The following is a 144,179-nucleotide window of genomic DNA, read 5'->3' as shown; positions in this document are numbered from 1 at the left end:
CTACACTGGTCGCAAAGTCAGAATCAATTGTGTCTAGCATGATAAGGGTTTATGATATTTTATCTCATTCTTTTCCTGGCTTGCAGACGGACATTCTGTCATATTTTTAGATGTTTGCTTGAACATTCATATGTTATTTTTCACATGTCATGTATGGAAACCGAAGCTATCTTGTTTCTGACTAAATCATTGTGTATGTAAAAACCATCAGTAAACAAAAAGTGGTTGATCGTAATTTTATAAGCTGATTGTTTTTGAGAAGATTATAATTCATAATCTTTTCTACTATTCTGGTTTATGGTAAATAAAATCCTGGGAAATTTGTTTAGGCGTGATTTTTTATTTTATAATTGAAAAATGACCACAGCTATCCTGTACATCACACTAAATAAGTACAAATGTAAACCATTTCGAAGAGAGGAAAAATACTTTTAAACAGGTTAAAAGCCTAGTGTTTTGAAGAATAGACGTATTTGTTCTGATTAAATCAGGAAAAAGATCTAGATCTCTACTTTATTTACATGGTTTATATTTGAATATCTGCATACATGTAACATCTACATCTTTCATCCAACAGTTGATTCCGACTATCCCAGGGCGTGATTCTATATACCCTAGTCTAAATAATGAGACCTCGGGTTGACCGATTTTACATTTTGATATTTTATGTTGTCTACCTAGAGGTAGCCTGGCTCCCTGGCTGCATGGTTATCTTTTATATTAATACTGGAAACATTTTATAAGAAACTTCTAAACCTCTAAAATAGCACAGTTTTATCTGATGGCTGAACCATACAGAAATTAATAGGAAATTTGTCTCACAAATTTGTGAGACACTGGTAGCCAACTTTCACCAGTCCCTATGTTTGGAGTCAGGGGCAATAAAAAAGTCAATGTAGAAACAACCTTCTGGAGTTACTTCCCTCTTAATGAAGAAAATAAGAACAAACATAGGGACGGGAGCCAGTCTAACCTAGAGGAGGCGATCGACAAGTCAAAAAAATATATTAACGATATTCAACTCTTGAGTACAATTATTTGGACTACTATATACCCTACACAAATCAAAACAACAGCACAAATTAAATAGACATACCTGTTCGATTATTGATACATCACATGCATATACTTAGTTACTGGTCTTATCAGGTTAACATTCCACTATCATGACCTTTGGTTCATGTCTATTTTTAGCATTTACCTTCACATCTATTTTTAGTATCAAAATATAAACAAACATGTAACACATATTACTATCGGTTTAATTCAATTAAATTACATAGTTTTCTGTAAAAAAATCAAAAGCTTTCTCTATGACAATTAACTGACACATCATTAATTTAGAATAACAACTAAAAAAGTACTGGGAGTAACTATTTTCTACGACCAATTGATTACTGTACGATTGATATGTGATATGGAAGTGTTACACATGTGTCAGACACCTTTGATTTAAATTTAAAAAAAGTACTTACTTTTCTCTGTAGTTTAAAGTTTTTATTTCAAGTCAAGACTTTTACAGGGAAGTTAAAGGTCATCATTTCACAGAAAATGGCGAACTCGGATCAAAGGGGTGTAAATCAGAATATCAGCTAATGATATTATTGATATATTCGAAAGCATTGACAGCAGACTCTATTTCTCTCTTTCTCTCTCTCTCTCTCTCTCATATTACATGCATTGAGTGTGTAATTTAAACCAAGGGTCTTTTATACAAGAAGCTTTTATTTTACGTCGGATACAATATAACAAGTTATAAAATTAGCTTATGGGGCATACTGTATATAAAACAAGGTTCATACTTGCCGTTCAACTTAGCTTCAAGATAAGTTACTATAGTGTAAGAGAAATATTTGCAAGGAGACGACTTTCAGATGTAAGATTACAAATTATGAAGCAACCTACTCTAAAGAAATGCATTAAGTATATCTACGGTATATCAATGGGCAAAATCAAGTGACTTATTGTCGCTGAAAACACCATTCCTTTTTAAACAACTTTTAATCCACGTTATATTTACATTTACAGTTTTAATGGGAATTTAAGGTTTAGGCAAAGCCTCTTGTGTCCCAATTCACACTGGCCATAGCTTTCGCAGAAGCGGTGGTTCCAACGCAGCGGCGGTGAGGATTCGTCGCAAAGCTTGGAGAAATAGGCCGACTGACTACATATATGCTGTTATCCGGTACGTTTTCTAATGACCTTTTCCACGTTTTGACTGAAAACAACCAGTGAGACAGGAGCCGACATGTGTACTCTTCCAACCAGAAGCACTTGTTCAGTGCAATTCTTTGTCATTAATGTAAACACTTCTGTACAGTTTGACTAGGGACTGCCGTTTTAGTAGAATTCCCATTAAAAATGGTAAAATCTTGTACCAAACGACCCCTGCGCACGTTTGCAACAAATCGTAAGTACGGCCCTGTCAAGTAAAAACTATTTCTTTGTAATAGGTGAATTTTCATTACAAGCATATGAAAAAATCGACCAAAAATGATTCCAACGCAGTGTGCGGTGGGTACAATTGCAACGCATTACGGTGGATCTTGTTTCTTTAATGTTTGTTATGGGCTTTTAACGTAAATAAACAGCATTTTCCTGGGATTTTGATATGGGTTGGTCCATGAAATCAATGACATCAGACAGCAACAGAAACTTAATGTTTTTAAATAATTATATACTATTGATTTGCACTTCCGTTCTGTCGAATGCACACACGAAATTATGATTATTAATCATGATTAAAGCAAGAAGGTTTTCTTCATTTCCCTTACTATATATAAAATATCAACTGACAATATCGATTGTTTGATTAAATGCTTACCACGTGCGACTTTTACATCATAGAACAGGTCAACTTATCTAATATACAAACTGACAGGGTTTCTGCTGTCCCTTTGTTTGTTTTGGCCATATAATATCGAAGTCAGGTTCGCATTGGGGTGGGGGCGGGGAGTATTCTCCAACACACTGCACATGCTGCAACCGTTTGTCATTTTTAAGGGTTTTTTAATCATGTTTTAGCATATGTAAATATATTCCAAGCTGTAGTTTCTCTTCAGTTATTGTAATAAGAATAACTGAAATGAGTTGATTCCTTGGCGTCCTCTTGGCACTAGAACAAGGAGTTTAAGGTCTCTTAATAAATTTGATTGGCGCTGTGACAGTTTTCAAAGGAAAATGAAGATTTTGTCTTTCATTTTTTTTTGTAACATTTATTTCTGCTTGTCTGTTGTTAGTGATTTGTACTCTGTTTCTCCGTTTATCATTCAACCATCAAGATAAACATTACTAAAACTAAGGCCATGAATGTGGCGTATGGCGTTAACAGGCTTTCCTTTTGATTTGACCTGGTGACCTAGTTTTTGACCCCACATGACAAAGTTTCGAATTTGACCTAGAGATTATTAAGATAGAAATTCCATGCACAGTGTGTCTTTTGTTTGTTTTGGGTTTAACGCCGTTTTTCAACAGTATTTCAGTCATGTAACGGCGGGCAGTTAACCTAACCAGTATTCCTGGATTCTGTACCAGTATAAACATGATCTCCGCAAGAAACTGCCAACTTCTCCGCATGAATCAGAGGTGGAGGACTAATGATTTCATACACAATATCGTTTATCAAATAGTCACGGAGAACATACACCCCGCCCGAGGATCGAACTCGCGATCCGTAGACCAACGCTTTTAACTACTGAGCTAAGCGGGCTGCACAGTGTGTCTGATCAGGTGATCGCGCTACGTCATTTTGAGCTCGAAAGTGAAAGTAGAAAGGTAAACAAAAATTGAACATCAGGGCGTATTTCTAATCTGTATATTGTGTTTATATCGTGCATATGATTCGAAACCTATTTGAAAGTGCTACCCCTTCAAGTTCCCCGCCAAAAGCTTTTCGTTTTAATGCTATTCCTGTTCAATTGACTTGCACATTGAGTGCATACTGTCGAAAGTGGTTGAACAGGAATAGCGTTAAAACGAGAAAGTTTTGTCGGGACGATTGTAGTACCGGGGCTAGCACTCTCAAATAGGTTTCGGACGATGTACATGATATTAACACAATATATTGAATAATAAACTTACGCCCTGATTTATAATTTTTGTTTACGTTTCCACTTTCACTTTCGGGCTCAAATTTAAATGACGTAGCGCGATCATGTGATTGGGCATTCAAATACAAGTTTGTATCAAATCCAAGCATAAATGAAACCTTATATGGCTGAGAGGGCCAGAATAGAAAATTCGCCCCTTTCAGGGGTAGTATCTCTTGCAATCTGACTAAAGTATTGTTCTATTTTATTGAACGGTCAAATGCATATTGATTACATGGGAGGTGCACAAAATATTTTAATCTTCGGTTCATATTCGGTACATTCAGATAGTATACGGAAAGAAAGAACGACGAGTACGTGTTTTACTTACAATACTAATGATGAAATGTGGACACCTTACCAAAATTTCTTTCTGTAAAACATACGGATAGCACCGAAGGTAGGCCGAATATTATAACATCGAATGCACAGAGCGTGTAACGTATGTACATTTGACAGGTTAAAGAATAGCAAAATACATATCCTATTACGCTAGCTTAGGATCTGAACACGAGCTATAGATAACCTCGTTCTGACGACCCTTCCGCTAGCCAATCAAAAGCTAACTTACAACATTCTGCACGCTTAAAAAGCCTTGGTTTTTGATATGTCGTAAGAGGTCAGATAGCCAGTTAGCTCAGTCAGTAGGGCAGTTGCTCTGTTAGTAAGGGGTCCCGGGTTCGAACCTTGGACTAACTGTAAATTTTTCTTACTCTTTGACATTTGAACAAGTCGTCTGATTGGTTCAAATAAAAATAGATTTGCGGAAATAAAAAAGCAATATTGGAAATCAAAAATATACAGAAGACGAATGTGAATGGGTCGTTCTCAGATCTTCGTTTACAAGATCAAGTACTTTAGTTAGATTGTATCTCTTGAACATATGATGGAATCTGGCTTTTTCAATAGGAACCGAGATCTTATTGTGACTTAATTTGTGTGTAAATGTAGTTAAAGCCGAAAGTAAAATGTCACTGCTAACATGTTCATAAGGTGAACATTTTGGCTCCTTTGGGGATTAAAATCTGTTGAAAATGAGGTCTCTATCGTGTTCAAAAGAAATTGTGGACGAACGACGGACGGACAGACGACTGACGGACGAAGGGCAATCAAATAATCTCATCTTGTCACTGTGGTAAACGTCTAAAACTAAAAGGATATTTTGAAGAAGAAGTAAATTAGCCTACTTGTAAAAAGTCCTAACTCCGGTAACACAGCTGCTCAATGGCATTTTGTTAAGGTATGCTACCTATTAGTAATAGTATTGTACTTAAGTCAAGTTAGTTTATCATACGATGCAAAAGTCACATGTGATCAAATCAGAAAATTAATATTGTCACTTGATATTATGTATTTACGCATGTGCAAATCAATGTCATATTTATTCTATACAGTTTCTGTCGCTATCTAATGTCAAAGTGATTTCATGGCCCTACCAAAATTCTGTTGTTTACTCCAATTTAAAGTCAACAGCGAACATTAAAGAAACAATTTCCACCGTAATGTGTTGCAACTGTATCCACCGCACACTGCGTTTGGATGATTTTTGGATGATTATTTTGTATGTTTGCAATGAAAAATCTCCGATTACGGAGAAATAGTTTTTTCTTGACAGTGTCAGACTTACATTTTGATGCAAACGTGGTCAGGGGTCGTTTTGTACACGATTTTACCATTTCTGATAGAAATTCTACAAAAATGGCAGTCCCTAGTCAAACTGTACAGAAGTGTTTACATAAATGACAAAGAATTGCACTGAACAAGTGCTTGTGGCTGGAAGAATACACATATGGGCTCCTGTCTCACTGGTTGTTTTCAGTCAAACGTGAAACACTCGTTAGAAAATGTACCGATGAGAGTGTAAATATTGTCAGTCGGCCATATTTCTCCACCGCTTCTGCGACGAATCCTCCACCGCCGCTGCGTTGGAACCACCGCTTCTGCGTAAGCTATGGCCAGTGTGCAATTCCCTTGGCTACATTCCGATGGTGGTCTAAAAAAATTAATGTTTCAGTTGTCTGTGCACTTACAACCCTTTCAGGCCGCAATTCATTCCATGCATTCACTAATTTGAAAAAAAAAAAACATTTCCGAAGAAGAAGTCCTTTTTTAAAGTGTAGGTTTATAAAGCTTGAGAAAAAGTCCTTTGGTAGATGAAATATCAGATGAAATTTGTATTTACCAGTCAAAAACCTGAACCTATGAATGTATCACCAGTAAGAGACGCATGTAAAGCAATGTTACAGACCAACGAAAGAATGAAAAGAAGAGAATAATGAACTACAATCTTGAAACGCTTTTTATCTAACTCAAACTTTCATATGGTGAAATTAATGATATAGCTACGATAGGACAATGGCACATAAAATGAGCTAGGGTCTGTGAAGTATCGGTACAGATAAGGTTGTCTGTGAAGTAAAGGTACAGATAAGGGTGTCTGTGAAGTAAAGGTACAGATAATAGTGTCTGTGAAGTAAAGGTACAGATAAAGGTGTCTGTGAAGTAAAGGTACAGATAAGAGTGTCTGTGAATTAATGGTTCAGATAAGAGTTTCTGTGAAGTAACAATACAGATAAGAGTGTCTGTAGAGTAATGGTACAAATAAGAGTGACTGCGAAGTAAAAATACAAATAAAAAATGTCTGTGGAGTAATGATACAGATAAGAGTGTCTGCGAAGTAATGATACAGATAAGAGTGTCTGTGAAGTAATGGTACATATAAGAGTGTCTGTGAAGAAACGGTGCAGAAAAGAGTGTCTTAAAGTAACGGTACAGATAGAATGTCTGTGGAGTAACGGTACAGATAAGAGTGCATGTGAAGTAACGGTACATATTAGAGTGTCTGTGAAGTCTGTGAAGAAAGGGTACATATAAAAGTGTCTGTGAAGTAATGATTCGGATATGTGAAGTTTTGGTAAAGATAAGAGCATCTGTGAAGTAATGGTGAAGCTAAGGGAAGGTAATGGTACAGATAGATGATCAAAGGTTTGTGCAACATTCGCGCGGGAATATTGTCTACCCTGCCAATGAGGGGAAGTAACACTGTGTTGGAGTTTGAGCACTAATGTTACGGGAAAGATAAACAAAGGTCTGTAAGGTAATGGCACAGGTAAGATAAGGACATGTCAAAGATGAGATAGATGAGCAAGGTCTGTGAAGTAATGGAGAAAGATAATAAAGGACGTGTAAAGTAATTGCACAGGTGAGATAAACAAGAAGCAAGTGTCCATAAAGTAATGTTCAGGGAAGATAAGCAAGGGACTGTAAAGTAATGGAAGGTAAGAAGGTAAGATAAGCAAGAAGCAATTTAAGGGTCTGTGAAGTAATGGTACGGATAAGATTAGCATGTGTCTTTGAAGTAATAGTACAGCTTAAATATGCAATGATCTGTGAAGTAATGATACAGCTTAGATAAGCAATACGGTACATGCAGAATAACGAAGGTTCTGTGGTATAATTGTACAAGTGAAATAACAAAGAATATGTGAGGTAATGGTATAAATTAGTTAAGCTATGGTGCGTGAAGTAATGGTACAATTAAAGTAAGCAAGTGTCTGAGAAGTAACTGTTCATATTAGATAAGTAAATGTCTGTGAAGTACTTGTACAGATAAAACAAACTCGCGTCTGTGAAACAATAGTACCGTATAACTTGAAGATAAGCAAAGATCAGTGTGAAGTAATGGTATAAACAAAGGGTCTCCGAGACAGACGCGGCGTCAGTAGCTAGGAATGGTAAATGTAGACTGCTAATAAAGCAGCACTTGCGAACAGATAATGGCAGGCAGAACTTATCCTCAATTTTCCCAGTTAAAGTGATATTTACATGTTTTTTTAAGTTAGTTTTTTATTTCATTGTGGAAATACACCTGCGAATTATCGCTTTTCTGGAAATATAAACAGATCTTATTGCACACGCATTTGTGCCCATACGTTCGCTACCATTTTTGAACACTGTTCACGTGTAAGGCAAAACCCATGTAAAACTATATCTTAGAACATTTAAGACCCACATTTTTTGTTTATATATGTAATTAAAGCTTCTCGTCCACAGTTTGGGTGAATTCTGTTAACATGTTAATTTCCACCAAGTTTGGCATAGAATGTATATAATTATGACACTGAAAAATGATAAAGAGAGTGAAAATAAAAGCTGAATATTAGTTAGATTACATGCAAGAAGAATGTAGATTTTCTGCTTTATTGTAAAAGCGTTGCAACGGTTTACTATCTTCTGCACAATTGTTTGGTTATTAATATAAATATCTTGCAAAAATCTTACGTCAACAAGTCTGTATCATTAGTCCGTTTCACAGTACTCACTATTAATTAACAAATTTTTGAGAGAATTTCTTTTCGCTCAAAATATATGGGTAAGTCCCTTTAATGAAAATAAGATGAGTAAATCTTTCTCATAGGCTTAACTTTGTTTGACAATCTTCAGAAATTTGTTTATTTTCTACTTTTGTGTCACCAAGATAGGGTATGGGGGATGTGAAAGAAGGCCCTGACACAGACGACATATACGGAAGACGTTCTGCATTAAGTGCAATATGGATTTTGATTTCTCGCTCGTACGATATGAAATAGCAAAAATATTTTATCCACCAATTTAACAGACGGTTCGAAAAAAAAAAAGAAAGAAACACCAGACAATGCATCAGTGTAATCGTCACATTGTGTATTTAGATCGTGGAGAAAAATTGTTTTAAAGAAAGTCACCAGTTAATGAAACGAATTAGGCAGTGAACTTTCTATTTTAGATTATGAAGATCTACTGTACCACAAGCAATCCACGCATGTAAAGGACCAAAAACAAATTAATATACATGTACTTGTTCCGAAAATATTTTGAAAGCGATCAACGTAGTTGGTGAACTGATATTTTATGTTATAAAATCGAGATCTATTTTATGACGAAAGCCAACCATATACAAATATTATCAGATCAGTTTATTCCTTTTACCTCTTATGAACAGGCTCAATCAAACCGAGTCTTCTATTATTTTGCTTAGTTGCATTCTATGCTCAATTAAAGCACATTTATTTACAATTGCTTGTCAGTAATAATACCATTGAAATTAATCAGGTAATTACATCACATACATTGCAATGCATGGTCAGGAAAACGGACTTGACAAAAAAGAAAAAGTCTTATTTGTAATGTCTTAGAAGATGAATTTCATTTTTATTTTGAAGGTTTCTTGTAAAACAATCGTAAGACAAAGGTTTACATTATCTTACTTTTGGAAAAGACCGAAACTGTTAATAAGATAATTGTAATTTTGAAATGCAAACTAGGTTTCCATCAACAGAAAGTGAACTGACTTTTGAACCGTATGTCTACTTATATTCAATCATAGTGTTCACGCCAGCATTGATTATAAATGGATATATAAAGTGCATTTTGACAGTGAATTAAAATGATTACAATACGTTTCAATTATATTTGAGCCGTGCCATGAGAAAACCAACATAGTGGCTTTGCGACCAGCATGGATCCGGGAGAACCAGCCTGCACATCCCGGCGCAATCTTGTCAGGATCCAAGCTGTTCGCTAATCGTTTCTCTTTCATCTAATTACAAATACGCTTTTGAAAGCGGACAGCATTTGAACCTGCCAGAACTGCGCAGCATGCGCAGCTGTTATGATCCATGCTGGGTCCGCAAAGCCACTATGTTGGTTTTTTCTCATGGGGCGCGGCACAATTTAAACTACTAAAAGTCTGATAAATTAGTTGATGAAATAATTAAATATTTGCCAGCAATTTATTTCTCAAAATATTACTTACTAGTAAACAATTTTTTACTTCAAACCAACTTGATGCAATTTCCCCACGAACCAACGGAAGTATATTTAACTAGCCGTTTCGGAGAGTTTGGGGCAATGGGCAATGGTGCATTGGGGCAGCAACTAATCCGACTTAATCCCTAAACCTACATAATACCCTAATTCCGGCTTACTCCCCTTCAATGCGTAATCGTTTGTGGATGTGGTCCGAATTCAAAGATCTAAATAGCAATAATATTAGAAATAATGTTTAATTCTGGCAAAATTGTCCTAAACTAAAACCTAAGTTAGCTGCGACCCATTGTTCTTTATAATAAAGTTATACGACACCTATACAATGCTAACAAAGTAATGTATTATCCCACTATGTTTCATTTTATGGATATTAAAATTAATCTACGGACGTGCTTATTTTCATTTTTTGAAGTTCTGATTTTGTGTGAAGACAGCGCGTCTTAAAATTAATTTAAAAATTAGAAAAAAAAATACGAAACGGAAATAATTCTGTTAAAATATAAGCGAAAGCGATAAACGCATTTTAACTTTATTATTATTTCACGTTGTCATATATCTTATATATTTCCCATTAATTAAAAGTGACTGGCAAATAACACCCCGCAGCCGGTTTTTACAAATGCCAATGAATATATCTTTTCCTTTTCATTTTATGACTATGATACAGAGCAACAAACATATGCGCTTAATTCATCAACAATAACCCAGTCAACCGGAGCATTAAAAAATTAATTATGAAATTAAAATGTTAAAAACTCAGATAAAGCAAATGTTCTGTTTTAGATGTTGATCATAATTACAACGAACAGAAATCTCTACCTGCAACCATCACAATGAACATTATTAGTTATACGATAAAGGCGGTAATCAAAAACAATAAATTCATCTAATATTTTCCACTGTTGTAAAAATACACATACAAGTCTTTGGACTGCTTCATCAGAAAATAAACATTTGACTTTCCTATGTACATATTTTTTCATTATTTTCAACCGAAACACTTTATTTGATCTTTCTATGGCTATATATACAACGGAATCTTCCTAATTCACCAAAAACTGCACAAGTCGGCGATTTTGTTTCCGGTCCCCTCATTCATTTTGCAAAAAATCTTAGATTATTTTTAACAAAAACTTTATGACTATCGAAAACCAATATTTCAGATCCGTACAATAATAAGGAAACACCAGATAGACAAACAGTAAAAGTTTTGTTTTCCCAATTCAGTTTTATAATACAAGGGGTTTTTTTATTTGCTTTATTCTAAATACTTAATCCCTTCAACTCGCAATCGTCGACAATTCTGGATTAAAGTAAAAAAACGCCACCGAAGTACAGAAAACTAATCTCTATGTAGAAAAAATAAAAACAATTAAGTAACATTCTATTGTAAGGATGATACACTAACTCTATTGTGACGTTTTAATCGAAGGTATATCACCGGCATTATATGGGTAAATAATGCAATATAAGCAAACATTTACAGATTATAAGGAGTAGAAACTAATAGTGTTGGAATCCTTGTTTGTTGTTTTTTATCATCCCACAATGTCCGTCGATAGGGAAAAAAGCCCAAAACAACTTGTGTTACACAGGCGGGGTAACTTTTTTTTTTTAAGATCCACATAGTCCACTATCTTCTCAATATTCTCTGTCTATAGACAACAAAAATATTTTTAAAAATCATTCGCATGATCCTTTATCAAAATTGTATAATTTTCCCACAGGAATGGTCAAAATATTCATAAGTGTGTACCCAACTGTAAACTAAGGTTCCTAACTGATCTGCTCTTATTGCTTTTCATTAATTGCAGGAGCGTGTTTATAAAGTATTCTCATGACAAGGCACAAAAATCACATATTAAAATGAAGTAACCGCTATTCTCAGAATATCACGTTACAATGACCTGCCATTGTGCTGTTTTAGGTCCATTTCAGATATAGTTTTCATTACATTCGCATTAACTATGCAGAAACAAATGTTCGTGTATAATCACTGATGTTTTTATATTTATATTAGTAATGAGAGTTTAAACAAATTGAAAGGTATTGCATTATCCACTTTTTGTACACTTATTGAAACAAATAGACGACGATCTGGAGGACGGACATTAAGAAGCCACCTAACAGAAGGTTTTAAGTCACAGACTAATAGTTAACAACTTATGTACCGATTCATATTAAACAAAAGGGCTATAAAACCCTCTGTACAACGTTTTATCTATCAAATCAGCATTTTAAGAACATTACATAAAATTGAACACTTTTGCATATATATTAAGAAAATTAAACTCATGAGTAACATCATTCAAACCGGTTAATCTGCTCCATTTCAGTCTGGAGGATTACAGTGAAATGACTGTGTGGCCCTTAAAACCCGAATCCTGATGATTGTAACAAAGACCTATAAAATACAAAGAATTGCAGTTTTTTTTTTTTCTTTTTCTAAAATCTTACCAACTCACAGCGGCAGATGGGGGCCAAATCTCACAAAGTCACGTTTGCAATTATCACGTGTTTTATTAAAGATCGAAAAAAATGAAAAAAATCATGCAATAGATCATGAATTTATCTACAAAATGATACCTTACTTTTCAAAATCCGAAACAACAAACAAAAAAAAAGTGTTTTATGCAAAATACAACAGCCCTTTACATTAACAGCAGTATAATATAATTTGCCATTAAGAACGCTATACTGCAAATTTTAAGTGCACATTTCTTAAATCACTTTTGCATATATCAAAAAATTATACTCATGAATAACAACATTCAAACGCTGTTAATCTGTTCCATTTCCATCTGGGATTACAGTGAAATGACTTTGGGTCCCTTGAAACCCGATCCGATGGTGCAATCAAAGATCCTATAATATACAAAGATTAAAGATTATAGTTACCCAAGGAAGTCTCAGATTCTACAATAAAACGGAAACAACCCAAGGGTCAAACAATAATGTTTTGTTTTTATATTCAGTTTACTTATAACACGGCTTTTGTGTTTGAGTTGCTTTATTCTAAGATACTTAAATCCACTTAATCGCAGTAGATCGTTGACAATCGGGTTTAAAGTAAAACCTGCCACCCGGAGTAACGACAAACTAAACTCAATGATTGTAAAAACAGACGTGTCATTCCTATATATATAGGATAATACAGCTACCCTCTTTGTAACGTTAATCCGATAATAAGGGAGAATTAAGTGTAACTTAAGTAAAAACATTATTAAGTTGAACTGTAGAAAGAAATTATGAATATATTAACAAAAAACAAAACGAAAAGTTAATAATAAAAGCGTTAAAGGTACACATAAACTGAACATGTATACTAAAAATATAGCGCTAAACGTACTGAAGCAATTAAAGGTACGTTTAAAATTAATGTTTCTTAAAATTGTAAAACTAAAACTTTGGGCTGTTTAATCCAAAGCGTTGAAAGTACTTTTTATTTTCATACGGAGAAGACCTTCCTCGTTATTCAGTGGAAGATCATTATAACCGATACCAAAAGGTTTAAAACATCGTTAATACTAACAATTTTATAACAATTTAATTCAATGTCACAATGATTGTATCACAAAGAGGAAAGTCTTCTATCAAAACTTACTTTATTTTCCTGACATTTCTGCCAAAGAGATTATGTATAAAGAAGAAGAATTATCATAAAAGTCTCATTAAACATCTCCTCCTTTATAAATTAGCAAAATTACTAAAACAACTGAAGAAACTATTAAGCCTTCTTAATAATTAATCTGAACAAGTCGGAATTTAAGTTTAAAAAGAGTCAGCGGAGTAACAAAGAACCTTATCTCTATTGTAAAAAGACAACACGTGCAATAGCCATTATAGTATGATACATACCTCTATTGTTTGTTACTTTAATTGTGATGAATAACACCGACGTTTGTAAACTAAAACCTTTGAGTGGTTATAATCTTAGCGTTGAAAGTACTCTTTTTATTATTTCAGTTCGTAGAACACAAAAACTTCCTGAGAGATTACAAAACTGACTCGATTAATACGAAAATCGATGGCGACATTGACAAAAACATACCATAAAGCAAACAACAACTCGATATTTTACACTATAGAAATTTTAGCGGATTTAACAATTTTTTGAGGCTGTGTAGTAATAACGTAACTATTTATCTCTTAATTTAAAATAGGAACGTATATTATAATGGACGAAGCAAATTGTATTGTCTCGACAAGAACCAAAGTGTGTGTATACTCGAGTCTCTTTTACAATTAAAGTTGCTAGGTACGTCGTAGATGACGCTAGATTCTGGTCGGCATTTCATCACACTTTTCCTCGGTTTTAGCAAAAGTTTGGCTGTCACAAAGGGATCCATACTTGTTGAATAAATAAACCGAGCGTTCAAGCGGCAAAGAACGCATATATCGATAACAAAATTTGTACTCAGAAGAGATTAAGTCAGCTGTTTACTTATCATGGCGATATCATAGACGGTATTGACGACGAAAAGCAGTTGTTTGAACTGGGTGACGGAAATGAAAAGGTTTTGACATGTATGCACTAGCTTATAACTTTTTCATGTACAAGTGAAATGAAAAGACTATCGAGAATCTCGCAGTGAAAAACAATCCCCCGCCTGGAGGATAAAACGGTTTGAGGCAGCCAAAAGGCATTCTAACGCAGCACACATGCTAAAAAAAAAGCTAACACGTAATTAACTACATGTTGACAATTTTCTTTCCTCACTGGCGAAAATGACGGAGGAACTTCAGTTTTAAAAGTAGAAAAATTGATCAACCCATCTACGAAGATTTTAAAACGAAGATTGTCTTTTATAGAACCATGTAACTGTAGGCTTTGAAAATGAAAAGCTGTTGTTTGCCTGGGAACGGAATGAAAGTTTTGACATGTATGCACGAAGCAATTATTAACATGTTCAGGTACAATTGAAAATGTAAGACTATCGAGAATCTCGCATGAAAAAACTATCAATCCCGCCGGAGGAGAATCGTTTGATGTACAAGAACGTTTTTCTAACGCAGCACACGCATGCTTAAAATAGACGAATACGTAAATAAACTAACACGTAACATTTTTTGTTTCCTCACTGTCCAAAAATGATGGGAGAAACTTCAAGTTTAAAAGTAGAAAGAGTGACCACAACACGAGGAAGAGAGATCTATCAAGTAGAACTTTTACCTAACAATTCCAGGTCAGACTCCTCCAACAAGGACATTTTATCCAATATGGTCCTTTTACCTTCAATTCATATACATCATATACAGTTTCCATATAATCGCATTTACTGAAACATGAAGATACAACTGTGTCTTTCTATCAATAAATCTGTAACGAAATTTGAATAAAGCCCAATTTTTTATATAGTGACATATGCATGTGTAGTTTAAATGATACTGAAAAAAAAATATATAAAATAGTGGTCGGTCTAAATATCAAAGATCTAATATAAACCGTTCGTTCTAATGTAGCGATATTTTTGGGTTGTAATGTTAAAAGTAATAATCAACATATATTCTTTTCATGCAAAATTTATATAAGAAACAAGTAAATAGTTTGAATTTAGGATCGCTAAACAGTCTTTTCTGTAATATTTTAATGAACCGTATTTTATTTAACTGGACATTCATGGTTGACAAAATGCGCAGCTAATTCATATTGATACATATCTGTATAAGTATTGAATGGATTTATCAAAGCGTTTGAAATTACTTTTTTTTTTATTTCAATTCGAGAAGAATCTTTCCTTTTATTTGAAAAACATTAATATACCTTTGTTTATAAAACCCATAAATTTGAATTTGTTTTTGACAGAAACGATGATTTTTGGTTGACGTATTGGTGTACACAAATAAAATAATCGTATTCCTTTATCGTATTTTATTTCCTTCAACATCGTTACAAATTAATATCATGCATTTTCAATAAGCGTCCTCTAACAGTTCTAAATGAAGAATTTCATCAACGATACTATCAGTTTTTCGTAAGCAAGAATAAGATTTTGTTTTATTATCCTCTCTAAAGACTGGAAACCCATTATATTTCCGTTCTTAGGCCCACGCACCTCGTTACATCACATCTTTGCAAAAAGCGATAATACCTCAACACCGTAATACAATTCATCCAGTCACATCACTTATTGCCCTCAATATCAGATTCATCTATGAAAACGAATCATAACGCGTCAAATAGTCTTTCAAAGAAAAAAACAGTTCCTTTTTTTCTTAAACCAACAGTTTTAGCTTCCGTGGGCAAAATGTTTTGTGCGTTATTTTGCCAATAGAGCCAGTTTTTAATCGGCTCATAGTCCAACACGTAATGATAACTGTATGTTATGGTCTTTCACACCGACAGAAAAATATTTTTCCACCTAGATCAAATGCTAACCTACATCCATCATTTAAATTAATTCAAACTGCCTCTTACGGCCTGTTTTCAAACAAATAGCGTAAAATTACATGAAATATTTGAATATATCAGTATTTCACAGTTTTACATTTACATGTCAGAGATAACAGCGTTCTTATTACAATTTTCCGATTTTCCGCGAATTAAAAACAAACGGGTGATCACGAATGGCATAGCATTACCGATACGAGAAAGAAAAATAAGTAGAAAGACAAACAATAAAAGCATTCACTGGTGGATCCCTAGTTTTTTTCGTGCGTATTATCATGAGAATCCGTACTTGCTATTCTGGTCCCGGAATTCTATGACAAGTTTGTAACTATCTTGATTAAAGTTTGTCCTCGTCCTTATCATGAAACAAAAACAAGATTGATAAAAACAATCAGCTGTTGAGAAACAATTCGAAACGCTAAAAGAAATATTTAAATTACTTAAATATGACAACACTTCATTTTCTATCCCCCAAGTCTTTATACATTTTTTATTGACTATTATATTGCTACAGCTGAAAACCCACTACCTCACTTTTCGTTTTCGCTTGAATAGAATATTATTGCCCGTGGCCTATCTTTCAAAATCTGAAGGCGTTTAGGCAAAAAAGCAAAAAAATAACTTAGGCTGATTGCAACAAATATGCCATTACCTTTAACAAAAACCATCCATTTGTGCTATAATCATTATGTATCAATTAATATCATTAGTCTTACAAAAACTTACTTAGGTAACAAAAAGATGATTACGTTTTACAAAAACTTACCCGGGATGCATCAAAATTGCCATACCTTAACAAAAACGTCCTGAGAGTTTTACAAAAACGGACTCGATTATACAAATAAATCGATTGAACATTGACAAAAACTTACCCGAACTCAAACAAAAACTCGATTTTTTTTACACTATATAATTTTAACGGGATTTAACATTTTTTGAGGCTGTTCGCGCAAAAATAGCTTTAGACTTTATAAAACTTACTAACTCTGATCCAAAAGTTGATTACATTTAACAAAAACATACCCTAATGCAACAAAACATGCCATTACCTTTAACCAAAAACTTCTGAGAGTTTCCAAAAACTGACTCGATTAATCAAAAAATCGATACGACATTGACTAAAAACTTACCGCGAATCAACAAAAACTCGATTTTTATACACTATATAATTTTAACGGGAATTAACATTTTTGAGGCTTGTTCGCGCAAAAACATCATTAGTACTACCAAAACTTACTTAGGTTTTATACAAAAGTTGATTAGCGTTTACAAAAACTTACCCCGAATGCAACAAAATAATGCCATTACCTTTAACAAAAACTTCCTGGAGTTTACTAAAAACTGACATCGATTAAATTACAAAAAATCGATTGACATAGACAAAAAACTTTTATGCCGAAAGCAACAAAAACTTATTTTTTTACAAGGACTATATAATTTAACGGGCTTCTTTACATTTTTTTGTTGGGGGGGGGAAAAAAAAAAAAACTATTCGCGAAAAACCTCATTAGCCTTTAACACACCTCTTTACTTAGGTATACAAAAAGTTGATTATCGTTTACCAAAAACTTACCGGATGCATCAAAATATGCCAAATACCTTAACAAAAACTTCCTGAGAGTTTACAAAAAACTGACATCGATTAATACAAAAAATCGATTGACATTGAATAAAAAACGTACGCCGAATGCACAGAGAACAAAACTCGAATTTTTTACACTATATAATTTTAACGGGATTTAACATTTTTTGAGTATGTTTCGCGCAAAAATAGCATTAGTCTTTATCTAAAAACTTACTAACTCTATCAAAAAGTTGATTAAGCATTTACAAAAACTTACCCGAATGCAACAAAATATGGCCATTAACCATTAAAAACCAAAACATCCTGAGAGTTTACAAAAACTGACTCGAATTAATACAAAAAATAGAATGACATTGACAAAAACTTACCCGAACGCAACAAAAACTCGATTTTTTACTTACTATATAATTTAACGGATTTAAACATTTTTTTTGAGGCTGTTCGCCAAAAACAGATCATTAGTACTTACAAAAACTTACTTAGTTTTATACAAAAAAGTGGATTAGCGTTTACAAAAAACTTACCCGAATGCAACCAAATATGCATTAACCTTGGCCTACACTAGGCTACTAGTTGCGTCAACACTTCCCTACTCTTGGAACTTGCTTCCGTCAATGGAAAAAACACAGCAAAGCGCCTGGTGTGAACATTCACACCATAAGCTACTTGACCAGGGCGCTTGCTTGAAGCACTGACGGAAGCATTTTCCAGAGAGGGAGAGTTGAACGCAACTCCGTAGCCATAGTGTAGCCAAGGAAATGGCATATTTTGTTGCATTCGGGTAAGTTTTGTAAGACGCTAATCCACTTTTTGTATAAGTAAGTATGTTTTTGTAAAGACTAATGATATTTTGCCGCGAATTAGTCACAAAAAATGTTTAAATCCCGTTAAGTTATACAGTGGAAAAAAAAATCGAGTTTTTGTTGCATTCGGGTAAGTTTTTGTCAATGTCCGATCGATTTTTCGTATTAATCGAGTCAGTTTTTTGTAAACTCTCAGAAGTTTTCTTTAAAGTTTTATGGGCATATTTGTTGCATTCGGGTAAGTTATGAAAACGCTAATCAACTTTTGGTATAACCTAAGTAAGCTTTTTGTAAGGACTAATGAAGTTTTCGCGCGAACAACTCAAAAATGTTAAATCCCGTTAAATAATATAGTGTAAAAATCAAGTTTTTTGTTTGCATTCGGGGTACGTTTTGTCTCAATGTCAATCGATTTTTTGTATTAATTCGAGTCAATTTTGTAAACTCTCAGGAAGTTTTTGTTAAAGGTAATGGCACTATTTTTGTTGCATCGGTAAGTTTTTGTAAACGCTAATCAACTTTTTGTATAAATTAAGTAAAGTTTTTTGTACGTACTAATGATGTATTTTGCGGCGACCAGCCTCAAAAAATGGTTAAATCCCGTTAAATTATATAGTGTAAAAAATCGATTTTGTTGCGTTCGGGTTAAGTTTTTGTCAATGCTATCGATTTTTTGTATTAATCGTGTCAGTTTTTGTAAACTCTTCAGGAATTTTTGTGTTAAAAGGTTAATTGCAATTTTGTTGCATTCGGTAAGTTTTGTAAATGCTAATCAACTTATAGTATAGAGTTCAGTAAAGTTTTTAAAAAGACTAATGCTATTTTTTGCGCTAACATCCTCAAAAAATGTTAAATCCCGTTAAATAATTTTAGTGTAAAAATCGAGTTATGTTCATTCGGGTAACGTTTTTGTCAATGTCGAACGATTTTTTGTATTAATCGAGTCAGTTTTGTAAACTCTCAGGAAAAGTTATTGTTAAGGTAATGGCATATTATATGCATCCCGGGTAAGTTTTTGTAAACGCTATTATCATTTTTGTATACCTAAGGTAAGGTTTGTAAACAGGTCTAATGAGTTTTTTGCGCGAATAGTCACAAAAGAAGTAAAATCCCGTTAAAATTATATAGATAAAAGAATCAAGTTTTTTGTTGCATTCGGTACGTTTTTGTCAATGACAATCGATTTTTTGTATTAATCGAGTCAGTTTTTGTAAACTCTCAGGAAGTTTTTGTAAAGTAATGGCATATTTTTTGCATTCGGTAAGTTTTTTGTAAAACGCTAATCACCTTATGTATAAACGAAGTAAGTTTTTTTTGTAAGTTACTAATGAATGTTATTGCCGCGAACAGCGCTCAAAAATGTTAACTCCCCGTTAAATTATTATAGTGTAAAAAATCGAGTTTTTGTTGCATTCGGGTAAGTTATTGTCAATGTCGAATCGATTATGTATAATCGAGTTAGTTTTGGAAACTCTCAGGATGTTTTTGTTAAAGGAAATGGCATATTTTGTTGCATCGGGTAAGTTTTTGTAAATGCTAATCAACTTTTTGTCATAGAGTTATACGTTTTTATAAAGACTAAAGCTATTTTAGCGCGAACAGCCTCAAAAAATGTTAAATCCCGTTAAATTATATAGTGTAAAAGACGAGTTTTTTTGCGTTCGGGTAAGTTTGTCAATGTCATCGATTTTTGTATTAATCGAGTCCAGTTTTTGTAAACTCCTCAGAAGTTTTTGTTAAAGGTAAAGGTCATATTTTGATGCATCCGGGTAAGTTTTTGTAAACGCTAATCAACTTTTTGTATACTAATTAAGTTTTTTGTAAGACTAATGATATTTATGATACTAATGAAATAAGCCACAAAAGGAAAAGTTTTTTTTGTTACAAGGAAAGCATATTTTGTTGCAATCAGCTAAGTTTATTTTTTTCTTTTTTGCTAAAACTCCCTTCCAGATTTTGAAAGATACCACGGCGCCAATATAATCTAATCAAGCGAAAACGAAAGTGGTAGCAGGTTTTCCAGCTGTATCAATACTAATATCCAAATAAAAATGTATAAAGACATGGGGAGAGAAAATGAAGTGTAGTGTCCCATATTAAGTCATTTAAATATTTTCTTTTAGCGTCCTAAATGTTTCTCAACAGCTGATAGGTTTTATACACTCATGTATTTGTTCATGAAAAGACGAGACAAATTTAAACTTTAAATCAAGCATCGTAACAACTTGTCATAGAATTCCGGACCAGGACTACAAGTTACGGATTCTCATGAAACACCACGAAAAAACTAGGGATCAACCAGTGAATGTTTATGTTTGTCTTATCTACTTATTTTCTAAACTCGTACGCGGTAATGCTATGCCATACTGATCACGACCTTTGTTTAATTTCGCGGAAATCGGAAATTGTAAAGAACTATTTATCTCTGACCATGTTAATTGTAACTGTGAAAAACACTGATAAGCTTCAAATATATTCATGTATTTTAACGCAATTTGCATGAAAACAGGCCGAAGAGGCAGATTTAAAATAAATCAATGAGATGGATTGTTTAGCATTTGAACTATGTGGAGAAAATAATTTCTGACTGTCGTTGAAAAGACATACATACCGTTAGATATTACGTGTGGACTATGAGCCAAAATAAACAGGCTCTTGCAAAATAACGCCACACACAGTTTCCCACGGGAAGCATAAAACAGAGGCTTAAGAAAAAGAGCACTTTATATCTTTTAAAGACACTTTGGATCGATATGATTCGTTTTTCATAAATGAATTTGAATATTGAGGCAAAACAGTGAAAGTACATGGATGACTTTGGTATTCCTGATAATGAGAAATAGCGCTTTAATGTCAAGATTTGATACGAAGGTGGTGTCCTAGATCTTCAATCTTATTGGGGTTCCAGTCTTTAGAGAAGGTATTAAACAAAATCTTATTCTGCTTACTAAACTGTAGATATCGTTGAGCAATTCTTCATTTAGACTGTTAGAGACCCCCCCCCCCCGCCCCCCCCCACGCCTTATTGAAAAGCATGATATCAATTTGGAAAACGTGTTTTGAAGAAGTAAAATATGATAAGGAATACGATTATTTTATTTGTGTACACCAATACGTCAACCAAAAATTCTTCGTTTTCTGTCAAACATAATTCAAATTTATGGGTTTTTATAACACAAAGGTATATTATGTTCTTCAAATAACAATAATATCTCTCCGACTGAAATAAAAAAAAAGAGTAAATGATCACGCTTTTGATTAAAACCATTCAAACTCTTACAGATATGTATCAATATAGAATTAGCTTGCTCATTTTGTCATCACATGATGATCCAGTTAGGAATACGTTCATTAAAATATTACAGAAAGCTGGTTTAAGCGATCCTAAATTCAAACTCTATACTTGTTTCTATATAAATTTTGCATGATAAGAAAAAATTGAAAATACTTTTAACATTAACGACCCAAATAAATCGCTAAATTAGAACGAACAGGTTCTATAATAATCTATGTCTGATATTTACAATCGACCTATTTTTTTTATATTTTTTTTTCAGCATCATTTTAACTACACATGCATATGTAACACTATAAAAATCTGGGCTATAATTCAAATTTTCGTTATAGATATATGATAAAAGAACACAGTTTGAATCTTCATGTTTAAGTAAATTGAGTTTATATTGAAACTGTAAATGATGTACATTGTATGAATAATGAAGTAAAAGGGGGGACCATATGGATAAAAAAAAATTGTTGGAGAGTCTGCCCTGAATTGTTAGGTAAAAGGTTCTATTTGATAGATCTCTTCTTCCTCCGTGTGGTGATCACTCTTTCTTACTTTAAACTGAAGTTGCTCCCGTCATTTTTGCCAGTGAGAAAAAAAATGTCTACGATTAGTTTATATACGTATTCGTCTATTAAGCATGTGTGCTAGCGTTTATGAACGCTTCTGCTACCCCCTCAAAACGCTTCTCCTCTCAGGCTGGATTGATTGCTTTTCATGCGAGATTCTCGATAGTCTTTACATTCCACTTGTAACAAGAAACATGCCTATAATGCTTCGTGCATACATTCCAAAACCTTTCATTTCCTTCTCCCAGGCAAACAACAGCTTTTCATTTTCCAAGTACAATTACATGGTTCAATAAATTGACAATCTTCTTTTTAAACTTCGTAGATGGGTTTTGATCAATATTTCTACATTTAAAAACTGTAGTTCCTCCGTCATTTTCGCCACGAGGATAGAAAATGTCAACATGTTAGTTAATTTACGTGTTCGTTTATTTTTAGCATGCGTGCTGCGTTAGAATGCTCTGGCTGCCCATCAAAACGTTACTCCTCCAGGACGGGATTGGTTTTCATGCAGATTCGCGATAGTCTTTACATTCACTTGTAACATTGAACATGTCTAAAATGCTCGTGCATACATGTCCAAAACCTTTTCATTTCGTCCGCCCATTCAAACAACATCTTTTCGTCGTCAATACCGTCTATGATATCGCCATAATAAGTAAACAGCTTACTTACTCTCGTTCTGAGTACAATTTTGTTATCGATGTAAGCGTCTTTGGCTAGTTCACGCTCGGTTTATTATCCAAACAAGTATGATCCTTGTTGACAGCCAACCTTTGCTACACCCGAGACAATGTGATGAAATGCTCGGACAGATTCAAGCGTATCTACGACGTACCTAGCATACTTTATTGTAAAGAGAACTCGATATACACACACTTTGGTTGTCGAGACAAAACTTTTGCTTCGCCATTATATAAGTTGTATTTTAATTAAAGATAAAAGTTACTTAAAAATACAAGCCTCAAAATTTTAAAACCCCGTTAAAATTTTATTGTAAAAAAATCGATTTTTTGTTGCATTCTGGAAGTTTTGTCATGTCGACGATTTTTGTATTAATCGAGTGTTTTTGGAAAAATTCGGAAATTTTTTTGGGGTTTCCCCGACTGAAAAATAAAACTTTCAACGTTTTGATTAAACCCCCTCAAGTTTTGTTTACAAACTCGGGTTATTCTTCACAATTAAAGTAACAAAATAGAGGTATGTATACCCTTAAGGGAAATGCAGTTGCTTTTCAATAAAATAATCTTTGTTACCCCGGACTTTTTTTAATTTAACCCCGTTGTAAATTTAAAATTTTAAAGCGGGTAATAGTTTTCTTCAGTTTTAGTTTTATGCAAAATTTAAAAGGAGGAGATGTTTTTTGGATTTTTGATAATTTCTTCTTCTTTTTTACTATCTCTTTGGCAGAAATGACGAAATTTAAAGAAAATTTGATAAAAACTTTCTTCTTTGTGTCAATCATTGAGACATTGTTTAATTGTTAAAAATTGTTTAAAACGCGTTAAAAACTTTGGGTATCTGGTTAAAAATGATCTTCCCCCGAAAAACGGGGAAGGTCTTCCCGTCTGAAATAAAAAAAAGTATTTAAACGTTTGATTACAACCACACCTTTTTATTTTTACATTTTAAGAACTTTAAATTTTAACGTACCTTTAAATTATTTCAACGTTTAGCGTTTTGTTTTTAACTTTTAAAACTTTTTCAGTTAATTTAGTCCCCTTTAACGCTTTTATTTTTAAAAACTTTTCGTTTTTTTTTTATAATATAATACATAATTCTTTCTACAGTTACAATTTATATGTTTTTTATTATTTTACTTTTTCCCCCTATATATCGGGGGTTTAAACGTTACAATAGAGGTGTGTATTATCCTATATATGAGCCCCTTTCTTTTTTTTAAAATCATAGATTAGTTTTGTTACTCGGGGCAGGTTTTTTTTTAACCCCGTTTGTAAACGACTGGCTTTAAAAGGGGATTAGTTCTTAAATAAAAAAAAATAAAACAAAATCCGTGTATAAGTAAAATTAAATTTAAAAACAAACTTTAAATTGTTTGCCCCTCTGGTTTTTCCGTATTTTTGGACAATCTGAGATTTGGGGTATCTTAATCTATAAATCTTTTTTTATGGTCTTGATTGCATCACCCGGGAATGGGGTTTAAGGGGACCCCCGTCATTTCAGTAACCCCCAGACTGGAATGGAACAGATTAACTGCGTTTGAAGTTTTATTATGATATAATTTTTTGATATATGAAAAATTATTAAATGTGCACTTAAACTTTGCCGTTACGTTAATGGCAAATTTTATATATACGCTTTTTATGTAAGGGCTTTGTATTTTGCATAAAAATTTTTTTTTTTTGTTTGTTGTCGGTTTTTAAAAAGTGGTATCATTTTGTAGAAAACCCCGATTATTGCATGATTTTTTCTTTTTTCTATCTTTAAAAAAACCGAGTATTTGCAAACGTGCTTTGTGAGTTTTGGGCCCATCTCCCGCGTGGTTTGGGGAAATTTAGAAAAGCTGCATTTCTTTGTATATTAGGGGTCTTTGTTTACAATCTCAGAATGGGTTTCAAGGGACCCCAAGTATTTACTGTAACCCCAGATGAAATGGAGCAGATTCCCCGCGTTTAAATGCTGTTATCAGTTTTAAAAATTTTTTCTTATATATATGCAAAAGTGTTAAATTTAAGTTTGTTCATAATGTTATTTGATAAGATTAAAACGTTGTACCAGGGGGTTTTATACCCCAGTTTTAATAAATCGGTACATATTTTTTAAATTTTTGTCGTGACTAAAATTTTTTAGGGGGTTTAAAATGCCCGTCCTCCAAAAGTCCCAATTGTTTCAAAAAATGTAAAAAAATGGAAATGCAATACCTTCATTTTTTTTATTCATTACATTATTAAATATAAAACAGTGATTATACACGCTTTTTGTTTTTTTTAGTAGCGACTTAAAGAAATTATCCTGAATGACTTAAACGCACAATGGAGGTCATTGTAACGCTTTTTGATAAGCGGTCGTCTTTTTTTGTGAATTTTTTTGTGCCTTGTCATGAAAAAAATTTTAAAAAAGCCCCTGCAATTAATTAAAAAGAAAAGGGGGAGATCTTTGGGAAACTTTGTTACGGGGTAACATTTAAAGCATTTGACCATTCTGGGGGAAAAATTATACAATTTTGATAAAGGATATGCGATGATTTTAAAAAAATTTTTGTTGTATAAACAGAAAATTGGAAGATAGTGATATGGGATTTTAAAATCCCCGCCGTGAAACCCAAAAAGGGGGTTTGGGCTTTTTTTCCCTACCCGAGGGACCGTGTGGGATAAAAAAACCCCAAAAACAAGGATTCCAAAATATTCTTTTCATTAAAATCCTGTAAATCTTTTGTTATTTTTGCACTTATTTGCCCATAAATGCCGGTGTTTTTCCCTTCGATTAAGTCAAAATAGAGTAGTGTATACCCTACTAGAATGTTATTTATTGTTTTATTTTTTCTACAATAGAGTTTTGTTTGGGTACTTCGGGGGCCCGTTTTTTTATTTTAAAATCCCGTTTGTCGACGATTGGGGCGTTGAAGGGGTTTAAAGTTCATAAAATAAAAGAAAATAAACAAACCCCTTGTTTTAAAAAAAGAATATGAAAACAAAACTTTTATGTTTGTCTATCGGTTTTTTCCCCTTTTATTGTAGGGATCTAAATTTGGGTTCTATAGTCATAAAGTTTTGTTAAACTACAATTTAGATTTTGCAATAGCATGGGGGACCGGAAACAAACGCCGTTGTGCAGTTTTGGTAAATTAGGAATTTTCCTTTGTTACTATACCCAAAAAAAGTCATAAATGTCGGTTGAAAAAATGAAAAAATTTTTCATGGAAAAAAAAATGTTTACTTTTCTGAGAAGCAGCCAAAGACTTGAATGTTTTTAAAAAGTGGAAAAATTAGTAATTTATTGTTTATGATTACCGCCCTTTACGCTATAAAAAAAATGTTATTGGTGTTGAAGGGAGATTTTTTGTTCGTGTAATTATGTAACATCAAAACAGCATTTGTTTTATCTGGTTTTTAAAAATTTTTAAAACTTTCAAATTAAATTTTTTAAAGCCCGGTTGCTGGATTTTGTTGAAGACAACGCATATTTTTGGGGCCTTATCAAGTCATAAAATGAAAAAAAAAAGTTAAAATATTGATTTGAAAAACCGGTGGGGGTGTTATTTTCAGTCATTAAAAATATGGAAATAAAAGATAATGACAAACTGAAATAAAAAAGAAAAATGCGCTTATCGCTTTGTTTATTAACAGAATTTTTCCGTTTCGTTTTTTTTTTTCTAATTTTTAAATAATTTTAAGCCGCGCTGTTTTCCCACAAAATCAGAACTGAAAATGAAATTAAGAAGGGCGTAAAAATTTTTTATATCCAAAAATGAATCATGTGGTAACTTTATTTTTTTAGCATTGTATAAGGTACTATACTTTTTTATAAAGGAAACCAAAGGGTCGGCACCTTAGGTTTTTGTTTAGACATTTTGCCAGAATTAAACTATTTTATTATTGCTATATAGATCTTGAATTCGGACCCCCCCACAACGATTCGCATTAAAGGGGGTTAGCCGGATTAGGGATTATGTGGGTTTAGGTTTAAGTCGGTTATTGCTGCCCAATGCACCTTTTGCCCCATTCCCCCAACTCTCCGAAACCCCTCGTTTATACTACTCACGGAACCCAGTGTGCACAAAAGGTTTAAAAATAATACTTCTTTGGTGAAAATTGAATGTCTGTGTGTGGGGAGCGCGCCCGAAATACCCTCGGGGGGACACGGGGCAAAACGGCGACGCTTTGCTCCCGAACCAATTATTATAAGAGTTGATGACGATAAGCGACCCCTCGATATTTGAAACAATTGTCGTGATCACTGTATCGAATGTGTCGAAATGGCGCGTAATACCGATGCGCAGGGGCGATCGTGCGTGGATATCTTTGGTGTTTAAAAATTATGTGTCGCGTCACGCATCTTTTGTGGTTTTGGGTATTACTTTTTTACAGTACGGAATTGACTTTTCTAAAAAAAACGGGAAAACAGTGGTTTTTTCACTGATCTGTCTTATCGAATAAGATAATATGTAGTATCTAACGTGGAAGAGTCTACTGGAACAGTCACATTAGGCTAACAACAAACACACCTTAGACTGTACAATACTTTCAAAATTATTCATACTGAAAACTCATGTTTGCGTTGTATTCTTGTTTTTAAAAATTTAGTAGTATTAGGAGAGGTACAATACTCGGACCTACCTGTGTGGGCCCATGATAGGGACACTTGAAAATGGGTCTATATCGCTGAAAGCCTTGACACTGACCCCATGGGGGCCCCGTGACTAAATTTTTTTTGATATGGCTCTTGAAACCCCCGATTTGCATTTTAATGATTTAAAACCCTTTTCTGCTTAACTCTTGAAAATATAACCTATGTCTATAAAAACACTTATAACTTTTACCAGCATTCAGAATTGAGTTTTAATTTTGGGGGTTTTGGGTTTAACGCAGTTTTTTCAAATATTTCGTTATGTAAGGGGGGCATTTAAAACCAAACTAGTTTCCCTAAAAGGTTTTTTGTCCAGTAAAAACCTTTGGAAATTTGAAAACACGTTTTGTGCATTAAAAATCTTAGACATTATACATGCTATACAATAAACACTTGAGTATACAAGTATCCCATGGAAAATTTTGTTACTGCGATCAGGGGTTAGTGGGCCGGGGAGTAACCTCTTAATCTCTACTACAGATATGGAAAAATCAGATACTAGTGGACAAAAAACACTTTGTTCGATGGTGAAACGGTCAAAAAGGGCAAAAAAAACATGGTAGACATGTCCCCAAAAACAACAACAACTATAAAAACCCTAAGAAATTTTTTTAAAAATTTTCTAAAAAAAATTAAAATTTAAAAAAAAAAGATGAAAAAGAAGATATGTATTTTGTAATAACAGACCTATAAAAGAGATAAAATATTTTTTTTTCTACAAAAAACTGAAAAATTAATTTAAATTAGCTCACATTCTTTTGAGCATAGCAAAATATCCCCCAAAGATACCAAAATATCTTAAATAGATAGTGTAGAAATTTGTTTTTAAATTTTATAAAAAAATTTTCTAAAATCCCTTTAAGAGAAAGAATCAATTTGGTGAAAGAAAAATATTTAAGTTGAATAGCGTCTTAAGGTTTACGGGTTATAAAAACCCATTTAAAAATATTTCAATTTTTTTTGATTTTTGGCCCCAAAATGTTGGGGGTTTTTTTTTTTTTAAAAAGAATTTTTTCCCATATAAAGGGTATTGTGACTATTGTCAAAATCAACAAAATTAAATCAAAAAATTTGTAATTATAAACTGAAAATAGGGTTTGCGTCCCTTAAGTAGCAAAATAATTTTAACTTTAAGTCCGTGTTGAATAACATTGAAATGAACTAATTTTTGATACTAACAGACCAAAAAAAATTTTTTTTTAAAATACATAAAAAATGGACAGATTTTTTAAATAATTTAACCTACTGAAAGAATGGAAACTAAAATAATAAAAAATTGAAAGCATTTTGAATATTACTGTATGAATATTAGTTAAATTTAGAAAAAATTCACTAAAGAACACAAAAAACCCAAAAATATTCTGCCCAACCATCCAAAACCCCTTTTTTGATTCATGAAAAATATGGACTAAAACACAAATCATGTGATTGAAATTTTCAAAAGGCATAAAATAATAGTAGCAAATAACCACTAAACAATCTCTAAACAATATTTTTTTTGCTAGGTCAAAAATTTCCAGAATTTTAAATTTTTCCGTTGTTCGCTAGTTTTTTTTTCACGAAATGAAAAAAATGGTTTTTTACTTAAATTTTGATTATCTAATGGTTTTTACGCGGGGGGAAAATTTTTTTGTGACTGTAGGGCCTCGCAAATATAGTGAACATAAAACCCACGCGGAAATTTCTGCTTTTACAATATGCAACTGTAAGATATTTTAAAATTGTACGAAAAACAATAAAAAATAAATTTTTTAAAATAACAGATACTTTTCAAATAAAAAATTACAAAATTATAGTTTTTTTTTTAAAAAAAAAAAAAAAAGAAAAAAGAAAAATTTTTTTAAATTATTTGATTTTTCACTTTTTTTTTCTATCTTTTTTCTCAAATGGATATCCATTTGTTTTCTTCAAGAAATGGATCCATGTTTTATTTATACTACTTGATGCAGTTAACTGAAAAAAACAAAAATAAGTGTGTTTTTAAATGAAATCTTGCCCTATTGTATAAATCCCCCGGTATATGCTATTCATAAAGTCAAAAAATCATGTGTCAAATCACCCAATAAAGAATTTGATCAACAGACACTCACACAGTCTACCTTACCTTGTCCCTGGTCAATGTGATTTTCCCTACCTTGAAAACGGGAAGTGGAATTGACATTTTAAAAAGAAATTTTTTCACATGCTATCCCCTTTAATACTGACAAGGTCAGGTTAGCTAAACAAGCAACATGCAAAAAATTTTGTTCTGGGGTTAAGAAAAGCATCATTTAAGAAAGTTAGTAAATGTGAGCAATCATTTCTAAAAAAAACCCAAAAATTTTTTTAATTGTTTTCCCTTTATTCCATTTTTCCCTTAAAAAATTTAAAATATTGCTAAAAACACATCTTCCAAAATGAAATGGTAATGAAAATAATCAGTCAAGAAATTATGAATAAATCCCAATTAGTAAAATTGTTTTAACGATTATTTTATTTTCAAACAAAAATTTTTAAGATTTTTAAAAAATTTAATTCTTTCCCCTTTGCCTCGGCGCAGGGGGATTTGCCTTTGTGACGTGCAGCCCAAGATAAATGCAGTCTGACAGGTCTGCACTTTTCGTACCCCCTCAGTACATTTTTAGTTAACCCCCTTAAATGATAAAGGGTTTTGCCCAAATGAATGTTAGCCCAGCCTTTTAAAAATTTAGCAGGAAAAAGGTTAAGCCTTTACTTTAAAGGGTTTTAAATTTCTTTTACTTTTACAAAAAAATGGACTATTTTAAAAAAGAAAATGAAAAAAATTTTTTAAAAAAAACATTTAAACACTTACGGAATTTCTAGGATTTTTGCAATTCCCAAAATATCAAAATTTGGGCGAAAAAATAATTAAGAACTTTTCTAAAATTTAAAAAAGAAATTATTAACTGGTATTACCTTAAATTTTAAAGTGTCAAAATTTAATTTAAAAAGTTAAAAACCCATTTTTTAAAAAAAATGTAAAAAAGTTGTAATTCTCCCAATTTTAAAACAACAAAAATAAAAAAATTCAATTACCAGTAAAAGAATATGGATTTTAATGGATAAAATAAACTTGTACATTGCATGAATTGGAGCAAAAAGCTTAATGAACTTTATTTTTGAAATATGATATATGAAAAAACCCTTCAAATACTTTCATTATTTATTCCTAGATTTCCTAAACCCCCTTTCTCGATTATTATTTTTTATTTTTTTAAAAATCCTTGCTGCGAAAAATTTTTTGGTCCAAAGCAAAATTTAAATATAACCCCCAATAAAATTGCTTTAGAAATTTTTTTTAGCTATGGAATTTGAGTTGTTCTTAGGTTTTGTCAACAAATTTAAATTTTAAATTTTTCCACTTAATTGCGCATTTTAAAATTTTTTGATTTTTCAATTCCGGGGGAAAAATTTAAAGTTACCTTAGTATTCAACATGTAAAAAAAAAACAAAAAAAAAAAAAAACCCAAAATTTTAAGAAAAAAAGAAGAGGTTATGCACAAAAGGCTTGAAAATCATGAAAAATTCATAAACTTTCCCAAATTCATGATAATTAATAGCTTTTTAAATTTTTGCTGGTCTTCTTTCATTTTTGTTATAAAGACAATAAATTTTTGGGAAAACCCAAAAAAAAAACTGGCTGCAAAAAAAACTGTAAAAAATATGAATCAACATAATTAAAACCCCCCGGTGTTTTTTTTGTGATACAAAAAACAAACTACTTTTATAAAATACTAAAAAGAAAATGAATGTAAATTTCGTTAAGTTAATTCAAAACTACTGTGTCGGGTTTGCCAATCTAAAATATTATTCTGAAAATAATTAGAATTACTGATTATTTAAGAAAATGTGAAAGGTAGCATAATAAAAGGTTAAAGGCGAAATTAAAATCCTTTTTGTTTCATATAAAAAACGACAACTTCCGGTGTCTTTACGTACCCTTAAAAACATCACTTTTTCCTACACCTATTTTTCATTAAAGTTCTATCAAAAATTTAACGAAAAAAAATGAAAAAAAAAATAGGGGGTTATTTAGTTCTTAAAAATGCCAGTATTTGGCTGTCCCCTAAAATGGCGATTTTTTGTCTCGTCCCCAAAAACCCTATTCCGGTTTCGATCTGAAAAATTTGCCAGTGGGGTGAATGAATAAAACCGTCTCATTTCATGCAAAAGTATTCTAGTAGTGAAAAATGGTGATTTAAAGCACTCGTTCTACATGAATTTCGAAAAATGGGAAAAATTGGGGTTCTATTTTTAGGATTTTTCTTTTCGACTACACCAGGGAAAAAGCACTTTTTCGACCGAATTTGACTTATTCCTAAAATGTTTTTATTAATTATTTACAAATGGTACAAGTGAACCTGCGTCTTCATTTGGACAATGATCAGAAAATAAATAAAAGAAATCTTTTTGTTGTACGTAATTTTTTAACTATATTCAGTAATTTTATATAAATATCGATTGTCAACTGCACATTTTCCCTTTAAGTAAGTATAAAATTGTATTATTTTCAGACAGAAGGCCCCGAATGAAGCGGTTACATTTCGTTTAAAATCTTTATTTTTAATAAATCGTGAACCTTTTTAACATTGGACATGATTTGACAAAACACTAGTTATTTTTAACTGATACTAATTTTTCCTCCTTCTTTAAAAATATTTTAATATAATTGGATAAAATACCTTTTCCCTTTTAGGGAAAAAAAAAGATTGTGTTTTTTCCCAGGCGAAGGACTCAAATACGTTGGTAATTTATTTTTATTACATTTAAATCTTTAAATGATTTCTTTTTTAAAATTTTGGGTTTTCACAGAAACCGTTGACATTATTTTTATGTTTCTGCTATTAAGGGTGAAAATGCTGAAAAAACGAGTATATACAAAAATTTCCCGAAAATGGAATGCCCTTACAGGGCCTCAAAATTAAAAATACCCTACAAACAAAATCAATAAATTTGGGCCTGCCATGAGAAAACCAACTAGTGTGTTTGCCCCGGGATTGTCGGACCCTGCTGTTCCTAATGGGTTCCTTTAAACAAAACTTTGAAAGTGAAAAAGTAAGGATCCTGACCAGATGGTGGATGGCAGGTGGTCTGGACCCTGCTGATACAAAAGCCCTTTTTGGTTTTTCATGGCGGGCTCAATTAATGTTGAAGAAAATATGAACTGACACCAACATTGGGGTAGACAAGAAGTCACAACGGCTACTTGTACCCCCTTTTGAAAAAAAAGCATCATTACAAAAAGCTATGAAACAAGAATAAAGTATAACTAAGTGATTTATATATGTATGAAAATCATCAATGTTAATATGTATCCGATTGTTCTTACATGCCCTAAAAGTTCATAAAGCAAAAAAAGAAAAAAAAAAAAAGTTTTTGTTTGTGATAAGGTGTTGAAGTCATTTATGCTAAACTTTTATTTTTATATTTAAAGGGGGATGCTCCCCAAAGATTGTTTTTTGGCTATATTGTGTATTTATATTATGGGGGTACAAATAAATTTTTATTTATTTGGGTTTTACGGTCACAAACTAAAAACTGAATGAGCTCTTTAAAACTAAATTTTTTGTAAAAAGAAAAAATTAAAAAAAAAATTTTTTTTTTTTTTAAGGAAAATTACTTTCTTTTAAAAAAAGACTACAATTATCCAAAAATAAAATCAAAAGCCCTGTTTGTACATTTTTTCCCAAAAAAAAAAAAAAAAAATGACAAAAAATTTGAAACTTTTCCTTAAACGGGAAAATGTCATACACTACCCCGTTCAAAAATAAAAGACCCTTTTGTCAAGTATAAATTTTCTATTAACAATATTAGGTTAAGCTTCTTATATCTAATTAAACATGCTTAAAGTTTAATTTTTTCCATAACCAAATTTACTACTCACTAATAGTGATATAAAATGTATTTCGTCAAACTATCAAGAACATTGTTATAAAAAAAAAAACCGTCATCCCACGAATATAAAACGAAAATTTTTTACGGATTGGGTCTCGAGGACCCTTTTGGGCCTTAAGGGGTAGAAAAGACCAAACATTTCCCCCCATCAAAAATAAGAAAACGACTTTGTTTACCCCCCCGTATCTTATTGAAAAGAATTAAGGGGGGGTAAAAAACCAATGACCCGGGGATAGCTAATGCGGTATCGGGACCTGGCGTCTTAAATCACTTTGTATAAAATGTGAAATTTAGGCTCGCGTAAAAAAAAATAAATAAAACGCTGTTTTTCTTAAATATTTTTAAAAAGCATTTCTTAAAATGATCATTAAGTTCTTAACAAGACCCGTGTAAAACTTTTTCCCGGGTGTTTTCCAAAATTTTTCATTAAAAAAACTTTAAATCCTATCAGGTAGCCCGGAAAAGATTTCTAAACTTCAAAATAATTTTGATAGTTTTCTAAAAAACCTCTTTTTCTCGAGAAAATTTACGCCCCAGGGTTACTTTTTACATTACTGTCCAAAACTGCAAAAAATTGCCGTTTTAAAAATGTGACCCGGGGGCAAATTTTAAACATGGTTCAAGATTTTTTGACTGATCCAGTTGTCATGTTTTTGTCCGTAATGTTAAAAAAATTTTTCAAATCATCTTAAAAAAAAAGTTATTTTACCGCCGCTTTTCTTTTCCGTTTTTACTGGGGCAAAATTTTGATGGTGGGTGCAGCATTTAGTGCTTACCAGAGTTTATGTTTTCAATTTAAAAAATTCCCCCAACTCCAAAAACATCCAATAATTAAGCAAAAACCCGGGGATTTTAGAAAAATATGCGAAATTTTGGGGCAAAAATAAATTCGGATGTGATAAGTGGGGATAAAAAATTTTTCCGAATTCTGCGATTTTTTTTCCTGCGTTTTCCCATACACAAATGCAACATGTATTCGGCCGTTCGGTAGTTGCATTAAAAGAAAATTTTTTTCAGTTTTTTTTGTGTTTTTTTTATTGTAAAAAGGGCCATTATGTCCCTTTGATGGGGGGGCCAAAATTTTTTTCCCTTCCATTTAAAAAGGTGCTTTTTTTAATGCATATTTACTGATATTAAATTTTTTCAGACACTGAACTTTTTCTTACAGTTAAAAAAATTGGTATTTTATGTAAAATAATAATTTAAAACCTCATTCAATATTTTTGCAGCATGGGTTGTTTTTTTTTTGTAATATAACAAAAAATTTTACAAACAAATTTTTTTTTTAGCCTGTTTAAGTATTTCAATCACTTTTTTTTTTAAAATATTTGCTTTATTCACAAAATTTTTTTAATATTTTTCTATTCCCTGTTAAAATTACAGGGGACCGGAAAAAGTCAAAATTTTTCCTACTTCGCCTGAATTTCATATTGGTGCGTAAATTTTGGTGTTGTTTCACTATTTTTTTTTATTTTGTTAGATTGTCAATCCTATTCAGGTATGAAAATAATTTTGATAAATTTCATAATATCTATACAGTAGTTTCGTATGTATAAAAAGGTTATTTCTTTGTATCGGAAAAAAAGCACTCGTTTTCAGCGGAAGAATTCGCGTTTTGGAAAGCTATTTCCCCCGAAAACTTGTGATTTTCCCGATCAAAACTAAAACCTATAATACCAAACCCCAAAGACATCAAGGCCATCTAAGTGTAGCCCAAGAAACCCTGCGATTCGCACCCCAATCAATCTGATTTTTCTTTAAAAAGTACCATGGAAACTTGCTTTGACTCTCAGGTCAAATTTGGAAGTCTCCATGGAAGTTATGTGTTCTTCTCCGAGCTGTCTACTGAAGTTTTGTTTTTTTCTTCAAGGGCTCCGAAAACCATCTTTGAGTTTTTACAAGCATCTACCTAATTAATCTCTAAAACCTTTTGTTTTGTTTTTAAGGTTTTCCATGAAACAGTGTTTTATAAAATTTTGCAAGGGTATCTCGTCTACGGACATTTGTGTTTTTTGGGATATATCGGAAGGTATATCTCCTTAATTTGTCTAAACATCTATTCTTTGTGGGTTTTTTGGGAAATTTTGAAAAAAAGTAAAAGAGAAATTTCATTTTTTTAGATGGCAAGGGATAATTAAAATGTATAAAAAATTTACCACTCAAAAACAAAATTTCTAAAAATTTGTGCTGAAATATTTAAAATTTTTAATTAAATTTAAAAATCTTTATTGGAAAGGGCTAATTAATTAAATATGTGATCCACATAAATCAAACACTTTTTTAATATTTATTTGCTTGCAAAAATGCAATATTTTGATTATTTCAAGCAAAAATTTTAGTGTTCCAAATTTTAGTACAGGAAAAAAACCCGACCCAATGGCAATTAGTTTTTTTTTATAACTGGTAAAAGGTGTGCATGTATAATGAAAGAATGTATATAAAATAAGGCTGGCTTTGACTTTTGTATACTTGTTTTCGAATCTTGAGATACTCATATGCCAACTATACCAATATCGGACTCCATTTTGAAAGGGTAAAAAAAATTGTCAAATTCTCGCTTATTTAGCAATGATCCAATTCAAAAAAACCCCTTTAATTACGCCAAAAAAAATTTTCTAAGGATTTGCCATATTGTTTTTTCTAATTTGCTTGACTGAAAATTTTATGTCAAAAATTCAAAGGGTATTGCTACAGGTTCAAAACTTGATGCCTAAGCAATTTAAAGGGTTATGCCATCCTTAAGAATGCACACCTTTTTCACAAAGTATACTTCTGTAGAAATTTTGGTTAATTTATTTTTCCAATGAAAATTTTTAATCGTTTTACGAAGTTTTGTAATTTGGGTTTTTAAGGGGTTTTGGCACTTAAAGCATGCAAGGAACAGAGGAAAATTTAGAAGTGATTAACCCCTCCAATGAAGGTGAAAAAAAGAAAGTGTGTAAAAAAATATACATGAGCCGCCGTGGGAAAAACCACTATGCGTTTGGACCAATAGATCCAGACCAGAGGCATTCGCGCGTTGGTCTGGTCCTGCTGTTCCTTTCAAAACCCTATGGCAATTAGGAAACTGTTAGTGAACAGCAGGGGGCCTGACCAGACGCGCGGATGAGCTGACGCAAAAGCCTATGTTGGTTATTCAGGTGCGGCTCATATTAATAAAAAAACTGCTTTGGGAAATACACTGTCAAGCAAAATTAAATTTTTTCAGTAAATTCCATAAATATTTCAATAGACAGATGGAAAGGGCCAATAAATAATTCCAAAAACCATTCTAATGGGCCCAAAAAATGTTCCAATCTCTTTTGCCGGCCCAATAACATTTCCAAAAACCTTTCTGCAGTCCTTATAACTTTCCAACAACCCTTTTTGGGACCCCTTTGGCGTAATTTTCTGGCAGAACCAATTTTTTTTTCCCAAAATTAAATTTTCTGACATCCCAATAAATATTTCCATCAACCATTATAGCAGTAAATATATACATTCCATATAAAAAAGTTATATAAATTTAGCATAATTGATAAAGGTGATTAATTTTCAAAGAAAAAATATGTCATATTAATGGAAGTTTGAACTTAAATAGCTGATCTAAAAAGTAACACAATATATGAGCCGCACCATGAGAAAACCAACATAGTGGCTTTGCGACCGGCATGGATCCAGACCAGCCTGCGCATCCACCGTTGGTCAGGATCAAAAGCTGTTTGCTAAAAGTTTCTCTAATTGCAAAAGGCTTTTAAAACAAAAAGCATGGTCCCCCCCAGGTACGATGGTCGGATCCATGTGGCACAAATGCTCTTGTTGGTTTTCCCCTGGGGCAGCTCATTTATATTTAATTTTTCTCAAAAAAACACACAGATTTTTAAAAATAATTTTTTTAAGCCCATTCCAAATAAAATTTCACATGGGCCCGAACTCATTTAATAACCCAAGTTTAACAAGTTTAATAGCGAAATTTGAAAGAATTCGAAAAAGATTTCTTCAGTGAAATTATCTTTTTTTTATTTAAATATTTTCAAAAAAATGAATCATTGTATTGTCTGTTAATAAAAAACATGTTAAAAAAAATTTTAAAATTAAATATTTTGATAAAATCACAAAGAAAAAGATTTCTTTGGTTTCTTTAAAAAAACAAAAAGGGTTTTATGAAATCAAAAAGGGGAATATCAAGCAAGGATTTTTAGGGATAACTGTATTTCACCTTTGATTTCACTGATTTGCGAAGAATACAAAACAGGGTAAAATAAAGATAATTTTTTCCCACAAAAGAGATTTCTTGATGCTGAGATTTGATTTTGGAATTTTGTAAAATTTTTTTTTCACAAAAAATAAAATTTCCTGCTACCATTTTTTTTTTCCAGTGAAAAAATAACCCCATACAAATGATCGTGCTATTTTTGGGAAAAGGGCAAGTCAGTTCACACACTTATTTTAATGGCTTACCCGACAATATGGAAATCATTTTTTTTTCGTCGGATGAAATTACGTTGTTTGGGCCAAAAAACGGCTGTTTCGTGTGGAAAAAAGTGGATTTTAAATTTTTAAAATTTTTTTTTTTTTAATTTCCCCAGGGCTAATCGTATATGATTTATTTTCATGTGAAACCAAAAATGCCATGGTTGCAGAATTTCAATCTTTGCCGGGGGATTGCAATGATCATTGCCCGTTAACGACCCGTTTTCTTATACGACCCCCCTTTTTTTAAATAAATTCAAAAAAAAGTCGGGGCCCCAATAAAAAGTTTTTAAAAACCCTTTCTGGGGTATAAGTCTTTCACAATTAGAAATTTAAACAAAAAATTCAATTTTTTTTTTTTAAAATGAATGCGCCTTGCATCTAAAATTATAACTGTTGAAAATTTTGCATAATAGTCTGGTTAAAAATGTGTATTTGTTTTTGACCCGGTTGGATTGTAAGTAAATTTTTATGGATTTTTGTTAGAGAAAATTTTGTTTTGAAAATCTGAATGATGCCAGGGCATCATTTACATTTTGAGAAATCAAAAAGGCGTCCGATGGCCCCCAAAAAAAAATAATGTTCATGGGCAAAAAATAGTTCCCAAAATTTTATTTGCGGATTGTTGACTTTAAAAATTTTTAAACTATTTAAATCTTTTTTTATTAATTTTGTCAATCTAAAAATGGCATCTAGGACATTTTGGAATTTAAAGGCGGCTAAAATTGGGGGGCCCCTACAATTGCCCTAGGCATATTGTATAAAAAAAATCAACTTTGTTATCAAATTTGTTTAATCAGTGTTGCAATTTTATTTTTAAAATATATTCAAAAAAAACTATAATTTTAAAAACTTGATATTTAGTGATCCAAAATGGCTTTTAAGATGGCCACCCCAAAATTTAAAGAATTTGGGAAATAATTTTGAAAAATTGGTTTATTTATTGGTCATTAGGAATAAAAGTAAAACATCAAAAACAATCTAATTATTCTAAACACTGTTTTTTTTTTATTTTGTCATTTTCAAAGTACACTAGTTGCAAAAATATTAAATAACATTAAAAATAAAAAAGAAAAAAAAACCTGTTTTAAATTTAAATGTTGAAATTTGCGCATTGCAGGAAACCCGAATAATTATTGAATTTTTTTCACCTAAAAACCCCCCAAAAACATTTTTTGTTCATTGTTGCTTGATCAGCTGACAGCACAAAACCGTAATGTGTTTTTCCTCCATGTCCATAATTTTATGTGAAATTGGGTAATAAGATGGGCGCAAAAAATCAAAATTTTAAATAATTTTAATAGTCCCAAAGTCTAGAAATTTTTAATGTCTGTAATAATTAAAGGCCGTGTATAACATTCAGAACGTTTAGGGCCAAACAAAAAAAGCTAATAACAGCTGCAGATAGTGCGGTCTTTCGTCACACCTTGTCAAACCTGCTATTTTTAGTATCTACTTTTACCCTTTTACAACATGTTGTAAAATAGAATGGTTGTAGGGCATGGGGGGGGGGGTGCCCCCCCGGGAAATTTTTCACAAAAAAAGGGGGAAAAAATTCAAATGTTCGTCCTAAAGGGGTATAGCCTCAACAAAAACCCTTTTTTATGAAAGGATTATTTTCTAGGCCATTACTTTTTTGAGCTATGGCATCACAAAAAAAAAAATCCACTATTTTGGCTATTTCAAGGGCCATAAAATTGTAATACGCGTACAAAAAATTCCTCAAAAAAGAATGGGCCCGTGTGCAAAATCAATCATGATAAAGACTCAAAAGGGAATTTTCTGAATTTTCAAATGTTTTTTTTAGCTATGCCCCAATTTGGTGAAAAAAGTGCAATTTTTTGGACTATTTTTACTTTAAAAAAAAGGGTGGGAAGCCAGCCCAAAAATAAGAGGTGTTCAAGTTTTATCATAAAAAAGACTCGTGCTGTTTTCACCCCCTTCCCATCATATTACTTTTGAGCTGGTTTCGTCACAAAGGGGAAAAAGTGCATTATTTACTATTTCAGGGGCCTTAACTCTGAAAAAAATAGGGGCAGAGGCAGACAAAAAATAGGTGGGGGGCGAAAATTCAAATCATGATTAAGACTCATGAAAGGGTTTAATAAATTTACTTAAATACCTTTGGCAGGCGCGTCACAAAGGGGAAAATATGCATTTTTGCTATTTCAAGGCCAAAATCTGGAAAAAGGGGGCGGACCCCGTGAAACTAGAAAAAGCTTTTGAAAAAAATTATGTCTCCCCAATGCAAAAATCCTATAGGGAAGAAGTCAATAGGGGGGAGGGGCAGAGTCAAAAAGACATGTGGTTGGGGGCAATAGGGGGTCATCTACTTGGCGTCCAAGTTCATTTCTAAATTTAAACTCGTGGCCTAGTGGTTCTAAATCCTGTTCGGTCCCGTGACCCTGCCCTTTTATCAATGCCTCAAAAATAAAAAGGGGGGCTGTACTCTGCATGTCAATCATCTATTAAGTTTCACAATTTTAGGTCAATGGTTCTCAAGTTATTTTCCAAAAAAAGATTTTACATAACGGCCCCTGTGACCTTGACCTTTATAGCTGCCCCCAAAAACCAAAAGGGGTATTACTCGCATGTTCAAAACTTATGATTTTTCAAAATTCTGGGTCAGTGGTTCTCAAGTTATTTTATCGAACTGGTTATCAAAGTTCAGGCCCCCCTGACCTTTCCTTTAAAGGAGTGACCCCCAAAAAAAAAAAAGGGTTTTCTCTGCATGAAATATCCATAAGTTTCAATATTCTGGGCGAGAGGGTTTTCAAAATTATTTATTGGAAAAGGTTTTCCATGTTCGGCCCCCTTGGGCCTTGACTTTTAAAGAGTGACCCAAAATCGTTAGGGTCATTACTCTGCATACCCTCATCCTTTCAAAGTTTATCATTTTTGGGTCAAGTGGTTTCAAATTTTTCTGAAGGAAAAGGTTTTAATGTGCGGGCCCCTGTGACCTTGACCTTTCACAGGGGTACCCCAAAAAAAACGTTAGGGGTCATCTACTCTATTTAAAAGACCAACCCCCTATTTATTTCAACATCTGGGTCAAGTGGTTCCATTTTTTGACCGGAATGGGTTTTTAATGTTCAGGCCCCTGTGACCTTGCCTTTAATGGGGTAACCCCAAAATCAATTAGGGTCATTACTTTGCTGTAAAATCATCCCATGAAGTTTCAAAAATTTGGGTCAAGTGGTTCTCTAGTTTTTGATCAGAATGGTTTTCAATGTTCAGGCCCTGTGACCTTGGGCCTTTGACGAGTATCCAATAATCAAATAAGAGTATCTACTTATGACAATCATCTATCAATTTTAAAAATTTTAGGTCAGGGGTTCTCTCGTTTTTGATTGGAAATGGTTTTAAAGTTCAGGGGCCCCTGTGACCCTTTACCTTTGAGGAGTGCCAAAATAATAGGGGTCATTTACTCTTCATGACCAAACATCCCAGGTTTCAACATTCTGGGTCAAGTGGTTCTTATTATTTATCGGAAATGGTTTTCAATGTTCAGGCCCCGTGACTTGAACTTTGACGGAGTGGGCCCAAAAAACAATAGGGGGCATCTACTCTTGTGACCAAAACTATGAAATTTTTAACATTCGGGTCAATGGTTCTCTATTTTTTGAAAGGAAAAGGTTTTCAATGTTTAGGCCCCTGTGACCTTGACCTTTGATGGAGTGACCCCAAAAACAATAGGGGTCGTCTACTCCAGCAGCCCTACAACCCTATGAAGTTTGAAGGTTCTAGGTCAAATGGTTCTCCAGTTATTGCTCGGAAATGAAGTGTGACGTACGGACGGACAGACGGACGGACGGACAGGGCAAAAACAATATGTCTCCTGGGGGAGACATAAATAGGAGGTGCACAAGTTCATATCAATTGATTAAGACTCATGCAAGGTTTCATGAATCTATATCAAATACTTTTTTAGCTAGTCGTGTCACAAGGTGAAAATGTGCATTTTTGACTATTTCAGGGGCCATAACTAGGAGGCGGAGCCAGACGTAAAATAGGAGGTGCACAAGTTCATTTCATGATAAAGACTCATGCAAGGTTTCATCAATTTATATCAAATATTTTTTGAGCTAGGCACGTCACGAACTTCGGACGGACGCACGGACGCACTGACAAGACCAAATCTATATGCCCCAACCACTCATGCATATGTTTATCGTTGAGTCTGCAAAAACTACATGAAAACTCAGGTCAGTACTGCCGCATGCATACAATAATGGACCAGTGGACGGCTACGGTGTCTTTTTTGGCGACATTGAGTACACATTAATTTACATAATCTTCAGGGCACAATTTGCTCGTTGGGACTAAATTTCACGGTTGGGCTAAACCACAAAACCTACGGAAATTAATCCCCCATGAATAATAATGATTTCACAGTAGTCAAAACTATAATAATTGCCTGAGGTATAAAGGACCACTGGCAAAATAGTTTTGATTATTGGCCGGCACCATTCAATACGTGTATTATTAGATGAAATCGGAAATAAATATTCATAATATTTTTTTATCTTAGTCCTGATATCATCTCAAAACTAGAGCTGCTTTTGAGAAAAGCGCATGTCTCCTACAACTGCCTAATCATCTAAATAGTAAGTCAGTCTTTATGTATATACTGTTTACTCACTACAAATATATCTTTGAAGAGTAAAAAGGCTGATTTTGGGCAATTCAAGGGCCATAATTCTCAAGTGCCTTAGGCGATTTGGCTAGTTTATGTACTTGGCCGAGGAGTTATGGTCAAAAACATTTTGTTCAAGTTTGGTGAAGATCAGATGAGAAATGTTTGACTTAGAGCACGGACAACAGTAAAAAGGCCGATTTTCGGTAATTCAAGGGGCCATAATTCCAAAGTGCCTGGGCCGATTTGGCTAGTTATCGAACTTGGCTGAGGACTTATGGACAAACACATTTTGTTCAAGTTTGGTGAAGATCGAATAAGAAATGTTCCACTTGGAGCGTGAACAAGAGTAAAAAAGCCGATTTTCGGTAATTCAAGGGCCATAATTCTGAAGTGCCGATGCCGATTTAGCTATTTATCAAACTTGGCCGATAACTTATGGTCAAACACATTTTGTTCGAGTTTGGTGAAGATCGGATGAGAAATGTTCGACTTAAAGTGCGGACAAGCTTTGTGACAGACAGACACACACACAGACAGGAGTAAATCAATATGTCTCCCACACCACTGTGTGGTGGGAGACGTAATAAAGAATTCAATGACAGAAAAATGAAAACCTGAAATAGCAATTGTGTAAGAAGAAATGCTGTTGTGTAAATATAGGCTTGAGGATTAATTCGGTGAAAACTGTATATATGAAGCAATGAAGCAATATAGTTACACTATCAATGACACAGATCTAACTGACTATGGACACTAAGCTTACAGTCAAGTCTAGCATTATGGCCGACTAGCAAATATCTTGTTAGTCACCTTCTACATCACTGACCGATCTATAAATAGAATTCATTAACCTGAGCATTATGTCAATTTCTATTTTTAGACTGACTATACCAAATACAATGGCCATGAGGTAGGAAGTGGTCATATCCATCCAAAAGTATTGTTATGGATTATTCAAAATATAGTTAACAGAATAATAATTTTCAGGTTATTATACTGATAGTCAAAATACAACCATATTATTTTGTTTTAACCCTTATCATGCTGGACAAGATTGATTCTGCCTTTGTGACCAGTGTAGATCATGATGAACCTGCACATCCATGCAGTCTGATCATGATCTGCACTGTTCGCCATTCAGTCAGTATCTTTTTGGTATGCACCCCTTTTAACTGTTAATGGTACTGTCCAAATTGAAAGACGGACAAGATCATTATAGATATTTAGCAGGGTAAGGGTTAAACAATACAGTTCCTGTGAACTTTGATCAGGAATCTATGATGCAGACAGACATTTTATACTGATACATGCAAAACATAGATTGAGATATATTCAAGAGCCGCAATTCATTTGTTAATATTTGTATTACTTAGTATAAATAGAAAATGAAAACGAAAACGTTATCAGAAAAGTCGATTATGTCTTTATTGGTAATTCAGGGTTTACTTCATGGTAAATCAGGGTTTTCTTTATAGTCAATACGATTCAAAAGTAGTACAACTATTTTGTCACGGATGATGGTTTAATAATTCACTACCTGATTCCCCTTTTCTCAATAATAACATAAACATGTTATAATTACAAATACCATGTGCGAGTAGTAACACACAAATTCAAAACATTTATGAATATTCAGCAGCTTTATTTTCAGAAAGTATTTAAAAAACTACAAAGCTTGTATTCTTAAAGATGCAAAAATTATCATGACTGCTGACTATGACTTAGCAAAATAAAGGGTGACACAAAAATTATCCAACCTGCAGTAAATTATAGAAAAGAAAATAATTCTTAAATCAATACTACCAAAGTGGCTGTTTTGAAACACTCCAGGTGCTTTTAAGCCACTATGACTTTTCACAATAAGAGCACCACAATGGGGAGCAATATACGCCCAAAGGTATGACCTTTGACCCCTAAGTGTAACCTTGACCTTGAAGCGAGCCATCCAAAACATGTGCTCTGCACGTCATCTGGATGTGATGAACATTTGTGCCAAGTTTCTTTAAAATCCTTCAAGCAGTTCAACAGTTACAGAGCGGACACAAAACAAACTCATATGACCTTTGGCCCCTAAGTGTGACCTTGACCTTGAAGTGAGCCACAGACGGACGGACAGACGGACACCAGCATCATAAAATCATACATCCCTTTGGGCGTATAAAAAAGGACACTTAATTTAAAATTGCTAAATTGAGACACAGGTGCTATAACTGTTTTAATTGCTCTCTAAATATATTTTTCTTGGTTGTATTACCCAGTTATTTTTCAGTACTGAAAAGAAAAACTGATTAATTTAAAAACACATTATGCCCATCTTTCGCCCAATTATTTTATCATTAGATATTTGGTAAAAATCTAGAAAGTTCCCATTTAATACATTTTATTTAACTTGGCCATATAAATAAAGTTACTGAGTAATAATATTAAGGCTACAATTAAACTATATGTTGCATGGTAACAATCATTCTTTAAATGAACAAGAGCTGTCCGTAAGACAGCCAAGCTCGACTATTCGAAATATTGTCCCAGAGGCAGGAAAATATTACCTAAAAAGGTTAAATATCTAAAGAGTTTTAAGTTCAAAAGGGGGAATAATTTGACCAAAATGCATATCAGTTATGGGACTTGCTGCTATCAACTAGTTTTATAACCCCTAAGGCACATGTGAAGTTTCAATTCAATATCTGCATTAGTTTTGGAGATAGAAACTCGCATGTAAAACTTTAACCAGAATTTTCAAAGTCCAAAAGGGGGCATAATTTTCCCAAAATACATGCCAGAGTTATGGAACTTGATCCAGTGAGGTTAGTAATTGATCTAGAAAAAGAAAAAATAAGTTTCAAATCTATATGCCTTTTAGTAATAGCTGTATGTACTTGCACGCAAAACTTTAACCAGAATTTGCTAAGTCCAAAAGGGTGCATAATTTGGCCAAAATGAAGGTCAAAGTTATGGGACTTGCTGCTATCAACTAGTTTTATAACCCCGAAGACACATGTGAAGTTTCAAATCAATATCTGCATTAGTTTTGGAGATAATAACTTGCATGTAAAACTTTAACCAAAATTTTCTAAGTCTAAAAGGGGGCATAATTTGCTCAAAAAACATGTCAGAGTTATGGAACTTGACCCAGTGACGTTGTTAATTGATCTAGAAAAGAAAAAAGAAGTTTCAAATCTATATGCCTTTTAGAAATAGCTGTATGTACTTGCACGCAAAACTTTAACCAGAATTTTCTAAGTCCAAAAGGGGGCATAATTTGGCCAAAATGAAGGTCAGAGTTATGGGACTTGCTGCTATCAACTAGTTTTATAACCCCGAAGACACATGTGAAGTTTCAAATCAATATCTGCATTAGTTTTGGAGATAGTAACTTGCATGTAAAACTTTAACCAAAATTTTCTAAGTCCAAAAGGGGGCATAATTTGCTCAAAATACATGTCAGAGTTATGGGACTTGACCCAGAGAGGTTGGTAATTGACCTAGAAAAAGAAAAAATAAGTTTCAAAGCTATATGCCTTTAATTGATGGCTGTATGTACTTGCATGCAAAAACTTAACCACGGTGTGACGCCGACGCCGACGCCAAGGCCGACGCTGACGCCGACGCCAGGGTGAGTAGAATAGCTAGACTATTCTTTGAATAGTCGAGCTAAAAATGAACTACCAGCTCTTTTAGCATTATTACATATTCATAACGCATTTAATTATACATGTATAGTATATTAAAACTAATAATTATGGTAATTTTTATACACAAATATACGTTTTTTCTATGTTTACATAGATGCACTTTTGTAACTGCTATTTTTTTCATAAATAAATTTTAGGTTTAATATGCCGGTATCTGTAATTGGTTTCAAGAATGTATTTTACATCTGTTGTTCCTTTCAGTGACTTCACATAACATTATTGGTTATAGGTTGTATAAATATTATCTAATTTTACTCTTGAACTAATGATATACTTTTTCCCAGGACTGACCTACATTTTCCAGGACTGACCTACTTTTTTCAGCACTGACCTACATTTTCCGGGACTGACCTACATTTTCCAGGACCGACCTACTCCCAGAACTGACCTTAATTTTCCAGGACTGGCCTACTTTTCCCAGAACTGACATACATTTTCCAGGACTGACCTACTTTTCCCAGAACTGACCTTAATTTTCCAGGACTGACCTACCTTTCCCAGAACTGACCTAAATTTTCCAGGACTGACCTACTTTTTCAAGGACTGAACTACTTAGCAGAAAATTGACATGAAAGAATTTAAGGATGGTCCATAAGTCTGCTTATCATAGACAAAGAAAATTCTGTCAAGGTGAGGATATCATCTAATTCCTTACACATTGTTGTTATGAAAACATGAACAAGATTACACTAAAATATTATTGTTGTTATGAAAACATGAACAAGATTACACTAAAATATTATTTTGCTATAAATAAATATATATAAATTAGTTTGGTTGTTAAAACTTTTCAAATATCCAACACCACAAAATAAAACAACAAACACATATTAAAGTCTGGAAGTGATTTTAACTTAATTCACCTGCATGTATTTTGATTATATCTTAAGCCAGTCTGTTGAGTGAGCAGTGCGGTCCAACTTTCCTGGCATTACCCTGAACAAAAAAGTGGAACATATGAAAGATTTAATGGACATGAACAGTCTTTGGCTCTTTAATAAAAACCTATGCCTTCATGGCAGTGACAGGCATTTTAAAATTCCGTGGAAGTACACTTTGACTATTTGATAAACATATCCAAACTGGTCAACCCTCTTGACATTTCTGTATCATACAAAAGGAGGTGGGGTGGAATTGCTCAATTCAGGTAACATTTTTGCTAATACTATCCTTACAACGGGACAGATTTTAACATTTAATTTATAAAAAAAGCATCGAAGATAAGGAAACAAGTGCTTTCCTTGCCACAAAATGCCTGCGAGACTTTCAAAATACTTTTCTCAAACACTTCTCCAAAGGTTTTTTTTTTTTTGCACAAAACAAATGTATTCAGAACTTGCAAACTGGGATTTGGGTAAAGTGTTTGAAGAAAGAATTGACAAAGTGTGGCAGATGCTTTATTTAGAGGAAAGCACTAGTTTAACAGTCTTCAGTGTTTTTTTTATCTTATTAAAATCAATCAAGTAATAAAAATATTATAAGCAACAAGAGGACCATGATGGTCCTGAATCGCTCACCTCTTCCCACATGACCCAGTTTTGAGTATGACGTCGTTTTTTCTATTATTTGACATAGTGACCTAGCTTTTGAGCTCATGTGACCCAGTTTTGAACTTGACCTAGATATTATCAAGATAAAAATTCTGACCAATTTTCATGAAGATCCATTGAAAAATATGGTCTCTAGAGAGGTCACAAGGTTTTTCTGTTATTTGACCTATTGACCTAGTTTTCGAAGGTACGTGACCCTCCCGTCCCTAGATTTGCCGCCTAATGCCACTCTTTGCCACTTATTTCCATGTTAAAAGGGTGGCAATTGGTGGAAATAGCTGGCATTAGCTGGCGTTTGGTGTAATTCAACTCTTTTTTCCAATAAGTGGTAAATTTGCCACCAAAAGCCACTTTATTTTGGTGGCATTTAGGTGGCATTAGGTGTAAATTTGAACATAGTTTTTCTTTATGGTGGCAGGAAGGTGGAAATAGGTGGAAAGTAGAACATAGTTTTTTTTTCATGGTGTAAACTGAGCGGCGTTTAGTGGAAAATAGGGACTTAGAAAATTTTCTTGGTGGCGAATAGGTGGAAAAAAACTTAGAAATTTTTGTGATGTTTGATTTAGAAGCGAACTGGAAGACATTTGATTACCCTTGACAAAAATCTTCACATGGACTCTGCTTGGAATCAAGGTGTAATGGACACTAAATGTCAAACTTCAGGCCTAACTGAAACGGACCCTGACTTTGCTAAAACTCCACATTGACAACAGCTCGTAGAACACAAAAATGCCCCCCTTGATGCATTCAGTAACTGTACAAGAAACAAAAATCATTTGGTCAATGTGCACTGGATGTCTGATGTACTGACTTCAAATCAATAATTATGGGTCATTTACCAGTCATAAGTGACTTCTGTATCAAATGTGATCTTAGACCAAAGCATTCTCTAGTTATTTGGCAAAAAAAGTTCTAGTGTTCTGGGTCAATGTGACCTAGACCTTTGTTCAACTGACCTCAAAATCAATAGGGATCGTCTGCTGGTCATGATCAACGTCCCTATTTATTTTCATGATCATAGTACTAAGAGTTCTCAAATTAACATCCGGAAACAGCTTAACTGTTTCAGTTCACTGTGACCTTGAGCTTTGACCTACTGAACTCATAATCTATAGCGGATATCTGCTAGTTATGATCAACCTTCCCAATCACTTTCATGATCCTAGGCCCAAGAGCACTAGAGTTATCATCTGGAAACCTTTGACCTACTGGCCTCCAAGTCAATAGGGGTCACTGCTGGTCATGACGAACCTCCATATAAAGTTTCATGATCTTAGGCCCAAGTGTTCTTGAGTTACCATCTGGAAACCGATTGTTCTACATACCGAACGACCAACAGGCTGACAGACCGACTGACCGACATCAGCAAAACAGTATCACGTACCCAGACTCCTTCAAAGGATTTTGTTAAATGAGAATAAGTCTACGCTGACTCCAGCTAGACAAAAATAATATTCAGAGTGGTGTATTATACAGAAAATTTGAATTTTGGTTATTTTGTGAGACAGAATATTTATTAATTATTATATCTTTGTATTATATTCAATGTAAATATTATTAATAAGTCACTTTTTCAATCAACAATTCTGAAATACAGAAAATGGTGGAAAATAGGTGGCAACTAGTGGAAATTGGCTGTACTGGCTGAATCTGAAAAGATCATTTTTGAATGTGTCTGCAGTGTATTATTTCTGCATGAGTGAAAGTTGGTTAAAGATAAGATTAATGATAGATCAAGTTACAAGCTCTCACACTAATGTATAGAAACAACCTCAGGTGGAATTTGGGTCAGTTAAGATTTATATATGCAGGCAAACATCAGGTCAGATGCAAAGAAATAGTTCTTGCCTTTTCTCTTCATTGATTGAAAAAAAAGAAGTGTATATAAAAAGGATGTTTTTACAATAGTTTTCAACTTAAGTATTTGACACCTTCTTTAGCCGACAAAAAAGTGTATGTGTGGAATCAATTTATCTGTGTAGTAATACCAAAATTTGAAATCTGGCATTTGATGAGTCAGTCAGGGAGAAAATGGAAACACATTGTAAGAGGTAACAATATTATACTGTTTATTTTTAATACTCGAAACAACAAAGGAAACACAGAGTTATATGCTCTACATTGAATTTTATTCAACACAATAAATAATATATATATGTAACAATATAGAACAAATGACTCATTGAGATGTATTTTTAAACATAATATAAATACAGCAGTATCTAAGATTGGGTTTTTGTTGGCCGCTCGAAAAAAGAAAGTAGAATTGTTCAACCGAAAGGAGACCAGGCGCGTCAAAGCAATACAACACAACTATAGGGCTATAATTAACAGTGATACCAAACAACTTCGAACTGACACTAACACCACTGAACGATACGGTAGAACTGAAGTACGCCAGAACCGATGGCTGTGCATTGCAACGACGGAGCCAGTGGTGCCACATGTCAGGGACCGACCGCCCGCAGGTAGCTGTAAACGGTCGGCAACTAACATGCGGACCCCTGCGTGAAGGTAAGCACATAGTTGCATGCAAAGGGTAGTACACCAAAAGAGGATGGATGTGCCTTGCAACGACGGAGCCAGTGGTGTCACACGACAGGGACCGACCGCCCACAGGTGGCTGCAAACGGCCTACAACTATCGTGCGGACCACTGCATGAAGGTAAGCACAGTTGCATGCAAAGGGTTACTGTTTAACAGTGAAGCACCGAGTAACGTGGCAGATGTACACAAGTACACCAAAAGAGGATGGCTGTGCATTGCAACGACGGAGCCAGTGGTGTCACACGACAGGGACCGACCGTCCGCAGGTTACTGCAAACGGGCGGCAACTATCATGCGGACCACTGCATGAAGGTAAGCACATAGTTGCATGCAAAGGGTTGAGAACGCAATACATAAAGCAATACCAGCAATACCAACTAGATTTCGCCTAACACTAGGGCAAAACCTATTCAACCCGAGCCACCTAGCCACGAACTTGATTTGAAAGCAATACGCCAAAGTACGGTGCTTAGGACGGGATATGGCATTTAGCCTAGCTTTACAGCAATAACCTGACGCGCCTGATCGCCCATCGGTATGCACAATTAGAATTTTTCCGTGACAAGAGCGACATTATAAAGAAAGGAAAATAAATAAATAAAAGAAATAAACGTGATTGAATAAATTGTTTTAGATTCTGAGAGAAACATCATCCTTGAAATGATTAAAGACACATATCTTCGAACTTTAAATCACAAAAGCACATAACGCAAATTCGTACAATAAATACAAAACTGTCCATCTGTTTATAATCCATAGTTAAACTTCGTATTAATTAATCAGCTCTATATCAGTTCTTGGAATAAAAAGGCCCGTATCACAAAACAGTTTATCAGATGAGTATGTAGGAAATGTCCGTCTTATTGATCACATACTTATCGAATACCTGCATTACTGCACCCACGGTGGAATAAACTATGTTGAAAATGTTCTCCATACACGGCTAGCTGATGTTCACTAGAGGATGTTCCTTGATTTATTAACGACTTACAATGTTCATGTCGTTAACAGATTCGTACTTCAGGTATTTTCTGTTGATACAGGACCCTTTCCATAACCACGTTTATAATCGGTCCTACAACAATAAAAACTACAGAAAAACAGTAAAAATGTTCATATCAAAGACATTACATGATTCTGTTGTATGACTAAAGACTGCTTTTAAACAATTTATGATCCAAAGTACCAGAAACGCAATAATAACTATAGTTCGTTTTTGTAAACATTGTGTTTGAAAACATTAAACACAACGTTTTGTAACCTTAACTCCGGCTTCCATAATTTAAAGTTTCTAGTAAAGAAAAACGTGAGCTAAAGCTAAAACTAAACATAATCAGAACGTAGAAAAATCATTTTGTAAGTAGAGAAAGTTTAGTTTGAAAAACTGTAAACCCGCATGACCTAGTAAACAACTGTACGGGGTGTGGCGGGCGGGAAAGTTTGTGTTGGCTGTCAAGTTTAAACGAGTTAACTGAGCTGATAGCACGAGATTTTCGCTTTTATACGGCTATACGATGTACATGTCGCATAGCTGGTACCCTAATTAACGGATCAATAATACAACCAAACCAGTCGAAAAGTTGAACAAGTAAAACTGCCTAGTAACGAAAACAACGCCGTTGTTTCTCGAAAATAAAATAAATTATTTTTAGTTGAAAATAATTTTCATTATTTTTAATACTCGAAACAACAAAGGAAACACCGAGTTATATGCTCTACATTGAATTTTATTCAACACAATAAATAATATATATATGTAACAATATAGAACAAATGACTCATTGAGATGTATTTTTAAACATAATATAAATACAGCAGTATCTAAGATTGGGTTTTTGTTGGCCGCTCGAAAAAAGAAAGTAGAATTGTTCAACCGAAAGGAGACCAGGCGCGTCAAAGCAATACAACACAACTATAGGGCTATAATTAACAGTGATACCAAACAACTTCGAACTGACACTAACACCACTGAACGATACGGTAGAACTGAAGTACGCCAGAACCGATGGCTGTGCATTGCAACGACGGAGCCAGTGGTGCCAATGTCAGGGACCGACCGCCCGCAGGTAGCTGTAAACGGTCGGCAACTAACATGCGGACCCCTGCGTGAAGGTAAGCACATAGTTGCATGCAAAGGGTAGTACACCAAAAGAGGATGGATGTGCCTTGCAACGACGGAGCCAGTGGTGTCACACGACAGGGACCGACCGCCCACAGGTGGCTGCAAACGGCCGACAACTATCGTGCGGACCACTGCATGAAGGTAAGCACAGTTGCATGCAAAGGGTTACTGTTTAACAGTGAAGCACCGAGTAACGTGGCAGATGTACACAAGTACACCAAAAGAGGATGGCTGTGCATTGCAACGACGGAGCCAGTGGTGTCACACGACAGGGACCGACCGTCCGCAGGTTACTGCAAACGGGCGGCAACTATCATGCGGACCACTGCATGAAGGTAAGCACATAGTTGCATGCAAAGGGTTGAGAACGCAATACATAAAGCAATACCAGCAATACCAACTAGATTTCGCCTAACACTAGGGCAAAACCTATTCAACCCGAGCCACCTAGCCACGAACTTGATTTGAAAGCAATACGCCAAAGTACGGTGCTTAGGACGGGATATGGCATTTAGCCTAGCTTTACAGCAATAACCTGACGCGCCTGATCGCCCATCGGTATGCACAATTAGAATTTTTCCGCCACAATAAATTCTAATTTATCCCCCAAAATTCTCTATGTTAAACGGTAACTGTTAATTTTCTAAGATTGTAATTATTAAGTCCCGAATGTAATCCAAATAAAACACAAGACCGTCCAATTTTAAATGTACACGTTTCGAAAAAGTGATGTTCGCGCATCAATATCTGGACTGATGATGTCACTTCTCCCAGATCCCAGGAGACGTCACTTTTTTTTTTTTTTTTTTTTTTTTTACATTTGTAGTTAGTATATAGTATTTAAATGCGAGTAACCAAGTAGGGCCTACTAGCCCGTCTTTTTAATCTATGTTTTAACGCGTATACTGTCATAAATTCAGACCTACTTCCGGATGTAAAGATTTACACAGCTAGGAGACGATCTGAACAGTTTCATAATAACCTGCAAAGGGTAGATTCTAACCCTCGATAGCCAGATCTGTTGCTCTGCCTATTCTGAAGCTATGTGTTGTATAATTTGCGCTTATCAGGTTAGACTTACGGATTGCTTGCGACAGCATAGCTGAAAACTGAGCTAGTTACAACCAAGCCATCACAATGACAAAATAAAGGAGACTGAATTTTTGACAACATTTTGATAAAATCCTTAACCGCAGATACCGGACATGTGTTATTTCCATGTCGAGGTATTTTTAAGAGAATGGGGCTTCCATTCTGATTTTTTTTTTTTTTTAAAGTTAATTCGTACAGTTGTATAGATCTAACTCGTCATTGGCGACATTCAAAGTAGTCTGGCCAAATACTTTTTCTGATACAAGCTTGTTTGCAGAAACTAACTCGCTGACCCGAAATAAAATAAACCATACTAAACCAAAGTAAAAGGCGTTTTAGAGAAATTTTACTTCATAGCTGTTATTGCAAACTTGCCACAAAGAATTCAAAACAGTTAACAATACGGGCTTAGTAAGTGGAGCCGTATTATCACGTGTCATGCAGCTTCTGTGGCAGTCTACAAGTATTTATTATTATTATTGTTATTATTATTACTATTATTATTATTATTATTATCATTATTATTATTATTTTAACTTAGTTAGCAATATACGACCTAAGTCATAAGATACGTTAAGTTTATTATAAAAATCAATACCCGCAGCATAGGCTGAAATTGATTTCGGCAATAGGCCTTTCTCAAAGAAATAAGATACTAATAAAACAATGTGATGGACCGAGATTAGGTCTTGTTTCAACAATCCGTAAGAGGAACGATTTTTTTTTTATTGTTTTATTTGTTTTTTATTATTTTATTATTATCATTTTTCATTTAGCGTTAACAGCAGTGTTGTAAGTTGCATTAGAGTTAAAGGTCCACTACTAACACCCGAGCGAGTATTAATGAAAACGAGAGTTTTAGCTGTGACTTTCTATTTACTGAAAATATGAGCCACTGCATTGGATCTGACCAAGTAGTCATGAATATGTTCAAGAATAACCGACAGATAAACGAACAAAAATGCCAATTTCAAACCGAAATTATGTTTTCCGAAAGCTAACACGAATTTTTTTTTTTTTTTTTTTTTGGAAGAAACGAGACTATAATTTATAAATATTTAGATGTAACATATATGCCCAAACGATAACGTGATTTTTACAAACTTAGCATAGGAAATTTAACATTTTTGTAACTCACAAAAACTTCGTGAAAATCATTCTTATACAGCTATACTACAAGTTTTCGGGACGACAATTTAGGCCAACCCGAATAAAAGTGTTTTCACAATTTCGTCAGTTAATCGCTTTTCAGTATAGTTTTAAGAATATAAATAAGTAACTATCTTACACTGTAGAAACAAAATGTGATTGGAATTTACCTAAGAACACTGATTTATGTACATATCATTGCTACATTAATTAACTCAATAACATTTTAGACATTAAACACATTGTCTTGGCCTAATATATGTCACTGTCAGTTTGAAACTAACAATTTGCACATCTTAAATTTTTATGTAACTCGTGTATAATTACCATCATGGAAATATAGTTATTTTGTCGCGCGTCTCTTAAGCCCGGCTCCCGTCCTACCTTTTAACTTTAAATTGTCACTGAAAAAACCTGAAAATCCTGACTATGAACAGTGACGCCTGTCAAAATAGAGTCTATTTTATATAAAATTCAATATGAAATACCTGTGGTTTTGCGTGCTAAAGTGTGGCACGTGGCCGTTAACTGTTACTGAGGCCTGTTATTGTTATCATCAGTTGCATACACACAAAATAATTTGAATAGCCGGGGAACAAGGCTTTAAACGGATATTCGTTTGAATTAATTTTAAAATCACTTGATTCCGGAGAATTTCCGACCGATTACGGAAAATTGATAAACACGAAAGTAGGACAAAATGACCACCCATATCGGTCTAAAAATACAGAAACAATCATTTGTTTCTCTGTACATGTGCATGTGATGATTTCAGGGGAAGATAATTTTATGGCGCCCTTAAGTAACAAAGATAAATTGGCATATTTCCTTTTAACAAATCTGTTGCTTTAAAAAAGCGGGAACATATGCAGCTAAATCGTCATCGGATAATCGGACCATACTGACACGCGTATTGGTACCGACCTGATTATCTAAATTTGAAGAAAATGGGACATTACACAAATTAGTATCGCCACACCCCAACGATTTTAAGGACAATTATTAACATTTCTAGATAAAAAATTCTTGTAAAATTTTCTCAAAATCAATAGTATTTAACTCACCGGCATTCTAAACTAATCGTTCGTCCAGCAATTCAACAACCCTCTTTTGACCCCTATCCGTCCTTGGGTTGACGTCTGGCTGACCTGGCTGGTCCTTCCTTTGTGGAGGGTCCTCTGGCGGTAATGCCTGCCTGGACCTCAGGTAGCTGAGGTTCCTCGCGATTGTGAGCATTATTCGCCTGATGACGATTATTCCTCCTTGAATAGCCCTGTGGTTGTAATGCACCTTCATGACATTGCCGAGCCTCAAACAACCTAGGTTTCTGCCGGTTGCGAACGTTGTCCATTACTTGGGTCTGCCTACGCCCTGCCGGTGCTCTCCTGCTACGTCCGCGTGGCATTATTAGAAAGTGTTAGTCTTCTCCTCGACAAAATTCTTATTCCGACAATAACGATACAAAAACTTTTCCATTGACCAAAGTTTGTGTTGGCTGTCAAGTTTAAACGAGTTAACTGAGCTGATAGCACGAGATTTTCGCTTTTATACGGCTATACGATGTACATGTCGCATAGCTGGTACCCTAATTAACGGATCAATAATACAACCAAACCAGTCGAAAAGTTGAACAAGTAAAACTGCCTAGTAACGAAAACAACGCCGTTGTTTCTCGAAAATAAAATAAATTATTTTTAGTTGAAAATAATTTTCATTATTTTTTTTTAATTGTTACTGTCTTTAACATGTCTTATTTACTTACTCTTAACAAATACTCGAATTTGAAACAACATTTACAAATCTGCTTGAAATTAAAATCGAACCAATCTCCTTTTAGGAAGTTTGGCAGATGGATTATTAATCCAAGATATATTTTCTGGAATATAGCTCAGTTATGTTTATAACACTGCTGGTAAAATTGTATCATTGTAATTATTTACAGTGTTGATTAGCACTTAGGATACAATAATTATTGACTTTAAACTTTTCATACCAGGAACCTTCTGTGAAAAAATGCAACTTTGTGACATGATCTGCCTGCCTGGCTGTATATACCTAAGCAGCATACAGCTTATTACTGCATAAAAGAAACATATCAAGATAATTCTGAATCAGGTAAATATTTTATGTTTTTAAAAAAAACTAATGTTTAAATAACCCTTAATTTTTAAAGAAATACACCAATTAATAGAATTTCCTGGCATATTATATGATAAATATTAATTATAAATGTGATGAAAAACCCAAGTGCCATTATTATCTTTTGCCAAAGGTAGAGGGATATTATTTTTGGTGTTGTCCTTTCTGTTTCATCTGTCCATCAGATTAATTGAAATGCTTGTAACTGGAAAAATTTATAGCAGCTTTGTCTATAGAATCACTAAACCTCGTGCAATTATTATAAGCTTATTAACACTGCTCAATTATTTACCTTGATTTGGTAAAAAATAGGGATTTTTCCTGTATTAATTGAATAGAAATTTTTCTACAATGTAGATTTTGATGAAACTTCTCACAGTTTTAATAAAGATGTGGCATATCATTTGACATAGATTAAGTTTGTAGAGTTTGTTGTTATGTCAGTAAGTTAGTTCAGTCTTTTGATTTCATATTTCCTAGAGGAAATTTACAATTTTCTGCAAAATTATTCAGAATGTTAGAAAGATATATTTTGTTTAATTTAATAGATATATGGTTTGCTGTTACAGATTGTGTGCTGGAAAAATGGCCTTACTTCCAAAGGAGTGAAATTTGGAGAGTCATTCGCCATCTACTTAAGCCATCCTGGAATATGAAAAAATAAGACTGCATTGACAGCATCCTGATCCTCGTGTTCAGATCTTTTGTGATTTCTTGTGAAGGGTCTTTGATTTTTGCATAAAAATAAAAAATATATGAATATAATTTGATTTTTGCTTACTACTGATTTTTTTTCAAATTTAGCAGGTGCAGCCGATTTCCACTAGTTGCCACCTATTGCCAGCTATTTGGCAGCATTTAGTGGAAAATAGGACTGCCACCATAGTGGCGTTTTGGTGAAATTTTGTCCACTTACTGCCACCTATTGGGGATTGGTGGAAATAAGTGGCATTAAGTGGAAAATAGATTTTACACCATAATGGTGGCATTTTAGTGGTATTTTGTCTAAATACTCCACTTACTGCCACCATGAAGGTGGCTATTGGTGGAATTAAGTGGCAAACAAATTTTCCACCATAATAGTGGCATAATGGTGTAAAACTGTCTAAATACTCCACTTATAGCCACCTAAAGGTGTACACAAGTGGAAAAAGGTGGAATTTAGTGGAAAACAGGTTTGCCACTGTCCTGTTCATTTTTTCACCATTTTGGTGGCATTTTAGGTGGCATTTTGGTGGAAAATTGTCTAAATACTCCACCATTGAAAAGGGTGGCATTATAGTGGCAAATCTAGGGACGGGCTGTTTTGAACTTTACCTAGTTATCATCAAGGTGAACATTCTCACTAATTTTCATGAAGATCTCATGAAAAATATGGCCTCTAGAGAGGTCACAAGGTTTTTCTATTTTTATACCTACTGGCCTAGTTTTTGACCGCATGTGACCCAGTTTCGAAACTAACCTAGATATCATCAAGATGAACATTCTGACCAACTTTCATAAAGGTCCCATGAAAAATGTGGCCTCTAGAGTGGTCACAAGCAAAAGTTTACGGATGCATGCACACACGCACACACGGACGGACGACGGACACCGCGCGATCACAAAAGCTCACCTTGTCACTTTGTGACAGGTGAGCTAAAAATGTTATCTGAACTGAGTTATTTTTCAATGTGTATGATACCAGAAGTCACATGGGTTAGCCATCCTAATATTAGATTTTAAGAAAGGATCTGTCCTTATTTCGATTTTTAGTGGTTGTTCACCCAGACAATTTTATAAAACCTATTTATGATAGTGCTAGATTTTAAGACAGGATATTGGTCCATATTTTAATATTTGGTGGTGCTTTGTCCTAAATTCTTTGATAAACCTACTTATAGGTTAAAACTTCTGATAGGTTTGGTTGACCTATACTGCAACGACCAAGGACATTGCATTTTTTGACTTTTCACTGTAAATACTTTAGGCACTGACACTCTGAAAGCTAGCTGGGTGGCTTCCTACAAACCAACACAGCCATGATAGATGATTCTAAGTAAGGTGACTTTAACCATCATGTCCCGAAAAAAGGAATGGTGTAGTTTATTAACAATCACAAACAAAATATTAAAACATCAAATGTTATATCAAAGACAAAAACATCAAAGAAATCTAAAATCTTTACCAAAAAATTCCTAGGTTATGCTTGCTCACTGTAAACAAGACATCTTATGAATTGAAAATAGCATGGAAGAGTATAGTTTAATTTTGACGTTTGAGAGTTCAATTTATCAACTTGTCTGCCGATTTGAGAAATCGACATGATTTACTTTGCCTTAAAATATGTTATGTTATGTTAAGTTTTTTGGGTAAGAACAGCAGCTATCGTACTGAATAACATTACCTAAATAACCAGCTGTTCAATTATTAAAATTACAAAAACATCGCCGACCTCAAAAACGAACTTTAAGGGAGCACAACTGTATTATATATTTTTAGTGCTTACAATTTTCTTGCTTTCCAGCTTTTAAAAGACGGAGGAAGACCTCTCCAGGCATTATTTAAGGTGGTTGAACAGAGTTTGGTCATGTAACCGATTTTTGAAATTTGAACATCGAGATCTGATCATTTACACTTATTTGCATTCACTAATGGCTTTAAATCAAGTTATGATTTTCACTGGTAGTACTTTTAAAATTTGATTTTCCTTGTCTTGGTTGCGAACCAAGATTGAGTTATTTTACCATAAGTATATATTTGACAAACATACTCTACCAAAGATATAAAAACAAGACTTACTGTATCATATTTGTGAAATAAATTGGGTTAACAACTACACAATTGCATGCAAATCATTTGTCAAGGAAATGGTCTATTTTGAAAAATTATTATTACCTCCCTTTGCCTAACTACGAAATAAATGAATTCAGAATCTATAGTTACATAACTTTAAAACTTTCATTTCACATTGTTAAATAACCAAATATCTATCAAACGCAAATGTAAAATTTAGGGTTTATACTGAAATAAATAGAAACAGTTTGCTTTTTAAAATATTTTCATATTAAAGGGGGATAATTACAAAATTTTACAAAAATCATTAAAACAAACATTTACAGTAGAGATCTATCTAATTTGTTTTCCTTAAATAAATCTAAACTAATAGAATATACAAAAGTGAAATGTGTCATAAAATGTTTCTTTAATATGACTGACCCCCTTTAAGGCACAAACAGTCACATGATGAGTTAACAGAAGGGCATAAAACTCACAGAGGTCTGTGACCTTAAACAAATCTGCTATGAAAGCCCCACTTTCATTCAGGAGATGAGAAACAGAGCTCCAATGGATGAATGCAAAAAAAGAAAAGCAAAGGATCATGTGTTGCTTAAAAGGTGCAAAAAAAAAAATAGTTCCATCATAACTAAGACAGTATCATTTATTTTGCTTGTGTACAGTACCCAAGTTGCATACTATTGTGTTCATACACTGAAATACACTTTTGTGAGACACAAAATGCATTCATACATTTACACTATACATACCAATTACACTGACTGATGATGTACTAGACTGACTTGACGTAATACTTTTGAAGGGAAATTGAAAATTAAAATTAAACAGGAAAATTGAAAATCAAAATTTAGTAGAGTTTCATCTAACCACAAAAAGAAAGATTTATGTTGAATTAGAAAACTGAACAGCAAAAAAACAAGAGCTGTCTGTAAGACAGCGTGCTCCACTATTTGGCGATTTGACAGTAAAATGAATGTATGTCTCAATAAGAGATCTCTACATTAAAAGAAAGATACACCAAGGGGCATAATTCTGTCAAGAACACAAACTAGAGTTATTGGGATTGTTATCCCACATGCAGATGATGATGGTAAAAACATATTTTGAGTTTCAAGTCATAACCTTATATAGTATCAAAGTTATGTCCAGAAAACGAAGATTGTCAAAAAATTTAAGTATGAAAGGGGCATAATTTGGTCAAAAATACAAATCAGAGTTATTGGGATTGTTACCACTCATGCAGATGATGATGATAAAGATACATTTCAAGTTTCAAGTCTTTAGAGTTATGGGGATAGTAACACACATAAAGAAATATTCTTAATTTCAAGTCATTATCTTTTAAAGAACCAAAGATATGTCTGTAAACAAAGCTTTCAAAAAAAGTTAACATGAAAATAATTCCAAGAATAACAACTGTGTGACCTTGACCTCAGCCCCTGCACATACTTTGTTTGTATGTTGGACAATGTTTAGGTGAACTGACAGTAAGATATAAGCAATGGTAACAAAGATATGACAGGAAAACAAAGGTTGCCAAAAAACTTTAACCTTTAAAATAACCTAAGTAAAACACCTTGATGACCTTGACCTTGGGTATAATGGGCCCAGCCCCTGCACATACTTTGTTTGTATGCTGGACAATGTTTATGTGAAGTAACAGTAAGATATAAGCAATATTAACAAAGATATTACAGAAAAACAAAGGTTGCCGAAAAACTTTAACCTTAAAAATAACCTAAGTATAACACCTTGGTGACCTTGACCTTTGGTATAATAGGTCCAGCCCCTGCACATATTTCGTTTGTATGCTGGACAATGTTTATGTGAACTTACAGTAAGATATAAGCAATAGCAACAAAGATATGACACAAAAACAAAGGTTGCCGAAAAACTTTAACCTTAAAAATAATCTAAGTATAACACCTTGGTGACCTTGACCTTGGGTAAAATGAGCCCAGACCCTGCATATACTTTGTTTGTATGCTGGACAATTTTTATGTGAAGTTACAGTAAGATATAAGCAACAGTAACAAAGATATGACTGAAAAACAAAGGTTGCCGCAAAACTTTAACCAAGAAAGCTCACGCTGATGCCAACGCCGACGCCAGCGTCAACGCCAGGGCAAGTAGAACAGCCCCCGTATTCTCCGAATAGTGGAGCTAAAAACTGTTTATTAGGCTACCAAAGAATGGTCATTTTACTGAGATATGTATTAAAATCCAGAAAACAACTACAGGAGACTGCCCCCACCCCACCACCTCACTTCATGCGGCTTTTTGTAAAATTCAAGGCATATTATCAGTAAATTGACACTAACATTTTAGTATGATTTACATGTCTGCTGTTCAATTTTCATGTTTACCAACTTTTTCCTTCTATAATTTGTTGATGTTTGATTTTTTTCAACATAGATTCACCATGAAAGCCCAAATTTCTAATATGTCTGATGCATCGAATGTGTAACACCTGGAGCTTTTCATAAATCTATTCTTTATTTTGCAAAATTTTTGAAAAAAAACAAGAGATCACAGAGTGATCTTGGCGCCCACCAATGTGCCATTTTTGAGAATTCCAAAATTTTAAGACTTACTGACTAGCTCAAGGTCAAATTTCATTTCCGTACAAAACACTGTGCATGTGGTCAAAATTCGAAACCTGTAGCTTGAGAAATGTGAAAGTAGGTCACTATATCAATTTCAAGGACAAAGTTATTTGTACACAAAACTATGCATGTGCATCAAGTTTGAAGGCTGTAATTTGATAAATTTGAAAGTAGGTCACTAGGTCAATATTAAGGTCAAAGTTTATTTTGGTACACAAAACTATGCAAGTGGTCCAAATTTGAAGGCTGTAGCTTTAGAAATGTGAAAGTAGGTCACTAGGTCAAAACCAAGGTCAAATTACACTTCAGAATACAAATCTATACATGTGGTCCAAATTTAAAGCCTGTATATTCAAAAATGTGAAAGTAGGTCACTAGGTCAATGTCAAGGTCAAAGTTTGCTTCGGTACACAATCCTATGCATGTACGTCTAAATTTGAAGCCTGTACCTACAGAAATGTGAAAGTAGGTCACTAGGTCAATCTTAAGGTCAAAGTTCATTTCGGTACACAAAACTATGCAAGAGGTCCAAATTTGATGGCTGTAGCTCGAGAAATGTGAAAGTAGGTAACTAGGTCAAAATCAAGGTCAAATTTTAGTTTGGAACACAGAAACTAATGTGGTCCAAATTTGAGGCCTGTATCTTCAATAATGTGAAAGTAGGTCACTAGGTCAATGTAAAGGTCAAAGTTTGTTTCGGTACACAAAATTATGCATGTGGTCCAAATTTGAAGGCTGTAGCTTGAGAAATGTGAAAGTAGGTCACTAGGTCAAAATCAAGGTCAACTCATGTCAAGGTTCATCTTGCCACTCAAAACCATACAGGTGGTCCAAACTTGAATGTTGTAGGTTATTGACAAGAAGATTTTAAAAGCTTTTCCCTATATAAGTCTATATAAACCATGTGACCCCCAGGGCGGGGCCATAATTGACCCTAGGGGATGATTTGAACAAACTTGGTAGAGAACCACTAGATGATGCTACAGTACAAATGCCAAAGCCCTAGGCTTTGTGGTTTGGACAAGAAGATTTTCAAAGTTTTTCCCTATAAAAGTCTATGTAAACAATGTGACCCCCGGGGCGGGGCCATATTTGACCCTAGGGGAATAATTTGAACAATCTTAGTAGAAGACCACTAGATAATGTCGCATACAAAATATCAAAGCCCTAGGCCCTGTGTTTTTGAATAAGAGGTTTTTCAAAGTTTTTCCCTATATAAGTCTATATAAACCATGTGACCCCCGGGGCGGGGCCATATTAGACCCCAGGGAAATAATTTGAATCATTTTGGTAGAGGACCACTAGATGATGTTTCATACCAAATATCAAAGCTCTAGGCTCTGTGGTTTTGGACAAGAAGATTTTCAAGTTTTTCCCTATATAAATCTATGTAAATTATAGAAATAAACAAAGGGCCATAACTCACTAAAGAATTGTTGAACCAGTCAGATTTTCAGGGGGACACAACTAGGGTACCAATACATCATTCTGACAAAGTTTGGTCAAAATCCCCCTGGTAGTTTCTGAGGAGATGCGATAACGAGAAATTGTTAACGGAAGGACGGAAGGACGGACGTCGGACCACGGACGCAGAGTGATTTGAATAGCCCACCATCTGATGATGGTGGGCTAAAAATCTGGGGCATTAGTAGACTCTAGACATTGCTTTTTGAAGATGTTGAACCATTTTTTGTTTAATAGAGTACAGAGGATCACTCATTTACTCACAACTATCAAATTTGTTTGTTTTGGGTTTAAAACAAATTTTCAACAGTATGTCAGTTATGTAACAGCGGGCAGTTAACCTATTAGGTAACCAGTGTTCCTGGATTCTGTACCAGTACAGACTTGTTCTCCGCAAGCTTCTGCTAAAAAAAATAACTGGCTCTGATTAGTCATAAAAGTAGGCTGCACACTATACACAGATAGAAAAGGCAAATTGTTTACTTCTTCACACAGATAGAAAAGGCAAACTGTTTACTTCTTCACACACATAGAAAAGGCAAATTGTTTACTTCTTCGCACAGGTAGAAAAGGCATATTGTTACTTCTACATACAGATAGAAAAGGCAATAGAAATGGCAAATGGTTTACTTTTTCATACAGATAGGAAAGGCAAATGGTTTACTTCTTCACACAGATAGAAAGGCAAATTGTTCACTTCTTCACACAGATAGAAAAGGCAAATTGTTTACTTCTTCATACAGATAGAAAAGACATATTGTTTACTTCTTCATACAGATAGAAAAGGTAATAGAAAAGGCAAATGGTTTACTTTTTCACACAGACAGAAAAGGCAAAAAAGTTTGCTTCTTCATACAGAAAACGCAAATGCTATTATCATAAACTGCAAAACTGCTAATTTTTTCTCTTTTCACAATTAAACTGAAAACATCCAATAATACAAAATTACACACCTTATTTATAAATCACCCACTGAAAGAAAAAACACTTAACTTCACAAACACTATTAAAAACAGCTTAACAAAAAATTACACTGAAATAGTACTCAAAATTTCATCATAACTTTCTAAGACATAGCAAAGCTGGCAATAAACTGACCTTAAAATAGGTCAATAAGCTGGTGCTGTAAATTCAAAATTGTTTTACTTTATACGTAAGTGCATAATATTACTGAAAGATGCACACTAAAATATTTGCTATTTACCTTCCAGAGTAATCAGGTGGTGACACATCTCTTCCTCGACTAGCACCATCTAAATTAAGCGTAAAAAAATTGTCACAATACAGTGAAATCATTTCTCTTCATTGAGAACTAATTTTTGCTGACTTACTGGTTACATTGAGCCTCAAAATTTAATCCTAAAGAACATACAAAATCTCCATTTACTACATATTTGAAATTTATGAGTTCATGTACATGCTGCTCCAAGTATAAAAATTCATGTACATGCTAAATAGTCATTTTTGCATAAACCATGAAAATTCATTGCCACAAAATAAAATCAACAACAAGAGGACCATGATGGTCCTGAATCGCTCACCTCTTCCCACATGACCCAGTTTTGAGTATGACGTCGTTTTTTCTATTATTTGACATAGTGACCTAGTTTTTGAGCTCATGTGACCCAGTTTTAAACTTGACCTAGATATTATCAAGATAAAAATTCTGACCAATTTTCATGAAGATCCATTGAAAAATATGGTCTCTAGAGAGGTCACAAGGTTTTTTTATTATTTGACCTATTGACCTAGTTTTTTAAGGCACATGACCCAGTTTCAAACTTGACCTAGATATCATCAAGGTGAACATTCTGACCAATTTTCATGAAGATCCATTCAAGGGTATGGCCTCTAGACAGGTCACAAGGTTTTTCTATTTCAAGACCTACTGACCTAGTTTTTGATTGCAGTTGACCCAGTTTCAAACCTGACCTAGATATCATCAAGATAAACATTCAGACCAACTTTCATACAGATCCCATGAAAAATATGGCCTCTAGAGAGGTCACGTTTTTTCATTATTTGACCTACTGACCTACTTTTTGTTGGCATGTGACCCACTTTCGAACTTGACCTAGATATCATCAAAATGAACATTCTGACCAATTTTTATGGAGATCCATTCACAAGTATGGCCTCTAGAGAGGTCACAAGGTTTTTCTATCTTTAGAAACCTACTGACCTAGTTTTTGACCGCACATGACCCTGTTTCGAACTTGACCTAGATATCATTAAGACGAACATTCAGACCAACTTTCATGAAGATCTATTGAAAAATATGGCCTTTAGAGAGGTCACAAGGTTTTTCTATTATTTGACCTACTAACCTAGTTTTTGATGGCACGTGACCCACTTTCGAACTTGACCTAGATATTATCAAGATGAACATTCAGACCAACTTTCATACAGATCCCATGGAAAATATGGCCTCTAGAGAGGTCACAAGGTTTTTCTATTATTTGACCTACTGACCTAGTTTTTGAAGGCACGTGACCCAGTTTAGTTTCGAACTTGACCTAGATATCATCAAGATAAACATTCAGACCAACTTTCATACAGATCCCATGAAAAATATGGCCTTTAGAGAGGTCACATGGTTTTTCTATTATTTGACCTACTGACCTAGTTTTTGATGGCACGTGACCCAGTTTCAAACTTGACCTAGATATCATCAAGGTGAACATTCTGACCAATTTTCATGAAGATCTTGTGAAATATATGGCCTCTAGAAAGGTCACAAGGTTTTTCTATTTTTAGACCTACTGACCTAGTTTTTGACCGCACGTGACCCAGTTTCAAACTTGACCTAGATATTATCAAGGTGAACATTTTGACTAATTTTCATGAAGATCTTGTGAAATATATGGCCTCTAGAGAGGTCACAAGGTTTTTCTACTTTTAGACCTACTGACCTAGATTTTGAAGGCACATGACCCAGTTTCGATCTTGACCTAGATATCATCAAGGTGAACATTCTGACCAATTTTCATGAAGATTTTATGAAATATATGGCCTCTAGAGAGGTCACAAGGTTTTTCTATTTTAAGACCTACTGACCTAGTTTTTGACCGCACGTGACCCAGTTTCGAACTTGACCTAGATATCATCAAGGCGAACATTCTGACCAATTTTCATGAAGATCCATTGAAAATTATGGCCTCTAGAGAGGTCACAAGGTTTTACTATTTTTAGACCTACTGACCTAGTTTTTGATGGCACGTGACCCAGTTTCAAACTTGACCTAGAATTTACCAAGATGAACATTCTCACCCATTTTCATAAAGATCCCATGAAAAATGTAACCTCTAGAGATGTCACAAGGAAAAGTTTAGGCACGGACGGACAGACGGATGGACGGAAGTGATGGCTTAACGTCACTTATCTGGAAAATGTAGAATAATGCCTGGATTCGGCGTACGGAAACGAAAATTAGTTTATGAGTTAAGGGCAACCCGTGAGTAAATGTATTAAAATGGCACTGTTACTATCTTTCTTAAGTTAAAATATGATATTAAAATATCTTACTCGTTAAATAATTCAAAATAATGTCTTAAAATTAACTTATAATAGGCGGTTCACATTAATCATAGCCAAATATCTCAAAAATAAGTACACGGACCTATACATTTTGTTTCACCATATTAAAGGCCATATGTTTATTTACGACTGTGAGAAGTTTCATTAAAATCTACATTGTAGAAAAATTTCTATTCGCGAAAATGTTATGAAAATTGCGTTTTTCCCATAGGCTTCCATTATGAAAAATTGCGTGAGATCGAAATATTTCAAATCAGTCTAGTAAAAAACCAAGAACACGACCCTATCTTTTTTATTTGCTGAATTTTCTTAGTATATTCGGAAGTTTTGAAAAATCAGAGTTTAATCAAATTCTACATTGTAGAAAAAATTTCGATCCTAACGTGCAGAACTACCTTAAAAAATACAGCCTCTATCCATACACAAGGTTTTTCTTTGATTTGACCTAGTGACCTACTTTTTGACCCCAGATGACCCACATTCAAACTTGGCCTAGATTTCATCAAGGTAATCATTCTGACCAAAATTCATGAAGATTAATTGAAAAATACAGCCTCTATTGCATACACAATGTTTTTCTTTGATTTGACCTACTGACCAAGTTTTTTATCCCAGATGACCCATATTCAAACTCAGCCTAGATTTCATCAAGGTAATCATTCTGACCAAAATTCATGAAGATTAATTGAAAACTACAGCCTCTATCGCATACACAAGATTTTTCTTTGATTTTATCTAGTGACCCAGTTTTTGATCCCAGATGAACCATTTTCAAACTCGACCTAGATTTCATCAAGGTAATCATTCTGACCAAATTTCATGAAGAACAGTTGAAAAATACAGCCTCTATTGCATACACAAGCTATATGTTGACAGACGACAGATGACGGACATTGAGCGATCAGAAAAACTCACCTGAACATTGCTCAGGTGAGCTAAAAATACAAAAATTCATGTCCACAATTTAAGATATTCCACAGTAATTGTTTTTGTTTAAACCATGAAATTCATGCCCAAGAAATAAAAAAAAAATCACAAATATACCTGTAAGCTTCTTTTTCTTCCTCATTCTCCTAACTTCAGTGTCTTCCTCATTTACAAAGTTACTTCTCTGCCTCCGACTTCTTGGCACTCCGTCCTCCCCATCATTTCTGCAATTCAAAAAGATCTGATGTTGTCTGTTTGTATATACCGTAAAACCTCTGCTAAACACCACCTCCAAATACAGACCATTACCATAAAACATGCTTATAAAGGCCATTACAGTCAAACTTAATTCGCTAGAACTCGGATAATTCGTACACCATCCTTTGCTCAAGCTCATCATCAGACCCCGCAAAATCCCTGTATAATGTATTTAATTCTATTCCTCAAAACCACCAATAACTGAAACCTTTTTTGCTGGTTCCGTCAAGTTCGAGTTAACTAAGTGTGACCATATTTTTCTTCCCATTTTATCAAAAATTGTATAAATCTGCCTGTGTTATGAGACCTCTAGTCAACAAAGACAACATATTCATTTCCTGAGGAAGGTCTTTACAGACAGGCTTGACAGTGTATTCAAGGACAGATACAAACACATGTTTTTTAGTGTTTAACCTACCGATCCATTAAGCAATCATGTTTGACATTTTCAAAATTTACTAGTGAGCCGTGCCATGAGAAAACCAACATAGTGGGTGTGCGACCAGCATGGATCCAGACCAGCCTGCACATCTGCGAAGTCTGGTCAGGATCCATGCTGTTCGCTTTTAAAGGCTACTGCAATTAGAGAAACCATAAGCGAACAGCATGGATCCTGACCAGACTGTGCGGATGCGCAGGCTGGGTTGGATCCATGCTGGTTGCAAACCCACTATGTTGGTTTTCTCATGGCACGGCTCTAGTATTTTCTCCTGAAGACAGAGGCTATGAAGTGATATCCCTACTCTCCATTTCTTTCGGTTTCTACACCTTAAGCCTCCTGGCGGCAAGTGATTCTGCCTATGTGACCAGTGCAGACCAAGATCAGCAGGCACATCCGATCTTTGTCTGTATTGTTTGCAATTCAGTCAGAAAATGTTCAGTGAACACCCCTTCGACTAAACAGTGGTACTGCTAAAATCTAAATGATGGAATAGTCCATTTCAGAAATTTAGCAGGGTAAAGATTAACATTAAAAACTCATATTCATAGCAGCACTTTCAGGTATTCTTTCTTAATTATAACTTGCAAGAATCAAACAGAAGTTATCTAGAGATATACCAACAGTATTATTGTCATCTTTCAAATAACAACCTCTAATTTTTGCCCAACATGACAGAACCCTGCTACAAGAAAAAAAATAGCTAATTCTAAACAGAAAAATTTCAAAACACCAACAATAAATACTGAAAGAACCTTGCAAAAATATGTAAAGAAAAGAACAAAACCAATGAAATAAATGTGCTAAATCAAAGATTTTTGTCTAAATCAATGGGCGCTGTCTTCGAATCCCTTAAATACTACCTCATATGCAAAGGGTTACAAGAAAGTTGAAAAAGGGGAATAAATTTGTAAAATGTAAGTCAGAGTTATGGAACCTGGCTCAGAGTGGTTATGTCATGATGCCATAGACTGGCAAAACCTGCTTACATTAAAATTTCTAAGTTAAAATGGGGCATATTTTACCACAAGGTAAGCCAAAGTTATAAAATTTGCAATGTAAGGTCATTATGTGATGCCAAATATGTGTGTAAAGTTTGAAAATATTTGATCCAGTAATTTCTTAGAAGAAGCTTTTGTGTGGAGCTGAAAAGCATTTAAAACAAGTAGTTTCCAAGAAACCTGCTTTAATGCAAAACTTAAACCAAGTTAAAAGGGCCCTTACAGAAGCAAGCCTCTGTGGCGTACATGCTGCGTATTTGCTGTGTATATGCCGCGAACACAGTAGTACGCCAGAGGAGTACATTTTACATACACCTCATGCCGCGTACATGCCGCGTACATGCCGCGTACTATTTCGACGAGTACACAGCATGTACGCAGGAGGTCACTAGTACACTTCAAGTACGCAGCACAGACTCTGAAAATTTAAGGAGTACACTGCATGTACGCAGGAGGGACTTGTACAAGAAAATAGTACATTGCATGTACACCGCAGATACTTTGAAATTTGTGCAGTACACTTCATATACGCGGGAAAGACTTGTACAATTTCTTTTGGCATTTATACTTAGTTTTTTTTTTAAAAGTTAAAGTCTGAAGTAAACTTCATATACACGGGAGGGACTTGTTCATTTTCTTTTGGTGTTTATACTTAGAATTTTTTTAGGTAAAAGTCTGAAGTACACTTCATGCAGGAAGGATTTGTACATTTTTTTTTTGGAAGCAAGAACTTGATTTCCGAGTAACTTTTATCTTAATAGCATAGAATAGTTCAGTTTCCATTGGAAAAAATCAATCCAAAATTTTTTGGTGCGCTACTTTTTACAGATGTAAAAGTGTATAAATGCTTATATAATTCCAGTCCTAGATTGTTCTCAGATGGATTTTAATCAAAATAAATACATACTACGCACACATCGTCTATAATAAATCATAACACTTATATTTAGTTGCATTAAAGTTGTTTCCCCTTGATGCAGTTATGCCATTTTCTTCAAATGTTTACCAAATTACATGCTACAAAAATTGATTTATTTCATTGAAAAGTGGATGAAGAAAAGCATACTAATTTATTTGATAACATCAATCTACATTATTTTGGTAAGGGTAAATACTTATTGATGCATGTTACTTATCTTTTTTCTGTCCAAATGATCAGCATTTGCATACGAAAGTTGGTGGGGTAAGGAATTTACATTATCACAGCAGTTTCGCCACAAGAGTACACAGCATGTATGCAGCAGGAGTACACAGCATGTATGCCGCAGGACTCGGGCCAGGAGTACACAGCATGTACGCCGCAGGAGTACACAGCATGTAAGCCGCAGGAGTACACAGTATGTACGCGGCAGGGGTAGTACACCGCAGGCTCATTTGCATGTGAAAAGTGTATGTGCCGCGTATATGTTGCGTACTGTTTCCCGCATACTAAATTCCTCCAGCGTACATCCTGTGTACTATGTAGTCCATAGCATGTACGTAGCAAGTAGTACGCGGCAGAGCTCATTTGCATGTCAAAAGTGTACTACAAACGTACTATCGGTGTATGTGCGGTGTATATCCTGTGTACTATTTAAAGCCCTTGATTTCAGTACACATCATGTACGCATCATATACGCTGTATGTACACAGCAAGAGTACGCAGCAGGCCTTTTTCTTCTGTAAGGGGGGCCTTATTTCGATAAATAAAAGCTAGAGATATGTAACTTGCCCTTTTAGGTCACCTCATGATGCTGAATACATATGTTGAGTTTGAAACAGTAAGCCTAGTAGTTTGCTGAGAAACATACTTACATGCAAAACTTTAACCAAAATTTCTCTAGTTTTAAAGTGTCCTAATTTTGTCAAAATTAAAGCTAGAGTTACATACCTTGTCCTGAAAGGTCACCTCACGATGTTGAAAATATGTTTTAAGTTTGAAAGCATTCAATGTAGCAGTTTTTAGGTATAAGCCTGTTTACATGCAAAACTTTTGTGAGGCCGAAGCAATGGTGACAATTAAAGGTCTACTATCAGAAAAATTTCAAACAGTCAAGCTGTAAATGATTAATAAAGACATTAAAGACCAATGAATGAAACTAACTCTAAATTTCTTCATCAATACATTCTGCACAGGTTTTTATTTTTCTGATTTTTTTTTTTCAGAAACTCTATCAAAATAACAAATCTATATTAAATTTATGTTGCTTTAAGGTTTAGGAGTATGTTTTTTTTTTTGTTTTTTTTTGGGTTTAACACCATTTTTCAACAGTATTTCAGTCATGTAACGGCGGGCAGTTAACCTAACCAGTATTCCTGGATTCTGTACCAGTACAAACCTGTTCTCCACAAGTAACTGCCAACTTCCCCACATGAATGGTTTAGGAGTATATCATCAAAACACAGAAATATTTGATAAATAAACATTAAGATAATTAAGATATTCTGAACGATTTGTACTCATTCAGCAAGTCAAACTTTTAATGTTTTAGAATTTTATAACGAAAAAATTGTTACTAATATTTTACCTAACAATTACATTTTCTGCCGAACTGTCCCATGCCACTGATATTTAAAATGTTCCGAAAAAGTTGGCCTCTTTGAAACTGAATGCCATTTGTAAAGAAATAAAAATAAACAATTGCTGAAAACTGTGTTTACCTAGTTATGTGAAATTTCGCCACTTGCACGCTATTGCAAATGCATCAAAACAAACATATGTAACAGTTCTTTGAAAATGGTGAGTTTTTAAAGGCGTTTGACTGTCCGGAAGTGAGACCTCTCTGGGCAGTCCTTTTCTTGAATCCAATGTTTATATCAATATACTGACACTCATTTTTCATAGAGTAATATACATGTTTTACATGCTGTTCATTTTTCATTTGAAACAACTCTTTCTTTCTATGATTTGGTCTTATTTGATATTTTTTCAAAAACGTAATGCTAAGCGTTAAGTGTTAAATTAGAAGGTGTAATCACCTTAAATCTTTAACCATAGTCCCTTGAATGTTAAATACAGCTCTTTCCATAGACACCTGATCCAAGAGAATAAGAATTTTGCAACTACAACAAAAACCTTTCCTTTACACCTACACACCTAGTGTAACCTTATTCCAATCTTACCTTGATAAAATAAGTGGGCCTTGTTCCACTTTTTCTGCCCTATTTTTAAAAGCAACATAAAATTTAACCTCATTTTTAATCCTTGAGACTCAAATCTCAAACTAGTGACAGATTGTCTGGATTCAGTAACAACTTCCATGTTGATTCATCAGCACAAAACAAGTCAAATCCCTAATTAGTAACAACAAAGCATGTATCAGTCACAGCCAAAATTATATCAACAGCTCACCCCTTTTGGTTCTAGACAATGAAAGAACTGAATTTTTTCTTATAACAATATTATTGTAGAGAGTAAAAGTTTGCATACCATACAGTTACAGAATACTAAATTCAGCTTACTTGGGGGTCAGGACACTATCAACTTGTCAGAATTTGTCAGTGATGAAAGGTTTAGTCACCAGTCACATCAAAGAAAATAAGGACAAAAAGGTATAATAATATCTGAAAAAACTCTAAATATTTCAGTATAATGATATTGAAATATCAAGAAGTTGAGTCAAAAATATGAGCCTCTATGTTGGTTTTCTCATGGCGTGGCTCATATAACAAGAGCACCACCTTGCGGGTACTGATGCTCATCTGATTTTTTTTGTATAATAGAAATATTGTCCTACCCATGATTTTCTAAGTCTAAAAAGGGCCATCATTCTTGCAAAAAGCAGGATAGAGTTATGTTTCTTGATGTACAGTGGCCACTTATGATGGTGAAAAAATGTTGCAAGTTTTAAAGCAATAGCTTTGATAGTTTATGAGAAAAGTCGACTTAAACATAATACTCAACCAAGAAAATGATTTTCTAAGTCCAAAAGGGGCAATAATTATTACAAAAAGCAGGATGGAGTTATGTTGCTTGCTGTACAGGGTCAGCTTATGATGGTGAACAAGTGTTGCAAGTTTCAAAGCAATAGCTTTGATAGTTTAAGAGAAAAAGTTGACCTAAACATAAAACTTAACCAAGAAATCTGATATTTTCTAAGTCCAAAAGGGGCCATAAATCTTGCAAAAAGCAGGACAGAGTTATGTTTCTTGCTGTACAGGGTCAGCCTATGATGGTGAACAAGTGTTGCAAGTTTTAAAGCAATAGCTTTGATAGTTTAGGAGAAAAGCTGACCTAAACACAAAACTTTACCAAGAAAACTGATTTTCTAAGTCCAAAAGGGGCAATAATTCTTGCAAAAAGCAGGATGGAGTTGTGTTTCTTGAGGTACAGGGTCTGCTTATGATGGTGAACAAGTATTCCAAGTTTCAAAGCAATAGCTTTGATAGTTTAGGAGAAAAGTTGACCTAAACATAAAACTTAACCAAGAAATCTGATATTTTCCAAGTACAAAAGGGGCCATAAATCTTGCAAAAAGCAAGATGGAGTTAAGTTTCTTGCTATACAGGGTCAGCTTATGATGGTGAACAAGTATTCCAAGTTTCAAAGCAATAGCTTTGATAGTTTAGGAGAAAAGCTGACCTAAACATAAAACTTAACCAGGCAACGCCGACGCCTACGCCGACAACCGCTCAAGTGATGACAATAACTCATCATTTTTTTTCAAAACATCAGATGAGCTAAAAATGAACATACGGCACTGTTCTAGTGGTTGTTGTTGTTGTTACATTCACATAGTCTTTATCCTTCATTTTGTCCTCATCTATCTTCTTCTGAAGCTGGTACTTTTTCTGTAAAAACGCATGAATAAAAGTAAATGACTAGGAAATCTCTAATGTATTTGTTGGTTTTATTTTGTTGGTTTTAACGTCGCACCGACACATGATAGGTCATATGGCGACTTTTCAGCTTTAATGGTGGAGGAAGACCCCAGGTACCCCTCCGTGCATTATTTCATCACGAGCGGGCACCTGGGTAGAACCACCCACCTTCCGTAAGCCAGCTGGATGGCTTCCTCACATGAAGAATTCAACGCCCCGAGTGAGGCTCGAACCCACATCGATGAGGGGCAAGTGATTTGAAGTCAGCGACTTTAACCACTCGACCATGGAGGCCCCCGAAATCTCTAATGTAAAACCTCTTACAAAGCCAAAGACATCTTTGTAGTTTTAAAAGTAATCTATTTTGTAATTTCTAAGAAAACTGCTTAAACAAAAAAAGTTTTGTAATAGGGATGAAAAGCAGGCAGAATGGTGACAATATTGTTGCTAATTTAACAACATTTCAAGTAGATTCCAGTAAAGGCTAATAAAACCAAACTTGAAACATTCTGGAGAAACATTCAAAGACTAACTTACATAAGCTTAGAAATTTACCTTTCTAATTGCAAGTGCCACTGATGGTGGGGTATCTGGTATAAGGTAGGCTATTAGAAACTTCAGTGAAAACACAATATGCTGAAAACAGATAATATCAAAAAGTTTATTCTTCATTTCAAAAAGATACAAAATGATTTGCTAAATATCCATTTCCACAGCCGTGACTATGTCATGAAAATTATAAATGATGTACTTTCAAACTATTCTGTATTCTTATGAAATTAGTCCAGTAACGACACTGGCAATTTCTATGTGATCATGTTTATGTTTGATATTGTTTTATTGATTAATTAAGAAAAAATAAGTTCCCAAATGTGGTTTATTGTAGAATAACCCCTGTTTTGAGTTATGCGTAAGAATAAATCACAAAGGCTGAAGTCTTTAATATTTTCATTTTTCATTTTTATGACTTTTCTACAAAGATTATATTTAATGGACATTGATTATACTGAACAATAGGTAGACACCAGGTGATAACAGAATTATTTGGAGGACGGACGTTTTGGCCACGGACGTTTTGGCCCGGACGTTTCGGCCTAGGATCTTTCGGCCTAGGATGTTTTGGCCAAGAAAAGTTTTGAGGTAGGATGTTTTGGCCAAAAATAAATTATTTCCATAATATGCAAATTATGATCTGGACATTAATATGTTATCATATGTTACAGTATAAGTGATCATTCTTTTTAAATAAATAATTGTGAATAAAATTTATTTTCATAACTCTTTTGGTTTTGTTGTAAATGGCAAATATTTTCACATACACACACATATACAATGTGTATATGTTTATATGTGTATAATATATATATAAAAAGATTATAAAAATAAAATACCATGAGTATCTTTTATTATCAGTTTAATTTGTTCACTTTTACTATAACATTCTTTAGAATAATCTCCAAACCATATTTTGCACGATATGAAACCACAATTTATTTTTGGCCAAAACGTCCTACCCCTAAAAAATGCCTGGCCAAAACATCCTAGGCCGAAAGATCCTAGGCCAAAACGTCCGGGCCAAAACGTCCGCTGGCCAAAACGTCCTACATTCGAATTATTTTGACACATATAAAGTAACAATGCATGTACTCTTCTGTTTTGCTGATAGAAATGCATTACTAAACTGGTAAATCTTGTGAGAAAAATGTCATTTTTGGAGTCAACAACAGGATGAATGATTTGTATAACAATATTCACAATTAGAATGATTCAAATCTCTATACATATGCATAGTGATCATTATAACTACTGAGATATGTATTTGACACCATCTGCGTGTTTTGCGAAATATAAACCTAATCTTATTCTGGACTGTTTCTGTGGATTTAACTATCCTGAAATGTTTCCAGATAAAATGATCTTTATAAGGTCTACCAAACTACTGCAGCAACAAAGAGGAAATTAAATATACCTCAAAACCAATGACAATCCATAGTTTTCCTGCAGTATCGTAGCCACTTCCCCAGTCTGACGTGAAGGCTATAAGGAAACCATTTGAGACCACTCCCACATAATTCACGAAGGTCAATATCACAAACCACGTACCTAGAGAAAAACATTTCAAGAATATGTCTAACCTGTATGAAGCAGCAAGTAAAGAGAGTAAAAAAAATTTGGCTGCTTCAAGCAAGTCACTGCAAGAAGCAGGTAGATATGAGATCAAAATTTAAGTTTGGGACCTTAGCTGACTGGCTGCTTCAGGCAAATGGCTGCATAATACAGGTAACACCTAGGGCAGGTTAAATGGTAATGACACATAAAGAACAAGCTTCCTAAGGCAAACAGTGCTAGGGAGATTTAATGTGTCTGTTGAGCAAAGGCTGCAACGATGTACAGGGAATTTTCCTATATATTTCATTTATTGGATCAAATAAATCTTCCCTTGCAAAGAAGTATTTAGTCTTCATGTGTCATTATACTGCATGTCATTTACTGCCACATTAAAACTGACCAATTTTGAATCATGTGTTTTTAAAAGTTTGATTTTTCTTTTAGAATCTCTTCTGAATGTACATGCAAATACATGATCTTACTTTATATTATGCTGTTTAAACAGAAATCAAGGTCCCTAACTCCGCAATGTTTTGATCGATGCAGAAAACAAATACCACACACATACGTCTCATTGTGATCAAGTGTGTGACATTTCATTGAAATGCCTTTAACAATGTAGAATAAATTTTTAAAAAAAGTTTAATAACATCAGACTAATCAATCACAAAAGCATTGGATGACTCCTATTGATACACAAATTCATACTTTGTTTCCAAGATAATTTATGTTCAGCCTTTGAAATCAATGAATTTTTGCCCCTGTGAAACAACCATTCGGGTCAAAATAAAGTAATGTGCCAATGAAATTAGATGATTTTGTAACACATGCTTTTCTCTCAATACCTGAATGTTGTATTTACCTATATCTTCAGCTATGGTGGCCATGGGTCTCTGATACCACCACAACATCCTCCAGGCATCTATACGCATATCTACTGCATTAAGAAGAAGAGCCAACAGTGGTGCAAGAGGAAAGGATGCTGCGAATAACTGAAATATGACAGAAAACAGCTCTTTATGACATTTCATTCACTGATAAATATTTTGTATTTACACAGAAAGCCACATATATGAGAACAGTACACAGAAATACATACCCTTTTTTGTCTGTTTGTTTTGGGTTTAACACCGTTCTTCAACAGTATTTCAGTTATGTAACGGCAAGCAGTTTAAACTTACCAGTGTTCCTGGGCTCTGTACTAGTTGAAACCTGTTCTCCGCAAGTAGCTGTCAACTTTCCAACATGAATCAGAGGTGGAGTACAAGTGATTTCAGACACAATGTCTTTTATCAAATCGTCATGGAGAACATGTGGCCCCGCCCAAGGATTGAACTCAGGACCCCGCGATCCATAGATCGGCACCGACTCCCTATTGAGCTAAGCAGGTTACAGACCCTTGAGACAATCCTTAGGTAAACTGAGTTTTGGAGTCAGTCTGAGAATGAAACCTTCCCACTTGTCAAATCTGTGATAAAATTAACCAATCGGATGCTTTTGTTTTGAGACTGCTCTTCAAACTCAATTGAATAATATTGCATGTTATGACAAACTTGGTCTCAAAAGTAGCACATACCATCATAAGTCCATACTGTATAATTTTCTCTGTATATTCTCCCAGTGTAAAGTTGCCAAGGGTTGGTTTGTCCACTTCAATCTCGAGTAAAGTTTTCTCAGATTTTGGTTTGGCGTCAGGTTTCAGAAATTTTCGCAGGAAAGGAATACAAGAACAGCATTGGCATCGCTTTCGCCATATCTTCAGACAAAACCTACAATAAAGAAGTTTTGGATTCAAATTGTTTTCGCAAAAACAACATTCCAAAAGAGCTGCCCATTAAACATGTATGCCCCCATAATGGCCCGTCCAATTTTCAGTCCCAAGATCAGCTATGAACTGTTCTAAGTCATAAGGTCAATGCAACCTTGAAATCTGACCCACTAATCCCTAAAATTATAGGGGTAATCTACTAACCACAGGCAATCATCATAATATGAGCCGTGCCACGAGAAAACCAACATAGTGGGTTTGCGACCAGCATGGATCCAGACCAGCCTGCGCATCCGCGCAGTCTGGTCAGGCTCCATGCTGTTCACTTTTAAAGCCTATTGCAATTGGAGAAACTGTTAGCGAACAGCATGGATCCTGACCAGACTGCGCGGAGGCGCAGGCTGGTCTGGATCCATGCTGGTCGCAAACCCACTATGTTGGTTTTCTCATGGCGCGGCTCATATGAAGTTTGACCATTGTTAGACTAAGCTCTCTCTAGTTAATGATCAGAAACCAAATGATTTACCAACTGATAGACTGACAGACAATGAGCAAAACAATTAGCAAAACAATATACTCTTTTTTCTTTGAAAGGATGCATAATAATGTATACAGTCAAACCAGTATACATAGACCATCCTTAGAAAAACAAAGAAGCGGTATTTAAATGCAAGTGGTCTGTATCAACAGGTCAAACAATGCACAGACATTTGGAATGAAACTTGTGGTCCTTATTACCAGGTGGTCTCTCTCCACATGTATTCTTCAGCAAAGGTGTTACTGTATTAAATATGTTTATCAATGGCAAAATTCAATAGCATATACAAGTACCATGGGAAATGTCTTTTATTGTCTTGTTGAAATAATCACGCAAAATACCATTTATTGTAATAACTGGAATGTCAATCAAATCTGTAATAAGAGCCATGCAACCAAGCAATATAAGGCCATCCTCTAAAACAAGTGTGTATTTATATTACCATAATGACATTCTTTAACTCCCTGAGGCCGATATCTTAATATATCTGCTGCGGCGAGATAAGAATTACCACCTAACGTCGAAGAACATTTTCTGATCTTATCACGATCTCATGCACATGCAGTCAATTGAAATCATGCAGGGAATCATTGGTGATTAAAATAAATTAAAATAAACTTACAAAACCTTCGAAGTTTCAAAAAATATTTTTATATCCTATTTCATCCATAATCTATATCCAAATAGAAAAATATTTTCACTTCGAAGTATTCACAATTTTAACAAAACTACTGCGTTAAAAATATTTGAACGTTTCTGGTTCGCTTACTTTTTCACATGTAAAGACATTGAACTCCATTAAATAGAAATACAATATTAACAAAGACTTTGTACAAAAGCATACGTAAAATTGACATCCGTTTTTGTGTGAATATCGATCATGCCTTTGTTTTATTTTTATGTATACATGTACACAAACGTTTTGTGACATGCGATGAGACAGTTAAGTTGTAATATATACATTTACCTTTGAAAGATTATTAAATTTACAATCATATGTTTATGTAGTCACGTTGTTTTTGTATTTTATAAAATATGTTTTGTTATGTTCATGTTTTTCAGTTTGTATTGTATTCGATGTAAGTGTATGAACATTTCAGCCTTCTAAAACATAACATTTTCCGACCATTCATTTAACTGGTAATGGAATTTCATCGTCTGAATTATCAACGGACGGAACTGATATGTCAGAAGCTGCATGATAATGAATATTTTCTTTATTTTAAGAAAGATTTTTGGCAGACGACATTATTTTACTCCTTTGAAATACAGAATGAACAAAACACAGTAGATTTCGTCTTTACATTGCCGCATAATGGCAAACACTTATTTCAACAAGGGAACTAATTAGCACTAATTATAAAAAATAATACCCAGTATGCAAAATAATTTAGCTTTTGCCACGATTATCAAAAATTAACAAGTACATGTCACAATCAGCATGATCTCGGTGCTGCGACTGTACTCGTCAATCGCTGTCCGGGGGAGTCCTGATAACGCGCGTATAGTCGGATATCGACGCTACGGGGGTAGAAAATATAATACCTATAGTCTCATTTCAGCCCCAGGGAGTTAAAATGGATATTAGTTTTGTTGATACTTAGTTGGACTTCAGTTGCCAGCTCCAAAAGTGACTTTAACTGCACCTACAGCAGTGACTGTGAAAACTCTATGCAAGCTGGGCGTTCATAAGTCCAAGTGTTTAAGGCAGTGGACTTGACATGTGAGAGTACAGAAGCCATCAAATTAGCTTACAGAGGGATGGTGCTCTGTGCTCTTTACTTTATTGTCTGCAATAAAATCAGCCTACACATCTCTGGTCTATCTGTGAAACCTCTATGCAAGCTGGACATTCTTAATTTCGAGTGTTTAAGGTAGTGAACCTACAGAAGCCATCAAGCTAGCTCACAGAGGGCTGGTGCTCAGTGCCCTTTACTTTAGTGTCTGCAATAAAATCAGCCATCTGGCAGCCGTTTTGCACAATTTGAGATGGAAAGCTGTTAAATGTCCTTCTCTGCAAAACATTTATTACTTTAAACCCAACTAATATGAAACTGACTTACGGGATTATGACGTCTTTTGCTAGTTTAGGCAATGGCTTGGTTACCATAAGTGTCATAACCTGGAAGGATAGTTGTGACATACATGTGCCGTCACATGTGTCCCTGTATTTCGGACCATATCCTAATATACCTGAGTCATCAAATCTCTGAAATGCAAAATTGATGGCCATGCATTAATATACCATACACCCTCCAATAAAAGTTGCATTTAGGAAAATGGGAGTGTTTTTTGAAAGGCCCAATTTCAGAAAGAAAAAAAAATTGAAAAGAGGGGGTCTTATCTGGAACTGTTTGGTAAAAATGGTTGGACATTTATTAATAGGAGCATTTATATTTAGGAATACGGTATTATTTTTATTTAGCGAACAAAGAGCAATGATATCTCTGAACAACTTAAATGAATTGCAGTCTTATTTGTTCAATGGAATTTAATTTCATTGACTGACATAACAAAGAAATCCACAAAGAATATTAACCTTTATCATTCTAAAATGGACTAGTCCATCATTCAATCTGGGCAGTACCACTTATTATTCAAAGGGGTGTTCACTGAAAATTTACTGACTGAATAGCAAACAGTGCAGACCATGATCAGACTGCATGGATGTGCAGGCTGACCTTGGTCTGCACTGGTCACAAATGCAGAATCACTTGCAGCCAGCAGGCTAAAGATTTTACAATACAGGTTGTCTATGCTTGTACTACCAACTAGCGACTCAAACAGAATTCATGAATGTTTGAACAAATGCAAAACATATTTACCCCTCTGAAGAATGCAATATAGAAGCATGAAGAGTAGTTGTTGACAAACTGGAAGGCGAATAACTTGATAATCAAGGCATCATTGTACATCGTCTGTGTACGATGGTTTTCTGAAAAAATCATTTTTTCATTTATCAATCAATCCATGAGGTTTACTAATCTTGTATTTTAATGGTTACTTTAAACAAATGATATTTCCTGAATTTATATGTTACAAGTGCATTTATATAATGTCAATGCTAATTTGAAATAATCCTCCCATCGATGAAACTAAGTGAAAACCCCCAAAACTCCTTCACTGCACTGAAGACCTTTAACACAAAGGGATTCATTTTCCTTCAACAGAATCTCATTTTGGTTTCAATGTGTTACCTTTTCAAAATTCTTTATTAATCAGAAGGATCTGCTACCCTGTAACATCTGAAAATACTAACCCCACTCTGTAAGTTTCACAGCAAGCATGTCATAAAGTTTTCCCAGTATAAGAATGGATATAGCATTCAGCAAGGATGACATAACTGTTGATACCATTAGGCAGTTGGCGTCGGGAAGGTCGGGGCAATAGTCTACTAATGCAACTACACGGTAAACTATCACACCCATTACGCTCACTAACACTAATATCACCTAAATAAAAGAGAGGAAAACTTGTAAATATAACAAGATTATTACATGACTCCTTATTTAAATCACCAAATCCATATGAGCCGCGCCATGAGAAAACCAACATAGTGGGTTTGCTACCAGCATGGATCCGGATCAGTCTGCGCATCCGCGCAGTCTGGTCAGGATCCATGCTGTTCGCTTTCAGATCCTTTTGCAATTAGAGAAACTGTTAGCGAACAGCATGGATCCTGACCAGACTGCGTGGATGCGCAGGCTGGTCTGGATCCATGCTGGTTGCAAAGCCACTATGTTGGTTTTCTCATGGCGCGGCTCATATAGTTTACAAGTACTATATGCACATCTTGTCTACAGTGGTTCGCGAGATAACACTGGCACATAGATTAAGTCAGGACTTCATAATCAAATTGATTAAATAATTATCATGTTCTTTCTTAAAATCAAGTTCACCATTGGCTAGCAACATTCTAAATCTACAACTACGGAAAATCTAGTCTAAAGCAGTAAGTTACATAATGTCTTTACAGTGACTCATATTTTAGTCTCAATGTCACTGTGACCTTCACCTCTTAACTGCTGAACCTGAAAACAAAAGGGGTCATCTAATGACCATAGATAATGATGTTATGAAGTCTGATCTTCATAAGCCCAAGTTATCTCAAGCTATTGATCAGAAACCAGTACAGATCATTTTCTGACCACAGGCAATCATGCCTTAAAAGTCCTAGGTCAAAGCATTCTCCAGTTATTGATTGAAAACCATTTTCCATATAGAGGTCACTGTAACCTTGACCTTTGACCTATAGATTCCAAAAGACAAACAAATTATCTAGTGAACACAGGCAATCATCTATAAAGTTTGACTACTATTGACCAGAAACTGTTTTCAGTCTCACCTTCATTGCGACCTTGACCTTTGACCTACCAACCCCAAAAACTACAGGTGTCATATATATCAGATTACAAATGGTTACTATATGCATACCATAAAGAGCAAAGTCATAGCTGATATACACAATTTCCATGCACGTCTTGCAAATGGATAATACCAGTCATTTTCATTTGTCACCGGGTCCTGGAATACAGAAATACAGAAAACTTAATAAACTAGAAATCAAGCAGTTCTGGCACATGTTTCAGCATCAATTACCATGACATAATATATCTGTTACCCGGTCCTGTAAAAACAGAATTATACTACACAGTATGAAGAGCATTCAGTTACACACATTAAAGCGATAGATTAAACAGTAATTTTTTTACACCTTACTGCAAATACATGTATTGGCCAGAAATCATGAGAGAAGTCATTGAGGATACATACTGCATGCTGTAAGCATCTTTCATTCAATCAATGTTTAAAGGCACTGACCTCCAGATTTTGGCCTAAAAAATAATCTATCTTTCAAACTGAAGTTTGGTCATATGTTGAACATTAGATTAAGAATACGAGTTTTTGTTTTTAAACTATTTTAAAAATGCCAAATCAAGAAAAAAAGATGACCATGTTGAGAATCGAACCCGGACTGCCTCGGCAATAAATAAGTTTTACCGCAGTTGTTACCAATACCGCTATAGAGGATTTAGTGTTCTATGCGCGTTAAATATAGATATTTATAATTGAGGCAATTTACCTCAAGTAAAGCGTTACAAACGCTTTTCGATTTTCATCATAAAAAGAACTAATTCTCATGTGTTTCCGTAACATATAGTCTGTCAGTAATTAAGTCTCAAAGCATTCTTAAGAAATACAGCATAAATTTCCAGATATCTAATAAATTTTTATTTTTTTCAAACGATCTGGAGGCCAGTGCCTTTAACAATCATGTATAAAAGTGAAAAAAAAACAATGTATCTAATATGCATACCTTTCGCACTTTAGTTCCATAGAATTCTGGCCTGTCAGGCTCATTCTCTTCAAACTGTTCAACATCCCACTGATAAGCCAATACGGCTTGCTTCCGCTTCCAGATCTCCATGAATAATGTACCTGTTTACATTGGCAGGAGTATGATGTTTATTTTGTGCAGAAAAAAAGTAACAATTTATGCTGTATGGTGACTTTACAGATTAAATGAAGAAGGGATCCAAAAAAAATTTTATCAGGTTTAAAGTGACACACCAACACAATTATTGGTCCTATAGTGTTTTTCAAGTTTTCCATGGTGGAGGTAGACAAGAAGTTCACCTTGGATCATTATTTCATGCGCAGACAGCCATCTGGGTAGAACCACAGATCTTCCACACGCAGCTAGTTGGCTTCCTCACATCAAAGAATGCTACACCTCAAATAAGCTCAAACATCACGGCAGTGAAGGGGAAGTGATTCGAAGTCAGCAGCCTTGACCACTAATCCATGGAGGCCCCCTCCACATACTATTTCAGGCATGGTCAATTAACCAGATAGAATCACCAAGGTTCCCCAAGCTAGTTTCCTTACACAAAAAAACTCTTAATCTGAGGTGGTGCTTCAAACCTATAAATGCTTCCCATTAACAATTTCTATAAAGTTTCATTCAAATCCCACAAAAATGTATTGAAACTTGTTTTGACAAATAATAAAATACCCAATGGGACATACACATTTTATGTGCATCTTTTCTTGATAGTGAAACTTCCTGTGAAGTTTTGATGAATTCCAGTCAGGGGTTTCTAAGCAGTGACTAGATGCTCCCCAAAAAGTTTTGGTGAGCAAAATATATCATGACTTACCCCAGATGCTAATGAACATTGCGAAGTATGGAGTGACATCATTATCAAATGATCCTTTGATATTCTTGAACAGGTCGGATATTGATGAGCTAAAAGAAAAAAGAAAAAATATTCAAAAATATCTGCCCGTGATAAGTTTAGGGCAATGTAATATACAGATAATTCTAATTTGAACTGGTAATGGACCTTAATTTCTTTTCATTTGTGAACTTTTTCAGTAAAAAAAAAAGAATAACACCATTGGATAGAAAATGAAACACTCACTTGAAAATATTTGCAGAATGCTGGAGCCCACTCTACGATTTTGTTAATAAAACTGATATAAAAATCACACTAAATTATCATCCTCAAATAAGAAATAATGTATCATCCAAGTTCCAATATTTTGACTTTGAATGTTTTCTTGTTCTATATATATATAAAATAAAAGAGCGAATGGATTAAAAGAGAATAATTATTAACAAGATATCACTTACCGAGCTTTTATAGTATATAAACTTAATAATGCATGTATATACAAAACTTATAAAATTAGAACAAAAAAGCCTTGAATTCAATAACAAACTTACTTGCTGGTTGATGATGATGACGATGATGTTGATGACGAGTCATTTGTCTCCTTGATGCTAAAAATAGAATACATTGTATTAAACAAGAGCACCGCCTTGCAGGTGCAGACACTCATCTGATTTTTTTTGTCTCTGTATAATAGAATTGTCCTACCCATGATTTTCTAAGTCCATAAAGGGCCATAATTCTTTCAAAAAAGCAATGTAGAATTAAGGTACTTGCTGTGCAGTGTCAGCTTTTAATGGCGAATAACTGCTTTTAAAGCAATAACTTTGGCAGTTAAGGAGAAAAGTTGACCTAAATGCAAAACTTAAGCCATAATTCTTGCAAAAAGTAGGATGGAGTTATGTTTCTTGCTGTACAGAGTCAGATTTTGATGGTGAACAAGTGTTGCAAGTTTTAAAGCAATAGCTTTAATAGTTTAGGAGAAAAGCTGACCTAAACACAAAACTTAGTAAGAAAGAAATCTGATTTTCTAAGTCCATAAGGGGCCATAATTCTTGCAAAAAGTAGGATGGAGTTATGTTTCTTGCTGTATAGAGTCAGATTTTGATTGTGAATAAGTGTTGCAAGTTTTAAAGCAATAGCTTTGATAGTTTAGGAGAAAAGATGACTTAAACATAAAACTTAACCAAGACATCTGATATTTTCTAAGTCCAAAAGGGGCCATAATTCTTGCAAAAAGCAGGATGGAGTTATGTTTCTTGCTGTACAGAGTCAGCAGAATTTAATGGTGAACAAGTGTTGTAAGTTTTAAAGCAATAAATTTAATAGTTAAGGACAAAAGCTGACCTAAACACAAAGCTTAATAAGAAAGAAATCTGATTTTCTAAGTCCATAAGGGGCCATAAATCTTGCAAAAAGCAGGATGGACTTATGTTTCTTGCTGTACAGAGTCAGATTTTGAGGGTGAACAAGTGTTGCAAGTTTTAAAGCAGTAGCTTTGATAGTTTAGGAGAAAAGCTGACCTAAACACAAAACTTAATAAGAAAGAAATCTGATTTTCTAAGTCCATAAGGGGCCATAATTCTTGCAAAAAGCAGGATGGAGTTATGCTTCTTGCTGTACAGAGTCAGATTTTGATGGTGAACAAGTGTTGCAAGTTTTAAAGCAATAGCTTTGACAGTTTAGGAGAAAAGCTGACCTAAACATAAAACTTAACCAGGCAACACCAACGCCGACGCAGGCGAGCTAAAAATAATTTTATTAACCCTTATTATTCTGGACAGGACTGATTCTGTCTTGTGACCAATGTAGATCATGATCAGCCTGCACATCCATGCAGTCTGATCATAATCTGCACTGTTCGCCATTCAGTCAGTATCTTTTTGGTAAGCACCCTTTTTAACAGATAATGGTACTGTCCAAATTAAAAGACCAGTCCATTTTAGAAATTTAGCAGGCTAAAGGTGAAGAAACTCTGGAAACTAGTACATGATGATATAGCCATAAACAAAGTCACAGGATGCTATATAAAATAATCAGGTTTCATATTAAAATTCTGAATACAGATTCATGAGCGACAACGGTGCAACATGGTTGTATCTTCTTTATTTCATATGAATGACAAGCATTTCACACTAATCCCTCGGTATACTAAAATTTATTAGGCAAATTTATCTGAATCTACAAGTACAGTCAAACTTTGTTTGCTCGAATGCGATGGGGGCAAGCAAAATCTGTTCAATTTATTGGCAGTTCAAGTCATCAAACAAGATAAATTATATATTAGGGATTCTGCTTGGACCTGATGATGAGTTTGAGCAAAGGGTGGTCTTCGAATAATCTGATTCGAGTCAACACAGTTTGACTGTAGATCTAATTCCTGACCTACATTTTTACAAAACTTAGCGTACTTTTTTTTAATAAATACATTTTATCCATGTAATGTAAATGAAGTATGAAAATCTATAGAAAAGATTACACGGTACCAACCTTTCAACCAGACCGTATATGAACACTGCCACTCCAAATATCATTGGCGCCCATAACGTTTCCACCAGCGTACCGGACCACGCAAAATAAAATGCAATCTTCTCGCCAAAATAGTTTCGTATTTTCCACAGCGGTTGGAACTTAAAAAACTTTGTCCATGTCAGTTGCATATCCAGTCGAGGGTCAGACTTCAGTGTTTCGGCATCTGTCGGTAGATTTTCGATTTTCTTTTTTTCATCATCATCTGGGTCGTAATGTGATTCTTCATGCAAAGTGAACTTATTCGTGTAAACTCCTTCCATTCTCATAAAGTCAAGACCTACAAAGCAAAATTACAAAAAAATTGTCGTCACTTTGTTTTACAATTACTGGATATCTCTTTCCTTTCACAAACAGATACTGTTTGAATGATATTCTTACAGTTTAATTTTCACTAATATTTGCCAACAGGGCAGCATTATCCAACTTCAAAGTGTTAATTGTTAAAAGCTCAAACGTAACTTCTGTCTCTATCAAATCATGAAATACCAATGAACTGTGAAATGATTAAATTTCTTTCTATTAAGAAAGAGATTTCACAAAAATTTGTGGTTTTGACTATTTCATGGGCACACAAATTCATGGATTTCATCTTTTAAACATAAAATGAATGGGAGTATTATTTATTTGTTGCAATAATTTATTTAACTTTGTGGAATGACCTTAACCAGGAAATCCACAAAAATTATTCACCAACAAATAATGATTTCACAAAAAAAATGACACAAAACCCACTCTTCAGAAGTTTAAAAATTCATTATCAAAACTATACAATTAGCATTTATTCTTGAAAAGTAGCGGAATTTTCATTCTAATGAAATCTGCACCATGTCTTTTCTGGTATACTGACTTTTCTGATTTTGATGGTTGAAGACCCAAAACATGACCTCCGAGTATTATTTCAGCACCAGGCAAGCACCTGTATAGAATCATGCATAAATCCTTCATAATCAAGCCGGGTGACATTCTCATGACTGATGTTCCAAGCAAGAGTTCCAACCTATACAGGTGAAGAGCATGTGATTCCAAGTCAGTGATCATAACCACACAGACATAGGAGCCACCACTGAAAGCCTTGAACCCTTAAGAATTGGTTTATACTGACCTTGTAGACAAAGTTTCTTTTTTCAAACATTTCTCATGACATTGTTAACACTTACCAACTTTCTGCATGTCTCCTAGCTCTGTATCTTCCTTCATACATCCCCAACAGTTTGCAATGGACTTTGCTGAAATATACACAGTCTCAAATGAATTCATACTCTTTTATTTAATTTGAATCACATCGTACAACAGTTAATTGCACAAAAAGTAAAAAGTTACAATCTAGAAACTATGTAACGGTTTGAAATATTTAAACACAACATGGTGCAAATACAGAAACGAAGTTTAATACTTGTGTAAAAACAACAAAAATTCTGGAAACAAAATATTTATAAAAAAAAAATCCATGTTGACTTTATTTAAAAACAACAAAAATAATATTGAACAGAACCTTCAAAATAAAAGAATCTTTAAAAAAAGAACATACTAAAAAATAGAATTTCATCAAATTCAATTTTAACAGCTTGCTATAAAAGGAGAGAACAAGAGGTGGGGATCTATACATTTAAAAAGCATGTAGAAATTAGAAAAGAAAACTTATGAAAGCATGAAAACCACCACAAAGTCCAATCATAATCAACATGATCAAATGCAAGAAAACATTAATTTTCAAATAGATCAAACTGTAAATACATTACTACAATATTAAGGTGTTAAAACTTTGCAGCTGCAAGACATTCAGTTTTAAATTTTATGGAACAAATATGGAAAAATAAATCAAGGAGCAAAAGCCAAAAAAGCCTATCTGGTTCTTTATTTATATGTATTTAAGACTTCTTTCCTTCTGAAAGATCCGCTGGAAGCATAGAGTGCATCCTAGTGAAAAAAATAGCAGACTTAGCTTAATTTTGTCTGTTTGTTAGAAGTAATGAAAAACGCAGTTGCCATGTGACAAACCTCCTTTCACCAGGAATAGAAAATAGAAAAGTCTGATATTGTATGTCTGACCAATCTTTTCCATAACAAAGTTTTTCCTTTATTTCTCTATAAGACAATATTACCATTGAGATCATACCTTAAGAATTTAAAAGTGTGGTAATTGAGAAGGATTTCTTTTTTTTTTTTTTTTAAATCTTGATTAATCTTGAATTTATTAATGAAAAAACTATTTTGATGAGCTATTTTCCAATGTAAATTTCAGAACTATTTCAGACACAAAACATTTTTTAATTTAAATTTTGGCTTTATTTGTTGACGAATTGTTATAAAACTTTCATGATATCTAATAGTTTTTGTTTTGAAATTGTGACTTTGCCTCATTTTTCCAACAAGAAAATACATTTTTGCCATAAAAGGGACATTCTTTCAAACAATATTTTAAAAATTTAGCTTGGAGTCTCCAACACTGATTTACAGTTTATATCTAGACATCCAAAATAAAGCAGCAATTCATGTTTTCCTATTAAACCCTGTTTTAGATTAGGAAGATCTACTGCAGTAATGATAGGCCATAATAAGGAAATCTATACTGATACAGACATTTCCTTTCATCTTAATGAATGTCATGAATGTTTAAAAGCAACATAATGTTGCTTCAGGAAAAGATGTATTCTCACTGGATATCACTGCTTTAACTGCCGAAGTTGTATGGTAGGAAATCATCTGCTACACATAGTGGCTCAGTGTATTTCAAAAAGCATTCATTGTACAGTGCACTGGCTGAAGTCAAAAACCGTTCACTGTACAGTGCATTTAAATAAAATATTGTTCATTTTACAGTGCATTTAAGTCAAAAATCATGCATTGTACAGTGCATTTAATCAAATATCATGCATTGTACAGTGCATTTAATTAAATCAAAAATCCTTCATTGCACAGTGCATTTAATTAAATCAAAAATCCTTCATTGCACAGTGCATTTAATTAAGTCAAAAATCCTTCAACGTACAATGCATGAAATTAAATAAAAAAATCCTTCATTGCACAGTGCATTTGATTAAATCAAAAATCCTTCATTGCACAGTACATTTAATTAAGTCAATAATCCTTCATTGTACAGTGCATTTAATTAAATAAAAAATCCTTCATTGTACAGTGCACTACATTTAAGAAAAAAAATCCTTCATTGAACAGTGCATATAGGTCAAACATCATGCATTCACTGTACAGTGCACTACATTTAAGCTAAAAATCACTCATTGAACAGTGCATTTAAGTGTCTTGCTCTTAATGTCAAGGAAATTCCACAAAAAAAACTTTTTTTAGGAACCCTGTTGGATACTACCTTAAACTGCCAACATTGTGAGCCTTAAACCTATAAATACCATGGTGTAAGTTACTTACAATCTTCCCTTTTTCTGATCTTTTCAACTTTAAGAGTAAGAAAGAATTAAGCAGAATAAAGCATACAAGAACAAAAGCTACCTTAACCTCACAAGAAATAGAACTGTAGCTGCAGATGACTCAGCTGTCTGAAGATTTTGCAAGGGATGAGCCAGGTACCAATAAACAAATAATCAAGACAAACTTTTGAATATATATATATATATTGTTAAAAAAAAATACACGAAAAAGATGAAAATTTTGCTCTTCAGAAAGAAGGATGGAAAAATTTAAAGTCTAAAAAAATTATATATTAAGTAAATAATAAATAAAGCTATAAAACATTACAAACACAAAAGGGTTATTAAAGTAAACATTGAATAACATAGTAGTTCCAAACAGAAAACACATTTAGTTGTTAACGAAAGCTGCGTTGTTGCTCTATTTACATGTTTTAAAAGCCACCTCATATTAGTTGTTAAACTAAAAGTCAACGAATTTTAATGTTTAATTATGATTTTTTCACTGTGGCTACAATGTATTAATTTTCTTCTTTCATATCCATTTGTAACTTTATAATTTTATGTAACTATATTAAACTGTCAGTAAGCAATGTAGACATGTGAAATATGTAACACTTCATTTTAAATTAATTTAAAAATTTGATAATTTTACAGAATATGTTGGCATGTTGGGTTTTTTACCAACTTACATGAATAGCAAACATACTTATTATCAATAAGACCTTTAACTAAAATATAAATGAGTCGCGCCATGAGAAAACCAACACAGTGCATTTGCGACCAGCATGGATCCAGACCAGCCTGCGCATCCGCGCAGTCTGGTCAGGATCCATGCTGTTTGCTAACGGTTTCTCTAATTGCAATAGGTTTTGAAAGCGAACAGCATGGATCCTGACCAGACTGCGCAGATGCGCATGCTGGTCTGGATCCATGCTGGTCGCAAACGCACTATGTTGGTTTTCTCATGACACGGCTCATATCTCTCCTGTTTTTTTGACTAAGTTTATGCTACAAAGAACATCTTGTGACTGAATAATTATATAGCGCTACTAAGCAAAGCATTAATATTGCAATAATGATATAAACAGCAACAAAGCTATAGGTATACATTGCTTCCTAAGTATTTCAACAAGCTCTTGCTCATAATCTGTAAAATGAAAATACCAGAAATAAGAAAACAAATTAAGAAATGAAACTGAGTGTTATTTTCTTATGAAATCTGATATCACCTTGACCAACTTATCAAAGAAGGAATAGGTATTAGACTGACATAAATAGTCATTTTTGTGTGGCATGAGGTTTCTTTCCTGGCCTCAGTTTCATTAAAAAAAAACTTAAGTAATCACTTAGCTAAGTCTGTTATTTCAAATGCTTGTTTTTGCCCTTTATGCATCTTCAATGCTGACTTTTTCATCTATATCAGCTGAACTGGGGGTAATTACAACTGTTTCACAGATCAAATAACAACAATTCTGAATTTTACTGAAAATGAAGTATAGAAAAAAGAAATATTTCTAAGCAATTACTTAAGTTCATTATATTGTGCTTAAACAGAAATATCATATAAAATTTGCATGCTGCAGACAAATACTATTAACCATAGACTATGGTTAATAGTATTTGTCTGCAGCAAGCAAATTTTATTAGTATAATTTATATATAAATACACTGTTACAGAAAAAAATCAACATTAACCCTTAGCCTGCTGCAGGCGAATTTAACAGCCTTTCCAAACAGCTTGGAACCAGATCAGACGCCGATTAATCGGCGTCTGATCAGGTTCCAAGCTGTTTGCTACTCTGACAATATTTCTTCCAATTTTGGAGCAAATTGAATGAACTTTACAATTTTAGCAGACGACATTTCCAGCAGACGACAATTTATCTAGCATGCTAAAGGTTAAATAACTATAACTTTAGCAAAGTCAGCACCATTTTAAAATAACAGACTTAACTAAGTAACTACTCAAGCTTTTTCCTGCAATTTGGGTCTGATCAATTTATCAAACACCTAGATAATTATTCAGTGAAATGAAATTTAACTGTCTTAATTACAGAGATAAATGAGATCTCATTTAAATTATCATCAGAATTTTGTGAGATTTCATTCTATGTTCTTGAAAAGAGTTTGGATCCATTTTAATTCATAGATCTGTTATATCATCAAAAATGTAGATGCCTAAATAAAATATTATTACAGGTATCTCATAATACCATGAATTACATGTGCGGGGACTAACTAAAATGGAATTTGCATTCACATTAAATAAATTGTCAAATCTGAATCCATATGAACTAACAATTTTCTTAATACAGTTATAACAAACTTCCAGAATGGACATTTTGTTCTAATTTCAATATGTCTATAGCAGACAGCTGTGTCACTCCCGTGACTGACTGCTTAACACAGGTCTGATTGTAGTTTTATCTTTGAAATCATAAATCTACAAATTCAAGTCCCGACAGAACAATAAAACAATGAATAAAATAAACAACATCAGTATACATATATACTGTAAAAGCACATATTTTTGCTGGGTCAAAATCCTCGGCCTTTTTTCATTAATAGTACAGTCATATGTCACATGAACATGTATTGCTGATATGCAAATATGCACTAAAGATATGCAAATATGCACTGAATATATGCAAATATGCACTGAATACATGCAAAAAATGCACTAAAGATATGCAAATATGCACTAAATATATGCAAATATGCACTAAAGATATGCAAATATGTGTAAAAGACATGCAATAATAGCAATTATGCCAAAACTAGTGTATGTAACTACATGTACTGATCTATTAAAATGAAACAATACTGCTCCACTTAAATCATTTCAAACAGTTGCAAATTAACAATGCTTTCCAGTTTAAAGTTTCTTTGACTGCTAAAAATTGTGTTTTAGTTAGCAGACCCATAACAATGATTGACAACTTCTGTGTGATTACATATTCTCATATGATATGTCAGCCTTCTTTAAACAAGCACATGATTTTCTGTATGCAAAATCACATGAAGAAAATACATAGTAAAATGGAAATTGTCAACTTCAATTATGGGTCTACTTGTGTAAAATCTACAAGTATCTTTAATTATTGGGTCATAAATTTGAATTTGAGTATTGTGGATTCTACTTCCTTTTTCTAGTACTTTAGAGGTATCCCTTAACTTAAGTTAAACTTGCATACTTTAAAACATGACACAACATGCAAATTCAGTGAATCTGTTCCCCCTAAAAATGCAGTAAGTGAGAATAATTTCGAAAAGTAATTTCTCTGCCTACAGGATAAAATAAATGTCAGTTTTGTGCCTTTGTTTCATTATAAATTTCTAAAGAACCTGACATTATAACAGAACTTATTGAGTCTACACTTTTTTATTTAAATGCTGCACAAAATGTCTATGTTCTGGCTCAAGACAGTTGAAAACTGGAATTACAACACTATATTATCGCCCCCTTGATGGAAAAAGGTACCTTAACATTCTTTAATTATCACTCGCTGCACTTGGTACATTTTTGCTTTAAGGGGGCGAATATTATGTAACTTATATACAAGTCCAAAAGGTTACATTATCTTTTCTTTCTCAGGCAATCTGACCGAAACTTGCAGGGCTGCATTTCTCTACAGCATTTAACATTTCTACCATGTTTTATTGAAATACTCCATCGGGAACCAGGAAGAAAGATGGGTAAATGGAAAGACAGCACAAAAAATACTGCCAAAATTTATATCCCTCTGATAAAACATCAAGGACAACAGATACATAGCAGATTGCTAGCTTTACCTACAAAATGCTTTAGCTTTCAGACAACATACAAGATACTACTTGTTTAATGCAAAATGCTTAATTTCACTGGCAACTACCAAATATTAAAAATTTCGAAACTGAATGTCATTTACCCAAGTAACAACAACAACAGTCGTAGACTCCTAAAACGAGACATTCATTATAACAAAAGCATTCATTAAAATGAAGTATTCATTAACAAACATTTGTTTTTTTTATGAAATGACAAGAGTTTCAAGGCAAGAGAGTTCCAGTACACAACTGTGATGATGATAACTAAATGAGCCGTGCCATGAGAAAACCAACATAGTGGATCCAGACCAGCCAGCGCATCCACGCAGGCTGGTCTGGATCCATGCTGGTCACTAATGATTTCTCTAATTGTAATAGGCTTTGAAAGCGAACACCATGGATCCTGACCAGACTGCGCGGATGCGCAGGCTGGTCAGGATCCATGCTGGTCGCAAAGCCACTATATGCTGGTTTTCTCATGGCACGGCTCAAATACATGTTAGTAGATCTACCTAGGATTGTTGGTTAGACAACAAATTTGCCAATGTCACTATATACACCAACCTTGTCTTGTGTGAAATTTGCTCTCTGTCAATAACAGCATAAACAGTCTTTATAGGGAATCGATCTTACCGATTTTCGTCGCGAAGCGACGAAAATCGGGATCGAATCCCACTACGGTAACATACGAGGGTATCCAAACAACACATACTATCAAAATAAAAAAATATGGAGTTCCGGTTTAGACCATGGGCGTGCGACGACCCCGATGAAATTCGGGATATCACGGTCTTTGTTAATGTTAATAAGCGTCCGTCAGATCAGTAGGCGAAACGCAATATCCGCACAGTAAGATGTCTGCGACCCGAAAGAAAGTCGGGCATTCAAAGTAAGCTGTTAATTTTGTTGCGTCAGAAGCTAATACTACACTGATATAATTTGTGATACAAACATGCTTTATTCTATACTGAGTAGCATTTTTAAACGGCGACATTTTGAACATTTTTATATTTAGAGTGAGAGTGGATACACATTACACTGGCGCCGACATTTTGAAAATTTGAGGAAACAAAAACATTCTCCAACGAGTTCTTCAGCTCGGGGAATGAGAGAATAGATTCGCCTTTGTATCGCTTTTCAGATCGTATTTTAATTCCTTTCCGGTACTTTAGTTTCTTTGAACTTCGCTGTTACTAAGCCTATATTGAATTTTTAAAATTAAGAAATCGGTGATTTTACTTGCAGGCATGACTGATTAATGGAATTATTTTACTTTTATATAGAATATGGACGGCACTGCAGTACAGCATGTGCATGGTTGGCCTGTTGACATTTTTAGAAACGTGAGTAACTAACTTTCCATTGTATAATAATAATGTAAACAAACACCCCACCCATAAATAGCATAGAAATTCCTTATTACTTTTTACATTTTTATTTATTCATGAATTTGAAATGGGCCTTAAGTTTTAGATTATTATTTCTTAAGGCTCACTGCATGTATACACAGCAGGTCGGGTAGACCAATATTACATTTTGATATGTTACGTTGTCTACCTAGAGGAGGCGGATATCGACAAGTCAAAAAAACATAACGATATTTAACTCTCGAGTACAATTATTTGGACTAGCCGGACACTAATTTCACTACCCTGAACTTTAACACCTTAAAATACTTAATTTTTGCACCATATAACATTTTGTAGACTATAACGCCCAATTTTTTTAGGATCGGCACTTGCCAATTTAACTGCTACTCGGACTTTTGACAGTTTGCAAGATATAGTAACGAGTGCTGAATACACATTTACACACACACTGATAGCATAATTTAAGTGCTGCCTACTGCAGGTACTTGTGAGAGGTGATTGTATTCAGCCAATTAGCGCTGTGGTTACATCTTTGACACTTCGTGTTTGATTGTCAACACGTGAGAGTGCAAAAAAAAACAACAACAATTCAATAAGCATTCCTCAGTCTGGACGATGCGTGATGCCTTCTTAGTGTTTATTAATGGAGATCATATGAAATCACGATGCTGTACTCGTTTAATTAGCATATTTATAGGAAAATTTAGTAGCCTGGTCGGGCTTGTACCTGCGGAAAATCGGTAGCCCGAGTTGAAATTTGGTAGCCACAGGCTGTCGGACTACCGCGAATTTCGAACACTGACACAGTGATTAAGTTGAGCTTATGATTCTGCCGATAAGCTGTGCTCGGTCTAAATATAGGGAATCGGATCGGTTTATAGAAAAAAATATAGATTTTAAACAGGCTGGTAACATTGCCCGATCGGGCTTTCGACATAAAAACTTAACATTTTTTGAAAAATAGTAAAGATATTTCTTTCAAACTTGGTTCATCTGTTCATATGACACAAATTGAAATAAAAATAACATGGTTGCCTTCAGTTTTGGTAGAATTATTTACCCTTTTCAGATTTTTATGACGCATAATTTTTGAAGTCCAAAAAAATTATGTGTTAATGCATTACATTATGCTATTGGCGTTTGTTTCGTTTATTCCACACTCATTTGACACCGTGCAAATTGTCAACAGTCAGGATAGCGTTGATAAGCGCAACTTGCGCAGACATGCAATTCGGCTCGATCTTTCTTTGGAATATATGTAATACTGTTTACATGTCGTACTGATACAACCACATTTTAAAATAAATTCTTATTGATACATCCACATTTTAAAATAAAGTCATATCTGATCCCTAACAAGTTTGTAATTACAAAAATACAGCCCTTAATCTGGAGTTCTGAAGCATGCTCGATTAGTTGGTCAGAATTATGAAGGAATTGAATTCAAACTGTTCCATAAATGCAAGAGTTTAAGAGTTAGTCAGAACCATAATCATGCAGAAGATGTAATTACTTTCACAAATCACAGGGCTCAAATTTTGGACCTGCTAAATGTAAGTCAGTTTCATGGAATGCAAGTTAAGATCAAAATTTCACACAATTTATTTTGCAAATACAAATAATTTAGTCAAAATTGTTGCAGTTTTTGTTAATGTTTGTAGATTCGCTTTCATTTGAGGATAACAGAAAACACAACATCTTTTTTTGGTTAGCCATTTTTTATTGAATGGATTACTGATTATAAAGAAATGTAGAGGTCTGTCTTATAATTAAATCTAGAATGCAGGCTGTCTTACTAATTCGTACATGTATACAGTTGAATCACTATTTATAATATTAGGTACGATAATTTGCCTTGCCGTAGTTTCAGCCAGTAGTTAAGTTACGCCATCAATGATGCGTTCCGAATTACTTTGAAGGTTATTTTGAGTTATAACGCACAAAATTGTACGCCAAGGAAAACCGTGCAAACAATATTGATGTTCTAGCATGATTTTTTAGGATATTCTAACATTCTTAATTGAAAGTCTAAATTTGCAAGTAGATTCCAGACTAAGCAACAAGAAAAAAAAGCTACGTGCTAAAATTTGCAGTACGCTGGTCAAAAAAGTTAAATTTGAGCTCTGCAAATGCAAACTGAAGCCGCTCACATTACTTTTTGGTCCGATGCATTCAGTTCCTGTTCTCCTAGGAATCCCCAGTCGAGCATGTCCCCAACAATATGATGAAGTATTTTGAGGGTATGAGCTAGACCAGTTGTTTTATGGTTCAAAATTCAGCTTTAAGTTCAGGCATGTGAAATTGGTGTCAGGCTTGGAAAATTTTCTATCTGGTTGCCAGCATGGGTTAGTTGAAATCTGAATTTTGTACGCTGCACACTTACTCAAATACGTTTAAAGTTATACGTTTATGAATCATGACCGTCAGATACCAATAAACAATTGTAGCATTTTGTCAGCTCCTGTGTTCATACTAAACTGAGGAAGGCAGAACAGATTCTTCTAGCTGCTTTACCAGTCTGTTTTTGCCTTTTAATGATACCGAGCAAAGTGAAGGTCATAGACCACCAAGTCAAAAAGGTACCTGGAATTCACTGGGTTAAAGTAATGTTTGGCTGTTCTGGCTGGTCAGTCGTGTAAACAAACCTACTCATACAGTGACATTTCTTTTTCCAAACTGAAATTTTTAACCGCATTTACTTCGTTTCGTTATACATTTTGACAAAATTTGCTACTGTTTTATTTTCATTAAAAAAAGTTTTATTTAACAAATTTCTCCCGCCATGCCAATGATATAATTGGGGTCATCTTATTGGCATGAAAATTGAAAAACTGCGAAAAGGATATTAGCTCTTAGACCTTTGAAAATTCAAAATAGCTGGTTGTCCATGTTTCCTTAATTTGCTCCCTTTTCACTATTTTCAGGCATCTTGGTCTATTATACAGAGTATTGTTGTACTGCTCCAAAGTGCTTGTTGACAGACTGAAACCACTTGCTTGCGGCTCATAAGGTATTTCTGTCATTCTGTTTCTTTCTTATATAGTTGCAGCTGTGGGAAGCAGTTTCAATCATTCAAAAAGTATGATATACTGTATACAAATTAGTATTTGTGTGAACAGATTTTTGCGATTGAGTCAGTGCAAATACCAAGGAACATTAGGCGTAAAAAAAATTGCCTGTTTCCTGTATCCTGAGCTACCATAAATTTTTGGTCCGACCCTAAATGGACGGTCCGTCCGTTCGCCTTTGTCTTTGAGAACATTTTTTTCAACTTTTTGATAAAAACCTTTTATGCTTTAAACATGGACAGTGATGTTATAAATCAACTTACTGATGCTCTAGAGGCATTACCCCGCTATTTGTATTCATTTTTTGACACAAAAATGATTTCCAAAAAGTCTCCCTAAAAATAATTTCAAAAAATCCAAAGAAAAAGTTTTTCCGACCTAACCCTAATTTATTTTAGCATGTTACCGGAAACAAAATTTTTTTAGACCTTAGTAAAGACTCCATTTCATTTTCTTGATGATAAAGCATTTCTGGACAAAACCATAAAATTTAATACATGTATGCAAATTTAAACAATTATTAGCTCAATCACCTGTCACAGGGTGACAACATGAGTTGATGTCCGTTATGTGCCAACAATTTGTAAAAAAATCTTCTTCAGAACCACTGGGCAGATTTACACCAAACTTCACAGAATGATCTTGGGGTGGTCCTCTTTCAAAATTACCCAAAGAATTTAATTCCATATAGAACTGACCGGAAAGAAAAACTTTGAAAATGATTACTTGTCAGAAATTGTTAGCCGGCAGGGCTTTTCATCCTTATATGACAGAGGCCTGTATTCGGCCACTTCCCAATCCAAAAATATTGCATTTTTTTCCCAACATCCCAAAATGCAAGGTAACATTTCCCAAAAATCACATCAACAAATGGTTTAATTTGTGACCGGAGGAAGCGGTTCTCAGATATTGACTTTTTAGCTCACCTGTCACAAAGTGACAAGGTGAGCTTTTGTGATAGCGCGGCGTCCGGCGTCCGTCCATGCGTCGATAAACTTTTGCTTGTGACCACTCTATAGGTCACATTTTTCATAGGATCTTGATGAAAGTTGGTTAGGGTCTCTTTTTAATTTACAATATTTGATTTCTGTTTTACAGGTTCACTTCTTGAGAGCAGGCAGCTACAAAATGGAAGGTCAACAAACCCAGTATACTGTACTTGAAAAGCAAGAAAGAAACACCAGAAAATATAAAAAGAGAGAAGAACAAGGGAACTTAAAAAAAAAAAAACTTTTAAGGATAGGAATTCAGGATTTATTTAGAAACTAAATTTATTTTGAGAAGAGCAGTGTTTGACAAAGCTCTGTTACTTTAAGAGATAATGTATTATCACATTGGTTTTGTTATTGTCGAGCCCGCTTGCGGAAGCGAAGACATAGTTGTCCAAATGTCTATTCGGTGTATGTGCGTGCGTGCGTCCGTCCGGATTTGTTTGTCCGGACCATAATTTGGACATGCATGGAGCAATCTTGTTTATATATGGTATGAATGTTAACCTCAGTGAGACGGAGTGTCGTGCGCAAGCCCCAGGTTCCTATCTCAAAGGTCAAGATCACACTTACAGGTTAAAGGTCAAATTCAAAAATGACTGTCCGGAGCATTTCTTCTTGATGCATGAAGGGATTTTGATGTAACTTGGCACAATTGTTCACCATCATGAGGTGGAGTGTCTTGCGCAAGAACCAGGTCTAAGGTCAGGGTCACACTTAGAGGTCAAAGGATACAAGAATGACAACTTTGTCTGGAGCATTTCTTCTTCATGCATGGATGGACTTTGATGTAACTTGGCACAAATGTTCACCACCATGAGACAGAGTGTCATACGGAAGAACTAGGTCTAAGGTCAAGGTCACACTTAGAGGTCAAAAGTCAGATACAAAAATGACTTTGTCTGGAGCATTTCTTTCTGATGCATAGAGGGATTTTGATGTAACTTGGCACAATTGTTCATCATCATGCGACGGAGTGTCCTGCAAAAGATCCTAGAATTACTTCCCTTTGTTGTTACTATAAATAGCTTACATTTGTAACTTTTTTAGTACTGGTCGTAGGGAAAAATCAAGACTACTTTTCTGTAGTACAACATGCATCTTACATCCAATTTTCAGGTGTATTTTGACCTATCTCTGCTGGTGCGGATTTTTGTGTGGACTTAGAAGTTTTTTTATATATTTTTTTAAATTTTTTTTTTAAATTTTTTTTTTAAATTTTTTTTTTTAAATTTTATGTTCCTTTGTTGTTACTGTAAATAACTTATAATGTAACTTTTTGCAATCTCTTTTATTATGCATAAATGTTTGCCTCAATGAGACAAGGAGTGTCATGCACAACTCCCAGTCCTTTTGACAGCTGGCGGGCTTGACATATTGCCCGTGGGTATCTAGTTCTCGTATTTTTCATGAGATTTTAAAGAGAATGGTCTGTTATACCCCCATGTAGTAAGCTTGTTTGTCTTTCAGTCAGTAGGTTTTCATGGCTTCCAGGTGATAACTCATGAAAAGCTTGACCGCTTTAAATATTTTTTGGTACATAGTTACAGGTCAAATTCGACTTTGGGGTCAGTAGGTCAAAGGTCAAGATAACTTGCAAACGCTTTGGCCTGGGATCATAGCTTTTGTAACACAGGTGTATCATGATAAAATACAGGTTGTTTGAATTTGAGGTCAATAGATCAAAGGTCAAGGTCACAGTGACCTTGAACAGTTGAGCCGTTTCTGAATGATAACTTGAGACCTTGAGCCTAGGATGATAAAGTTTGGTACACAGGTGTCACATCATGAAATGCAGGTCAAGTTTTATTTTGAGGTGAGTAGGTCAAGGTCACAATAAGGCAAAACAGTGAAATGTTTTTCAGATTATAACTTGAGAATGCTTGAGCCTAGGATCATGAAAATTGTTAGGGAGGTTGATTATGACCAGCAGGTGACCCCTCATGATGTTGAGGTCAGTAGGTCACAGGTCAAGGTCACACTGACCCGGTTCTTTAAAATGATGCACGGAGGGGCACATGGGGTCTTCCTCCACCATTAAAACTGTAAAGTCGCCATATGACCTATCCTGTGTCGGTGTGATGTTAAGTTCAACAAAATAAATAACGGTTCTTTAAAACGGTTTTTGGACAATAACTTCAGGATGCTTGGGATGAGAAACACAAAATTTAGTACAAGGTTGATCTTGACCAGCAGATTACCTGTATTGATTTAGAGTTCCAAAGGTCAGGATGACCCTGAACATTTAAACCTTTTCCATACAACAACTTGTAGAGAACACTTTGGCGGAGGATCATGAAACTATAGAGATTGAATTTGAGGTCATTAGGTCATAGCTCAAGAAAATGCTGCTTTGATATTGGCTTAGTTCTGTGATAAGGCCATATTGTAGGGTATAATTCGTCACTCCTGTGACAACTCTAGCGTTTAGCTCACCTGAGCACAAAGTGCTCAAGGTGAGCTTTTGTGATCGCCCTGTGTCCGTCCGTCGTCAACAGTTCGACTGTTAACACTCTAGAGGTCACAATTTTGACCTAATCTTTATGAAACTTGGTCAGAATGTTACCCTCAATAAAATCTTGGACACTTTTGATATTGGGTTATCTTGGATCAAAAACTAGGTCACCAAGTCAAATCAAAGGAAAAGCTTGTTAACACCGTAGAGGTCACATTTAAGGCTATATCTTCATGAAACTTGGTCAGAATGTTAATCTTTATGATCTCAAGGTCCAGTTTGAATCTGGGTTATGTAGGGTCAAAAACTAGGTCACTAGGTCAAATCAAAGGAAAAGCTAGTTTACACTCTAGAAGCCAAATTTATGACCATATCTTAATCTTAATGAAACTTTGTCAGAATTTTAATCTTGATGATCTATAGGCCAAGTTAAATCTAGTTCAGGTGGGATTAAAAATTAGGTCACTAGGTCAAATCAAAGGAAAAGCTCGTTAACACTCCAGAGGCCACATTTATGACTGCATCTTCATGAAACTTCATCAAAATGTCTTGATGAGGGTCATGTGGGGTCAAAAACTAGGTCACCAAGTCAAATCAAAGGAAAAGCTAGTTAACTCTTTAGAGGCTACATTTATGATCATATCTTAATGTAACTTGGTCAGAATGTTGATCTTTATGTCAATATGTCAGGTGAGCGATACAGGGCCATCATGGCCCCTCTTGTTTATTTGTTCTTGTTGTAAGAGAAATTGTACATTTTAGAATACAGATTACAGCAAGTCACATTTTCTTTATTTTGACAATACTTATTTCAAAGCCTGACAAAAGCATCCAGTATTGTTATTAAAAGTTGTTATTCACAGTTCAGCTATATTTCATGTATGGATAAAACAAGTTGTGTGATCTGTGATCATTATAAATGTGTATACAGATAAAACTTAAACATGTGAACAGTTTATTCAATAAATAAAGTGTAATGCTAGTCTTTTGATGTGTATATAAAAACAAAATTAGGATTTGTTTTACGAGTAATTTCAGAATTACAATTAACACAAATAGAAAAAACCAAGCCTTGCACAAGAAGGCTAATATGTTTCACTTGACTGAGCTCTTAACCTGCCGTGGTGCAAATAGATTGTTAATGTGTGTCTGTCTGTTAAGTCTTGTTAACAGTGAGTTGCAATCTAGTAACTTTTCAGTTTGTATGATTTTTAGCTCACCTGAGCACAGTGTGAGCTGTTGTGATCACCTTAAGTCTGTCATTGTGCTTCTCAACAGTTTGCTTGTTATTAAACACCCTAGTAGACAGTTTTTTTAAATGTTAAAGGGATGAGTTGAAGTCTGATCGATTCCCGGTTGAGGCAGTGCCTTATTTCATATTAAGTACAAGTGCCACTAAACAAAAACCAATGTTACAGCTTTGCAACCAACAACAACCCAAACTATTTTCAAGTCCTAATACTGGTTTTTGCACAAGACTCAATCATACGTAGATATAATAGTAAATTTCTTGCAAGTGGTTTAGCAGTACTATCAACATTTTCAGTTATCGTATCACTGTTTACCATTTAAAATTACATGTATACATTATGTCATATGGATAGGTTTAACATGAAAAATGCTATGACCTCTGCATCAAAACTTTTCTACTGTACAAGCAAAAACATCTCATATGACTGCCTAAAATAATGATGCACGCATGGAAGAAACAACAGGAAATATACTAGGACTGGAACGATTACCCGATTCGATTACTAGGTGAAACCGGTTTCAATTTTGCAAAACCGTTAATCGCTCTCAAACAATAAACATTACAAATCGTACTTCATCTTTATGCATTTCTTTGACCAGCACATAGACCCCCAGTATATTTCCGCAAAAAACACATTGAAAATAGCGAATAGTCTCGGATTTGCCTGTCGTGATATATTTTTTTTAAAAATACACCAAAATATGACTTATTAATTATCACACTGCTTGCAAACGGTAAAGTCTGTAAGTTCCTAATGAAGTCAGCTACTGGAAGTACCTTGATTAGGTTGTCAGGAAAGAAAACAGCATTTTCAATATGGCGGCCGATTAACCGCTTCAGTTCGATTTCATACAAATGATAAACCGGTTTCAAAATTTTGAAATCGTCCAAGCCCTAAAGTACACTGACAACAGTTATACGATCTTTTGAAAGTACTATATTCATTAACGAATTAAACATTTATACAACAATGATGATATCCAGTGATGTTCAGGCAGTTCAAATATAATATGCCTCAGGGGTCTTTGACACTCTGGGAATTAGAACATTATACGGACTGAAAGATGCACAGTTTAAACAGTATATGCCCCTCAGCTCTTTTCACAATGAGGGCATAAAAAGGTGTGCATTGAAATCAAATGTATGACAAAAGCAAAAATTACATAGACTAGAATTAAAAGCCCAAAAGGCAACTATTTCAAGCCCATTATTTGTGACAGACTGATAAGAAACAAATTCAGCTATCAATATGGCCCCAAAAAAGTGACCTTAACCTCTATATTGGGGACTGGGTCTTGAGTGTGACAAGCTGCCTAATGGAGGCTAACCATTTCAGGATTTCGCCATGAGTGTCACAGTTACAGTACAGACCTTATCTGACATGACCTTTGAACCCAAAGGGTGATATTGCAGCCTGATTCTTCTATGTAGATTTTTTAAAATTAACAGAAACAAACACACACATAATTAAGCCCAAGGTCTCACAATGTGTTCAACAAAAATGGAACAGCTGAAAACAACAGTCAGTTCTCTCTTTTTGATTAGGTCTGTTCTGCAACATACATTATTAACCACAAGTGCAATGTTATGCCTTAATACAGATTTGTGTAGGAAAAATTAAGTTTTTTCTCATCTTTTCAATGTTAATTATGGCATATTTCTGGTAGGGAATATAAAATAATTGAGAGACTGTGACTTCAAAACTTGTATGTGTACAAGCATGTGTTGTTATCATCATACATTATACTAACATATAATAATGCTATAAATTGTACAACACATTTCATTGAGTTGCTCACTATGGATAAATATACACATTCAAAACATCAGTTTGGTTGAACAAGTACATTTTGAATGTGAAAGGCTAAACTGTGAGTGTGAATAACTTGCTTTGTTCTGAATTATGAAACCTTATGTGCTTATCAAAAGGAAACCCTACATTTACAGCTGACCCTGCCATAGCGATCACCTATATTAAGCAGCCACTTTCTTAAGCAGCCAGTCACTTAGGCGTAAAAAAAAAATTGTTTGTTTCCGGTATCCCGACCTACCCTAAATTTTTGGCCCGACCCTAAAATCCGAAAAAAAAAAAAATTCCGACCTACCTACCCTAATTTTTTTTAGCATGTTACCGGAAACAAAGAATTATTTTTTTTACGCCTTAAGGATGATGCAGCAGTTTTGGGTATAAAAAATGCCAATAATATAATTTGTTCAAACTTTGTATATGAACACAGTGTCATGTTAGAAACAGAATTATGAAAAAAAAATTGAAGGTCACCATGCTTGTTCAGGAGTTATCTACCCTTGAATATGCAAATTTGAAGAAAAAATCTAGTTTTAAGGGCAGATAACTCCTAAACAATCACGGTGACCTATAATTGTCTTTGCATTTTTTTTCTGTTTCTAACATGAAACTGTGTTCATATACAAAGTTTGAACAAATTCTATTATAGGGAACTTTTTGCCCCATCTCTCATACAAGAAACTGCAGCCAGTGTCTTTAACTCTTCAAACTGATTTTTTCTTCAGATTTCAATGCCTTAAGAAATCATCTGCCTTAACAGGCCAGACTGTGTCACTCCCATGACTGGCTGCTTAGTGACTAGGTTGACTGAACATGTACCCATAGAAGTATGAAATCACAGCCTGTCTAATTACTGGTATGTACATATTCAAAATTTAATCAAGTTACCTTCTGTACGATTAAATTTGCCACCTGCCTTGATACCAACCATGCCAACATAACGTAAATCTATGTTAATTAACATATGTTCAACCTGAAACAATCGAAAAAATGTTCTTTGAAACAAGATTTACATTCAACATCACATTATGCATCCATTCTGCAAGTAGGAGAGTTTGACATCACATATGTTGGGAGAAATAATATTGCAAACTCTGCAGTGAATCAGAAGCCTACAAGCCTATAGAAAAAGAATTAAGTACAAAAATGTAATAAGTCAAACCATGCAATGCATGATTGTATAGACAAAAGGATGAAACTGGACACTGTAAGCTATAAGACTGTGTGGTCATGCAAAGAAATAAAAATTTGCTGTCTGATCATGAAATATGTATCTTTTTTGGAGTGGAGGAGGCAGAGGGGGGTGGGGGGAATTTAATCCTTATTCTGCAATATCTAGATAAAAATGACAACAAATAACAGCCAAAATTAAATCTGTCAGAATGTCTTGTGTTGAAAATGGCAGGAAATGACAGTAAATCATTGGTTTGCAAAGCTTAGCATGATTTTTTGGAAATTAAAAAAGTTCCTATTACCTCCTTTGAATCCTTAAGAACAATTTTTTTAAAATGATTGGTATTGCTTTATGCACATGAAGAAAAGTATAGTTTCAAATAACTGGCATTATTTTGTTACAGTAGACCTAATCTGTAGAGAGCTGAGCAGTTGTAATATACTTACAAGCAATGATCTCAGTGAGGGTCTGAAGAAGTTCGTGGGATCATTGAAGTTTTCATACAGATGTATTCGGTCCATTTGGAATGGTGCACTCACCATGTCAACTGAAACCATAAAACAAAACTGTTTAACCCAAATACTCTGCTAAATATCTTTTGTCCATCTTTAAATTTGGACAGTACCATTAACTGTTAAAAGGGGTGCATACCAAAAACACACTGACTGTATTGCAAATACTGTCCGGCTGATCATGACCTGCACTGGTCGCCAAGGCAGAATCAATTATGTCCAGCATGATAAGAGTTAAAACTTTTTTTTTTCTATTTTTCTATTGTCTTGCAAAAATGTAATTTAAACATATTTTATGTTTGTCTTACATGATAGTTTAAGTGTCTCTGCCCTTACAGAAGCAAGCCTCTGTGGCGTACATGCTGCGTATTTGCTGTGTATATGCCGCGAACACAGTAGTACGCCAGAGGAGTACATTTTACATACACCGCATGCCGCGTACATGCCGCGTACTATTTCGACGAGTACACAGCATGTACGCAAGAGGTCACTAGTACACTTCAAGTACGCAGCACTGACTCTGAAAATTTAAGGAGTACACTGCATGTACGCAGGAGGGACTTGTACAAGAAAATAGTACACTGCATGTACACCGCAGATACTTTGAAATTTGTGCAGAACACTTCATATATGCGGGAAAGACTTGTACAATTTCTTTTGGTATTTATACTCAGTTTTTTTTTTTTAAGTTAAAGTCTGAAGTAAACTTCATATACGCGGGAGGGACTTGTTCATTTTCTTTTGGTGTTTATACTTTGATTTTTTTTAGGTAAAAGTCTGAAGTACACTTCATGCAGGAAGGATTTGTACATTTTTTTTTTTTTTTTTTGGAAGCAAGAACTTGATTTCCGAGTAACTTTTATCTTAATAGCATAGAATAGTTCAGATTACCAGTATTCTGAACAATGAAAATTTGCCATTTACTATTTGCAATGTTCATTTGTAAAGCTTACATCTTAGTGATTTCTGAGCTGCACCTTGCATGCAGTGTAAAAATATATTCTTTTTCATTTTGAATTAATCCTGGAGCTTTCTAACTTGGATAATTGAAAAGCCTTATTTGAACTTCGTTGCATTACATTTTGTAATACATGAAATAATTACCAAGATAATGCCTCAACAGCGCCCGAATGAGAAGAATTAATAGCTCTCACTGTTATTTGAATACTCTTAAGCAAAACACCATTCTATCATGTTTTATAAAGGCTTTAATGCTGATTATGTTAACTCATTAAGGCCTCACCAGATTAAAAAGTTGTTCATCGGATTTGCCGCTCGTATATTTTCAGAACGTTTTTGGCTAATTGCGCTCGCCCCATTGGAAAAAATCAATCCAAAATTTTTTGGTGCGCTACTTTTTACGGACGTAAAAGTGTATAAATGCTTATATAATTCTAGTCCTAGATTGTTCTCAGATGGATTTTAATCAAAATAAATACATACTACGCACACATCGTCTATAATAAATCATAACACTTATATTTAGTTGCATTAAAGTTGTTTCCCCTTGATGCAGTTATGCCATTTTCTTCAGATGTTTACCAAATTACATGCTACAAAAAATTATTTATTTCATTGAAAAGTGGATGAAGAAAAGCATACTAATTTATTTGATAACATCAATCTACATTATTAATCCCCCGCCGTGGCGGAGGGATTATAGGAATGGTCTGCGTCCGTCCTTCCGTCCGTCCGTCCTTCCGTCCGTCCGTCCGTCCTTCCGTCCGTAACAAATTCGTGTCCGGTCCATATCTCCTAAACCCCTTGAAGGATTTTCATGAAACTTGGGTCAAATGATCACCTCATCAAGACGATGTGCAGAACCCATGAGTCAGCCTTGTCGGTTCAAGGTCAAGGTCACAACTCAAGGTCAAAGGTTTGAGCCTGCCATTTTGTGTCCGCTCTATATCTCCTAAACCCCTTGAAGGAATTTTATAAAACTTGGGTCAAATGATCACCTCATCAAGACGATGTGCAGAACCCATGAGTCAGCCATGCCGGCTCAAGGTCAAGGTCACAACTCAAGGTCAAAGGTTTGAGCCTTCCATTTTGTGTCCGCTCTATATCTCTTAAACCCCTTGAAGGAATTTTATAAAACTTGGGTCAAATGATCACCTCATCAAGACGATGTGCAGAACCCATGAGTCAGTCATGCCGGCTCAAGGTCAAGGTCACAACTTAGGGTCAAAGGTTTGAACCTTCCATTTTGTGTCCGCTCTATATCTCCTAAACCCCTTGAAGGATTTTCATCAAACTTGGGTCAAACGATCACCTCATCAAGGCGATGTGCAGAACTTATGAGTCAGCCATGTCAGCTCAAGGTCAAGGTCACAACTGAAGGTCAAAGGTTTTAGCCTTCCATTTCGTGTCCACTCTATATCTCCTAAACCCCTTGAAGGAATTTTATAAAACCTGGGTCAAATGATTACCTCATCAAGACGATGAGTCAATCATGCCAGCTCAAGGTCAAGGTCACAACTATGGGTCGAAGGTTTGAGCCTTCCATTTGGTGTCCACTCTGTATCTCCTTAACCCCTTGAAGGATTTTCATCAAACTTTGGTCAAATGATCACCTCATCAAGAACTCATGAGACAGCCATGTCAACTCAAAGTCAAGGTCACAACTGAAGGTCAAAGGTTTCAGCTCTGTATCTCCTAAACCCCTTGAAGGATTTTCATGAAACTTTGGTCAGATGATCACCTCATCAAGACGTTGTGCAGAATTCATGAGTCAGCCGTGTCAGTTCAAGGTCAAGGTCACAGCTAAAATCAAAGGTTTTACCCTTTCGCTATCCATAGCAGTGGCGGGGGATTTAGCTGTCTTTCAGACTGCCTTGTTTTGGTAAGGGTTAATACTTATTGATGTATGTCACTTATCTTTTTTCTGTTTTTTTCTGTCCAAATGATCAGCATTTGCATACAAAAGTTGGTGGGGTAAGGAATTTACATTATCACAGCAGTTTCGCCACAAGAGTACACAGCATGTATGCAGCAGGAGTACACAGCATGTACGCCGCAGGACTCGGGCCAGGAGTACACAGCATGTACGCCGCAGGAGTACACAGCATGTACGCCGCAGGAGTACACAGCATGTACGCCGCAGGGGTAGTACACCGCATGCTCATTTGCATGTGAAAAGTGTATGTGCCGCGTACATGCTGTGTCCTATTTCCCGCATACTAAATTCCTCCAGCGTACATCCTGTGTACTATGTAGTCCACAGCATGTACGCAGCAAGTAGTACGCGGCAGAGCTCATTTGCATGTCAAAAGTGTACTACAAAGGTACTATCGGTGTATGTGCGGTGTATATCCTGCGTACTATTTAAAGCCCTTGATTTCAGTACACATCATGTACGCATCATATACGCTGTATGTTCACAGCAAGAGTACGCAGCAGGCCTTTTTCTTCTGTAAGGGTGGGGCTAAAATAACTTTTTTTCCTATGGGATAATAGGGTGCTGCATTGAATTAACTCAATTAATTTGGCAATATATGTATGAATACAGCCAGTCTCAAGAGTAGCTAAAACCACCGATCAACCCTCTGCTAAAGAAGGAAATTTACAGCACTTTCATTTTTTTTCACTCTCAAAATAAATTGTTTACCAGGGCATTGAGGGGTATCAACTTGAAGAATGTTAGCCAATTCATAAAACATATAGGAATATTTGAATGCATTCATGGGTGAGGCATTTTGGTAAGTGGGGAGATTATTTAGGCCCTTGTTTTCTACTAAACAAATTTTCATAATGCTATCATGTTATTAACTCCCTGAGGCCGATATCATAATATACATGCTGCGGCGAGATAAGAATTACCACCTGACTTCGAAGAACATTATCTGATCTCATCATAATCACACTCGCATGCAGTCAATTGAAATCATGCATGGAAATATTATTAACATGGATGTAAATCAAACTATACTTATAAAATCTTCAAAGTTTGAACAAATATTTATATATATCCACTTTCGTCCGTAACTTATATCCAAATAAAATAATAATTTCACTTTGAAACATTCACCATTTTTTTTACACACTTATTGCGTTTAATAAATATTTGAACATTTCCGATTTTATTACATTTTTCACATGTAAACACATTGAATTCCAATAAATAGAAACATTATTAACACAAAGTATTTACATCAGCATTACTCAAAATTAACACCCATTTTTGAGTGAATATCGATGATGTAAATTAATTTCTAAACATGTACACAAGCGTTGTGTGACACGCACTGAGACACTGTAATATTAACACCCATCTTTGAAGATTTATTAAATTTACAAAAAGCGTTTATTTATACACATTTTATGTATGAAACATGTTTTGCTGTGTTATTTTTATCCATTTGAATTTAATGCGATGTTAGTGTACGAATATTTCAGCTTTCTAAAACTTAAAATTTTCCGACCATTCATTTCTCTAATAATGAAATTTCATCGTCGGAATCATCATCCGACGGAACTGATACGTCAAAATCAGCATGATAATGAATATTTTCTTCAATGTAAGAAAAATCTCTAGCAGTCGACATTATTTTAATCTTTTGAAATACAGTATGAACGAAACACAGCGGAGTTCGCCTTTTTTATTTCGTTTACCGCATATTTACAAACATTCATTTTAACAAGGAAACTAATTATTAGCATAATTAATAATTAGAACATCTAAGAAATAATAGCCAGTATGCAAAATAATTTTGCTTTTATTAGGGTTACCAAAAATTAACAAATATGTGACGCAATCAGCATGATCTTGGTGCCGCGACTATAATCGTCAATCGCCGTCCTGGGGAGTCCTGATAACGCGCGTATAGTCGGATATCGACGCTACGGGGGTAAAAAATATAGCGCCTTCAGTCGCGTTTCAGCCCCAAGGAGTTAACTTATGATGAAACAGTTTAAAATGAACAAGAGCTGTCTGTAAGACTGCCATTTATTATGGAAGAACATAATCATGGGTTTGAATTCACTTCTGAACATTTTTTTTTAAAATTCAAAGTAATGTAATTTCATTGATATTACTTTAATTTACTCTTACAATATTTCAAGTAAAATATTCCATGTTTTTTAATTGTTTTCTCTTGTAATATTTATTTTATGACTTCTTCATTTTGTCTACTGACACTTTTTGCTTGAAATGTCAGTTAAATGAATGAACACTAAGTCTTAATTGTCCAGTCCTGTCTTGTCTGCACAGCCACTTGCACATGCCACATGATGACAATTAAGAAATGTATATTCAACAGTTATATTGTGATTCTAATATGCTTTTCTTTGTTAAAACACTCCTAACCTAGAATGATGTCACGTTAACGTGCGGTGACGTCAATGTTTTTGTTGCGGCCAAGGAAGAGCACTACTATATTTTATTTACTGTTTTAGTTTAAGGCCATATTAGAATCGAAATAATTTATAGCAAAACCATGTTTTAACACTATTTATGCACTCGGGCTCTAATACGGCGTACAAATAATTTCTATTATGCCCGACGTATTACCACCCATCATGCATAAATAGTGTTAAAACACTCTTCTGCTATAAATTATTTCTTAATTCAGGTTCGGATACCAAGAATAGTTTTAAAGAAGCATATGGAATATACCTTACTTACTGACAACAAGTATCTTCTACTTGTACAGTTCATTAAAAACTTACTAAATAGTATGTGAGAGTATTCAGAGTAAAAAAGTAAAATTCTTTATTGATTATAACTGTAACAACTGGTGCTATTGGCGCTTAGCAATTTCGTCAATCTGTAAAAACATTTATTGACAATCCTAACAAAACAGCTATCTGGAACATATCCACATCTCTCAGTCTCTCTCTATGAATATTTAATCATTATATGCATCACATCTTCTATAATTCTTGGTTACTGCATTAAGATATTAAAGCATTAAGATATTAAATATGAGCCGTGTCATGGGAAAACCAACATAGTGGGTTTGCAACCAGCATGGATCCAGACCAGCCTGCGCATCCACGCAGTCTGGTCAGGATCCATGCTGTTCGCTTTTAAAGCCTACTGCAATTAGAGAAACTGTTAGCGAACAGCATGGATCCTGACCAGTCTGCGCGGATGCCCAGGCTGGTCTGGATCCATGCTGGTCGCAAAGCCACTATGTTGGTTTTCTCATGGCACGGCTCAATTATATTCATTTGTTACTATTACTTTGTTTATGTTTCCTATTCCTCAGAGAATGTATGATTACTGAAACTTGGTCTTGTTGATAGCGACATAATAGTTATCAAGGGATATGTAAGTGAGGTTTAATGTTGGAAAACTGCCGAGCAGACCACTGTAAAAGTAAGTTAATGGATTGCCTGGTGTGAAGTGAAAATAGGCTTTTAAAAGAAACTCTATTGCCGCAATGGAAACGTATTTGTCCAGATGAGTCCTTCCTGTGTCAATAAACAAGCTTTGAAAATACCGCATGTTATAGTATTATCTGAAAAACAAACCTTAATAAAAAATTATTATTTAGCCATAATTTAATGCTGTTAAGCTTTGACACGAGTAAAAGTAAATATTACGTAAATTAATTTAGACTCTCATCTGCAAATTGCTATATTTGTGTCAAAGATTTTTCTTCCCTGCTTTGACTTTGTATCTATAAGTGTATGAAATATTTTCATTTAGCTCACAGGCTCATGGTGAGCTATTAGGATCGATGAATGTACATTCGTTCATAGCCTGGCTCCCTGGCTGCATGGTTATATTTTGTATAAATACTGGAAACATTTTATCAGAAAATTTTAAGCCTCTAAAATAACACAATTTTACCTGATGGCTGAACCTATGTTTGGAGCCAGGGGCAATAAAAAATGTCAATGTAGAAACAACCTTCTGGAGTTACTTCCCTCTTAATGAAGAAAACTGATATATGTAAATAAGAACAAACATAGGGACGGGAGCCAGTCTAGTCTGTCGGTAGTCAATGAGGATGTTGAATGAAAATTAACAATGCCTTCTTGTGGTTTATCATCTGATTCGCCATGCTTCATTGTTCCAATGATATTTAACCACTTGGGCAAATTCCTATGCTAAAGGTTAATCAAACCTTAACTGAAATGTATAACACCAGGAAACACTAAGCAAACACCTTCTCCTTGAATAATTTATGTATGTTTGTAAATACAATTTTAACTGAGTGAAACAATGAATTAAACAATGTATCAGCCAAATATAAAAAAAAATCCAAAAGACACATTCCCAGTGAGACAAATCAAGCCATTTCTAGCAATGTATGTTTCTTTAATTTTTAGTTATGTCTTGAATAGATAATAAAACAAGAGCTGTCACAGGAGACAGCGTGCTCGACTATTTCGATGCTGGATAGTGAAACTAAGCACATCTGAGGAAACTAGAGCTGTCACTGGAGTGTTTAATGACTCCAACTGTGGAAGAAGATATTGCACAATAGATGCTCAGTCTGTGTCAAAAATATCAACTTAAAGTAATAAGAGTGGTAAAGATAAAATGTATCAAAACACTATATAAGTATATCCTAAGCAAAAAGGGACATAATTCATTAAATATTGGTGCCAGAGTTGTGCAGCTTGTGTCATATAGTGTGGGTGATGATGTTGAACAACTATTTTAAGTTTGAATCAAATCCATTCAGTAATAACAGAGTGAAAGTGCATCAAAACTTTAACCTAAAAATCTAAGTAAAAAGGGGGAATAATTAATAAAAAAATTGGTGCCAGAGTTATGCACCTTGCATCATATGATAAGGGTAATGATGTTGAACAATTGTTTAAGTTTGAATCAGATCCATTCAGTAATAACAGAGATAGAGTGAAAGTGCATAAAACTTTAACCTGAAATTCTAAGTAAAAAGGGGAATAATTCACGAAAAATTGTGCCAGAGTTATGCATCTTGTGTCATATGATGTGGGTGATGATGTTGAACAACTATTTTAAGTTTGAATCAAATCCATTCAGTAATAACAGAGGTAGAGTGAAAGTGTACCAAAACTTTAACCTGAAAATCTAAGTAAAATGGGGGAATAATGGGAATAATTCATGAAAAAATGGTGCCAGAGATATGCATCTTGTGTCATATAATGTGGGTGATGATGCTGAACAATAATTTTAAGTTTGAATCAAATCCATTCAGTAATAACAGAGGTAGAATGAAAGTGTACCAAAACTTTAACCTGAAATTCTAAGTAAAAAGGGGGAATAATTAATGAAAAAATGGTGCCAGAGTTATACACCTTGTGTCATATGATGTGGGTGATGATGTTGAACAACTATTTTAAGTTTGAATCAAATCCATTCAGTAATAACAGAGATAGAGTGAAAGTGCATCAAAACTTTAACCTGAAAATCTAAGTGAAAAGGGGGGATAATTCGTGAAATATTGGTGCCAGAGTTATGGCCCTTATGTCAGATGATGTGGATGATGATGAGGAATAAGTATTTCAAGTTTGAATCAAATCCATCAAGTAATTACAGAGATATGTTGAAAAAAGAGAAAGTGCACCAAAACTTTAACCAAGGTGGGGACGCGGAAAGACGCCGACGCCGACGCCGGGGCGAGTAGGATAGCTCTCCTTATACTTCGTATAGTCGAGCTAATGATGTTCTTGACATAAATATGATTGAAATAATTACTTTGATATCTATTTTAACAAAACAGCCTTTTCTTAAATCTTTGAACTGAATATAAGGCAAAAAGTTAATGTGAACAGGGCATTTGTCCTGACATAACTTGGCGTATATACTCAGTTAATCTCGCCACACGAAAGATAAATATCTATAGGCGTTTTGTTAACGATGATAAACGACATATCAATAATGCTTTTAAATGACTTAGTTTATGCCATACTTTACTTTCTGATCCATCACAATCTTTTTTGTATACAATGAAATCAATAACAATTCAGAGTTCTATTGATCCATATAGACACTATCTCCTACAAAGCTGCATGGGATATTAAACGTTTAAACTTGATTACATCTCTGTAGTGTGTTCTGTTATTTGTTATGACTTCGGAGCTTAATAATTTAATTTACCTTTTGAACAGAAATAATTACCTCCCGAGCTTACTTAATTTTCACCTTCTGAACTTAATTACTATTTTCTGAACTTCATGATTACCTTCTGAAATTCAATATTACTTCTGAACTTCATTATTACTTTCTGAACTTAATTAATACTTTCTGAACTTCATTTTTACTTCTGAACTTAATCATTACTTTCTGAACATAATTAATACTTTCTAAACTTCATTATTACTTTCTGAACTTAATTAATACTTTCTAAACTTCATTACTACTTTATGAACATTAATACTTTCTGAACTTCATTATTACTTTCTGAACTTAATCAATACTTACTGAACTTCATTATCAATTTCAGAACTTCATTAATACTTTCTGAATTTCATTATTACTTTCTGAACTTGATTTATACTTTCTGAACCTCATTATGATCTTCTGAACTTTATTTATATACTATTTATTATTATTATTATAATAAGCTAAACTTACTAAAACAGCAAAGCTTTTAATTCTTTTGTTTATTAACATTCAAGGATCTTAAAATGTTATTTAAAGTTATTTTTAATCTAATCCCTTATATTTTTACACATATATATGGCTTACTTTTAATCTTTGCAATTGAAAATTATTTGAAAATGATTAAGAGCTAAAAACTTTAAAAATTGACATTAATCGTATGGTGATTTGTACTTCACATAGCGTCTTTTCTGAAAGTCAGGCAATAAACCTAACCAGTGTTCCTGGATTCTGTTACAGGGTTGGCATTAAAGCGGGAAATACTTGTATTTCCATGGACAGCTAGAAATACAGGGGATTCCCTGGAAATACTGGGAATTCCCTGGAAATACAGAATTTCTGTACCAGTGCAAACATGTTCTCCACAAGTAGCTGCCAACTCCCCCACATGAATCAGAGGTGGAGAATGAATGATTTCAGACACAACACCTTATGCTAAATCATCACAGAGAACATACACCTTGTGGGGATCGAATTCATGACCCCAAAATACATAGACTTGTGCTCTCCTTATTAAGCTAAGTGGGTGGACCTATACTGTAACCTACCTTCATTATCTGTAACAAGATGTTTTGTGACCCAGTCAGTTAAACGATTTGGCTCTTCTTTGTGTTCACTTTCACACTGAAAACAAATGAAGAAATGGTTAAATTCGATCCCAATTCTAACCACGAAGCAAACATATACTGTGAAATATTTGTGGGGGGACTAATTTTTGTGGATTTTGTGCTTGTGTCAATCCAAGAAATTTAATCCCAATGAACAAATTCCCAATTTCTGTATGTTTAAAATTTTAAATCCAAGAATTCATGCCCTGCTTTAATAGCCAATTCTGTGTCAAAACCATGATATTTTATGCCCGTGGAAATAAATCAGGGCTTTTTTCCTCTACAAATCTAGCTCTGATAGAAGGAGGCATCCCAAAGCAAAAAAGTATGTTTTTTTCCCAATTTTGAACTTAAAATTCCCAAATGGTTGTTATCTTTAGGTGTTTGTCACTGCCTGTTGTTTTACAATAGTCTTGCTACTTTATCTGTTTTGTAATGTAAACAACATTATTCTATACTGTTGAACAATTTTTAAAAGGCAACCCCACATTTTTTGAAAATATAACATTATGTAAACATTATAGTAAGTTTCAAATTTTCCCAATTAAGACAATTTCAAAGAGCAATTTCCCAATGCCACCGGTGTTAGTGGCCTTCCCAAAATAACAGAAAAAGGCCTGTTTAAAATGATTTTATGTGCAGTAATAACACCTGGTGCAATATTCCTCAACGTTTCATGTCTGAAATTAAGACAAAAAAATGGCAAATGTTCAAAAGCCCTGAGCTGCCTTGAAATATACCATTTAAAAACATTTATCACTATGGACCCTGGGCATTACATTGTCAATTCTGCACACTGTTTTCAGAAGAGACATCCTTTTTTCATAGGAACTTTTCTCCTGATGAACATAAAATTTTCAGTCTTTCTTATTAAAATAAAAGAGCACCATACATTAAATATAAAAAACCAGTAATCGATATTAAATATCATGTTGTTAATCCAATGATTTCATATTGACCTTATTTGACTGAGAGTGGTTTTATTAGCCCAATGCCAAAGGCTGGGGGCCAATGCCAAATAATACAGCCAATATGAAATCCCTTGATTAATGATAATTTTTTATTTAGCTCTGTACTCCTTCTAGCTACTTCTTAGAGGATGTAAGACTATAAAATTATTAACTAGAAGTTAAAAATTAATTTAAAGTAAACTATAGTGACATTATGACTATATTGTTAATAAAACAATTTCTTTAAAATCATGCAGTTTTCCCGAAAAATTGACTCTACATCAGGTTTTTTATTCCCCTTTGCCCAAAATACTGAGCTATTTTTCCCCCTCAAATCACAGGCCTAGGCCCCTCCCCTTCCTGGTAAAAAAAAACCCTGGGAAATGATGATAAGTTTCAAGCTTGAAGAGTATTGGTCAGTATCATAAAAGCATTAGCTGTGAGATTACAACATGGCTAGAACAGATTCTGTACAAAACAAACCAGTTTTTAGTTAGTTTTCTCAAAGGAACTGAATTTCTTTTTCAGCCTTTTCTAAATCTGAGAAGTTGATAAATTTGATTTTCCCATAATATATTCAACTAAACTGGAAATATGACTCAAGTGAAGAGGAAAAAGTTACTCTATACTTCAGAAAAATTAATTATTTTAAAGTACCTACCCCTAGCAAAGGCATCTCCAGTGACACTGCTTCAGCTTCCTCACACAATCTTCGGAAAGGACAATGTATTTTTGTGTACACATGATCATCTATCTCAATTCTTTGTTTCATTAGCCCCTCCTCATGCATGGCAAACTCAAACTTTTCTCGTAGCTGATTTTGTCGCTCTATATCTTTGATCTCATCCTCATCCTCTATTTCTTTCATATCCACTTTAGGATGGACCAACACATAGTCAATCCTTTTATCCTCAGGGATTACTTGATCCCCTATCTTTTTATAAAATGCATCAAATTTATCAGCTTTTTCCTTCTTTTCCTTTATTACAATTTCAGTTTTCTTTTCCCTTTTCACAGCTAATTCCGGTTTTGAAACTTTCCAACTTCCGTATTCGAGATCTTCCCCTTTCTCATGCATAGGGGAGACATGATTTCTGTGTGCCATGGCTCTCGCTTAACTAATGAAATCTTTGAGGTGCTGAGGTGCCTTTTAATTTTCCAGTCTCATGGTCATACTGACACTGAATATGAAAAGAAAACAAATCTGAAGTTGAACATAAAAAGAAATCATTCAACTTGATAATATTCAGTTTTATAAGCAATAAAACATAAATAATATGAAGCGGACAATATTGTGAGCTTTTCTTTTGATTCTTAACCCTTAAAAAAAGTAACCATGCTAAATTTCTATAATGATCTTGTCCATCTTTCAGTTTGGACAGTACCATCAACTGTTAAAATGGGTGCCAAAAGATACTGACTGAACAGTGCAGATCATGATCAGACTGCACATTCAGTCTGCACCGATGTGCAGTCTGATCATGATCTACACTGGTCGCATAGGCAGGATCAGTCATGTCCAGCATGATAAGGGTTAAGCAGCAAACCTAAAATGTGTTTTAGTGCAACACAACCAAAATCAGTAGGTAGGGTCAGTAAGCTTTTTCTTTTATTTTACTTTTTATTTGATAAAACATCAGAATGATATGTCATTGGTATGTAGGTCTGAAATTAAAACTTAATAGACAGAAAATGCAAGTGGTGACTTTTGCATTAAGTCCTCTATAAAACTCCCTATTTACTGACTTATGAAAATTTTCCTACAAAACTGGGAGAATATCTGAGGGAGCTAGGTAGTGGGTTTTAACTGGGTAGACAACCTTTTTCCAGCCAAATAAGGCCGAGGATAAAAATATCTGATCTAATTGGTAACAGTAGAAATGAAAAATACTTCCACCTGTATTTAATATAATATTTATATCACAGTACATTTTTATATGACATATAATTAAAGTGCAAGCATGATTCGACTGATCACTGAGATTAGACAGATAGAACCAGAGTCTGGTATATTTTCATACTGAATAAATCCCTTTCACAAAACTAAACTTACACAATTTTTTTAAAATTTTTTACTGTATAAACCTACGCTTTACACAACATGGCACAAGAAGAAGGGTTTCCCTTGATACACAGTTGTGTATGTTTTAGCAAATCATATTCCAAATGACCACCAAAATAATTCCTATGGAGTCAAAACAACTCAAAACAAAGATATTGGTGATGCAAATTTTAATACCAAGATCTTATAAATTAGTAACATAGATTGCTGCCGAAGTATAATTATCAGATACACTTCTGTGTTTCTATATATTGTTATCCAGTTTATAGTATTACATATGAAACAAGACTGTGTAAAACATTTAACAATCTGGTATGTACACTTAAAGTGCCATGTATACATTCCTTTAAAGGGTTAGCCAGTAATGTAAGATAAATAGTTAGATAAAGATAAAGTTCTTGAATTACTTTATCAGGTAAATAGTTCAATAAATTGATCCTAAAAACATGTTTTCTATTGTCTGCTAAATGTACACAAGCACTGCATGGTTTTTGATAGCAAAACGCTCTGATGGTCCTGCTTAAAATCATGCTATACCACTAAACATGACTTAGTCTAGCTTTTTATTGAACTGCAACCCAACAAAGGTGCATTTATTGTAATTTATTTCTTTTGCCTCAATTTTAAACAGCTAATTACAAAAAAAGTGACCACATACAATTGAAAATGACCCCAAAGCCAAACTAGAAGGAGTCATGACCGTTTATCAAATTTTCCAAAGTTGATAAGATAAGTTTTATTTTGAGCTGGCAAGACAATTACAAGTAACATAGCTCTAAAGAGATTTTTTAACCCACTATATAACAAGTGTATATAGGCTACAAATATATAAGAAATTATAATTTACAACATAAAATCTATGAGAAACATATGCTAATCAGTAATCCTATCAAATTTGGTTGAAAACTGCTTAAAAGAAGAAATTGTTACAAGGTGACCAGGAATATGGCACAAAGGTGCCATAGTTAAAAATTACCTTTAAAAAAAACAGAGTATCACTCACCTGATTAGCATCTTTTATATCTAGTGTTATTCAATAATCACTCATTGAAGGCCAAATTAGAATTACAGATTTATGATTAAAAAGTATTTATTATAAGTTTAAGAATAAACCATATCAAGATTTTTATATGTATAATAATAAGCTCTATCATTGGAATTGTCAACAGATACTGTAGGCACTTTAGAACAGGGTTGCTTAGCATAAAAAGTGCTTCACATTCAAAGCAAATAGTATCATAGTTACAATTGTTAGATTCAAAAGATATCTGTTCTGAGTAATCATAATAAACATAAACTAGACACAACATGAACTAAAGCAAGATATAACATCTAAATGCAAATGAGCATAGGTGTTAAATAGACTTGAGATTCAACTAAAGTAAATACTAGAAGGGAAAAACTACAAACAGCAAAGACAAAAGCAATAAGCAGACTTACAATTTTAAGCAAAATCAATAGCTTGTAGATATAAAGCATCAGAACAAAATAAAATGAAAAGAAATAAAAAGCAAACTTAAGTTTATATCAAACATGCGCTAAACTTTTATGCTATGCCTGTGTTATGCATCCCCCAAGGAACAGGAGGAACATTAACATTTACAATTTGAGAACCCTAGTAGTATACCATTTGCTGCTATTTTCGCGTTACATCTGGTCTCGCGGTATTTGATTTTTGCGAGAACAACAATGTGCAGCACTCTCTACAGTAAACAAATCTGACCTACTTTGGAAGCTGATTACGTTTCACACCCTATTTTTGTAAACGTATATATAGGTCAATTATTTTCAAATGCCCTCGTCGATCATTTGACTCAGTTAAATTGGTAATGAATTGTGTGTTGTCCAACTATTTGACGGAATCACCTTTCCAATGTGTTAATTTTACATTGCAGTAATTGTTAATGTCTTACTCACGAAATTCATTTTGAAAATTTAGGGGTCCTATACATTTTACACTTTCACAGGAAGACGTGTATCAAGTTGGATGCCATACCGCAAAATTACAATTAACTCCCTTGGCAAAAGTGAAGGTCACATGCACCTGAAACCTGATGGGTTTAAAAGTAAACAAGGACTAGAAAAATGATTTTCTGCTTGAAATAATAGTGTACTACAAGAAAAGGTTTACAAAGTTAAATAGGAAATAATAGCAACATAATATTGCTTTTTCTTTCCTTTGTTCATTTATTCACTTGTGCAAACAGGCTAACTTTTAAAATGTGTCACGCAATAAACTCCGGTGACAAGAAATAGTAAACAACACTTTGTAAGTCAACAGTTTTTATTTAAAGTTCAACCCAGGTTCTTAAGGAAAAGTGAGAAGCACTGACAATGATAGCTAACCCATAACTAATAGTCTATTCAATACAGTTCCCCGTGCCGTTCTTCGTTTTCTCCCGTTAATCAGAGTTATATAGGAAATATACCCAAGAGCATTGTTGGTAATTAGCTATCATGTCCGAGCGTTATTACAAATATGGTGATACGACATTCTGCGGACTGCTGAATCTGCATGAATCTGCAATGTATAATGGAAATATGCCAGCGTCCAGTTGGCTACCTGTATGCATGGTACAGAGAAGAACTGTACTTTGTTGACCTTAGGATAGCAATATACAATTATACATGTGTATGAAACAGAGAGAACAATATTTCGGAGAAGCAATATTTTAGAATACTGGACTGTTTTTATATTACTTTATAACTATGTCCTGAACAGTCATTATGCCTGTTTCTCGTCGATTCGAGCTTTCTCATCGATTCGAGCCCTTGTATTTTAGTAAAATTCGTGCTCAAGTAGCATGTTCTTCCATCAGAAAATTATTGTGTCATAAACATTTTAAAATGCCTTGTTATCTGTTATCTCAGGGTCTTCACCGCCTTTATAGACGAACCACTTTTCGTGTCAGAATCGTCCCACAACCACGAATTAATATAAACAAAATATGTCCAAATATTAGTCATGAAACCACTGGAAAATTGATTAAATACCTCTTTTAATATTTTACATAAAAAATTGCTTATTTCAAAAGGAAATTACACAGTGGGCAATATTGTGACCCAAAATTTCAAATTAAAAGCATCCTGAGCATATTTTGACTGTTGTAACAAGTGAACAAAAAGTCATTCTTTATAGAAATTTGCTTTTTGGAAATAGACTGTGCAAACATTAACACCTATTGACCTACCAAACAAAGGGCTCAAATCGATGAGAAAGGTTTAAAATGATGTGGCGTTTGACCTCATTCAGTCTCTTGCAAAAAAGTTCATATAAAAGATGATAACATTGTAATTCTTATTGTCCATTGTTAAATGCAAATATTTTTGTACCTAAAAACAAAAAATATTTAATTGAACAGGTTTACAAAAATATGCACAACCCTAAAAGATTTAAGAGGCTCGAATCAAGGAGAAAGCAGCTCATACATAATTTACAAATGGACATTTTTCATGAAAAACAAAAAGACAAATTGCAGCATGTCACATCACAAAATGATTATGTTTACGTGCAAATATATCCTTTAAAGCAATCAACTGAAGAACAACATTACCTGTCAATATTTCTCAACTTCAAATTAAATTTTAAAAGATGTTTTTATGTTGCCATGATAAACTAAGGGGACATTACTCTTGACCACCGGCTCGTGAAAGTAAACAAGTGTGACAATTAGCAGGTCTCGAATAATTCCCGTAAAGTTATTTCACCTACCGCACAGTGTCCAGGACACACTATCTATCTATCTATCTGTCTATGCGGTACATCGTCTCAGTCACACTTGACTATATTATGCGATGGGTGGTTACATGGTCAGAAAAAAAAGAAAAATAATAGGATAGGTAGAAGAAGCATGACAGATCAAAGAAAGAATACTAGTAAAAGATCTTCCCAGCTGCGTTTTCGCCTTTCTCTCCCCCCTACCCCAGGCCTTCCGGTTATGGTAGCCACGCCGGCACAGCCCCGGGGATCATCAATAGTTTACTTACAGCGGGGATCCTACACCTTTAATAGAGAGATCGGACAGCCCCAGCTTAAAGGATGCTAAGTCGGAGGCCTCTGCGATGGATGCAGGCAGGTTGTTCATGGTGTTATCGACTTTGGGAAGAAGGAGTTTTGGTAGTAGGCAGTAGATGTTGAAATTTGCCTGTACTGTAGAGAGTGAGAAGATCGGGTGGTTGTTTTGGCTGGGGTCAAGAACTGGTCTGCGGGGATGTCTACGAGATCGTTGACAATCTTGAAGAACATGGTCAGTTGTGCCTTGGTTCTTCTGGCTTCCAACGTTTCCCAATCCAGTTGGCCAAGTATGGATGTGACGCTGCTGGTGTTGTGGAAGCGGTTGGTGGCGTACCTCGCAGCTATTCTCTGTACCATCTCTAGTTTGTGTGTTAGATTCTTAGTGTGTGGGTTCCATATAGTTGAGCAGTATTCTAGGTTTGGTCGGACTAATGAGTTGTAAGCGTTGCTCTTGACAGATTGGTTGGAAATTCTAAGGTTACGACGGAGAAATCCTAATGTACTGTTGGCCTTTTTAGTGATCTTATCTATGTGAATGTTCCATGAGAGGTTTTCAGTGAGGTGGACGCTCAAATACTTGGTGACTGTATCGACATCGAGTGTATGGCCTTTCAATGTGTAGTTAAAGATGATGGGATTTCTCTTCCTATGCACACGTAGAACACTGCATTTTTCGGGATGGAACGACACACCCAACTTCTTTTCCCAGTTTTCTGAGGTCTTCTTCTAGGATTTTTGAGTCATCTAAGGAGTTGACTTGCCTGTATATGATGCAATCATCGGCAAAGAGCCTAGTTTTGGAGGTTACTTCTTGATGGAGGTCATTTATGAAGGCCAGAAATAAAATCGGCCCCAGGACACTGCCTTGAGGGACACCGCTGATGACTGATTCCGACTCGGAGGTAGCGCCATCAACCACCACTCGCTGTGTCCTGTTAGACAGGGAGGCGTTGATCCAGTCCAGTGTTTTGCCTCTTACCCCATAGTGTTCCAGTTTTGTCACACTACACTGAATAGTATTCCCTATATATTCTATATAAAACTGACGTTTTTTAAAGAGCTACCATAGCTAGACCCATTTCAGAGAACAAATTCTTACCTCATTTTGAAGAGTTATGATAAAACTGATATAAAATGAAGAGAAAAGTAGGGGTCATGTATCTTCTAAGAAAGATTTCTCTTGTCACATTTGCTTACTGTAAAATCACATCAAAATCACATGCTGTGACCCGGAAGTACTACTTATACTAAAATTGAGTTTCACTTCACCAAATACAACCTCCTCTCCCATTATTTCTACCAAAATGTCAATAATACACCCACAATGAAATTTAAACAGAAAGCAGCTTTAATTTAGACCTCTGTTGCCATGCCAAGTGAAAAATTAGTGTTCAAAAACACGCCCTCCAGATGGCCAGATGGCCCCCGCGCTGGTTCCTTTACTATAATTAGGCATCCATACTACTTTCATCTACCTTCATCCGTCTAAACTTAAGTTAACCCGTGCGGAGTCGTATTCTTTTTTATAAAAAACGTCACCCACAATAAAAATGCCTGTTTAACAATCATATCATAATGATAAAGGCAATCCTTTTTAGCAGCGTGGATAAACTTCCATCGCGGAACTCCCGAAAATTCTTTCATGAACAGGTCAGGACTGCCAAATTTCCATAAAGAATGACCAACACAGTATTCTTACTATAAGTATATGTTTATTTTATGAATGTGCGTTAACAACTGCTGAAGCAGACAAACAAACTGACTAATTTGTAGAATTTCATTAAACTTCTTTCATTTTTTGCCATGAATATTAATTTTATTATCCCTCCCCACCCCGCCCCACATTTTTTTTCTTCATTTTTTAGTTTTTATGTGTTCTAGGGCACATCTATATAAATATATAATGATCATCTTGTAAAATTTTGGTTGCAATGCCTATTTTAAATATTGGTCATCAGTGAAGATATCCTTCAATTCTTGAACCTGAAAAGTTAAGTTTACCTCATACTCCTTGACTTTTCAAAGTCGTTCGATATGGTCAACCATGAAAAACTACTCTACAAGCTGCATTTCTATGGTGTAAGGGGTCATACTCTTAAATGGATTAAAGCTTTCCTTGATAACAGGTCACAGTCAGTGGTAGTTAACGGGTCCACATCAGGCACCATACCAGTCTCCTCATGTGTTCCCCAGGGTTCGGTCTCGGGCCTCTCTTATTTCTTATCTATATCAACGATCTACCTGACTTTGTTAAACACTCTAAAGTTCGACTCTTTGCCGATGACACGGTCATCTACCTTTCTCTGACTGCCTCTTCCCATTCAAGTCTACTACAGCAAGACTTACAGCAACTGGAATTCTGGGAAACAAAATGCGACATGAAATTCAATCCGTCTAAATGCCAAGTAATACAGATCACTAAGCGTAAAACACCTTTACCAACACAGTACCTTTTACACAAAACCATCTTACAAACAGCACCATCTGCAAAATACCTTGGCATAACTATATCACACAACCTTACATGGAATGACCACATTGACAACATCACCAAAAAAGCAAATCAAACATTGGGTTTCCTAAGACGTAACATCAAAGTGCACCCGGAAGGGTTAAAATCACAAGCATAGAAAACACTTGTACGGCCCCAGCTGGAGTACAGTTCCACTGTGTGGTCCCCCCACTCTGAAACTCTTATTGATCAGCTTGAGTCTGTGCAGCGCAGGGCTGCACGCTGGGCCAAGCGCGATTACGGCCGTACATCAAGTGTAGACAACATGCTGACTTTCCTAAATTGGCGACGCCTTGCACTCCGTCGTATTGACCAGCGCCTGGTTATGTTTTATAACATCTTGCATAACCAGATCGCCATCCCACTACCGGAATACCTAACACCCAACACTAGATCTTCCAGAACCAGAACCATTCATTCCCAGGCATTCGTTCAAGTTTCACCCTCATCCAACTGTCATAAATTTAGAACAGTATATCATTGGAATGCCTTGCCCTCAGATGTTGTCAACTCCTCTGGGCCAGTGTTCAGTCAGGCTGTAAGCCAGATTGAGCACATCTCACCTTAAATACACCTGCCCTTTTTTTAACCTGTTTTTAACCATTCTCCTTCTTTCCTTTTACTACTACTTTTTTACTCATTTTAACATTCTTGCTAGTTGACACGCAAAGTCTATATGGAAGATAGATAGATAGTGTGTGGAACCTCAGGATGGATCGGACACAAGGACAAGGCCATTCTACCTTATAGACATTTAAGCGCCCCCGGGAGGTGGGGGGTGCGTTACATTTTGCACCAAGGGTGCGTTTATTTCTGTACCAAATACAAACAAAAACTAGAATTTTGAAAAAAATAATTATGTTGTTTTCTACTACCGAAAAAATGTCAAGTCCGCTATTTCCAAAGTATTTATGCTAACATACATGTAAGTTGTTAAATCCTACAACAAAGAAAATCCGTTACCACTTTCAGTTGAGTAAATACGGCAATTAAGAGTAAGTACGGCAATACATGTAGTGTACCATTCGATGCGTGTTGCGCACACTTAGAGGGCCGCAATGGGGTTTGTTTTCACATATTAGACATTGTCGGTTTATGTGAACATTGAATGCGGACTATCTAGGGAGCGTTTCAAACACATTTTTTTTTTCGAATTCAGAGTAATAACTCCGCAAACATTAATTCGAGCGTACGTGCCACGGCTTTATACCAATCACTTTCTACTATTACTGAAATCTGATGAAGTGTTGGCAAAAAATTTCAAGCAGGGTTTATTCCCATATAAATCTGCCTCCAGTAAAAAGAGGTAATTCTAAAGTAAAGACAGTATTTTTTCCCAGTTCTGAATTTAAAATTCCATAACGAGTGTTACCTTTAAGAATTTTGCCGTTTTGAAATTATTTTGCTAACTTGTATGTATATTTGGTCATTAAAACAAAAATTATACTGTTGAACAATTTCTGAAATCGATCCATTAATATTTTACACAAAATATCTTTATTTGGATTTTGCTTATTTTCAAATTTCTCCAAATAAAACAATTTTTAAGAGCATTTTCCTCATTCCAATGGTGTTGATGGCGTTCCCAAAATGATGAAAAAGGACCTATCTACATAATATCTGTCTCAAATAAAGCGTAAAGGAAAAAAAAAGTTTATTTCCGGTATCACGACTTACCCTGAATAATGGCCCGACACTAAATGTTTTTAAGGCCTTGGAGAATAATTAAATAGATATATATATTCCATATTCACGAAAAACAAACAAACTTTCTTTTTATTTTATGCTTAATTACGTTGAGATGTGCATTTTGCAATAATTTTCAATCTCAGCGCGGGAAATAGGTGCGCGTAAACAGACATGACATCAGACGTGTTTTGATGTAAGAAAGACTCACAGCATAAATTTCCTTTTTATTTTACTTTTTGCTGCATAACGTTATGAAATTCTCATTAAGTAAACTAATTTGAATCGAGAAATATACTATAAAGAACAAAGTGCGACTACAATTTCCATCAAGTTTTAAACAAATAACTTAAAAGTCATACACAATGTACAAATAGATCGGCATTTACAGTGAGTGATATTAGTGAGTGATATGGATTATATCTCACTGATAAAACACAGTATTTCATCAGTTAACATAAAATAAATATCATTTCCGTGAAGTTCCGTTTAAATCCTAGCAGAGGATTTTGAGAAGCTAAATCAGGTTATGTGAAAACGGAATGATGGACACACATCTAACGAAGGCAGAAACAAATTTTACCAAATGAAACGGGAAACATAATTTATGGAACTTATGTAGATTTACTATATTTTCTTTCTACAGAAATCTTATTCTAAGTACATGTATATTTTGGAGAGCTCTTGATAAAACACTTTACTCATGCTTGGTTGAAGTAACTCTTTTAATGTCTTATGAGAACATTCCTTTATTAGCATTCATTTAAATTGTCCCATATTTAATTACCTCCTACACAAGCATAGAACATAACCCAGATTCTGTTTTATACACAATGTCAGCTACTGTAACAGTGAACGAAATACAAGTAGGTTTTCAGAAGACCCCCAGGATTTACAGCGCATTCACAGTTCATTGTCAACATCAGCTTAAGCCGACAATGTCTAATGACCTTGCATTTGAAGGTAACGACGTATGTTAATCTTTGTAACAAATAAGATGTTTGGCATGTTTTAAAAACCACTTTTCCATCCTCGGGTTTAGTAATATGTAATCCGCGGAGCGCGTTCTGTCAGAGAGTCGCCTCAATTAGGAAAGAATAATTTTGACGTTAGAGGTTATTTCTAAAGTCACGGAGTTTGATTGGGCAGCTTGTAATTACAACAGCTTTCTAGGTCAGTTGCTCAGTCAAATGTTACATACCAATACAGAGTGTTCACGGTGGTTAATCAAAACGGCTTCTATACGATTTTTTTACGTCCCGCTGCTTCTATACGAAAATGCACCGGTTTCTATACGCATATAAACACCTGTCAAAAATGAAAGACACGGGGAAAGTTGTGGAGGAGAGTCAGAAAAACATGTATGTTGCTAAATTGTTGTATTTCATGGAACACTTTGAAGCATAAGGTGTAGCATTTTGCTCTTTCTTTGATACTACCTTGGAGATAACCTGCAAAATATTCTGCTCAGTCCAACATTACATAAAATCAACCAAACGCTTTTGAGACTCACCATATTTAACAGGCAATATTATTTAGTTTATTCATATATAATTATATAAGTTTATTATTGACAAGACCCTAGTTGTTTCTTTTTTATGTTCTTTTTCCCCAAATGTAGTACATGTTTATGCAATTGAATTGCATGTTTTTTTTTTGTGTTGTTTTTTTGTACTCTTACATCTTTTTGTACACTGACTAGCCACAAATATGTTTGTCTATATAAGTCACATGTACTCGTTTCTCCTTTTTAAAGTTTTTTTCCCAAATGTAGTACATGTTAATGCAAATTAATTGCATCATTTTTACTCTTACACCTATCTATACATTGCAACTACATGTAGTCACAAATGTGATTGCTTTTATAAGTACTTGTACCTCATACTTATTTCAACTCTTTTTTTTTTCTTTCCTGTAGCTATTATATTGTAAATTTATTATTTACCACACATGTACCTGATTAGTTGTCATTGTTGTAAATAAATATGTAAATATTTGCATTAGGGAAGACCCGTTACTAATGTTGCGAGAACTTGTGGGTCGACCCTTTTGCCTATTATATGCACAATTGACGTAGTTATCTGTTTATATATGTATAGATTGGCAACAAAATATGTTTAAACACATAAACAGATAACCTAAACTAAGGAAAAGAAATAACTCACCTCAAACCCACGCGATACAAATGTGTAAACTAAAGTGGTAGTTTTGAGGTTTATCAAAGATTCTAGCAGTTAAGCCTAGTTGACATCGATGCAAACTGACATAAACTTTATCTGTGATGAAAAATGAATAGTTTTAAAAGCTTCCAATTGCATTTATATAGCCGTAAACAATGATAGCATGAGCTACGGATAATATACGATATTTTATTTTGTTATGAAATAGTGGCACCGGCTAACACACGAAAACTTGGCACCGGACACTATACGAAAAATGTCTAAAAGTCCTAGTAACTTTCTAGAATTACTAGATCTAATTATACGTTGGAAGTCAGCGACACTCTTTAGAATGGGTGCCGACTATCATGTCTAACTACAACCTGCAATTTTATGCACGGATCCCAATCGTATCTCGTTTTGAATAAAATACACCCCGAAAATCATGTTTACTAGATATTTTACCTGATGTACTTATTAGTGATCATAAAACTATATATGTACAGGCATAACTAAAGTAAATTAATGCTTTTGCAACTGTCAAGAACAATAATTTCACAATAATATGGCATGGTAAAGTTACCTTTACGCCGTTTTACATGTCCGACGCTCATACGGGAGTAATGTGGTATCCAAAGTTCACTCCAGATTTTATTCTGGCAGATTATTTTTCTTGCATACCGTATTTTACAAATAACAGGTAGAAATACTTTCTTTGTAGCACTCTTTCTTATAATAGAGCGCGGGAAATTAACGTCCGTAAACAGAAGTGACGTCATGATGTTTTGCGTTACGTACAATAACAAAGTTCCACTTTAGTTTTGTCGTTTGTAGCGTAACGTTATGTTCTTACGGTAAACTAACGTATTTTGAATCGAGAAATATACTATAAGAAACGGACAGAAACTATCAAGGTACCTGCTTTTTTCGTATTTTTACATAAACTTTTAAAACAATATATTATCAGTGCATGAACCACTAGTTGTTATTAACAGCACGAGAGTCATCTGGCATGAGGGTTGCCAGATGGGTTTTGCCGGCATGGTTAAAATCACCGGAAACGCCAGTCCGGTGTGCAAGAAACCGAAGGAAATACGCGAAGCCCGTAAACCATTATACGGGGCTATGAAATCTGCCCTGAATCATGTGAATGACAAAAAGTCTGTAAAATTTTCGGGTAAAAAATTGTTTATCGATGGAAAGGAATTCCACCCACCAGACTCAGCTACTGCAGTGTAGGGAAGTCGTGAGGAGCAAAGTTAACGTTTCAAGTTGCATTTTGGAATGTCAACGGGTTAAAACGGAAGATTATAGACAGTGACTTTATTCATTTTTTGAAAGATAATGATTTGTTTTTCTTAAATGAGACTTGGATTTCGGCTAAAGACACTTCTAATCTTGATTATCAGGGTTATATTTCCAATCATATTTATGGAACTAAGTCAAAAGTTAATAGTAGAGGGCGATGTAGTTGCGGGATATCTGTGTATTATAAAACTGAATGGAAAAATTATATTAGTATAATAGAAAAGTATAAACAAGGTATTATTTGGATAAAAATTGCAGGTAATTTGTTTAATTTTAAATCCGATGTGTATTTATGTCATGTTTATATTCCTGCACATGATTCCAGCATTTTGCAAAATAACGATTTTGATTTTTATGAACAAATTGAAAGGGATATTATAAAATTCGAACTATTAGGAAAAGTACTTCTGTCAGGGGACTTTAATAGAAGAACATCAAATAATTTAGATTACTTAATATTTGATAAGTACCTAGATCGTGATCAACCACTTTTTGACAGTACATCTATTCCACCTCGCGTAAACAAAGACCACGTGCTTGATTGCTGGGGGCGGCGCTTGTTGGACATCTGCCAATCGACAAACTTTTTGATAGCGAATGGTAGATTAGGGAATGATAAATCGCTGGGCGAGTACACTTTCTGCTCACGGGGGTGGTGGGGGGGGGGGGGGGGGAGGAAAGTCAGCGTAGTAGATTATTTGTTGTTAAAACACTCAGATTTATGTCATATTGTAAATTTTACTACACATGACTTCAATGAATATTCTGATCACGTGTGCATATCGTTTGGTTTACAACTGAATATTTCTAAACAGAATTATAATGATAAAAATCTTAAAAATACAGCTGATCCCCCTTCAAGCAAAATAGTTTGGGATAGCGATAAAGTACCTGTATTCCGTAGTAAGATTATGAATAATCATGATACTTTAAATCAGCTGATCAGTCAAGCGCCCACGGAGCCGATTGATAGAGTTATGCAGGACTTTACACAGTTTATTTATACAAATGCATATGACGTATTTGGAAAAACCCAGCGTAGTAAATCCTCAGATGAGAACAATGCGCGGACGAGTAAGAAATGGTTTGACGAAAACTGTTTTACTGCAAAGAAATCATTTAAAAGGATGAGGAATATTTATAATAAGAATAAAAACAAGATTTAGCTTACCAGAATGTTCCTTATTATATAGCGCATATAAAATATTCTTTTTAAGGGATATTGTTTCAGCATAATGTTACAAATGTTTAATAATGCAATGAGAAAAAATATGTTCTGTCATTTTAGGTGCAAACTGAACTATTTAAGAACTAATCTAAGTATTAAGAGTTTTATCATAATCCAAAGTTGTTTTTTTAATATACATGTAAGCAAGTGCAGTACATATTATGCTATTTGGAAGCATTTGTCTTGCAGTCTGTATTTTAATTCCGGATGTTTTCATCACGCGACTACACCAGCGAGTACCTGCACACTTAACACAAAGAAATTTCATGCATGCATTTACGAGTCGAAAAACAAATCAGGAAGAGTAAAAAAAGAACGCAAAAGAAAGCATTTGCACATCTGAAACGTTAGAAGCTAAAACATCCCGTGACCAGGGACAATTTCATTACGTAAATTGTTTTTGGCGATCCTATTTTTAGATGATTCATATTCATTTCATTAATCTCGATTCTTTACTATGATATATTCAACTGAGGAGTTACATGCGTAAACACATACTGGGCTAGAGGCTATTTGTTATGAATATGCATGAGTCCAAGATGGCGGCGCCCTACGGAAAATCGGATTCCTTTGACGATACCGTTGTATCCATTACATGCTCAGTCAAGTGTGACATGTTCACCATAAGGTCACAATAGCCTTAATAGTTTTCCCTATATATTCTATATAAAACTGACCTTTCTCAAAGAGCTACCAAACATAGCTAGACCCATTTCAGAGAACAAATCCTTACCTCATTTTAAAGAGTTATGATAAAACTGATATAAAATGAAGAGAAAAGTAGGGGTCATGTATCTTCTAAGAGAGATTTCTCTGGTCACATTTACTTACTGTAAACTGACATCAAAATCACACTGCTGTGACCTGGAAGTACTACTCATACTAAAATGGACCTTGACTTCACCAAATACAACCTGCTCTCCCATTTTTCCTGCCAAAATGTCAACAATACATCCACAATGAAATTTAAACAAAAACTAGCCTCAATTTAGACCTCTGTTGCCATGCCAAGTGAAAAATTAGTGTTCAAATACCTGGCAGCCATTACGCGACTAGACCAGATGGCTCCCACGCTGGTTCCTTTAGTTTAGTTAGGCCTATAAGAAACACTGTTTTTCTGTAATAGTCTCAATTTCATTTGTATAGTACCAGTAACACATCTGCATGAAAAATTTCCAAAGTTTCAGCTTGATTAAATCAGTTTTCCAGGTTTTATGGCATTTTCAGTAACGCGGGTCCCTGCGCCAATTTTCCTTCAAAACTTATGTCGCGACATAATTTTAACCAGTTCTTCTAGCCAGAGCTGCTTTTTGCCCTATTTCATAAAGTTGCACCATAATTTGCAAGCAAATTACACATTAACACTTTGAAATATACCAAATGTCCCCTCTGAAAGGTATAGATGGGCATAATTTAGAGTGCAAATTTGCATTTCTTTTAAAAAATACCCCCAAAACAGTGAAAATGTGATTGTTTGGGTTTTTATCAATTTTTGCAGCAAATTTCCAATGAAATGCTCATTTTTTACCAAAATCTGACCAAACTAGTTCATTTATATCAATATCTGGACAAATCTCAATTTTTGCCCACACTTTCTTATAGGTCACAATAGCCTAAATAGTTTTCCCTATATATTCTATATAAAACTGACCTTTCTCAAAGAGCTACCAAACATAGCTAGACCCATTTCAGAGAACAACTCCTTACCTCATTTTAAAGAGTTATGATAAAACTGATATAAAATGAAGAGAAAAGTAGGGGTCATGTATCTTCTAAGAGAGATTTCTCTGGTCACATTTACTTACTGTAAACTGACATCAAAATCACACTGCTGTGACCTGGAAGTACTACTCATACTAAAATGGACCTTGACTTCACCAAATACAACCTGCTCTCCCATTTTTCCTACCAAAATGTCAACAATACATCCACAATGAAATTAAAAAAAAAACTAGCCTCAATTTAGACCTCTGTTGCCATGCCAAGTGAAAAATTAGTGTTCAAATACCTGGCAGCCATTACGCGACTAGACCAGATGGCTCCCACGCTGGTTCCTTTAGTTTAGTTAGGCCATAAGTGTTCCTTCCCTTGAGAAGGAACAACAATTAGAACCACGACAATTTTATACGCGTTCGAACTCATTACAATAAAGTTTTAAAAAGGGCTAGACATGCTTTCCGCGTACGAGAAGGAGTTAGAATAAATAACTTAGCTACTTCGCAGCCAAGGAAATTTTGGCAAAACATTAAGGGGACGCATACTTTGAAATTAGAAAAAAAGTGGGTGGGGTATTATAAAATTTATCTGCAAAAAAGTACACGGTTTTGGTAAATGAAATGAATACTGTTTCAACTGTTATAAGTACACAAAGGATTGCTCACTAAAATAAAAATGAGAAAAACTGAAACAAGAAAGTTATTGTTGAATTACATAAGACTTCTTGTGTACATTCAAAGTCAACAATTAAGACTTTTTGGTGCGAAAATAATGGTGCTTCACTTTGTCCAAACATTTATCAATGTCCTACAGATTCTAATTTAAAGAAAGAATGTGAAATAAGTTCACTGTCTTGCTTTTCATTTGGCATATGTGAGCTAAAACACATTATTTAGTTTGTTTACAAAGTAGTGCATAAGAAAAGATACGGTGGTCAAGGAATGCCACATTACAAAACTAAAAGAGTATATTCCCCTTAATACATTAAACATTTATCATTACAGAAGTCTAGTGGCTTACAATAAAGGCCTAGAAATGTTGCCATTATTAATTTTTAACTTGGTATTCATGAACTGTAATGCACTTGAATATCAAAACACATTCAACAAACTTTTGAAAATCTACTGTCTTAAAAATCCCTAAAATAAGGTATGAAATTTGGTTGAGAGGTCCAATCAATGTGTATATGTGCAAAAGCAACATTCTAATCTTGTTCACAAAAGTTACTTAATACACAGCAGGAATGTCAATGAATGATCAAAACTGGACGAATATACAGTTATCCTCACTTTAATGTCATTTATAATTTGTCCTTGAATTCTCCACCATACTTTTCATAACTCTGTTTGCACGAGTTGCACGAGAATGCTGTCATTCACGTAAAAAAATGGGGTCAAATAACTTGTAAATGCAATATCATGTAAACGTAGTTAATGGATTATGCAGTTCAAGATAAACTTTATCTCATAACGTAACGAACATGTATAATGTTGTAACAACAACTTTACCTACACTGATTTAAGTAGCAGTCGGTTTATAAGTGACTTTATTGATTCATTTTGTGTTTTGTTATTGTTGTCAAAAGTATAACGGAAGTGCCTCACAGCTGAAGCGGAAACCAGTTTGATGCGCAAAGTAGTAGACTGTAAGTAATATTTTTTGACAAATGTCCACAGAAATTAATAATTTTCTAATATTAAAGACGAATATCTGAATAGGATTCATTATTTGATAAGAAATATAATCATCGACATGTTTTTTTTTAAAAATCGTACACGTGCTGACACCTAAGTTGTCTCCCGTTGTTTATTAGAGTTACCTTTCGTCCGGCACAGTAATACATTTGCAGTGAATCGCCGAGAAGTCGTGGGAAAATTAAAAACCATGTAACAACTAAAATTAACCACCTTTTCAAGATGAATTTCAAGTGATCGACATTATGCATTTAACCCGCCTGACCTGTGTAGCATCTTAGATATCTGTTCTAAGGTATTCATTGTGTAGAATGTCATGTTATGTCCTTGCAATGCTAATTCCACTCTGATTTTTTTGTTTACATTTTTTGTCAATGAGAAATATGGCGTCCATCCGAGATGAACTGACGTGGCGTTAAATTTTACATGTTTAAGCAAACTGGTGTGTTAGAAAGAAAATCTCATCCCTTCAACATTATTTGGAACACTGTTATTGTAAAAAACCTGTTTTTTCCTTATACAAAAGCTTAATATTTTGTGTTGAATGTACTTTCACAAACACCTCTGTTTTCCTATTACATTCATAGTACCACATCCTTATCCACAAAATACTGAATATTACAGGTGTCCATCAGTATTTTATCAGTTTAGGAATATGTTTTTTATTTTCCCACCATCGATTTCTTGAATATGCACCCCTTCCGCATTGCTGTATGAACTGTGAATGTAGCAATATGCGTCCCCTTAAGAAGACTTATAAAAAGAAGGCTAAAAGCCCAGAATCACTTACAACTGAAGATATGTTTACCCATTTTAAAGAAATGTTTGGGGGTACATCCTCGGCGAATGATGAGCCAATTAACGAAAATTCAAATTTAAATAATCAAGAGCTAGATGCAGAAATTTCTGAGGTCGAAATCAGAGAGGCGGTTTTTTCACAAAACAATAATAAGAGCCCAGGAATAGATAATCTACAAGCCGAAATATTTAAATCAGTATTTGATCTACTGTCACCATTTTTAAAATGCCTTTATAACAGGATTTTCGAGAGTAGGGAGTACCCAGTCTCATGGGGACAAGGTATAATTACACCAATATTTAAAAAGGGCGACGTTAACATGGCAAGAAATTACCGAGGTATCACCTTGATATATATATTAGCAAAGATATATTCCCAAATTCTGTTAAACAGGCTAAATAAATGGAGCAAGAAATATGACAAACTGTCAAAGAATCAGTTCGGTTTTCAAAAAGGAAAATCCATTACTGACTGCATATTTATTCTCCAAGCATTATAGCCAGAGCACTTAGTGTAAAACAAAAGGTTTATTGTATATTTCTTGACTATCAATAATGTTTTGATAAAATCGACAGACATCATCTATGGCAAAAATTATTAAATGAAAATGTCAGTGGAAAGTTTGTACAAGCATTACACGCGATGTATTCTACAGTTAAGTCGTGTGTGCGATTTAAGCCGGATACTTTTAACTTCTTCAACTCAAATGTCGGTTTAAAAGAGGGAGACCCGAGCTCGCCATTACTTTTCATGTTTTTCGTGAATGATATAATATAAAATATTAATACAAATATTGATGATCTTATATGTATTGATGACTTGAAAATAATTGCACAATTATGACAGTGAATAAATATCTTTATCTATACATAACTGATTTCAGTTCCGACAGCATACGTTGAAAATCAAGATAAATCAAAGAAATATAAAATAAATTATTTTATAGCTCTTTGTGTAAGTACATCGGGCACTGTTTTTGGTGGCTGCTGCCACCAGTGTCAAAAAGAATACTCAGTTTGAGAAATCTTGTCAGTTCTTAAGACCATCCTAACAACACAACCAAATATAGTTCCAAGCTTTCCAGGTAAACAATTATTTACACAACGTGCAGAATATGCAAAGCTACAGTATATGCCTTAATACCATTTTAATGCGAATTCGGCGACTAAAATCAATACAAACTGAAGTCAACGTTTTAATTAAAACAACCACGTGTATGAATACAAAATTAATATGCAAATTTATGGTCACGTGAATAAACGATGACCTCATGTCACCTGAACTGGAGCGATGATATTGATTAGCTATAGGCCTAACTAAACTAAAGGAACCAGCGTGGGTGCCATCTGGTCTAGTCGCGTAATGGCTGCCAGGTATTTGAACGCTAATTTTTCACTTGGCATGGCAACAGAGGTCTAAATTGAAGCTAGTTTCTGTTTAAATTTCATTGTGGGTGTATTTTTGACATTTTGGTAGGAAAAATGGGAGAGCAGGTTGTATTTGGTGAAGTCAAGCTCAATTTTAGTATGAGTAGTACTTTCAGGTCACAGCAGTGTGATTTTGATGTCAGTTTACAGTAAGCATAGTACTGCCCCAGAGGTCACGTAACTTATAACGTAGAAAAGGTAGCTTATATATACAGAAACCTAGTAATCCAGACTGACAATTCAAAAATGTTTCCTAACCACAGTGTCACATGTATAACTCCCGAAATTTAAGGCTTTATTTGATAAAGAACAATAACTTCTGCTAGCAATAATCCGCGGCTAAAAATAGAAACGGAATTTCAACGGAAAAAGTTTCAAAACATTTCCGGTCCATAGACAATACCAGTTTGTACCTCTGATAGCTTTTCCAGCAAGTTGTAACACTTTTCAAATATGTCAGAACAAAATTAAATGTTCGTCATAGCTATCAAATTGTAAGATATTACATTAATGCAACCCTAGTGATCTAAGAATGTTACTGAACAAAATATACTAAAACATGCTTAGCAATACGAGAGTGAACAAAAATAAAAGAACATTCAGTTAAAATTCATTCGATATTGTTTGCAATGTGACCTGCCGAGAGAATCAAAGACATGCATGTTTTCTAAATAATATTCCCTCACTTATAATCTTCCTTCAGCAAATGTACGATATAAGATACTATATGTATGCATAGATACACATGTATTCCATACAATTTCGTCTGACAAAACACGAATTATCAACGTGGAAACCCACAGGTCACCCAAGCTGACAAATGTTGCAAGCTCGCTTTGACTAAGTGGTGCTACTGTATCACGATTTTTTCAACTTGTAAGCCCGTGAAAGTGGGCACAGCGATGCTATTAATACTCGCCTTTTTGAAACGGCAATCTGTCAGACTGTAGCAAGTCGTCGGATAACAGATTTGACCAACTTAAAAATTGAATTGTTTCAACACAGATTCTGCTCTCTTCAGATAAATTCATTCGAGTCGCACCATGAGAAAAACAACATAGTACATTTGTAACCAGCATGGACCCAGATCAAACACTCTGGTCAGGATCCTTGTTGTTCGCTAACGGTTTCTCTAGTTGCAATAGGCTTTGAAAGCTAAAAGCATGGATTCAGACCAGACGCGCGGATGCATAGGCTGGTCGGGATCCATGCTGGTCGCAAACGAACTATGTTGGTTTTCTGGTGGTGCGTCTCAATATATCTGGATACAAATATATGTATAAAACTTGAAACAGCTTCCTTTCGCCAGTTACATACTGTTTGACGTTTTTCTCGGTCTGACTAAAGTTTTCTGACTTAATGTCCAGCATTTTTGCGAAATCTGCTGTTATGCCTAGCGAACTTTTGAGTGTAACAGATGGAGTGATAATTAATGCACCTTTTAAATACACTGGCTGCAGAACTGACATTCTGAGGTGCATTTGTGGTGCATGTTTGTGTTGTTTTCTTTCACAAAAGTCTCATGAAAACCACAGCTATCTGATACGGACTAAATCAGTGTGTATAATAATTCATGACAGACACTGCCCAAAAGCTTTAAAAAGAAATCATAAAAGCTGAATGATTTGGAGAAAAAGCTTGTATTATTTATTCATAGTAAAGCATCTTCGATGTAATTTATGTTGTAGTTTTCGTCACAAATGATCAAAAAGGATAAAAACTATCCGTTAAAGACTGAATCAGTGTGTATGTAAACAATGACTGGCAGTGAAAAAGGATTAATTTTGAAACCAAAGCCGAATATTAAAAAAAAATGCAAAAAAAAGTTCTTATGGTTTATATTAACACTTCCTCAGTTGTCGGTTTCTTTGTAATATTAGCAGCCACCATCAGCGCTTTGAGCGCTTTGATTTTAATATCAAACACTCATTTACATTGTTATTCACAGTTCAAAGGAATAAGCGGGTCGCTATAATCATCCGTATTTGGCGTAAACTGCAAGCGTCTATTGACTCCGATTCAAACAAACATAATATTGCTAAAGTATAGAATTAGTTTATTTCAACGGGTTTTCGAAATCACTGGAGTAATAAACAAGAAATATCTTTAAAAAAGATGGTCGGCGTGATGTAGCTGAAGCACAAGTTATATATGGGCAGAAACCTGTATTTTAAATCTTTTGGCAATGTTGAAAGGGGCCTCTGTGAAGTTTTGTATAAATGAGGACAATAGTTCTGAAGAAGACTGTGTTTAGAAATTGTGGAGGGACACACGACGGACACCAAACAATCACAAAAGCTCACTTTGAACCTTTGGTGCTTAAAAGATGGTAACAGTAAGCAAACAATATTGAAATACGTTCTATACTTTATTTCTGGAATTGTTGGAAGCAACATGAACCCTTACCCTACTTCAGCTTATCATCAAATTTGTCTATCATTCAGAATATGTACAGTACTGTTTTCACCGGAAAGATTAATTTAAAATTTAGAGTCTAAAATTTAACAGTATCGGACATATTGTTGCAGGTTAGTAATGAATTGCACTGTTTAGAAATTGTTGCTGTAATGAGTTAAGGGTAAGAGTTAATGGCTGTATAAAACAAATAACCTTTTTGTAAACTTAAGGAAAGGAAACTTAACAAAACAGAAATAACTTAACGAGAAAACTTAACAAAACAGAAATATGTCCGGGTGAGCAGATGAATAATTGGTTACGCACACCTGTTCAAGTGGTACGCATACAACCCGATGGTGCTGTACTTATAGAGGTTATAGATGACGAACGCGTTGTCATTTCACTCAGTGTCACACATGACTTACAGTGAAGCATTTTCAGCCTTTCCTCCAATCAGCGCCACTCTTACAAAATCTCTCATTATAGCTGAAAATACCGAGAATACCTTACCAATTGGTACATTATTCAGGCGGCATAAGGTCATACGAGGTCATAAAATCGTGCTTAAAACGGCACGCCGAAAAAATCGAAAGATTTTCCCCGTATGTATATTATTGGAGGGGGAAGAAGCATTTGTACAGGCCGGCATGCCTTCGACAACAATATGGCGTCTTCCTCGGCAATGTGCGAAGAAGGGGGTCAAGTAACCCGTCATGTGGTCAGTTTTGGCGCGATCTTTTTGCATTAAAGCAATACTGGGCTATTGGCCTTTTGAAATTTATATAGATATACCACTTCGATATCTAACATTTTCTCGGAGAATACGGAAATGCATCACAATGCATATTCCTTCGACCAAAACCAATAAATAAAAGGACAACTTTTAATACAACTGTTTTGTTACAATATTTTGGTAGCTCTATATCACGCTTGATAATAGATCTAGATCTAATTTTGCAGACTCGCATTTTTCCAAGGCGACTCATGAAGGGAATTATTTTATTTCAACGGAGTTTTACTAGATCTTGAAGTGATTAAAAAATAGATTAAGGGAAAATATCGTCTATGTAAATTTTTGTGCAGGGGTGGAGAAGATGTGTGTGTGGTGGGGGGGGGGGGGGGGTGAGGAGGAGGGGAGTGTGGTTCCACTGGCCGGTTTGTCTTCGGCAACCGTCCAAAAACGCTATCATACATGGTACAATTTTATTCCAAAACATGCAAAAACAAGGATTTTTCTATCATCGGTGATCACTCGCACACGATCTCGGTCATAATTGTTGATCGATGTTTGCCTCGGGTAAGTATTCCAGGTTAAATATAGATTTTTTAAACTTCTACTTTCAATTTCAAAATGTTGAAAGCAAGTCTCTGGTCTCAATAGCCTGTCCAGTAGCATTAATTGGGGATGATTTTAAACGGATTGTTTCTTTTTCAAGAATTTTGTAGTCTTGTTAGTTCATACAATTATTTGATGTGTACATGGAACATTTTCATGAGTTGCAATACCTTGAAAAATTATGAAATTATACATTTTTATTTAAACATCATGAAAAATACGTTCTGAAAAAGTAGGGTTTTTTTTTTGTATTTTCTCGCTCGAAAACTATGGCAACTGAACTATAAATACATGAAAATATATTAAACATGATTTGTGCAATAATATGGATTCCCAAACGTTGTAGAATGCTATTCACAACAAATGGTGTCGTTAAAAAGAAATCAGTCGAAAGCGACAACTAAATTTGAAAAAGAATAATCCATTCAATTGAAACTAAAACTCAATTTCGACACGTGTATAGTAGACGCAACTTGACCGCGATGGTTGACCTTAGGCTGATTATTCATATCGATTATTTCATTATAGTAATCAAGGGTACTTAGGGTAGCCATGTATATTTATATTGAATAAGTGTGTGTACATTGCAGTATCAAAGTATATATACTTACATTTGGTCAGTTAAAACTTTCCAATACACTTATTTATATTTACATAAATTTATATTTCCTTCTTTTCGTGCAGCTCGTGTTTTACGTACACTCCTTTTCAATAATAGGTTGTGCCTCATTATGTATTATAAGGCAAAGGTCAACCATCGGTGTCGAATTGCGCCCACTATATGCAGGTATTATCTTTGGGAGTCATATATTAAATAAAAATTGTTTGGCATTGGCGTAAATCATATTGAAAGTAAATCTGTCATTTTCTACGCTTT

The 144,179-nt window shown here is 34.5% G+C and overlaps 2 protein-coding genes and 1 long non-coding RNA gene across 11 annotated transcripts in view; 1 reads left to right on the top strand and 2 right to left on the bottom strand.

The window, feature by feature from the left end:
* The window catches only part of LOC123557645 (F-box/LRR-repeat protein 3-like), a 13,829-nt gene extending 12,266 nt beyond the window's left edge, over positions 1-1,563 (bottom strand). Inside the window, exon 1 of one of the 2 annotated variants that reach the window (XM_045349248.2) lies at positions 1,476-1,563. The gene's annotated coding sequence lies outside the window, so the exon portion shown is untranslated. Of the gene's footprint in view, positions 1-1,096; positions 1,251-1,475 lie in introns of those variants that run through there. The other variant, XM_045349247.2, reaches the window with a different exon arrangement.
* A 45,705-nt stretch (positions 1,564-47,268) lies between these two features.
* LOC123558534 (anoctamin-7-like) lies at positions 47,269-124,674 on the bottom strand. Of its 8 annotated transcripts, none has more exons than XM_053543995.1 (25): positions 124,580-124,674; positions 119,625-120,144; positions 117,954-118,029; positions 107,799-107,899; positions 107,067-107,151; positions 95,802-95,825; positions 92,539-92,577; positions 89,202-89,270; positions 88,003-88,321; positions 86,067-86,123; positions 85,498-85,586; positions 84,654-84,775; positions 83,771-83,860; positions 82,596-82,788; positions 82,162-82,271; positions 81,400-81,545; positions 78,607-78,799; positions 77,893-78,022; positions 76,891-77,024; positions 75,477-75,557; positions 74,797-74,891; positions 73,224-73,262; positions 68,541-68,647; positions 65,164-65,212; positions 47,269-47,448 (listed from the first exon to the last, which is right to left on the bottom strand). In XM_053543995.1, exons 2-25 carry the CDS (start codon positions 120,066-120,068, stop codon positions 47,391-47,393), a joined length of 2,850 nt encoding a protein of 949 aa, XP_053399970.1. In that variant the 5' UTR covers positions 120,069-120,144; positions 124,580-124,674; the 3' UTR covers positions 47,269-47,390. The 8 variants fall into 8 exon arrangements, with proteins under 8 accessions (XP_053399970.1, XP_053399975.1, XP_053399972.1 ...); XM_053544001.1 differs by lacking the exon at positions 47,269-47,448 and adding an exon at positions 64,912-64,931; XM_053544000.1 differs by lacking the exon at positions 92,539-92,577 and having other exon boundaries at positions 47,270-47,448.
* LOC128557149 (uncharacterized) lies at positions 95,918-104,101 on the top strand. The gene is made up of 4 exons (XR_008371066.1): positions 95,918-96,126; positions 96,521-96,580; positions 99,532-99,617; positions 100,774-104,101. It is a non-coding gene; the product is annotated as an uncharacterized LOC128557149 (long non-coding RNA).
* Positions 124,675-144,179: the final 19,505 nt, after the last annotated feature.

This window comes from Mercenaria mercenaria, chromosome 5, assembly GCF_021730395.1.
Source record: "Mercenaria mercenaria strain notata chromosome 5, MADL_Memer_1, whole genome shotgun sequence".
Taxonomy (NCBI): domain Eukaryota; kingdom Metazoa; phylum Mollusca; class Bivalvia; order Venerida; family Veneridae; genus Mercenaria; species Mercenaria mercenaria.
The sequence above is the reverse complement of the archived record's forward strand: the minus strand, read 5'-3'. Positions and strand labels throughout refer to the sequence as shown.

Bases quoted from the DNA above. Each gene is read 5' to 3' on its own strand.
- LOC123558534 (XM_053543995.1), bottom strand. From the start codon at position 120,068: ATGGCACACAGAAATCATGTCTCCCCTATGCATGAGAAAGGGGAAGAT. The intron at 107,900-117,953 runs GTAGGTTACAGT...TTATGGTTTCAG, and splicing joins TCTTGTTACAGATAATGAAG to TTGACATGGTGAGTGCACCA. The intron at 82,272-82,595 runs GTTAGTATTTTC...TGATTTTTTCAG, and splicing joins TGTGAAACTTACAGAGTGGG to AAAACCATCGTACACAGACG.